This window comes from Parus major, chromosome 3, assembly GCF_001522545.3.
Source record: "Parus major isolate Abel chromosome 3, Parus_major1.1, whole genome shotgun sequence".
NCBI lineage: Eukaryota > Metazoa > Chordata > Aves > Passeriformes > Paridae > Parus > Parus major.
In genome coordinates, this window is record NC_031770.1 from 42380180 (window position 1) to 42502075 (window position 121896).

At 42.3% G+C, this 121896-nt stretch overlaps 4 protein-coding genes across 6 annotated transcripts; 2 read left to right on the top strand and 2 right to left on the bottom strand.

Annotated features, from left to right (window-relative positions):
- Positions 1-2052: 2052 nt before the first annotated feature.
- Positions 2053-9933, bottom strand: EXOC8 (exocyst complex component 8). Of its 2 annotated transcripts, XR_004496350.1 has the most exons (3): positions 8364-9933; positions 6113-7703; positions 2053-3473 (listed from the first exon to the last, which is right to left on the bottom strand). XR_004496350.1 is itself a non-coding variant. In XM_015622852.3 (2 exons), exons 1-2 carry the CDS (start codon positions 9885-9887, stop codon positions 7095-7097), a joined length of 2133 nt encoding a protein of 710 aa, XP_015478338.2. In that variant the 5' UTR covers positions 9888-9933; the 3' UTR covers positions 4095-7094. The 2 variants fall into 2 exon arrangements, 1 of the variants encoding a protein (XP_015478338.2); XM_015622852.3 differs by lacking the exon at positions 2053-3473 and having other exon boundaries at positions 4095-7703.
- Positions 9934-10138: 205 nt separating this feature from the next.
- On the top strand, positions 10139-15729 carry SPRTN (SprT-like N-terminal domain). The gene is made up of 5 exons (XM_033512661.1): positions 10139-10496; positions 11688-11787; positions 12580-12708; positions 13537-13804; positions 14100-15729. The coding sequence occupies exons 1-5, from the start codon at positions 10231-10233 to the stop codon at positions 14819-14821; spliced, it is 1485 nt and encodes a 494-aa protein (XP_033368552.1). The 5' UTR covers positions 10139-10230; the 3' UTR covers positions 14822-15729.
- Positions 15730-25934: 10205 nt separating this feature from the next.
- Positions 25935-60433, bottom strand: EGLN1 (egl-9 family hypoxia inducible factor 1). Its single transcript, XM_015622916.2, has 5 exons — positions 59070-60433; positions 34031-34150; positions 31864-32000; positions 30450-30517; positions 25935-28680 (listed from the first exon to the last, which is right to left on the bottom strand). The coding sequence occupies exons 1-5, from the start codon at positions 59979-59981 to the stop codon at positions 28616-28618; spliced, it is 1302 nt and encodes a 433-aa protein (XP_015478402.1). The 5' UTR covers positions 59982-60433; the 3' UTR covers positions 25935-28615.
- Positions 60434-60718: 285 nt separating this feature from the next.
- On the top strand, positions 60719-117590 carry TSNAX (translin associated factor X). Of its 2 annotated transcripts, none has more exons than XM_015622047.3 (6): positions 60719-61572; positions 93601-93708; positions 97916-98030; positions 99585-99715; positions 114072-114199; positions 115796-117590. In XM_015622047.3, exons 2-6 carry the CDS (start codon positions 93693-93695, stop codon positions 116168-116170), a joined length of 765 nt encoding a protein of 254 aa, XP_015477533.1. In that variant the 5' UTR covers positions 60719-61572; positions 93601-93692; the 3' UTR covers positions 116171-117590. The 2 variants fall into 2 exon arrangements, with proteins under 2 accessions (XP_015477533.1, XP_015477532.1); XM_015622046.2 differs by lacking the exon at positions 60719-61572 and adding an exon at positions 91615-91677.
- The last annotated feature ends 4306 nt before the right edge of the window (positions 117591-121896 follow it).

Sequence of the window (121896 nt, forward strand, 5' to 3'; positions counted from 1 at the left end):
GCCACTGCCTCACAGGGAGTATTACCTGGTTGAGTGCTACACTGGCTGCAAGGAGGAAATCTGTGCAATTAATTGCTTCCTGATTAAAGGCATTTGCAGTCTGGCCCTTAAATCTAAAAGGCCTAAAAACACATGCTGAGTTAAATATGGAATTTGCTCACAGTACTCAAAAACATTGCCCCAGACAGCAGGACTCAGTGCGGTAATTTTGGTTGGAAATAAACACTTTCCAGTCTAAGCATATTTTACCCCAAGCTGAGTACTTAGAAAGTGCCCCAGTCCAAACTGAAGGGCCACAGAAGGACTTGTGGGGATTTAAAACAGTTTCTAAACCAGCTTAGTTGAGCTCTTTCCATTTTCCTGGGAGGACATGCTCTTACAGGAATTAATTTTACAGGGCATGAGGCAGCAGAGGCAGAAACCCCACAGGACATCTGAGGCTGAAAGGCTATTTAAATGGTAATAAACTTCAGTAGATGACAAAAAATAGTGACTGATTAGAGGCACACCAGGAGAGGAGCTATCCGGTGTGAAGCTGCCGGGCAGCACCGGGGCCTTCTGTTCCCTGCACACATCTCTTGTCACCAAGCAAATGAGATAGGGTTAATCCTGCCAGCAGGGAGGAGACTTATTTCAGGCCAATGGACAGCAGGAGGAAAATGCTCACCACGGGAGGTTCTGGAGTTGGGCAAAATGAGGGAAGGTGGTGTGTGTCAGGACAATGCCAGCCAGCGCTGGTGTCAGGCTCAGGTGGAGGCACATCTCAGACCAGCGGGTGATCCAGCCTCGATGGGCACCCTTCCTTAAGTGTCGCTGTTTTCCCAAGGCATTTCCTCCACCCTAACGTGGTGTCACCTATTACAGCTGGTCAGATGAAGTGACTTTATTTTAGTGTGTCCCACACTGTTATTGCTGCCTCCTGGGAAGTTGCAGCACTGATGATTTATGGAGCCTACTGCTCCCACTGAGGAAGGGGCAGGTTTTGTTTGGGACCACCATTTGTCACACTACAGCTGAGATGTCCCAGAAACACACATTTTGTTTGCTCACGTGGTGCTGTTGCTCTGGTGCTACTCTCCCATCCCTTCTTTGTCAATTGTTTTTGAAAATTTCAAAAGTAATTTACTGATCCTCCACTCATGAAAAGCACTTTAGGATCTAATTGCCTCTGACTATAGGAGTGGGCTTCCCAAATTCAGGGGGGCATCTTCAGTGTGTGTTTAAGCACCTTGCTGGGTGGAAGTCAGAGGGACAAAGATTACAGATCTTTCTTTGCAAACCTCCTAGTCCCCCTCCTCCCCATCAACTTTGTCAATGGCAAGAGCAGGCAGGGAGTTATATAGCCTGAACTGTGCTAGGACAGATGTACAGACTGTAACTCAACCTTCAGTTTGACATCCTTCCTCCACAAAACGAGTCTGGCACCTCTGCTGGAGAGGTTACATTGTGGAGTGGGAAAACAAACCATCCTGCCAATTGTTAGTGAGGGGGAAATAGAGCAGAGCAGAAGCTGCTTATCAGAGATCAGCGTTTTGAGAGAGAAATTCACTCAGCCCTTAGGAAGGAAGGAAGGATTCTCTGCAGAGCTTCAAGCACTCTCCTGACAATCCCATCCTGCAGATACTGGGGCTAGGAGCTGGGCTCCTTCCTATTGTGAATACTGGGTTTGAAAAATTAACTTAACAGGAATCCCCAGACTGCAGCAGTGCTGCAAAGCTATAATTAAAACAAAACAAAACAAAGCAAAACACATTAGTCTGACTGGCACAGATTGTTGTCTGTGAATTGTGGTTTTTAGTAACAGTAGGAATGACTCAAAGCCCAGAGAACTCAAAGTCCAGAAATCTGGAAGAGTGAGGCAAAGTTTTGTCAGTTTGGAGAATGTCTGAAGTTCAGATCTTAATTTTGCCAAAATTTGCAGTGTTTAGAATCACATGCCTTGTATCACAGTGGATTTGGCTCACTCTCTCTTACCTTCATGAGACTTTTGATTTTTTTTGAGTCAGTTTCTGAAAGGACAGAGGAAGAACAATGCATCTTGGTGCAATTAGATAAAGAGCTGTATGCTTTTAATTTTATTTTTTTAAAATAACTTGAAAACATCATCAATCCAAGCATCTCCAAGGTTTTCCCAAGCAGCAGTGAAGTTAATGCTACCTGCTCTTTTTCCTGGTCCACCTTCCTAGTGCATTGCATTCACTAATCACATGCCAAGATATTATTAGCACATCTAAACCAGATTCCCAGCAGCTGGAGGGCCACATCATATTTTGGGCAATCTAAGACGATGCCTCAGGGTCCAGCTCCTGCCTTGACACCAAGAGACCAATCTCTCAGTTTTTGCACCAGCTTTGTGTGGCAGCGGATGGTGGGAGCAGATGGAATTAATCCCAGCGATAGTGCCCTCTTGCAGGGGGTGTCTGCGCTCCCCAATCCGCACAGCTCCCGCAGGACCCCCGCTCGTGGCCCTGTGACACCGCAGCTCGCTTCAAGGAATTTGGGGAGCTGCTCCTCTTCATCCTCCCACTTGGGTGGGATGTGGGATGCTCTGCCCATCGAAAGGAATGCGGCTACTGCATGGGGAGGGAGAGAGAATAAATACCACAGGGCCTCAGGCGGGTGATCTAAAATTGCCTTGAAACTGCCCTGATCAGCCACGTGAAGCCCCAGGGAGGGTACTACTGCTCAGTGGTCAGCACAGGTCCCTTGCCCGTACTTTGTCTCTGCTGTGTCAAACCGAGCACATCTGCAGCAGGTAATCTAACTCAGTGAGTAACCCTGAAATTGAGAATTTATTACAGGACATGTTGAGGCTGCTGAAGCCTTATAAGCAAAGTTTCATAAATACATGAGAAGTAACAACTCTGTGTCCAAGGTAGCTCAATCAAATTCTGGTCTATTACTCCAGCCAACATCCCTTGAAGTGGTAAATGACATAAATCTATTTTCCCTACAGTTTGAGGTGTTTCTTTCCACACTATCCCTCAGACTTTGTAGGGATTGAAGGCGTATCACAATTCCTGAACCTGTGAGGAAAAAGATGTCTGTGGTCACAGAGCTGCTTGACAGGTAAGCCCCATGCCAGATTTGATATTCATCAGAGAAAACAGACTAAGAGCCTGCAAAACTACTAATATTTTTAAGTAAAAGGTAACCCAGTTAAATTGAAACACTTGGGCAGCAAAAGGAATACCAAGACCGTGTAAGTTACAATAGGTGGTGGGGACCTTCTATGTCACCGTGCTGGAGTGCAAATCTGCGCTGTGAGCATGAAGTTACAAGGGAATTTCAGTCCAATACTGAAGTAAAGTGACCAGAGGTCACACAAACTTGACTTTGAGAAGTCACTAATCTGAACTTCTTACATGAGACATAAAACTGCAGCTGAGACAAGCAACTTTTCACATCTCTGCAGGAACTTGAGGTGTAGCAGTGTTTCCCAGGCAGAACACAAGTCACGCATTGGTACCTACCTGAAAGAAAAGCAGAAAGGTGAAATATTCTGAAGGATGCATGCCAACAGTACAGAAACACCTCAGGAAAACACGAAGAACTTAAAAACCAACAGTACAAGAATCAGAAAATGCAGAACCCAACCACTACCATGGAATAAAAACGACCTGAAGCTAACATCTGGATTATTCTCTGCAGCATGCTCTTCCCCCAGCATGCTACCCAAAACCTGCCAAGCCGCACTGCAGGGCAGCACAGCTCACAGCTCAGCCTGCTCACAGCCTGCTGAGGTTTCAGTGCACAAAGCTCCACCTAGTGAGGGCACAGGCTGTACTACACATTCAGCATCCAAGGTAAGAGTGGGTGGACTCCAGACACAAAAAAGTCCGGAAGACAACAAACCCTTTTAGCATTATGCTGCCTTGGTGTTGATAATCCATCACACACACACCCCAAAGTCCCATCAGACGAGAGTACAGCCTCTCCTCTGTGTTCAACATTTTCTTCCAGCATCATCTTGGACACAGGGTTGTGTTCACCTCTCCCTCACAAGGGACTGACCTGAAGCTGTCTGACTTCACTGGAAGTCCAACTTCAAACCAAAATCCTCTTTCTGATGATCAAAACAGATACACCGCTAGTGCTGTATGTCCAAAATTTTTAATGCATGGTCTTCACTGTTCAGAAAAGTTATTGCATTAAATTCTAATACATAAATTTATCCGAATTTTAAAGGAAAAATCATTGTACACAATTTTGTCACAGTAGCTAGAGGAAACCAGATTTTATATACAGTTGTCTCAAAAAAACCCAGTATTAGTTCTTTCTCAAATCAGCAGAACTATTATATTATTCAGTAGTTACTGCAAATCCCAACTTGAACAACACTTATTGCCACAAGTGTACAGCTCAGGAAAAGGAAAGTGCAATTCCAAAACTGAAATTTATTAAACTATGACTCAGCATACACTGATTTTTCTCTGTTAACTAAGTTAACATAAAAGTGTGTTCAGATTCATTCCACACCATTTTCTTTGTTACTGCTGTTCTTTTGTTTTGACTCTAATAGATTCACAAGTTACAAAGTATCAGTGCCACTTATAGCAGTTTATACAAATCCACACCTGTTTGAATTGTGACAGGTACAAGAACATGACTTTTGATGACCCAAATGAAAAGCCAGATTCCCTGATGCATTAAAACCGATATCAACATAAACCCACTGCTCCAGGGATGACAGCAGAGACAAAATCAGTAGGCTCAGTGCGCCATAAACAGATTGATGGAGGGCTCAGTGACAGAGGCATAACAGAGCATGTGGCAGAATTATACTCCAAATTTGATCCTCTGATGAGGGCAAGCTGTGCTACACCAGCTTACAACAGAAGCATGATCAGGGCTCTCCTCCTTTTCAGCCTGATGTTAATGCTTGGGAATTGGGAAACTACAATTCAGCTTCTTGCATAAAATCCCCAAGCATCACAATAATCAGTCTAGAGTTCCACATCTAATCCTTCTCTTGCAAACACACACACACATGAAGATAAGGCTCATCTGTATTTATTCTGCTTTCTTCTGATGTTAAAAAAAAAGATAAATATACCTGTGTTCACAGGAAAAAAAGCTCTCTCTTCCCCTCTTGTCCAAAATATCCATCACCATAGAGAACTCTCATTTCTAATTCACTTAAAAGTATTTTTCAGATTAGGCTGCCATCTCTCCCACTTTAAACAGATGACAGAGATTATATTACTTTGCTATACTTCACTAGGTTCTGATGTCAAAGAGTTCCCTACTGAAATAACACCAATAGGACTCTCTCTCCCCTTGACAGAACATGTTGCACAAGTTCTAACTTACTGTCCCTGTCCCTTAAAATAAAAGTAGAGCTGTTTCACTGGTTTTCAATCAATGTAAGTTGGGAGCAACAAGTTACCCTTTAAAAACATTTTGTAGGACTTTTTTTGTGAGTTGCTAGCAAAAGGTCCAAACACTGAAAAGCAAGTGAGCAGAGACAATAGGATGCTTTACAAAACCTGACAGTTCAAAAGGCATCCGAAGAGCAAGAGAACAAAACCCAGCCACTGAAGCGAAAACTGCATTGAACTGGCACTATGAAAAGAGGGAGAAATTAAGAAGCTTCAGTCTAACAGTTATGCAGAATGTTTTACCAGTGAAACTTTTTGTTTGTTCAGGCAGTCACAAGGCATTCATTACCATGATACAAACTGCAAAAGCTTTAATTTGAAAGCCTTACAGGAACAGGATATTTAGTTATTCCAGTTAAGGACACTTTTTCAGGGACTAATACAAGGTTCCTTAGCTGTAACATGATTTTCTCACAACTAAGAAAGTTTGCACAGAAGCAGAAGAAGTTTGCACAGCTTAGAAGTTGAAGCTGACAGCTTTCCAAAGCCAGCCTTGACACAAGACTTGGCTTATTTTATTTTCAGACGTTTACTGCATGAGACAGCCAACACCATTCAGTCCAAACATAAGAGGATTTGTATAAACTTTCCCCATCAACATTAAAATTGCCATCCAAATCCTTGTGTTTTCTGCAAAAAAAAGATAGTTGTTCTTGCTTATTGCTGTATTACAGGAAATGATGCTAGTCCTTGCAGGAGACAGTGTATATTTCAAAGTTCACATCTCTTACCAAAAGCCTCACAGTCTCTTCACCAGGTGCTGCTTCTGTACAGTGAAACTAGCATTCCATTTCTTCCAAATGAAACAGTCCCTTCAGTCCCTCTCCCTGCCCTGCATGTCTCAAGGGCATGTATGCCTCTTCACTATGGTTCCAGCCAGGAGACAACAGCCCACGATGCATTTGTGACAACATCTCAAGCAACAGTGCACACTTCACTCCATGGACATGACCCCAATTAGATCCAGGAGAAAATATGGAAGAGGAACATAAAGAGGAAGGGAACCAATTTATTCTCACTTCTCTTGAAGGGAACAAATGGTTCTGACAGCAGGTTTGTTTTCAGAGAGCTGTAATTTAGGCTGACAGGCCAGCTTATTAAACAGAAGCCCCTTCACCCCAACACCAAAAACTGTATAAATGTTTTTATTTCAATCTGCCTCTGAAATGAATGAAAATAACCTCAATGTTGAAGAAAAGTCTGCATTGCTACCACAAAAATCACACTGTGCAAATCCATGTCATTTAGCTGCAGTGCTGAGTCACGTCTGGTGGATGTGCCTTACTGAATACCACACCCTGGGAATGCTTCAGCACTTCCCCAGAACACTGCCTTAAAAATAAATTGCTACAGTGACATGATGAGAATTGATCTTTTCCTGCCATCTGCTGCAGATGTATGTAAGACTTTCACAAACAATTGGCCAAAATCTGTGTATTACAGTAATTCCCCAAGTCACAAATACTACACAAACCCTTCGTACAGGATACGCTGTCCAAGGACATGTGACCTCCACCTTATCACTTCCCTACACCCCATCCACCAAGTAAAGCATTGCATGCTTGCAGGCATTGATTCAAAGTCTTCAGCTTCTGGAATGCAGCAGAGTTCTGCATCTTTCAGGGACTCAAAAAAACCCCTGCTTAGTTCATCTGTTCAATGTACAACATCTTCAGTAAGTGCTGCCACCTTGTTCCCAGGAACAGGTTCACTTCACACCACAGAGGTGGTACTTTCTGGATTTACACGCATCAGTCTTGAGGCATTTCTCAGATCCTGTAGCTGCTTGGCTGGCTTTCCAACTCCTTCCTCAAACCTTTTTTCCACAACAGGAAGGACAGTTTCATACAGGAAAGAGGCATTCTGCCTAATGAATGCTTTTTTCTCAGGGTCCTGCTCACACCGTAAACTGTAATCGACATGCTGGACAGCCACCAGGATGATTTCCACAAGACTCTCCAGAAGAACCATATGCAGCTCTGGAAAGTAAAGCTTTAAGGCTTCCTCCAAGAAGGCCATAGTCTGCTTAGTGAAAGCTACTACAGTGTAACTGAGGTTGACCCAGCAGTCATCACCCGTGTATTGGTCAAAATTGCCCACCCCACAGCTCCTCATCTCCTCCCTGAGCTTCCCCAGCGCCTCTGGAGTCATCAGGTTCATCTTTCTCCACATCTCCTCAGAGTTTCGGTGCTTGGTGGCCTCGATGATGATATCCTTGTAGCTCTGTAAAGCACCCTTGATATCCTTTACCAGGAGGGCGTGAATGATGAAGGTGAGATCCAGTCCAATCTCACTCAGCTGCTTGCAGTGCTCTTTAGCTACCTGGGATAACAAAGAAAAGCAAAGGATGTTACTACTGTGCAGGCTCCCTTTACATTTTTTACCAAGTTTATCTCAGAAAGCTTAGAAGTGTTACTCAGACTTGTCTCTCATGCTTTTAAGAATCTCATTAATGAGAAATTAGTAACTGAAAGACACACCATGGCTGTCAAAAATCCTCTGGACAATTACACTATAACCCACTCAAACATAAGCTTTTTTTTTTCCCCCCCTTCCAATTTGCAGCTGAAAGAAAGCATAACCTGAGAAAATCAGTCTTGCAAAAAAGGTATGAAAATGTAGCTAAGGACAGCCTTGGAAAACAAAGAGAAAGTTCTGAAGTACTTACAATTCAGTTGTAGCTTATGTAAATTTTAGAACCTCCTATTAGTTAAAGGGAAACTAAGAATCAACACATTTTGCATTCCTGATAAAGGCAGCGTTTTTTTCTTGCCGTGTATTACAACCTTAAGGCTTTCCTCTGTCAAACTGAAAAAAGCCAAACAAACCTCGAATGAATATTAACCTTTCAAGGCAGGAAACCTCTCTGGAGACCCACACTAGAGTCAACAACTAAACCAGAGTTAGAAAAGATAATTTAAAGCTTTGAAGCCTTTGTTTGAGCTATTGTGCCCCACCACCCCACCCTTTGGACTCTCTTACCTTGACACACTCTGCCGCAGTTGACAAACTCTCTTTGCTATCGAACACTTGCTTACTAAAGGCATCCACAAACATCCTCATGGACGAGCGGGCCCAGACAACAAAGGCCGAGTAGCAGCCGTTGTTGCCAGCGAAGTCCGTCTCAAACTCCCTGGCCGTCTCCAGGAGGCTGGTGAAGAAGACATGGCAGAGCTTGTGGATGTAGAGCAGCGTGGCGCCCTCGATGCGCAGCTGCCGGATGGCCGTCTGCACGGCGGCCGCCCGGTTCTTCAGGAACAGCTCGCAGGCCTTGGTGGACTGGCCCAGGCGAATGAGCTGGGACACGGCCCGGCGGGTGGCCCGCGGGCCTCCCCGCAGCGAGCGGTCCGGGGACAGCTCGAACACCAGCACGTCCGTGAGCTGCCGGACGCGCTCGTCCACCTTGGCCCGCAGCTCCTTCACGGGCTGGCTCACGGGCTTGTCCGCCAGGTACTCGTTCAGTTTATCCAAGAGGTCCACCGCCCCCTCGAAGTCCCGCTGAGCAATGCAGACGTCCAGGTCCTCGGGCAGCTCCTGGATCCACTCAAGCGAGAGGTCAACAACCTCCTCCTCAGCGGAGGGCTCATCCTCCTCTTCCTCGTCCTCATCCTCGTCGAAGGGGTTGGTGGATTCGGGGGGCGCCGGGGCGGGCCGGGGCAGGGCCTCCTGCTCCAGGCGCCGCTTCTCGCTGAGGGCACGGCTGCGCTTGGTCTCCTCCAGCACCTCCAGCCACTCCTTCTTGATCTTGGCGTTCTCAGCCTGGAAGATGCGGCTCTCGGGGAACATGAGCAGCTTGAACATGTCCTTCATAGGCGGGTTGTCCTTGACGTTGACCACGGCCAGCCCGTCGAGGGGGTACAGGGCGTCGTAGCGGTAGGCACCGCGCCGGTTGGGCAGGGCGGTGGCCACCAGCAGGCAGTCGTTCATGAGGAAGGCGTGCACCCGCTGGATCTGCGCCATGTGATCCGCATCGTACTCCACCAGGTCGCCGTTGTACACCAGGTACTTGCCGGGGCTCTCGGGCAGGAGGTCGCGGCAGCCCTCCACCTTCTCCAGGAGGGTGGTGAGAGTGCGCTGCCGCCCCTCCTCGTTGGCCGCCGCATCCTTGGCCGACAGCGGCAGGAAGGGGTCGGCGGCGGCGGCGCGGCGGGCGCCCAGGGCGGGGTCGTCGCGGTCGGCCTGGAGGAGCAGGGCCTGGGTGACGGCCTCCATGATGCCCTTCTGCTCGGTGAGAATGTGGCTGAGCTGGTACATCTCGCTCTCCAGGTAGCTGATCTCCCGCGCCGTCTCGATGAACTGCCGGTAGTTTTGGTAGACGTTGCGCTTCAGGCTCTGCGCCGTCTCCTCGCTCAGCGCCTGGATGCGCTGCCGGTGCTCCTGCAGGTCCCGGTCCCCGTCCGACTGCTGCGACAGCTGCTTCACGTACTCGCCCGCCGCGAAGCCGCCCGACTCCAGCTGCCGCCGCAGCCGGCTCCCGCCGCCGCCCTCGCCCAGCGACAGCGCCATGTCCGCACCGGAGCCGGAGCCGCCGCCGCCCGGTACCCGCTCCGCCGCCGCCGCCGGGGACACCGCGCCTGCGCCCCGCGGCCCGGCAGTGACACGGTGGGACCGCGCCGGGCGGGGCGGGGGCGGAGGGAAGGGAAGGAAGAGGCGGAGGGAAGGGAAGGGAAGGGAAGGAAGGAAACAAGGGAAGGAAAGGAAAGGAAAGGGAAGAAAGGAAGGGGCGGAGGAGCCGCTGCCGGAAGGACGCGGCGGCTGCTGCGGGCCGTGGTCGGTGCTGCGCCTGCGCCGCGGTGGCTGATGGGGGTTCCGGCTGCGGCGGTGGCGGTCGGTGGGAGCTGCGCTCGGGATGGAGGACGAGGATTTCTTGTTGGCGCTCAGGCTCCAGAAGGAGTGGGAAGAGCAGGACGAGGCAGCGGCGGCAGCAGCCATAGCAAAGCGCCCTGATGTCTCTCCTTACCGCTCGTCCCTCCGCCCGCTGTCGGTGGTGGACGAGGCGTGGGAGCTGCTGGACCCCAGCCCCGACGTGCACGCCCTGTTCGTGCAGTTCAACCAGACGCTCTTCTGGGGCAAGCTGGAGGCTGTCACGGTGTCCTGGAGCCCCCGCATGACCAGGTGCGGCACCGGGGGCTGTGGGGCCGGGGCTGCCCTGTCCCGGGGGGTGTGTGGCGGTGGTCAGGGCCGGGAAGGCGGCAGGGAGGCCGATCCTTGTGTTTCGGGAGCTGCCCGCCGTGCCTCCGCCTGCCCACACCGGCGGCGTCCGCGGTGTCGGGGCGCTGGGATGGGCCGGCAGCCGTGGGGCCGCGGCGGCTGTCGGGGAGCAGCTTCGCTTGTCCCTCCGCCGCTCCTCGCTGTGCCCCGCCAGCGCCGTGCTGCTGCCACGGCTTCTCTTCCCGGGCACTCCGATGTCCCGCGTCGCTGGCAGAGCCCGTACGGCGCGACATGAGCTGGTCGCTGTCTTTGTGTCCCTTGCCTTGCATCTGTCGCCCCTGGCAGCCGTCAGTGGCTTTCCCCGGGGTGCAGGCGAGCCGGAGGGATGTTAAAACGCAAGGAATTACTTGGTCTGAGATGGTGTGTGTGGAAACCTCACGTACTCGTGTTGCTGCTCTGGTTGTCTTTGTGATAGTTTTAGTGCACGGCAGAAAGGCGAATAGGAACCAATAATAGTATATTGGTAAAATTTAGACTAGACTAGGAAGGGGAATATAGAAGAAGTTCGAGGTTAAACAAACCCAGGAATCTTTGAAGTGCAGTCTGCAGTTGTGCAGCAGATGCAGCTTCTGGCGGCTGGAGTCCTGCTGCCTCTTATCCTCTGCTGGTTGTAGTGTACTTTAGACATTTGGAAATAGCTGGATATTGCATCGATACAGGACTGACTCCGTAGGACTAACACGGACAAAAAAGGGGGGTGAGTGCACAGAAGTAAAGAGGTATGTAAGTTTGGTATGAGTCAAAAGTTGATGAAGGGTGGGGAGCAAAATTGAGACAACCAGCAATCAAGTCATTGTTTGTTGCCGTGAATCTCCAGCCTCCCTGTAGTGTATTTCAGTCCATCGCAAGTTCTAAAGGAAACATTCTTTTGCCTTCAAAGCAGGTTTTTCTACTCTAAGGAATTTGTGGATTTTTTTTTTCTTTGCTTAACCATGCTGAGTTTTTCAAGTAACTACTCAAAGCGATTTTATTCCATGTTCTAAGTGATGTTGCATGTTTTTACAAGGGATGGCATTTTAACTTAAATTCTCCCTTTCCTTCATGTGCTACAGAAGCAAATAGATTTTCATATTTTCTTTCTGCTTTTCCTTTCAGCTCTGCTGGTATCTGTTCATATCACAAAAGAAGTGGGTTGTGTTCCATTCGTCTCAGTGAGCCGCTTCTAAAGTTACGGCCAAGGAAAGATCTTGTGGAGGTATTTGAATGTGGCTTATGAATCTGCACATGAAGTGTATTGTGCCCACCCCCCTGCTTCATACAAACATTTGAGATTTCACAGTGGGATTCTTTTATGCAGTAACTTACAGCTCATAAAATAGTGATGGCTTTACTGTTAGGTTTGTGTGGCTTGTGTTGCAGTACCATGGTAATCTCTAGTTTTATTTTTCTAAGTGGGCAACTCCAGGTAGAAGTCTAAAGTCACTTGGTTATTTTATTGACTTTATGTAGAGAAAAAGACACCCTGAGTTTCTAACTCCTGAATTATCTTTTAATATTCAAACCAAACATGGACTGTAGTTTTGAAAAGACCAACAGCAGAAAATAAGGATATAGGATAGGACTTAACGTGACTTTCTGTTGCTTCTTGGGCCTCTGCCAGAGCTGCTGCTTTGAGCTGGCTGAACATTCAGATTTGCCTAAGAACAGACATGTAGAGTTTCAGCTTGCTCAAAAGTGTCTCTTTCTGGGGGTTGTGTAGGGCATGATGTCTTTAAAGATCTGGTTTAAGTTTGAGGATTATTTCTCCTTTTTGGAGTGCTGCTTATTTTAGTGATATTCTGCAGTATGTTTTAGTGATGTGGGAATAGGGGTAATTTGGTTTGATAGATCAAAGCATTATGTTTTTATTACCCACACTGAATACGTGACTATTCAGAGTTAAGGTCAGTACCACAATCAATGTAGAAGAGTAAAATACTTGCAGCTTAATAGTGAAACTGAAAATGCAGTGCTTTTCAGTGAATATCTAATGGTTGCATCATTTCAGACACTGTTGCATGAAATGATCCATGCCCTGCTCTTTGTTACTCATAATGACAAAGATCGTGAGTCCCATGGACCAGAGTTCTGCAAGCACATGCGTCGCATTAATCTCTTGACCGGAGCCAATGTCACAGTAAGAACAATCCTCTTCACCTGATTTAATCGAGCTTTCTTCCTGATTTGGTGTTTTAGTTGGCCAGTGTGGAATAAGGAATGTTCTTGTCAGATGCTCCACAGTTGGTACCAATACAAATTTGCATCCAAGGATGTGCCAGTTCCATTGTCATTTTATTGGGGATGGTGGTGGGAACAGGTTGAGGAAGATGTGGTGAGTTGTTTGTCATATAATTTTCATTGTTGATGTGTTCTCTGTAAGAATTATTCTTTAAGCTTTTGTGGTAAACTAGAAACAGCTTAATGGTAGCAGGGAGAGAAGTGATCCATGTGGAGAGCAGTCAAGGTTTATGTCAATAGAGGGTAATGATTTCATGTCAATATTTAAAAAAATGTGTCTAACAAGATCAGTTAAGGTAATAGCTGAAAGGAGAATACAATACTGGTGTTGTTTGCTATGAATTCTAAACATTTCGTCTTGGTGAAATTGTACATAGATTTCAAAAAATGTGGTTTCAAAGTGATTTCAAAATGATTTCAAATGTGATTTCAAAGTGATTTTACTGCAGTTCAAACAAAATAACCAGGCCGTATTCCTACACGTCCTATCTATGTTTTTTAAAGCTTTGTTTTCATGGTAGCTAAATGTTGATCAAATTTTACTCAGGTACAAATTTTACTCAGTTACTCTTCTAACTGCTGATATAGAAATCACAGCAGTAGTGGAAGGAATTTAATGGAAACAGGTTTTTAAAAAAATACTAAGAGCTAGTGGTATAAAGCTTGTATCTTCTTGAATGACTGGAATTTTTTTGGTTTTGTTTTTGTTTGTTTGTTTTTAATGTAGATCTATCACAATTTTTATGATGAGATTAATTTGTACCGCCAGCACTGGTGGCGATGCAACGGCCCCTGCCAAAACAGAGCGCCTTACTTTGGATATGTGAAGCGCTCAATGAACAGAGCACCCTCTGCACATGACTTCTGGTGGGATGAACATCAAAGGACGTGTGGGGGCACGTTCACAAAAGTGAAGGAGCCAGAGAAGTTCTCAGAGAAGTCCAAGCAGAAAACTCAGACAGAAAAACCTCCACATTTCAAGTCAACTAACAAAGGTATTTTATGATTTTTTTTTTTCTTTTCCATACTGATTTTTGTCCAGACGTTTTCTTGAATGAATATGGACTAAACATTACACAAGCTTGGTTTAGATGTTACTGTTACATAGCCAAAGAACAGGGCCTGTTTGTTTGTGCACTTCTAGGCTGCTCCTCAACTGAATTGCCTACAAAAAGCTTAGTTTGAGGCATTATTTTCAAGCAGCAGATTTATTTGTATGAAGCACCTCTAATACTCAGCCCATGATTTTTTTAATGAAAAAATTATTAACTTTTTAATCTGATTTTGCAGGCAAGACACAAATGCATGGCATGCAAAACCTGACTCCTTTTAGTGGAACGGGATATCGTCTCGGAGGAGGAGACAGTGTTCTTTCAGAGAAAAACACAAATGCCAGCAGCTCCACTGTAGACAGTGAAGCACATGGCTCACTGCATCATTCAGCAGTAAGGACAATACCAATCCCTAAAAATGAGAAAAAAATGGAAAAACGACCCCATAGTGGCATATTTCCACTTCTTACCAGTGGTGCCGGTGGGAAGAGCAACTTAGCTTTAAAGCGTGAGTTTCCAAAACCCTCTGCTGCTAGTACAGAAGATGATGAGAACGACTGGGGATTGCCTGCTAGGGTGGCTCGTGTTGCTGAAGAAACATCAAGCCAAGGCTCACCAGTGGGCAAGAGGGCTATGTCAGCTTCTAACTGGTCACCAAAGCAAATTTGTTTGGAGCAGACTGCAAGAGCTCAGGGTGCATCTGAGAAAAAAAGCTTAGAATGTGTTAATACACTACAGCAATGGCCAAAAAAGGAAGACAAAACTGCCTTTGAAAAGTATTTCATCAAAAAGGAGGGTACTGATGTCACTGCAACTCCAAAAACCAGAGCTGAGTTTACACAGTCCTCTGCAAGTCCTAGCAATCCTGTGAGGCAGGATAGAAGAGTCAGCTGTCCTGTCTGTGAGACTGACGTTTTGGAATCTAAAATTAATGAACACCTTGATTATTGTCTTGTGTAAAACAGCAGAAAGTTTCTTAAAAAGATAAACCAGGGCTGGAAACATTGTTTGAAAGGTAATTTGCTCAGGGTTTGTTCAGCTGTGGTTACACTACTGTGTGCCTGTTCTGAAATGGAATTTAAAATGTAACCAACCTCCATATCCTCATGCTCCTAAGTAAAAATTCTGTGGAATGCTGCTAGAAATACAGGTAAAGATTGTTCCAGCACATGTCATAACAGCTCTCATGATTTGCCAGTTGAACTTCCAGTGCTATACAGGACAAATTAGGATTAAAGTGACATTACCTGCCAGTCTTTATTTTGCTGCTTCTGGAAGCCAGCCAGGTTTGTGGTTAGCAGGCCAGTCAGTTGAGTACTAAAACCATTGTGCCACGAAGAGTTAGGAGTGCCAGGCACCTGTGTTTTATGTTGGCTTCCTGAAACCTTCTCTTGCTGCACTCAGGTTTCAATAATATTAAGGTTGCACTAATGTTAAACATAAAACAGTTTGATTCCTTACAATCAGTAAGTATGTTCGCTTAAACATAAAAATTGTTTAGTATAAATAGCTTTTAACCAGAATTGTTTTATACCTTGTTACTGTAATTTTAAATGGCTGTATCAGCCTGGTTTGTACATGTGTACAGTATTACTCCAGGTCTCTTAACTCATTTTAGATGCTTCATATTTTAAAAAATATTAACACTACAGAAGTTTAATGTAAATTACTTTGTTCTTGCAAACTTTGAATAAATTGTTACTGAAGTTTAAACTTCCACTAAGCCTGGCCATTTTGTGTCACTTTCCAGTGGGTTCACCTGTATATTTGACAACAGTCTGTTTATTAGAGCCTTTCTGTATGAACACTTTTCCTTCTTGAATTTCCCTGTAAAAACGGGTACTGGTGAATACAGATTGTATCAACTGCTGCTGTCTCCATCCTGTTTTTAAAAGTTTCACTATTGTTGCACTTCTGTAAAAATTTTACAAATACGGATAGTAGAACTTGCTTTGCCATGTCAATTTTCCATGCTTCATTCTTAAAGCTGCAGCATCTATCAGTGTTTCCAGTGATACTTGACATTTTCAAGGACAGGACTGCCCAGAAATATTTGTATTATCTTTTTAAGATGAGGATAAGGGTTGCACCACAAAGCATCTCTCACATCATGAAGCATTTTTGAGAGATATTTCCATTAAAATTTCTCCCTGTAGTTTCCTCATTTGCCTTTCCTACAGTGACAGATGGGAGTAAAGGAGAAGGATTGTGAGTATTGTTAAATGTGGGGATTTTTCCTGATGTCTTCTTTTACTTCTGAATTGTTCATTTGAATGACAATCAGAAAACAAATGAAGAATTTACTGAACAGTGTAGCCTGTTGAGGGAGGGGGGAAACATAAGCTGTAGGCAAGTCTGACCCTCATATACACATGTCCTAAAATAGATCATTGTCCAAACAATTGAGCAGCTCTGGATTAGCTATGGAAAAATAGCACCTCTGTCATATGTGTTTTTACAAGGATGTATTCTAATACCAGGATCTCTCCTGCCCAGAGAGGAAGGCTTTGCAGTTGCTGTTTATTGCAGGCTGTTATTAATGGGTCATGGGTATGTTTCATTCTTCATTTTGGGTATGTTTCTACAAATGCTGTTTCTATGAAATGTTGTGCTTGAATACAATGTCCTACCCACAAGGATAACAATGACTATGGGTACTATGTTTTTTTAAATATGCTGCTCAATTTGGGTCGAAGGTGAGAAATTTCATCTTCTCTGTTGGTTGTCTTTGTCCTTGAGTGAGTTTAGATACTGCCTGGAACAGCACAATCTGTCAGTGAGCCTTGAACAAACACGCTTCACTGAAGTGCAGCATAAGTTGCCTGAATGGAAATCAGAGAAACAAGTTAATAGACTCGATTTCCGAGGCAAACCAGCTGTGAAGGAGGGTCAAGCGTGTGTGTGCATTTTGTCAACAGAAGGTTCTGCAAACTAAAAAGCCGTCTCATTTTGTGGTGACTTACAAGAGTTGCTCCAGATAATTCAGAGAGGAGTTGCAGAGATTAAAACTACCTAAGTGGGGTTTACTTGGCCCTTTCCTTATTATCATAAGAGACTGCTCTTCAGATGCCTTGAAACTGGTTATCAGGCACGAAATCTTGAAGGTCAAATATTAGGAAGTATATTTTACTTTATGGAAATGTTATCTAGGAAGTTTTCATAATATTTGAGTTCTGATGAATCACTAGGAAGAACTCAGGGCTAGTAAAATGGATTAGTATCTTGCAAGAAGATAAAATAATCTATTTTAGAACATACTTTAAAAGCAGTGTGTGTTGCTCTCTGTTTTAACCCAACCTCTGTTTTCACCTGGCATATTCAGGTCACATGGGAGATGTGTATTTTCACAGCCAGTTCAACCCTAATGCCTGTGCCTAAGGTGGTGAGGAGGCTACTTACATCTAGGTGGAAGCAGGCCCTGCTGCTCAGAGTGTGGAATCAGAAACCTCTTACCTGAGCCCCCTTTCTAGGAACATTTTCCAAGAGAAGAACTTGAGATATATTGCTTATTTGGAACAGGCTGTGCTACCTGCCCCTGGGCCAGCGTAGTGAAGGTCACCAGGTAATAACCTAATACAAAATCAAAGGCTAGAGAGGGCTTAGTCATAACTGGATAAGAAACTAATCATAATCCCTGAGGTGCAAAGTAGCTACTCAAACTTCAAACTTCCCTCGGTGCAGCAGGAGGACGTGCAATAGATTAAGTGTCTTGTGAGGAATTCCTTCCTTGTGTGTTCTTCTGGAGCCCCTCCGTTCTCCTGCGTTTTCCATACACTCAGCATCTCTTCAAGTAAAGCAAGATAGTCCTGACTGAAGGGTAACAGCCAGAAGGAGTCAAAGCACGTTTCTGAGGAAAAGGCCAGATGGACATCTCTTCCAAGTAGTTGGAGCAACCCATGGTGATGGTGGGCTGATGCAGACTGCTCTGGCTGGAGAACATTAAGAAGCTGCCACCACGGCAGTTTTCTTCACCACTGCTGGGTCTGGTCATCCTAGAACACCGTGTCTGTGCCTGTTGAATCTTGTCACCCTAAATCAAAAGGCCACTAAAAGGTTGGACCTGGTGACCCCGTGAGGTTACACCTGGCCTACATCTCCCTGTGAGCATGGCAAAGGCAGCAGTGAAACCGCTGGTCTCCAGCAGCTGCTCCTTAACAGCCAACATTTGCCAGTTTTACACTCCAAACTGAAATAGCCACGCTCTTACTGGCATCTGGACTCCTACAGCTGTCTTGAAGTCCTGGGAGGGATTCAAGAAACTGTTTTTTGAAATATGAATGTAAAGACTCTGCATAAAAATTACCCTTGAAGTGTGGTTTGTGGGCAGACAGGCCACGAAAGAGACTTGCATTTCACTGTACATAAAAAAAAAAAGTGTGTGTGATTTCATAGACTCGTGTGTATGAGGAAAAGGAAGCCCAGAACCCAGGCTGTGCGGAGCCTTGGGATCCTTCTACATGCCGTTAGGTGGCACTCCTTGCACGTAAGGAATTCTTATTGCTTCCTCTCGAACCTGAGCGGGGAGACAACAGAGTGCAGGACTGCTGGCTCCTACTTCACCTAGACTGCACTCCAGGCTGAACAGCAGCAGCAGCAGCAGCAGCCGCCCTGGCTGGACCACAAACAAGTAAAAGAAGGAAGAATAGTGGTGATGGTGGTGGTGGTGGGGAAATATCCTAGCTGGGAAATGTAAACTAAATTTACAGCTAAGTAGATTCTGTGAGTGATTCTTTAACTTTGCTGCAAGAAGGACTGGGAAGATGAGAGAATAGCTCATTTTTCTAGTTGAGGACTCAGGAGTAACCCCAAAGGCATCCTGTTGTGGGTTACATGTATTGCTTGCATTCACTGCAGTGAGAAAGCTAATTTTCTGTCACCATTTGGCACCAACACAGTTCTGCAAGAGAAGCAGGACAGAGTTTTAGGAAGTCAGAGGGGTTTATAAAACACAAAACTCTTGTGCCTTGGCTGAGCCAGGGAGCCAGATGGGTGTAACAGGCCCAGGGAAGGGTAGTGTACTACAGGTGTGAGGCTTAAAATGGGATGTGGCCATGGCCTTAATTCCTCTGTTTCCTTTTAGCTTCTGCCAGGCCAGGCTGCTTTAAGACTAGATTAAATTTCTAAGCAGGTGCAGCAGCTTGGCCTCAATAGCTCACCCTGTCTCTCTTCCATCCATCATTTTTCATTCACATTATTTCACCTGCTTTTTTGCCTTAGTATGTCTTGGATGTGACATTTCCTAAACTGAGTAACAAAGAATTTTTGAAGAGGCAAAACGCAACAGGTCAAGTATTTGGCTTCACCACTGCTTAAATTAAAAGCAGTGATTACTTTATTTTTCTTTAACTGATGTCAATCTCTGGATCATAGTTTTTTGTGTTTACTGCAAGTACCTTCTCTTCAGAGAGCTGTCACTAGTGGCATAAAAAGTCTGGGGCAAGATGAGCCCAGTGAAGGCCTGGTACAGGATATGAGCTATAGAACATTGTTTCATTGGGTGTTTTAGTTCTTCTCGTGGTTTCAGTAAGCAATTTACAATGGCAGGAATGGCCATAGGGCCTCTCTGCTCTTACCCCACTTTCTCCTGCCCTGCCTCTGTCTTCCCACTGACACTGGTCTCTTCCCTGGAGCATCCCAGTAATGATCCACTTTCTTCTCCAAAGGATCCCCTGGCTGGATCTGCTGCCATTCCTCAAAGGATCTGCTGCCGCTGATCCACAAGCAGGTTTCGATTCTCTGGGAAGGTTGTGTTTGGAGGCAGGCACAAAGCTGAAGCGACTCACTTGGAAGGTGCCTGCCTGGGGATGCCAGTGCAGCCTCTGCAGCCGCTGCAGGGTGGGACAGGGCCTGGCTGCAACACCAACAGCAAGGAAAGCTCCCTGCTGTGTCACAGGACCTCGGGGGCTGCTCCGGGTACTGCGGCTCTGGAAGGACACGGCACACATCTGGGCAGTTCTGGCAGATAGCAAACAGAAACATCCGAAGGGAAGAGTCAATCTGAGGATAAACCAACACCTCAGAGAGGATGGCACCTGTACCAGGTGGAGTATGCAAGTAAGGGACTCCAGTCTTAAATCTGCTGTGTTCCCCAGGATATGCTGCTAAGAATCCTTTGGGTTGTTCCTTTGATTTATATTTAGCAGTACCTACATGGGAAATTTAATTTAAGGAAGAGAAAAAATTTTCTTTCAACAAGGGTGGCTGAACATGGGAACAGGTTTCCTGCAGAGGTTGTGGAGTGTCTATCCTTGAAGATACTCAAATCCCAATTGGACATGGTCTTGGGCATCCAGATCTGGGTGACCTTGTTTAAGGGCAGGAGAGCTGGACCAGACCACCTTCAGGAGCCCCTTCCAACCTACACAGCCCTGGGTTTCCACCTAACAACCCCAGGAGGACTTCAGGTCAAATTGAAATGACAGCAATGAAGGCAATTGAATTGAAGGCAATTAAGGTCCACCTGCTTGCCCTTGCCCTGGTACAGCCCTGAGGTGCTCACACCATCTCTGACCACCAGCTGGTTTCCAGCTGTGCATTTCTTCCTCTCCCTGCAAGGTTTGGCACAGACAGCTCTCACCACTGCCACCACGCAGACCACGGGGATGAGGGATAAGTCTCCTGTCACATGCATCAGACTGGGGGACTTCAGGCAGGAGCTGGGCAGGTGCTGTGACACAAGGACAGGTACAAGGAAGCTCTGCCCTGCCAAGCCTAATTGCTGAATCCTCTCCAAGTCACACTGTGGGGAGAAGGATTATCAGCCCTGAAGACAGCATGAGTTAAAACTCAGACTTAATTAACTTTGAATGTACCTAGAAGAGATTTAGAATGCCAGAGAAGCATCCCACGAGAGGAAATAGGAGACATTTCATGCACTGCAAAACCCTAAGTCTATCCAAGCTATCAGGCAGCATTTTCCAGGCAGTATCACAGAGTTAAGACAGTTCTGCCAAGAGGTCTCACTGCTGATATTTGGACTTAGGTTTGGGCCATGAAATGCAGTGTTGCTGAAGCAGACACACACCCCAAGTGATAAGCAAGGCCATGACTTTGGAGCTGTTTGCAAGATGTTACGGACACAAGCATTAGACACGAGCATTCCCTGAAGGAATGTGGAGCCCTCAGTTTGGAGGAAAACACTGAAAAGCTGTTGCCTTCATGCCACCTTCCTTTTAATCCCTGTACAGGTCCCAGAAATGTTGCCTTCTCCAAGACAATTCTGCAGCAGCACACCCCCACCCTAAGCCAATGCCTTGCATCCTCAGTTGTGCGGGCGCTGAACCACACAGAGGCTGCAGTCAGTCCATGCTCACCCTGCAGCAGACACAGAGGGAAACACTGCCTTAACTTCTTCGGGGAGAGGGATGGGAGGCTTCTGCTGTTGGGCAAACATCCTCACCCAGCTATGACTTGTTGCAGGAGGGGTTGATCCCAGCCCTCGGTGTGTTTTCACATGTGGATATGGGTTTGTGTTGAAGTGACACCATTTTTAGGAGACTGGCGAGTAGATGTTCTGTCCATGAAACCTGCAACAGTTTTCAGTCTCCTTCTCTCTACCTCTCTTCAGCAGAAAGACTGCCCAAGCCTGGTGTGAAGCTGCTGCTGGGTGGCTGTTGCATGGTTAAGGGACTCTAAATGCAGTGCCAGGTGAAGGGTGTGTCCCATGAACTGCCATGGCTCAGCTGTGTCACGGATAATCTCTGCAAAGGACAAGGAGCACCTTCAGCAGCTCAGGGTTAGTTGGCCTCCAGAGACAGTCAGCAGCTTGGCACACAGAGCACCAATTCTGGGCCAGCAGCAGCACCAGAACCCCACCCCAAATGCTTTTCTCAGCCAAATAAGTTATAATTTACTCCAACCCCCACTCAAGGGACACAGCAGGAGGGAAGGGCCTGCAGCTCAGGTGACAGCAGGCGGGACAATGCTCGGGGAGCCATGGAAGGATGCAAAAGCACAGGGCTAGCAAGGGGCTGGAGAGGCCCCCACATACATGTGGGAGCAGAAATGGCAAGGGCAGGCTGGAAGCAGAGCAGTTGCTCTCCAGGCACTCTCACATGAGGAAACAAGCAGATTTTCAAACCTACTGAAAGCACTGGAGATGTAATCACCCCCCTCACACTCTTCCCACTCCTCCCCAGTGGGTTTCTGTGTCACACAGCATCCTCCCCCTGTAAGAGAGCAGTGTGTCTCTGTCACCTCTGGGGCACAAAGTACATGTTTTTCTGCTTTGGGAGGAAGCCTTGTCCTGGCTATGACACAGCAGGACCCCACCTGCTCCCTCCAGTCCCACGAGCCAGAAGCATTTCTGCATCCCGCTCCTGGTGTCCCAGTGACAGCCTGGCCACAGCCACAGGTGGCCCCCTGCTCCCGCCTGCCCTCTTGGATTTGTATAAGCCTTGGGTTTATCGTGAAGTACGTGCCCTCCCTCCTCATCTCATTGCATAATGTTGCATGGTTGTGGAGTTACAGAAACTCTCAGCTAGACAAAGTCATTTCCTTATGAGCTATTTTAAATAAATGGTTAAAAAAAACCCAAAAACAAACAGCTATAATGTTCTTGTCGTGCAGGTGGGAAAAAATAAAAGCAGGCAAAGAAGTTTATAAATTGCTACCTACACGTCTTCAGGAGTCCTTTGAGATATAAGAAATATTTAGGGTTGAAGAGAGTTAACTTCATAGAGTTTCTATTTGTTCATTAAAATATGACTGTGCAGAACACGTGCCCAGCAGCACATTACTCACTGTTATGTTGTGGCTGGGGAAGGGGAAGCGAAGGGAAAATAAATATGCCTAATGTGACAGCTCAAACTTTGCTCTTTGCTATCGAGAACACCATCAACTGGACTCTAATCTCAGAAAACAGATTGCTATTACCCACGGCCCTTTGGCAAACATTAGTGGTGTCCACAATCATTTTCCCTGAGGAAATATTCTCCTTGACATCCAAAGATGTTCTCAAAGTTCTCCTATAAAAACAGTTTGAAGTATTTTTTGGCTCTGGTAACTCATGGTACAGCACCCACCAAAATGGTACTTTTCAGATCTAGGGATGGTGACATTTAGTTCATTTCTGTAGTGGTTGGTTGATTCACTCCCATCTTACTGCATGAAAAAAAATTCTCAGGATTCAAACAGCCATTAATCCAGCTCCAGAATTCTAGTTTCTTCTGTTCCTTAGAGCTGCCACCATGTCTTCTGCTAATTGCAATCTTTTTTAATAGGTTTATAAAGCTTGCTTATATGCAGTAACATAAGCAAGACACATTTACAACCAAAGTGACTTGCCTTCAGATAGTTTTGAGAGGTTTATTTTTCTTGGCTTTTTGGTTGACCCTTGCTTTCTTTAGGTAGCAAAATACCCAGTTAGGCAGCTCACAACCCAATATGATATTTAGGCACTAGGCTTTTCATTTGTGAGTAGGAGTCAAATCTCTACACTTTAGTTATGCTGGCTTCTTCTTTGCTTTTAAATAAAATAGAATAGAATCACATCAACTCTTGAAACAAACCCAGAAGAGGAACAGGTTCCACCCTGGCAAACCACACTGACACAGACAGACAAGCCCATAAGGAGCACTGGCTATTCAGAATATTCAGAGATGAAATTTTATTTCCTGTCTCCAACAGAATTTTAAAGAAATAATGGGTTTCAGTTCAGACACTGCCCTGAAGCGTGTGCCTTGTATCACAGCTTGCCTGCGTGTGATCCTGTAAATTGTAATTTGTTAAATTGTTAGCCCATCTCTGTGTTTTACATCCCTCCCACTCTGATGTGAGGCATGCCCTGCAAACTTTTAGCCATATGGAAAGGATGGTACTGGGCTTAGAGGCCAGTCACCTCTTCCAGCATTTATTTCCACGTTATATACAAAGGTAGTTACCATAAATTCTCCAGAAGACCCCATAAACTGTTACCATTAGAAGCTTAATCCCAAGATGCATATTTAATAAGGGGAAAGTCCAATGACTTACTTTTGGAATATAGACAAGGAAACTAACTCCTAGTTCCAGTAAAGTTATAAACATCTCATCTGCAGAGGTAAAAATATGCTTGTTTGCAACACACATCCATGAAAAAAAGGATGGATGAGATGCTTCAGCTGTCTTTTCTGAGACAAACACATTGTGCATTCTTTTGTCCACACACTTTATGTCCTCCCAGACACATATAGCATATTTTTAATTGGAATGTCCCATATTCCTCATACCCACCCAACATGCTTTATCTTGGGCTCATCTGCCAGACCCTTTACATCCTACTTTACCATTTCTATTCAACTCACACTTCCTCCCTCTCCTGCTAAAGACTTGAGCTTAACCCAAACAGGCTGGCAAGTCACATCTCATCTGTCCCTTCCTCTTTTAGAGCCAACCCATTTTGGAACTATGAGTTTGGGTTTTTTTTTCATATTTCAGGAAAGGGATAGATGTTCTGTATATTCACTCGACTTCAAAGCCATTGGGAAGAGCTTGATGACAGCCCGTAAGTGGTAGTAAAAGTCAACAGAGCAAAATCTCTGGAACTGGTTTTGTCTGGTAGGGGAGACACCTTGAAACCTGCTTCTGTCAGCTGCTATCCACCCCTAACAGAGAGTCAAGCAACTCTGATGCAGCAGATGTTCCAGAGTGAACACAGCTCCTGTAAAAACAGACTCCAGTACATGTGCAGTAGTTACATTCAAGCTTTGCATGTGAAAAAAGAAAAAATAAAGCTGACAATGGGAGACCCAGAGATCCATACTTCAACCCCCATCCCCTCCAAAAAGCAGGTGAGATGCAAATCCAGCTGGGACCCATGAATTTCTTCAAAGTCTTTGCTGCTCAGTACTCATAAATTCCTACCAAGTATTTACAAGAGCATGCAGCTATCTGCATGCCTGCAGGCAAGGTACAAATGCTAGACTCCTGGAGTTTAGTGACTCTGAGTTTGCTCTCGTCGCTTGGCACTCTCCCCTCCTCTTCAAAGCATTCAGCATGCACAGAAATGGCACTTTTCAGTCTGGTCATACTTACCAGTATGATGAAGATGTGATCTTTCCAATCCTGACCTTGAAGTGGTCAGCAAAGCCAGATGTTTTACATATGACACAGGCTGTCAGCTCTCAAATCTGCAATTGTCTTTTCTGAGAAACACCCAAGAGAAACACTTCATTCATCCTGGTGCAGTGTTTGACTTTACTATGCAAAACAATCTCCCTGCATATTGTGCTCAACAATGTGATAATTTAAAAAACAAAACCCAAACCAGGTCTACACAGGATGGCTGCAAGAAAGGCTTCTTCCTTGTTCAATGTAAAGCTAGGATGGGGAGGAGGTACTCTCAGGAGAACTTGTAAGAAGTTATACAGCCCTGAACATGGAAAAAGCTTCAAAGCACTTCAAAGAACCATCAGCTCAGGGTTGTTACACTTGTGTTTCAACCTAAAAAAAAAAAATGCCAAGAACCATCACCTTAGAGCAGAAATGAGTACAACCGGCACCCAAGTGCCATGAAAGGTCACTAACGCTGGAGACTCATTACAAATCTTGTCAAAAGTGGTGGAATATTCTGTGATATCTCTTACAGTTTTACACCTGCAGACTCTATTGTTCTTCTCTCAAGGGCCCATAATTCATTGGGAGCCATGAAAAACTGAGGAGATCCCATTAGACCTTACAAATCCCATTTGAATGTGACTCGTTCTGTACCTCACATACCTGTCAAAAGTGGTGAAAAAACTAGAGCTGACTCTATCATATAATCATTCTTCAGAAAGCCTAAAAAGGGCCCTGTTTTTGAAGGAGGAAATCATCAGGAAAATGGTGACCACACCCAGGTAACTGTAGGCAGTCCAAAGAAAAAAAGTCACAGATCCTTCTCCAGAGCAGAAATAGCTCTGATTGAAGAAAAAAATCCAAAACAACAAAAACCCACCAAAAATGCAACAACAAAAAAAAGCAAACAAAAATCCCAACCAAACACCCACAACAAAACAACCAAATATTCCACATACCCCCTTAATCAGGAGGCATTCATAAATTAGTTGGTACAGAGTAGTTTTAAAAGTTACAAAGATTACAAATAACCACACAGTTTTCAAGAACCTTTATACATCATCTTTTTTAATTAGATTAGCTTTACAAGCAACTTGAGAGCTCTTTCATAATGAACACTGCTTTTGAAATTACACAACTTTATAGGCAACCTGTAAATGAATCCTGAATTTCTTTGCCTGCTATAGATAAAGGTCTCATATTTCACAGCCAGCTAACATCATGAATAAAAATAGCATTATGAAGCTTTATTTTTAACCAGGACTAGACACATACAGATCATAAGACAGTTTAAAAAATAATTTTAAAACAAGGACCTGCTTGGTGATGCTCAAGACTGAATATTCAACCGACATGAAATGAACAGTTTCCAAAGGACATGGAAGAAATGGCTGACCTGATTTGTTGACCCTGTTGTAATGACTTACATGGAGTGAAAAATTAAGCACTTTTTAAACCTGTCTGGCAAGCACAAACCTACAGTGTGATTAGAATTTGATACGCTGTTTAACTGCAGCGGTTTGAATTACAGAGGGACTGAAATGAGTTTAAAGGCTTATGCTTACATTTCTAAAACAAAACCAAACTTCTGTTAAAGGAGTACTAATGAAGATGAAGTAGAAGAGGTGACTTTTTTGCTTGTTTCATTGGTAGCCTAAAAGCACTGCAGACCAGACAGTAATGAAGATTTGCACTCCTTGGCCAGGTTGGCAGAGGCACTTACAGTAAAGGTATCCTGTCTGTTTGGGAAGAAAAGAGGAAAGAGGAAGAGAACTGGACAGGGCAAAAACTTACTAAAAGAAGGAAAAGTGAAATCAAAACAAAACTGGGATTTCTGTTGGTTCTCCTAAATGATATACCAATACTGAATTTTTCCCCTTCTGTCAGTTTGTTACTAAACAATTAGCTTTTTCATGTTTTACATGAACAATAGTAATGTTTTTAATAAAAAATTACTGAGCTTTCCATAGAAAAGGTCTCTAATTGAATACAAACTATACAGATGCTAAAATTGTCACAAGTTGTAATATATACAGAAATATTTCTGTACACTCACATTGTTTTGGCTAAGCAAGGAAATAAGGGACAGATAGAAAACTGCAGTGGGTAAGGTGAACAACCCCCAAACTCCTGTAAATATGAATGCTGTCTTTGATAGGTTTGCTTTTGTTTTCTCAAGCTTTTAAAGCTCAGGAGAAAAAAAAAAAGGAAAGAAGAAGAAGAAGAAAAAGAAGAAAAAAGTCCGTGTCCAAAACATCCATTTCTTAAAAATAAGAATATCACAGTTTCTGCACATCTCACTTTTATTCTGTGATGTCCCATCTCCTGGATAAAATAATAACAATGTAAAAGAAAGCAAATGTTTTCTTACTAAGTATATACCTCAGTATTGATCAAAGGGCAGTGCCTTTTTGGGGAAATCCTTCAGCAACAGTGAAAATTTAATGATGTATTATTGCACAAGGAGCCTACAGAGTGATGCACTTCAGCTTCAGTGTGCTGTCCACCTCCTTGATACTATATAATAGATCAAGGTGTCAACTTACAGACTGCATGGGACACCAACATTTGCAAAGGAAATTTTAAAAAGTGAATTTTAGATATTCTATTAACTTATATACAAAGGAAAGGGGGGTGGCAAGTATTTTTTAGAAAAGGGAGAAAGTTCAAAAATCTCTGTCAAGTAAGTAAGGAGGTTCTGGGTACCTCTAATAGCCTAGGAAAGCCCTTGTATATTCTTGTAACTTCATGGTGTTTACCAGGTCCCCAAAGCCAATGACAGCAACCGATAGTGTCAAGTTCACTTAGTGCCAGTCACTTAAAAAATAAAAAAAAACCCCACACATCCCCCCTCCAAAATAAAAAAAAAAAAAAAAGAAACCAAAGAAAAAAGAAAAGAGACAGAAACTTCCCCTCTGTGGATTCAACATACAAAACCACAAACTGAATGTTACTAATAGCGAGATACTCATTTGCTTTTGTTAATAAGATTCAAGAGAACATAGTCAAAAAACAAAAACAAAACAAAAAAAAAAACCAATACAGCAGCAATCTTTAAGATTAGTGTGAGATATGATATAAAACAATCAGATTTTTAGCTGGTAATTAAAGTGCTCCTTTTCTGACTTAAGTTGTAAAAAAAATTAAAGTGATTATCAGTTACTGGCAACCCTTACATTAAATTAGGTCTTTCATGGCAGAGGAGAACAGTATGAACAGTTTTACAAAAATAGATCCATGTTATATCGGAGAATACTGTAATTTTTTTCCTTTTTTTCAGTTTTTCTTTTTTTTTTTTAAGACTCAATTTTGATAAACTGTACCTGGTCATACAAAAATTACCCAAAATTCAAACTTTTACCATATAAAAAAAGGGAGAGATGAAATGGATTCAGCTGGATGACAGGTCTGGCAAAATATAAGGATGGACAAATTCTATGTAGGGCACTTATTTATGTCCAGATGCATATGGTGTTTCTTACTGATTGCTTATCTTCTTCACATAAGCAGTCACAGGCCTGGAGTCACAATCACATAGTACAATGCTTCAGCAGTCAAAGAACCTTCTTTTTGATGCAATGTTGAAACACTGTTTGCTTCCATATTAAGATGTTGATGTGTTGTTGATTTTCCTTTATCTTGTTATTCACATTCAAAAGTTAATAGATAGCATCAAGATTTATCAGGGGTAATAGCAAGGGGAGTTGCTAAATCAAAGGCTTATAAAACGTCTTTCCCAACTGAGTCAGAAGGTTTATTAAGTTCAACCCTCACACCTTTTTCACCTGCAGAAATATGAAAAGGAAAATGGCATTTTTCAGCATTTATCAAAGCACAATCTAATAGTCCACATCACTTTACAGAATCAAGTTTTACTATCAAAACACAATATTCCATAAGCAAAGAAAAACTCACATATTCTGCATGGCTTTAGTTAAACTGACAACCAAAAAAATTAATAGTTTTCTACTTTATGACATTTTATTATATAATTTCATATATTATTGTCAGTAGAAAATAAATTGCTTCTTACACGAGTCTTGCTGCAGATACAGAGCAAAGAATGCAATTTTAATTGCAAATGAAAACTGAAACCACAACAATATGGTAATGTAAACCCATTACAGAGCAAACCGATACTGAAGGAGGAGGAATTTCTTCACAGAAAGGGTGATTAAACATTGAAATGAGCTGCACAGGGAGGCGGTGGAGTCACCACCTCTGGCAGCACCATCTCAGTGCCACTGTCTAGTTGATAGGGTGGTGTTTAGTCATAGGTTGGATTTGATGATCTCAGAGGTCCTTTCCAACCTAACTGGTTCTATGATTCTGTGAAACTTAAACAACCCAGCCTTTAGTGCCTGCAGTTTAGGAGTGCAGGCACTCCTAAAGGGAAAAGGGAAAGGGAGGTGGGCAGAGGGGAAAGCACCTTCCCTTCAGGCTTGAGCCTTCCCCAACCATTTCTCTGCACTCCCTTTGAAAGGGCAGCAGCCAGAGCTGTGCAGAGGCAATGAAACAGCTCTGATCCAGCAGGGCTGAGTCCAGGAGCTGCTGAGTTGTGCACTTGTGACATGAAGACCGGCTTGGAGACAGACAGGCCTCCTGTGGAGGCCAGACATGCTGACTGCCTGGGAAGTCAGCTGTGCCTTGCCAGGCATGTGTCACCAAGCAGAGGGACAAGCCTTCCCTGATGGAGCTGAGGGGATCCCTTGGAAAGCCAGGCAGCAAAGCTGCACTTCTCTTGCCACTCCCAAAATGCATGGTCACCAAGAGCACCAAAAGGGACTGGACTGAACTGCACACAGCTCTGGGCCTGCTTAGGAGCAGAATGGAAGTCTCAGCTGGAAATGACTGGCACATGACTTCAACATCATTGGCTTCAGAGCTCTTGACAAAGCTGTGTGCGTGTGCACTTGCAGTACACCTGATTTTGGTTTATTTTTAAACTACTGTAACAAACACAAAATTGTGATGGCAATTACAAGCACTACAGAAGACCTAGGCCATTTCTCCTTATAATGCTAATTTGAACAGGAAAATTAGATCAACTTCCTCTTGGGGGAGAAGCTAGAGAAGGAAAACAGATGCTAGATATGTGAAATTGGAAATGAAGGAAGTCCATTCTTTGATTACCAATTTTAATTTTAGGCTTTTGTTTTTCCAGTATAAAAATTCAATTTAAGTAAAGTTGTATTCACTTGTTGAATATTGGAGCAAAACAAGTTCCAGAGTTCTCAGTTCTGCAGCGCCTTAGTCTCTGGTGTATTTATCTTCCCCATATATTGGGGAGACAAGAGTAGAAAGAAACTGTATCCCTCATGTAAAAATATTGAGCAGCCTCAGGTCTCAGAGGAAGTGTAAGCAGGATAGGCATTGACCTAGATTTCACGAATCACTGCCCAGGAGGAGTTCAATCCCTGGGTCACCTTCCCTATAAAACCTAGCTCAAGTTCTGCCACTTTCTCTGTTTGTACAGAGGGTGGGCCAGGGAGATGAGGCTAGACTTAGTTTACTCTTCCACAAAAAAATAACAATGATATTAAGAGGAGCTTACCTGTTAGATATTTTACTTTAGCTCGTGCTCTTTCATCTGCATCAAAATACCACACTGTTATTGCGTACCTAAGGCAACAGAAGTAAAAAGAACTCCTGAACTGTGAAGCAAAGTACAAGTGAAGCACTTGACATGAAACACAACCTAAATTAGATGATACTTCTGCAGTCTGACAGAAGAAAGTTTTCATAAAGCAAGCACTGGGTTTGGGTTTTTTTTTCTACTAGTAGGTATTATCTGAAAAGTCACTGAAAGGGTGACACTGATGCTTTAAGTTTACATTCCTTTTTCCTAATGAGTGGCTATTATGGTTCTTGTCCAGAATAAAGTCTCTGCCCACATCACCTTGCCCTATGACGTGATCATTTTACTAGGTCAAGTTCATCACTGAGTCACACTGCAGGATCATCTATTTTTTTGGACATTTACCACGAGAGACAATTAACTACCCATTCTTACATGGCTCCTCTGGTTTTCTCCACTGCCCATAGAGGATTTAAATACAAAATGCCAGTTATTTAGAAAAGACTTTAAGGAGATTTAGTAAATGGCATTTCACCCTCTGACTCTTCCGGGAGTAGAAAGGGGGAGGGGAAAGCAGTACAGCTTCTGGAAAAGCTGTAAGAGGATGCACTGAAGGCTGTTTCAAGTTACTTCTTGCAAACTTAGCTGTGTTACCTCACAGCTCCAGTCAATGTTCAGTGCTCTGGCCATCCAAACATGTTAAAACATGGGCAACAGGAAGTCTGGATCAATGACTCAAATGATTTACCTATTACCACTATCTGGAAATGTCACTTATCATGTGGGGGCAGTGAATGTGGGTACCTTTAGCATCAACCACTGCCCTCCACTGACGGACAAAAGAGAAATCAAGTTCTCCTTGTGCTTCAGACTGGGAGCAGCTCCTATAATACTCCATAAAAATATTTGTGTATCAATGGCTTTTTCTGTTCCACAACCCTCACTTAATTCCCAAATTATAATGTGGTAGCTTAGTTTGAAAATTACTATTTTCTGTCAGCTCCATCCCAACAAGAGGGAACTGAAGTATCCAGTCAATCGTCCAGTAACACAGTAAGGTGCTAAGGACAAAGGAAAGGGAGAAGGGTGTGAAGTCACTACAGAGAAATAATGAAGATGGCACCTTTTGGCCAAGTTGGGGTCTGCTTATGGCTCTGTGTGCTCCCCCCCAGTTCTGCCGAGCACACACTCAGAGACTTCCCACCTACACACTTGGGAGGTTTTCTCCAAAGAGATCAGGCAACGCTACAAACTCAGCAACACGGTGGAAGCCTAATCATTCATTAGCAGAAACAACTTTCCTTTTTGTCATGTCATAATTTACAGTGTCACTGATTTCTCATTTCTTGCAAAGACAGACATCATGCAATAGAGAGTCCATCACTCCTACCTTGTAGCAAATGCTGGCTGTACTTCATGAGGGTTGCGGCGATCAGACCAGAAGAATAGCAGTCTATCAAATTTGGGTTCAATATCAGCAAATTGGGCTTTACCTTCCGGAAATATCCGAAGGATGCCTCCACTTACCTACAAATGAAATATTTTCAAACAATGCTTGAGAGCCATGTCTCATTGTATTTAAAAGTCATGAATATCACATCAGAAAATATTTCAGACACTTGGAACTGAAACAAAAACCTTTATCAGGTGCTATAGAAATTATGAATCTATGGCTTTTCTGTCAATACATTTCATTTAACAAAATGTTTAACGTATTTTTCACTGAGTGATTTCAGAATGCTAAGTGCATTCGTGTTTAAGTAAAAAAATGGACAAGCCTGACTGATATTACACAGGTGGCTATAAACACCCCAATATAGATGGGAGAAACATTGTATTTCACATGAGTTTCACCTTTCCCCATTAAAGAGATTATTTAATTTAACTGTGGCACAAGTTTATGTGTAATTAAAATAAGGAAAGACTAGGAAACTTCAAACTAAAGCTTGAATCTGTACTACTCATGGTCAATTTAGATCTCTTCCAGGTTTTGAAAACAGTTGAACCTAACTGTATGCCTGGAAATAAGCACAAGTAGGTGGGGTTAATTATATTTAAGTCACATTAACTTTTTCCTGCTGATGGTGTTGATGTTGTTAAATCTAACTATAGATAGCCACCATAGACCTTTCTTGTAGTAACAGACATAACAGTGCAAGTACTAAGGCAATTTGATATAAATAACAGGGGCATCTCTGATCTAAGTCAGCAAACAAGTGAAAACATAGATCCATTATCTTCTCCTAAAGAAAGTATGAGATTCTTTTTTTAATAAGCAATATACTTGGTAGTATATTAATTTGTAATTAAAAATAATTTTTGCAGGAAGGTAATGTCTTTGTTCATAAATTAAATATCCAGCTAGTAAATGTTTCACAATTACCGTGAAAAATGCAATTTGCTTGACTTCTACACTCTGTTATGTATTCTTTTTTTTTTTCCAAGAGAGAAACCATAAATCAGCTAAAAATGCCCCAAAGCTGCACTTAAAGATGTTTAGTGCAATCAGTACATTTATATACAGAGATGCTATCATGGCAAAAAAAATTATTTTCTAATTGTAGGATTCAATTTGACGTGTCAAAGAGCACATCAGAAACAGAAAGCTTGAAGTGCATCCATCTGACTCAGCTTTCTGATCTACCAGTTTTATGCATGTTATGAGGGAAAAAAAAGAAAAATAACATCTCTCATCTGCAATTTGTGTTATCTATATCTGGTGCATGCAATGCAGAATCTGACTGCTCCTAGGTACTCTTCCACATGCTACTCCCTTAGCATGATGAAGCTTCAGTAGCTTTATTTTTTTTTTCCCCCATACACTGTGAGAATAAACTTCTCCATCATTAATGGCAGAGAAATCAAAGAATTAGCAAAGCTGTCTTTGCACTATTCTTTCATGGTCTCAGAAGTGCCATTTAGCTATATCTGCTTTTTGAATCTACCTAGTCCCACTCAATCACTAGGAAAACCCTTATTAAAAATTCACTTTATCGTAGCCACTAGTAGTAAATTCTTAGACCAGTTGAACTGTAATATAAATCTGTTCTACACCCTGTATCTGCAGTGATACAAGACTTGTGCTACTTTGAACCGTACTGATGTGGCAATGACTGTAACACTTGCTTATTTGGAAATGCTTCCAAGCTACAGCATCTTTCTTTTTATAAGCATACTCAAATAAGCAATCTAGTTGCACAAAATAAACTCAAGATTCAACAGGAATATAAGGAAAAATTAAATTAAGAATATACAAAATTGTTTTTAATTTCTCTTTGTGTATAGGGAGGCATTTACCATTTTCCTTCAATCTTATTGTCAAGAAGGTCCTGCTGATGTAATTCAAAACATTGAAAACAAATGTTTCATCTCTATCTGGTCTCACTAACAACAGAATTAGGGAGGCAAAGCATAGCCACAGTTAACCTAATGTAAAAACACAACTAAGGCACAGAAATAAGGACATCAACAAAAACCTCAAGCCAAGGTGCAGTAACAAGTGTGTATATATATGAATGTATGTAAAAAAAACATTTTAGAAAGAAATCATTGCATACCTTGGCATCCCAGTCCTTATTAAGATAATATATACATGTAACACATCTTCCATCTCCATTTGGATTATCAACGTGGCGCACATATCCTGTTCCGTTGCCTGGATAACAAGCCACCATAGCCTGGAGTCAAAGAATCAAATACAAGAATTACTTTTATCTCTGTGTGTGGGAAAAGTCCACATTTTATCTATATTAATTCTTAAGTAATTAATACATGAGCAATAAAAAAACTGTATAAACCAGAAATAATGTGCAAAGTAATTTTCAACTGAGTTTTCTTTCTAGTTAAAAATTGGTTTAGAACACAAACAGATGTTGATAACAAAGGCATGAAAGACACTGAAAGGAACACTTAATTAAGGCATGGAAGGTGGGGCTACTCTCGTGTTGTGACTAATCATTCAGACTTCCCTCCCCTGAATGACATTGAAGAGAGGAAGAATGTCTTGTGTGCAATTTAATAGCTTCTCCTTGTGATAAGAAATCTTCCAAACTCAAGTTCAGACAGCTATCTTTTTTTTCCCCCGTGTTTACAATGCAAAGAATTCCTTCTCAAAAAATGCTGTCAATCTTTTATTTTTAGGAGACTTTTAGACAAAACCAGTAGCCCATGTCACTCGATCACTCCGAGAGCATTCTTGAGCTTCTGTTTTGTCCTGTACATAGGAGGTCTTTGAACCTTTGTTGAAACAAACCTACATGTACAACAAAAACATCCTTTCTAGTCGAGAAGTGAGAAATGGAAAACAGACACCGAGCAGTAATCTGCAATAACCTTCTGACATCAAACGACTCCCAATACAGCAGTGCATTAAACTTCCCATGCTGCACTTTGCTCAGCTGACTTGAAAGACCCCTGGAAGGCGATTTCTGAGTCTTCAGACATGCGGATATGCGTGTGAAACAAACTGGCCATTGCTCTCAGATGGCCTGATTAGCTTGATTAGCTATCAGAGCACATGGCTGGTTCATCGCACAGTGCATCCCTGTATCTTTATGCTTTTGCTAGAAATAACAATTATTCCAGTTTTTTAAAAGAGATCAGAAGGAAGTTTTCCAGGTCAAGTCACCCACTGCCACCCCAGTACCCAGATGTCTGAAGTGACAGTATCCTACCTGCAAGAAATCGCAGCACAAAATAAAAAAAAAAATACCAACCCAACCAAAAACCAAAACAAAAAGGTGAATTTCTACCAACAAAGCAACATACTGCTATTCTCAATGACTGCCTGCTATATGAAAAAAAAACCTAAAAACCTCTATCAATAAACATTCTTGTCTAGATTTAGCCTGGTTAAGTTAAGAGTTCTAAGTCAGACCTCTGCATTGCAAACTCTTTCACCTCTCATGTAATACATATAAAGTATTTTTCCAATAAAGTGATTTTTTTGCTTTACACTGGTAATTTTAATTTCCTCCCCCAACCTTTATATGCTATAAATAAAGCTTTCCAGAGTATGTATTACTTGCAAGCATTGAGGAATACATTCAGTGCAGGTAGCTGAACGTGCAGTGCAGGTTTGCTTTGTACAAACTGAGAAACAGTTTAAAGTACTTGCAGTTCAATTGATAAAATATTTGCATATCACACGTACGCAGAATGGATTTCACTGTAGCAGCAATCTTTTAAAAATCTTTATTTCCATATATACTCTACTAATGGAAACAGCAGTTTTTAGTAGCTATGTCTAGGCAGAAATCTAGAAGGCAGTATTTGCCAAGCTGTAAGCCCGTGACTTAAAAGAATCCTAAAAATAAAGCCAAACTTCAATCACATCCTTTGGAACTCACTACACTGCAGGAAAGGTACTCAAAAATACAAAATCCAAATATATACTTCTAATTTTGATTAGGCATTTCAGCTTTCAAACCTCTTTGCTGAAATCATAATGCCTCTATCATTACAGGCATCATGTTGTGAAAACCTTACACATATCAAGAACATGATCTAATATTTGGCAAAGTCGTGACTTATCAGTTTTGCTGCAGGAAGATAAACCCACAGAAATCAAAACACTGAGTTAAAGATATGAAATAATGTAATAGTAATTCTGTAATTTGCTTTCTTAGGGAGGAAAAAAAAGGAAGAAAACAAAAGCAAAGCTGGGCTGGAAGAGGAAGATATTTGGTTTCCACTGAAAGGCAACACTCTTCACAAAGAAGTCCCATGTACCACATAAATCGTACCAAGCTCTCATGGAGCATGACAACCAGTGCTGAAAGCAGATCCAGGTCCAATTCTGTAACAGTATTCCTAATAACAGGAAAGCCTTAATTTAAGGGGCTTTGCTGAGACATACCATGCAAATTAAACCATGACACTGTTATTCACTATCTGTATGAAAACAGCTACTAAAACTCTCTCAGAATGAGAACTTTGAGATCAAGCAGCTAGAGCAATGTCAATTCTCACTTTAATCATGAGGACTTAAGATTCCAAGGCAACAAAACAATATTTCACACCACACTGCTGAAGAAAAAGAGGACCAGCAACACTTTTTGGAATGCCTGGGGAAACACTGTTGACACCAACTTCATATGAAGAGCAGCCATAATTATTTCATATAATCATTTGAGTCTAAAATACTTTCAATGTTTAAAAAGACCTCTTGTTTTTGGATTTAGAGTCTGAAACTTCTCCTATCATCAACTCCAAGTGACAAGAAACAGTTTTGCTGCGATAACTTATCTAATACATATTTGTTATAACACTGAGAATGACTCAGCCCTTCGCAGCAAATTGGAAAGCAAACAAATTTGCAACTCAGCTGCTGTAGCATAGTATACATTGCTTTTACCATGTCCCCAGTTAACCTATGATAAGGAAAGGCACAAAATGTAACAATTTATCAGATATGGGAAATATACTGCTTTGTGCAACAGTATGAAGTGAGTTCAGGCCAAACTGTCATGTAGTGCAAGATCACCCACATTGAAAGGACAAAGAAGTGATCCACATAAATCACAAAGCCTTTGTTGTTAACATTTTACAGTATAAATAAGCAAGCAAATATGTATATCAAGTACATCATATATATCAAGAACTGAAAAAAATTTGTGTCTGTGGCTTTTTTTTTCCCCAAACACTGTTAGTGGCAGTCAGTATAGCCAGGCATTTGAGACCTGAAAGTCCAAGATTCTCTAACATTTTAGGTTATGAACAACAAAGCTGCCAACTTTCCAAAATGAAGAGCCACCCATCTCATCAGTTGTCCCATAAAAATAATCAGTTCAACTCAAGGTATTACTTTCATTTTCTTAACAGAAAAGGAGTTTCTGCCTTTGTCCTTCTTGGGCATTATAATTTTTAAGCATTCAGTAAATTTACTTTCTGCAAAAATGTGTTTAAGTCACACACTGGGGATTTTCTCACTCACAGGATTCCTTTGCCAACACTTTTAATATTAACCTTCTTTAACCCAAGAGCATTCTGTTTTAGGCTGAGCACTCGTGTCTAGCACATGAGCGCTGTCCTAAGATACCCCCTGGAACTCATGAGTAATCGAGAAAGCATGAAAGTGCTCTCCCCACACTGATGTCTGCCCAACTTGTGTCTATCAAATCTGAAGAACTAACACACTAAAGCTTCTGCTGATCACTCATTCACATACAGATGTTCTGTCTGCAAATGTTCTAAGTCTGGAAAATAACACCATCGGCTCAACTAAGCAATAGTAAGTTGGTAACAGAAGAACTAATTGAAACCACAGTTTTTTTTGCTAAGAATAGGCATGCCTAGTGTGTCAGGCATTACTCTAATTAACAATAAAATGCACAAAGGTAACATCAGAGGGAATAAACCATAGTCCATACAGTTTTTTTCTGTATGTGAAGACACATCAGCTAAAACTCAGCCCTGGGAGGCACAGCACAACAGTGCAGCTGAAAACATGATTTCACCTGGGACTAGTCTCAGCCTCCTTTCACACAGAAGTATGACAGCCTCTCCCATCTATAAAGAAGGAAAACTTGCAGGTAAACAAACTGAAGCTTTTTCTTCTATCCTCTCCATTCCTCTCACTGCTGGATGTCTGCAAGCTTTAGGTATTGTTCCTTAAAAATGGGACGCATTAAAGCAAACTCTTAGCAAAGAGAGGAGAAAACTAGTAACATGAGAACACAAAATTCCATAAGGGGGGAAAAACCCCAAACATATAATGGAGAGGATGTGTGTTCTATTAGTTTATTAAATAAATATATTAAATATATTAATATCTAAACTTTATTGTTAAGCTCAGATTGAAGCTGCATCAGTCAAGGAGATGTCACTTTTGCTGTTTGCTGAAGGAACTGCAAATCTCAGTGAGCAAAACAAGATGTCTAAATGTAAGACCAATGACTTCCTACCAAAATTTATCAGATGTGCTCACAAAGACTTCACTGGAAATCCTTGGCATTGGACATCTGACAGATTATTCAAAGAATGAAAAAAAACCTCACACACCACGGCAATGAAGAACCAAAGAAAAATAAAACTAAATCTAAAAATGACCCAGCCTTGTTTGGTCTGTGACGTATTTCTATTTCAAAAATTTATTCATCCCTGACAAACAAGAGTTCTGAGGAAATATACTTCACTTTAAGCACACATCAGGATATGATTTTTCACAAGTTGAACAAAGTAACAGTCAAATCAAAGGAACAAAAGACTGGTTTAGTATCACCTGTGAGCAGGATCAAGATTACTGACTTACACATGCTAGCACGGTACAACTTGGTTTGGATTCTTAAGTCTTCTGCAAATCCTTCACAAGCACAGACAAAAACTTGCAACAGAAAGAAAATGTCAACAGGGAGAAACTCCTGTCAGCCTTACCCAAAAAAGAGCAATCTAAGAAAGGGTAAAACAAAGCTGAGACACAGCTAGTCTAAGTATTTCTACACTAACTTCCATCTGAGTAAAATTTCCTGCTGTTATCCTCAGTGGTTTAGTAAGCAAGGCTAGAGAATCAAGTTTTCACACACATCAACACTGTGAAACTAGAAAAGCTGATGAGAAATACCAGGCCCTGCAAAGATTTCTTATTAAAAATTCATGCCTTGCAGTCATCGTCTTCTGGAGAACATGCAAGGGGAAAGTAAACTGCTACTTAGCAGCTTAAAAATTAATCAAGGCTTTACACATCCTCAAGAGAAGAGAAGAATCTCTAAGTTAGAAACTAAAATAAAAAAAAAAAAAAAACAACCAAAAAATCTGCCATGTTGCAGCAGCTTAGAATAACTGATCTTTAAGTTCTTTCTCCTACTATTAAATTCCCACTACAGCCATTCAATTTGTCCATCAGCAAAGGAGTTAGGAACCATTATTTTCTTTTGCAGAGTGAAGGAAAGAAAACCCCAAATACCAAAACAGAAACCAACAATTCCCTACCACCCAAATTAATAAACCCTGACTACACCATAACCCTGCTCTTTGTGCCATCTTCTTGCAAAAGCAGAGTAAGCTGCTCTTTCAGTTAAAGACCCAAGCAAGTGAAGGCAAGGATGACACAAATCACCCTCTCTTATATCTTGTGAAGTTTTAACAGAAAAGTTGGAAAGCTTGGCAAAGTGAAGGCAAACTGAACTAAGAACAGGGATGAAAAATGAACTTAGGAAGGGAGAGAGGAAAAACTGAGAGTTGACATAGCTGCTTACGCTATTAATAGAATCAGCACACAGCTATGTACATGGATTACATCTTCCATGACCTTTTAGGGAGTTCAGTAACCTGACCTACCTCCCTCCTTCCCAGGCTTTTCAATGCAATGGCCAATACAAGATTTCTACTTGTTTTGGATAGAACCACATTTCATAAGCATACAAAATCAAGCAACATAACACACCATACCATCAAAAGTTTGGCACAACTTACTCATACCTTCATACATTGCTTATTTCTAACTTGACAATCAGATGCTGATTTCTCAGACCAATTTTAAGAAAAAGCTTTGCCAACCCAGCAGTTAATTCCTCTTCAAGTCGTGACTTTATTCCTATCTTCATTTTTACGTGATATTTACCTGCTCACGACATTCACTTCAAACATCCTAATAAACTGACACAAGCCAGAAGGCAGCAATTTTCATGCTGGTTCAGTGGCCACATTCAGCTGAGCTCTCTAGAGCCAGAAGAGCCACATGAAGATTGGATCCAATCAGCTTGAATGAAACCATGGTGCCACTGAGCAAAAACCTGCTCAGGTATTTTTCACTCACCCTTTACCATTCAATTCTAATTGTGCTTAACAGCAGGACAACATAAAGTTCATTTTCAAGTATAATTCTTTTATTCCATGCATGCCCATAGACTCCAAGAAATGCTCTTCAGCTCTTGAATTGCTGAAGAAATGTGCATGAATCCAGATGATTCATCAGTTCTTACACATGGCACAGGAAAAAACACAGAACCGCAGTTGCTTAAGTCTAATATTCAGGAAATGACTGTGAACATGGGATGTGCTTACACTTTGATGAATACCTCTAACAAATAAAACATAAGATAGAGAAACTCTTATGAAACTATCAAGCAAGAGGCATCAACCGGGGGATTGATTCTCAACAGGGGGACAGCAGAAGGCATGTTCCTTGCATGGAGGCTTTGCCTGAGCCCCGAGGAGAGCAGGACAAAGTGGAGAAAGACATCCCCAAAGTGAACCCAGGAGCAACTGAAACCAGTGCTAAAGACAGACATAACAGGAAGATCTAAAACACACTTCCCAGCTGAAGTTCTGCAGCTCTCACCTCTACTAAACTGAGATAAAAGTGCTTAAACATTAATAAGCTTTTCCGCTCTCCCATACCTCAGCTCGTAAAGCTGCAAGTCTCAAATCTCCAAAGGCAAAGAGAGGGCTGAGTCAGCCTACAAACGGCAAGGAAAAAGAAAGATTGTATCTTCTGTAACACAACACAGGCTGCTACCCAGCTTAGGTGGGAGGTGTCTTATTCTCAAAATTGTGCCAGTTTAACCAAAAGGTGCTGTTTTAAAATTGAGTCAGGGAAGGCATTGCAAATACACCTGCAATCCTTAAATCTTACAAAGTTTCCATTAACTAAAAAAAAATAATAGAATAAAATGGAGTTCAAATCTAAAAATGTACACAGAGAGCTGTGCACTGGCTTAAACAGAGTAATAAAGAGTAATAAAAAAAGTGAAGTTTATCTAACATCTCTGAATACAGACAGTGTCCTTAAGCCTGAATTTCCAAAAAAAAAAAAAAAAAGGAAAAAAAGCATTTATATAAGCACATCCAAGATATGTCTGTGCTTCAAAGCAGTAATAGCTCCCTCCTCTAAGGTTTAACATAACATTTGTTGATAGATTTGATATCAAAGTCTATTGAAAACTTTAAAAAAAAGGTCAACAACACAGAACAGACAAACAAAAAAATCCCCCATATATACTTAATTGAGGCTTCCCAAAGAAAGTAGATGAAAAGCACTGTCACCAGAGACAGAAAGTTCTCTTAAAAGGCCAGGAATAAACACAATACTTGGCTTTGCAGCCAGGAACGGTCTAAAATATACTTTAATTTGTGTCAGTCTAAATCTGTCTACAGTAAGATTAATAAGTAAGTTGATCAATACATTTCAGATTCAAACAACTGTTGAATAATGTTAAATATGTTTGCAGAACTGGCAGGCCTCCATGGCTAACTCCTCGCTCCCTCCAAGAGAAGCAGACTCATGACTCACTGTTTTGGCGCTGTACAAAAATTTGACAGAGAAGTAAGTCAGTCAACACAAATTTTAAGAGTCTGTTTTTAATTTAACACTGTAATGGCTTTGAACTTCATAAAATCATTTAGAAAGTAAGTACTTTTTTCCCCAAGATGGGGCAGAGCTTTCTGCTCTTGCATAAGACTAATCAACTTCCTAGTTTCATCACTGCCCATTCAAAAAGGGCACAGAGCAGCAACATCTTTAAGAACTAAAAATAACATAACACTAAAGCAAATTACAACAGTGCACTAAAATAGTAGGAAGTTAAGTCTCATTCAGCTACATCACTTAAAATACATTCTGATAGCACTTTGTGCACACCAGATTTCCAGGGCCAGCCACACGACATCAGCAGGCACACTGATGCACAACACACAAAAAAACATGGTTACCTATGTTCAGATTGTTATCTATTATCAGCGAATTTGTTCACTTGTGTGAGATCTACTGGGTAAACTTTCAACAACAACTGGACTCAATGTTATGGGGTCTTTTTTAGCCTTAATGATGCTGTGACACACTACCTTAAAAATAAAGCATGCATATCACTCAAACATCAAGGCTGGGTACTTAGCACCAGCAGAGGCTGGGAAGGAAGAAACTCTAAGGATTAAGGGAGATCAAGAGGTGTTTGCTTTTTGTTTTTCTTTTTTAACCAAACCTTAGTGTATTATCTGAAAAAGTAAGTGGCTGAGAAATTTGCTATTTAAAGAATGTCACTCACCATCTCTGCCATTCTCTCCTCAAAACAATATATACTGAGTAGCCTAGAATTTCTTTCCTATAGAGGACAAACCATACACAATCATTTTGCTAACTACTAGGAGGGAGATTTGCGTTTTACTTAAAACTGCAATTTTGTTTCTGTTTTAGGGAACAAAATAGCCACATCACCGAAATTTAGCTTGTAGAAAAGGTATCTTTATATAAATTTGAACGTTGTGCAACTGCATGGGAACAGGATTGTGTGTTTAGTACTACAGTTAGCCAGATACTTGGAAACACTTGTGCACTGCAAGTTCCTTAAGTTTAGCAAATGTTCATGTAGATGCAGTAAAATGTCCAAATCTAGGTCTCAGGTATCACCTCAGAAGTATTTGCTGTTATAAACAGTATGTCGAGGAGAATGATTTTAAAACAGGTTTTAAGGCTATTTTCAAGGGCACATGTGTGATTCAGCATGCCCACAAAACTCCAAACTTCACATCAGATACTATAGCGTTCACTCCTACTATTAGAGTCCAGACTATTCTTTGAAATTATATATATATTAGAGAAAAAGAAGTAACTATGCACTGAAATCTCATAGACATTTATTTAGGGACAGATTTAATTTATATTAGCACTGCAGAGAAGTCTGACTAAGGTTTAAAGACAAACAGCAACGAGCAGCCTGTAATATACTTTCAAGCCACCTATAATTTAAATGCAAGAAATGCTGACTCTGCCCATACTACTTTCTATGAGCTTTCACACAAACTCTCTCCATCCAAGTTTTTCTTTACAATCCCACCACAGTCCTTTAAGAGGGACTCTTTCCCAGCTGGCATAAACAACACTTAAGGGTTTTGTTGTTTTAACCAGATCACCCAGAGTATGCATTTCAAATGCATGCAGGCATTAAAAAATTTACTGGTATTCTGTCTACCCCAGCTTCCACCAGTCCTTGGGCAAAGCCTTGAGGAACAGCTGAGGCCATGCAGCACTACAGGCTGATATAAACACCATTCCAGGAGCAGGACTGTTGGCGTGCCAAGTTGGAAAAGTGACTCCCAAACCCACCCCCCCCCACCCTCTGTATGTCCCAGAAGAGCCAGCCATGTCATTTCAGGTTAAGGAGGCATTCTGCTGCAATGGGGAGCCTGCACTGACTCAGTGGAACTCCTGGAGGAGAGTGATTCAGGAATGCAATGTATTTGCTCTAGGAGCATGTAGCCTTGGGAGCACGAGAAAGATCTGAACGTACCCAGCACTGACTCCAGGGAGGAAAAAACACCTGAGGAAACTGTTTGTGCCTGTCTGGCTGATACAAAAGCCCCCCTGTCTTCTGAAATGCCAATTCAGCTGACCATACAGTGAGTTTATGTTCACGGCAGGAACAAGATCATCTCTAGGTTAGGACCTCCTGCAGAGCTACTTGGTGCTGCTTCAACAGGCTTTTTCCCAGTCTCCTCATCAGTCACCACTGGCCCAGGAGACCACAGTGATGGAAAAACACATCACTGTCATGGCCTTGGAAAAAATAGAACATGCTGCCTTATCAGCTATAAATTGGTTAAAATTGACCCATTTGGTTTGTTCCAAGTCTGCTTATACTTGGCATTAGGAAGCTTCTATGAAAAAATCAATCCAATCAACAAAGGATTGATTTTTCATCTTTGCCACTATTTCAACAATGAAAATAGTACTTTATATATATAACAAATTATTCACCCCTCCTAAAAGGCAAGTAGGCTTCTCCATAGATTAGTCCTTTCCTGTGAACAGGAAAGTTAATGTTACGTGACAAGGCTCCTGTCAATCAAATTGGTTATGACTGTCTATAACTCAACAAGTATTGTGGTCAGAAGTCACAGGCTAACCTCTAACTCCAAATTTCCCACTCTAAAAATCAGGTGATGGAATCCAAACTCCACACAAAGTGGTGATATAAGCAAAAAAGACATGGTGTACAAAACCTGACAGGAACAAGAAAGCTTCTCTTTAACAACTTGTCACTGAGACTTTTCCCCCTCTCCTCCAAGGCATATAGAAGAGCACAGAACCAGGACCTTGCCTCTCAGATGTTCACACAGAAAGTCAAAAATTTCAACATCAGCTGTGTTAGCATGCAGCCAGCACTTATATACTCTTAAGCCTTCTTAAAAGCACTGTATGTAGTAAGAAAGAGAAGCACACTATTCCACACCCCATCTAGAAATAATAGATTTCAAGACAGGATACGCACATCTTCCTTTTTTGTGTTTCTTCATAAAGGTTTATCTGTATGTCCCTAAAAATCCAACCAGCAGAAACTTTCCTGGCAAACCAAAGGACAGCTAGGGCTTTGCAATCTACAGTACTCACTGGGGAGAGATTGCAAGGATTAGTAATAGTAGCCCAGATCAGAGGTGTCACGTCAGACCAAGATGACTGTTCCACAGCACATATTTATGCAACCTACATTCAAGATCTGTAGAGCTTAAGTAAAGCCTGTTCCCAGCTTAATACTGTGCCAACTAAAGAAAGAAAAAAAAGAGGCAAGAGCATAATTGATGACAGTGTTGGTTCAGTCCACAAATAACCCAAAACAACTTGTACCCAAGGTATGAACTCATCAACTCCAGCAATGACAGTGGAAATTACAGTGAATTACAGTGGAATGTACAGTGAAATGAAAGGAAGATGAAGAAAGCAGACACCAGAAGGAATGGCAACAATGACAAAAGTCTGCATTATTGAAAGAGGGAAAGTCATACCAAGTATCACAAGAGCTAATGAAGAAGCAGAACAGCAACAAATTCTAAAAATCTTAGATTCCAGATTTCTATACAGTCAACTTCCCCTTCAAGTCAGCAAGAAATCACTTCATATTTCAGGATTGGCAGAAATAGTCTTTCAGGCAGAGAGTGTATTTTTTAATAAAATTTCTACATGATTATTGAAAATAAACAACAGATCTCATAAAATACCTATCTAGTATTGCACACTAACACTGGATAGCAGTTTCTAAATAGGAGAATGCACTTCAAGAAATTATCTGGGGGCAGCCAATTGAGTTACTAATTTCTACTATGTGTAATAAATGGCCCCGTAGCTTTATATTAAAGACACTACAGATCCGGAAACTTTTTTTGTACCCTCTTGAAGTCACACCTGTTCAGAGAAGAGCAATCAAGAGGAAAGCTGATTTTCAAGCCAGGGAAAGGCTACAGGGAAGAACAGGGAGGAAGGGGAGGAATGGACAAGGACCTATGGACAGTGGATGTACTTGCCAACCCTGTGCTGCAGTAACAAAGGGAGCAAGTCCCACAGCAGGGGTTTTAATTGTGACTGCCCTGCTATTTAATAACCCCATGAAATTGAGCTGCAAGCACTAATGAGTAAGATACCTCATCAGGCCTCAATTGCAATTATTTTTGGGTGTCTTCTGGCCCCTTAATGAACCACACCAGAAAACATCTTGGACATCAAAGGTTACTCTCAGCACAGATTTGCAAGCAAAGATAAAAAAAAGCTGCTGTTCCACACACAGCACTGCGCTCATATCCACCCATTGTGTACAGAAGGCTGCTCACATCATCTCTGCTCCAGGTAAAATGTTCTCATGGAGTGGCCTTGCAAAAAGCTGCTTATTTCTTTGAATGCCAGCTCTGCCCTCAAGCCTATTGATCAATTTATCCTCCCGCTTTGTGCACATAGAAATCAGTAAAAAGACCAATATATTTTATTTCCAGAATCAATACAAGCAATGTGATACAGCTACCACAAAACCTGAGAGATACTCCAGAAAACAAGAATTTACTTCCTCTGTAAAGACAATCCTTAATTAAAGGTTCCCAAACCAAGATAACCATTCCTTAAAAATGAACGCTAGATGATAAAAAAAACTGTAACAGACTTTTCAAAGGAAAAAAAAATCTCAAGGGGACTCCATCTTCCCATTGCTGGCAAATTCTGTTCCCTACTGAGCCCCTGAAGAATTCCATCACTCCCTCCAGAAAGCTGTTCCCAAAGAGAAGGGGTGGGTGGGGGGGAGGAAGGCGGGGTGGAGGGGTGCATTGGAATTTTTGCTCTTCAAAGGAAAGTTTTCTCTGGGGTTTTAATATGGAGCTATTCTAAGTTGAATTGCAGAACTCTAAGTCTCAATGGTGAGGAAGCATCATTTATTACTAGCTTTGTCTTTCAGTGGGTGTGTTCCTTCAAACTAGCAGGATGTGAGTGTAGAAAAAGACACAGCAAAAACTGGAAATCTGCAAAATTCAAGTTGCTATATGAGACAACTAAACTGAAAATACAGCTAGTTGATAGTATCTTCATCTACATTTCACGTCCTGCAGTGGAATACAATTTTCTGTGTTTACAAGGTCCTTTATAAAGCTATAGGACTAAACAGGTAAAAATAATGTATGTTTATCTTATTACCTCTTACAATATAATTTTGGCATAGCCTTGGCTCATGAGTGAGACAACTCCCATTTTCTATTTTCACTAAGGAAAATGACAAAGTCAGGACTCCAGTATAGGAACTCCTGTGTTGTTCTTGAGTCTGTGCCAAGTGTTAAGAGGCCTTCAAGAGTCATTACATGTCATTTTATCCAAGCTATAGTGGAGAATTAATGCAAATTTACTCAACACATTAATTTTAATGCAAACATTAAACATTTTTGATATAAAGCACCTGAACCATGGGTCTTACTTACTTCCAAGGCATTTTGTAATAACGGAACAGGGAAAGGCAAGACCAACAAAATAGTAAATTCCAGTTGCAATTTCACTACAGCAAACTAACCTCCTTTTAGTGAAAAATGAGGTGCTACCAGCAGGATTCCCAGAGGACCTGTACTATTTCTGTATGACCTGGGAAAAGGGGTTGAAGGAGCAGAGTGATGGTGTTTACCTGCAATACCTAAATATGCTGCAGCCCCTCCCAGCCCTGGCTGAAGAAAGGCACACAGAGGGGTGTAAAACAATACCACAACCGCCTAAACAACAAAATGGGAGGTGAAATTCAGGAAAGAGTAAGTGCAAAGAAATACCCCTTGGGGGAAAAAAAAACCCGCTTTCTTATACAGTGTTGTCTTCTAAACTGGCTATTATCACTTCAGAAAAAATAAATAAATTAGTAAATACAGGCTGTTCTCCCAAGAACTTAATCTCAGCACAGCAGAGGAAGTAACTAAAGTGTCATAAATCACTAAACAAGGAAAGGCAACACAGAATACATCACCCTGCCAGCATACAAAATCAGGATACATTTGTACATTACAATACTGTGCTTCTGTTTGCCTTACCTTGATCAGCAGCAGAAAAGCTGCATAGAAGTGCAGTAGGAATAACTAAATCACAAAATAGTATCCGTTGGATAAACACTAAAAAGACTACAATTCTTCAATTTAGGAGGGAAAGCGTCAGCTGAAAAAAATGCATGCAAGCAAATGCCAGACATTTTTTAGAAATATGACAAGGAAAACTACTGGGAAGTGAGTTTTCACAATACAGTCTAGGAGACACTGAAATCACCATCAGAGAGTTTTAAACAAAAGGAAGTTCCTTTTCCATCTAATCAAACTGCAGGACTCTCTGTTACAGGATGTTGCAGAGGCCAAAAGTACAAATGGCTTTTAAAACAAGATTACATAAATTAATGGCAAATGTGTCCATCCATCCGCACGTATTACAGGCAGTGGTCTAGATACCACCTCTGTCCCAGAGCTCCTGGATTGCCAGAGGTAGATGGTATAGGAGAACATCATTTTATATACGCTTTGAAGCTTTATATACAGAATAATTATTGATTATTTACAACTACATAATAGTATCAACACAGATGACAAACACTTGTGTGAATCAGACATTTGATAAGGAAGAACTCCTACTGAGCAAACACAAGAAGGCAGTTGGCTAAGAACCTAAACCAAATTAGCCAGAGTGCAAAAAGTGTAAGCTTTGAGCAGAGTGGGTCTTCAGTATAAGAATAATATAACAATAAGAACAAATGGTTTCAAATTTTAGGGTTTTTTTAATACTAAGACCGGATACTCTTCAAAAACACTTGGCTTTAACCTACAATCCATGGCCTAGCATCTAGTTCATCCAGAAGGTCACTTCAGATGAACACAACTCCATCTGGCTTCAATTTACCACTAGATATATGGTAGGGATGGCCAAGCTGACATCTCCCGAGAGGCACATGGCTCTTATCTCTCTCACGCAGTCCTTACGGACAGGCCATTGACAGGGTGCCTGCAACTGCTGCACCTGGCAGAGAGCAGCAACTGAGGCAAGGCTCGTCCTCTGCTCCCCTGCTGGGGCAGCCAGCCTCTCTCAGCACCTGCTCCTTTCTCCCTTCCCTTCTGCAACAGGAAAGGAATAGACCACTGCAGAACAAGGTCCCCAGGGGAGCACAGGCAGGATGGAAGTGGGCAGGAGCAGCAAGCTCATGTGGAGAAGACAGGCGAAAGAAAATGACTAGAAGGTATATGGAAGAAATAAGGATTTTAAATTGAGAGCTGCAGGTTTTTGATTTATTCAACAGCCTGGTAAAATACATCAGCCTGACTCCTACCAGTTCAAATGTTCCCTCCCCATGCTTATCTTTTTTAATATGGAGCACGTAAAATTCTTCATAAGTAAAATAAAACTGAAATGTACAACAAATAATATTTGGCCAGACGTTTGTTACAAATTTACTACATAAATAAAGTAAAAATATGTGAAATATTAAAAGTAAAGCACTTTTTGGTAGTTTGTGACCTTGAAACAGCGTATTTCATTTTTCTCTCTGTCTTGCAAGTAAAGAATAACTATGCCTGCTGCACTATGCCCTTTCAGTTCAGAAGTGGACCCAATATCATAACAAAAATAGTTTTGGAGAAAAAGCATGAATCCCATACAGGTAACTGACTTTAATTTCTTAAACGTTTGCTTAAGTCAGTCTTGTGAAGTGTACACATGCTTTGTATCAGCAAGCTATGCGAGGAAAGGACTGTGCTATGAGCATATGCACACATGAATGGAAAAAACAGGCAACTTGGGTGAAAAGAGGAAAGAGGCAGCAGCACAGACTTAGTAAAAGTGACTACCTGGATGACCAAAGTTACCTAAGGCAGGAATATTTAAAACAGTTACATTACTGGCATATTTGACTGCAATGATCCTTTAGGGAGCAAATGACCACCAGCAGGAAGATAAGACTCCCAGTAACTTCATTCAGACATGCAATAAGGACTTATACTGACAGTGCCATTGCTGGAAATAATATTTTAACAGATTGCAAAATTTGGCTTGTTTCGTATCTTTTCTATTTCAAACTGCAGTATTTTTTTTTCCATGGGAGAGCTGAGGTTGGCAGGCACCCCTGGAGATCATGTGGTCCAGCCCACTGCTCAGAGGTGGGTCACCCAGAGGAGGCTGGGTGACCAGTGATCAGGTTTTGAGTATCTCCAAGGATGGAGACTCCACAACTTCTGTAGCAACCTGATTCTTGGGACATCACAATGGAAAAAGCATTTCTTACATTTCAGTGGAATTTCTTGCATCTCGGCGTACCCACTGCCCTGTCACTGAGCACTGCTGCTGAGAGTCTGGCTCCCTCTCCTTCACTCTTCCTGTTAAGCATCTGTACATGCTGGTACTGTCCCCTCACACCTTCTCCTTTGCCACAAAAACAGCCCCAGCTCCCTCAGCGTCTCCCTGTATGACCTGAAAGAGCAAATCCACCACTATGAACAGAGCCACTGCCTGGCTGATGTGCTGTCATAGAGGGGCTAAAGCACACACAAATGAGGTTAAACCAAACAGAGGTACGATTCAGCCAGCATCTATTTCACTGGGCATCATCCAGTGTGCCAGCTGAAAAGGAGTCAGTTTAAGATGCCCTTATCAACTGGCCACAGTTTCCTTTCTCACAGCAGTAAGGCTGCATGCCAGCTGCCTGAACAACAATGCAGCAACCACTGAAACTGGAAGGGCCCAGTGCCTTCAGCAGAGAACAGACCACACACTGTTCGAACACAGCAGAAGCTGTTGAGGGATCTTGGCACCCACGGCAAGGTTTAGCTGCTTGAACAGATGCTTGAACAGGACAGAGAGCAGTAGCAAGAAAGATACGTTATTAACCAATGATAAACTGCTTTGGAAACCTTACACATATTGCATCCCTGGACTTTTACACAGTACAGAGCACTTGAAGATATGAAGACTGCTGCCTCAAATCTGGGAGAAGTTTTTAATCTATAGCAATTTAAATTCCACATTATCACAACGGTCAGGCTAAAATATTATTGAAACTTTTTTTTTCATTTGACTAGTAACTTCAAGTCTCTTATAACTATCTAACTGCAGCCCTCTAACCTACTCAAGCAGGAAAGTAAAAGACCCTGGCATACCAGGAGGGCAGCAAACCACAACAAGACTATGGCCAGCAGAGAATCCTGCAGCTTCTGTCACCTCACCAAGAATACCAAGCTATCAATGGAACAAATCGAAGTACTGATACTACAAGCCCTTCCTGGAAACAGATTTAAAATATCTTCACATAAAAAGACAAATAAAAAAAAAAACAAAACCAGGAAAAATAAACCAATCAAATACATCTAAGGCCCTAAATCTTCAGCATTTAGTGTATTTTATAACTTTACAGTCAATGCAACAATTCCTCCACTCTGCTAGGACCAAAAGGAAAAACTCTCTCACTGAATTCACCTTTGTATCATTTTCAACATCATGTTTGTTTTTGCTGAAACAAAGCAAGGCAGTCCAGGCTCTGCTCTCACTGCAGCACACTGAAGTGACACAGCAGCATCTCCCTCAAAGCTGTACATAATTTCTACAATGCAGAATGCCTTCATGGTCAAACCATGTGCTCTAAGCTGGCCTGAGACTAAATTACTGTGTAAAATTAACCCTTAGGTATTAAATAACCTTTTTCTTTAGGCCCCATTAGTAACTACCTGTAGTTACCCTATAGGTATGGACTTCATCTCTTTGTCAGAGGACTAAGCATACAGTGTATCGATAACCACCCTACCTCCACACACAACCTCTGCACAGACGTGCAGGCATGCACATTTCTACATGATTCCTATTTATAACACCATATGCTAACAAAAATACTCTCAAGCAGTTTTAAGTTAAATACCAAAGAACAAGAAAGTCTTCAAGTGTAAGCAGCTGTTACGTGCATAAAAGCATTGCTCTATTTTTGACAGGCGCTGCCCTGGAACAAACAGCAGTGGATTTTGACCTGAGGCTTACGACTGCCACTTACCAGCTAATTCTGGCACCAGCCCGCACTGGAAATATGCCTGACCACCCATCATTAAGCCACAACCTTCAGAAACTCAAAGGCGTTTAAAAGAATTCCATCATCACCAAATGACTTTCCCAAAAGGCATCAAAGACTAGCATTAGTCCTCCTTCTGAAGGGTCTAAGTCACAAATGCAGAAGACAAAATGGGTGTCATAAATAATGATTATTTCGCTCAGTAGTAACTGCAAAGTCAAATAACTCTACTGTTCCATTCACTAAAAATACTGGTTTCAAAATAGTGTTTTCTTAGTGGAGTGTAAAAAACATGCCAATGGATAAAGAACTTGAACTGATATAATCTGAGTATGTTGATGTCTAAAAAAACACTTGTACAGTCCTTGCATTGTCTGCAGTCACTCCCCCATTGAAAAATAACAAAACACAGCAGCATGAGAGCCAGGGAGTCCCACGAGTGTCCTACTGAAGAATTCACTAACCAACCCACACGCAACAGTCCCAGAATTAATTTTTGAACTGAAAAAAAGTGCTGTCTTTGTACAAGAGCTCTCTAAGGAGCCTAAAGAGAAATGATTTCGTCTCCAGACAGGCAAGAAGAAATTTTTGCTTTATGTAGAGTATCCGTTTCCCTTTTATAACAAGTTTCCTTTCTGCTGCAGGAGAAAGCCTTCATATAAATTCCAAGTACGCTATGTACATACCTAGAGGTACAAACGTACACACTAGCACCCAGTACATAACAACACAGAAGCAACTAGAAAGACAGCATCTTGCAAAATTCCAATAGCAACCTAACCTGTTCAAGCCAAGAGCCATCAGATATTAACCAAGAACAGGCTAAATCAAACTGAATTACAAATCTAATGAACATGGTAAACACCACAGAAGAGTAATATGCTGCCAATTTATTTTTTCAGGAAACAGCTAGCAGCCTATTCAGAAACTAAGCACTATCTAGTAAAAAGGAAAACATCTCTCAACCAACCAGTCAAGGTTACTGATACAACTAACCCAGGGATCTGAGAACTGCTGTTCAGACAGTCCTGTGACTTGGCAGGACATCACTTACAAAGAATTTCAGTCCAAGAGGCCACAGGGAAGGGAAGACAGCTCTTCCTCTCGAGCTGCAGAGCTATGGCAAGAAGAATCCAGCTTGATTCTTAGGCAGTATTAAATGAGCCCATTCTGTGCAGAAGAGACAGCATAGAACATCAAAGTAGCAACATGGTCAAAAAACATTGATATCACTGACAGGAAGAAATTAATTATCCACAGTGTACTGAAATCACTGATGAGCAAAAACCACAATGTTACAGGTTCCTTATCTCCAGAACAGTAACAACTGAAAAACATGAACTCCTGTTACAGTCAAAAATGGCCTGGAAAAGCAAGCAACAAACCAACCCAGAATTTCATACAGCTATCCCAATGCACCAGGCAACAGAGAGGAAATGGGCAGGACATGAAATGTGAAATAGTACTGAAACTGCCCATATCAGACAGAGTCCCCGGAGAACAAGCACTGGAGCTGGCACAAGGGGATGGGGCTGAGCAGGGACCTTCCTTACCAATACCAAACAGTAGCAAGCTGCAGCACACTGTTCATGGCAGATAGATGACACCAATCCAGCTCTGTCTAGAAACCAAGAAGTCAAGAACATCTTTGATGCTAATAAAATTTTAGAATAAAGGATAGGAACAGCCAATAAGCTTAAGAGTAGTTTGGTTTTGAAGCTGGGAGTGTGGGGGAAATGAGTTTTCATTTGGAGAAAATACATGTTTCCATGGTACATGTTACATGGAATCACCTGGTAGGTAGGACAAGCAAATTTTCTGTAAAAAATTGTTGTAAGGAAGATTCTTGGAGGACAGAATAATGTGTTTCTGATAGCATGAACCAAGTCTCACACTGAACACAAAAGAGCAAACAAAGAAAAGCTAAGAATAAAAAAAATACGTACCTAGTGAAGATTTCTTACAATGTGTTTGAATTTTCAAGGGCAAATTTTGGGAGAATCAGATTCCAAGTGCTAAACTAAGGCTGTAGTTTGGCAAACACTTTAAACTGGCATAAATTTGCATTGCTGCTGAAAGAAAGTTTCACCATCTGCCAGTCCTCTGTGCCAGCACAAACATCCGAACACTGAACCAGGAGCATTTCTTTCGCCAGTTTATTTTTCAGATGGATCAGTTCCCCAAACCAGTTCACAGGATGGCCACGTAAATACTTGTGCTGGCAAAGAAGAGAGACTACTTCTCCAGCACTGCCAGCCCAAAATGTTCATTGAACTGCAGCCTAACACACAGGGGTGTGGAAAAGTTCTAGCAGTCACAGGTGGTGCTCCCCACCCTTGGACACACTATATTCATATCACACTTCAAAGGTGCAGTCACCACACAGCTGCCCCTCAGAAACCAGCATATCTCTGTAATTTTCTCTACCAGGAGAACCTGTCAGAATCTCAGCAATGTTAAAGTTGGCTGCAAACAAGAGTCTTTTCTGGATGCTGCTATGCTTCTCAATCAAAAGATCACTTGCAGGAGAAACCCCAGTCAGTCTTCTGATCATCTGCTTCAACTGGGACCCAAAAGGCTTGTACATGAGGAACAACAAATGAAAACTATAGTCATCACATGTCAGGGCTCTACTCCAACAGGGATTTAAGGAGTGTGTGTGGGCTGTTTTGTATCTCTGAATCACCACACAATCCTTCACTGACCAGCACACTCATCTACAAGAGAACAACATCACCAACAGAAACACTGCTGTCAGAGAAAGGACCAATACGTAAGGAAGAGCATTGGTCATATTCTGTGTCAAGGTCAGGCAACACAAGTGAGTACTGGGAGACTGAGAGAGACCTACCCACACCTTCCCACAACTCAGTGGCAAATTCAAACCCACACATGACGTCATTCACTAGGAACCAATTAGATCAGTAAGCTTTCTACCAAGAAGTAAATTCAAGGTGTGATAATGAAACAATCTCCAGAATGATACAGGAGGACCAATGTAACTGCACACGACACAAGCAAACTGAAGGGAAGCCCCCCACTTTACAGACATTCCTAAGCCCAGATCTCCAGTCACAGCTCTTGGGTCCTTCAATCAGAGCAGGACTTACCTGAGCTGCACACCTGCCCCTGTGCTCACTTTCCTTTCTTCTACCAGAGTTTTGCCATCATCATCACTTTCTAGTATCTGCTTGGTTGCCAAATTCTTATTCTCTACCTCTAACTTCTCCTTTGTCTTACTGCCACACATGCCTACAGTTATATTTTGTAGAATAAGATATAATGGAAAGAATACCCATAAATCTTGCTTTTCCTTGGTAACATTAATCCAACATGTTTGCAGAAAAGCTGCAACACAAATAAGTGGCAAGAGCAGAGAGCCTCTTCTGTCCAGTTTATACAAAAGCTAACAGCAGGGTACGAGAAATCCACCCACTCTTAGAGAATTATTTTCTAAAGAAGCATTACTAACTTTGAAAGAATCTAATTTAATAGGGCACAGTCAGACTAATCTGAATCCAGAGTCCTCTAGGTCTTCAGAAAACTCCAGGATCTCCAGAGTAAGAGATGAGCAACTGCCAGAAGAAGCAGAAAAGAAAGTTTGCATAACGTGTAACAAATCAAGCAATTTTTTAAGCTACAGGTGGTTGAGTGGGTGGGCCCAGTGGGTTCCACTGGCCTACTAGTAAAGAGAGGAGAGCACTAAAATGCGACAATTTGAACAGGACTGGTCTACTGACAGGTTTGTAGGAGCGAGAATGAAGGAAAAACTAAAGGGATGCAACAGAGCCTGTCAAACTGTCTATTTAATGTCCTTCCAACAAAAGGCAGGGAGTAGGGTTTATGAGAGGGTTGGTACTGGGTGTAAGGGTGAACAGAAAGAGGAATAGCTGATGGATCAGGTGTCTGGTTATATGGTGATTATTAGGAACCCAGTCCACAACTGGGAAGTCACAGCATTGCTCCAAGACTAGTAAAGGATGTAAGCTTCAGATCAGCAGAGTCCACAGTACGGGAAAGAGAAAGCTGGCAAAAAAAATCATAAACCTGCCCCGATCTTTAACCCCTTCTTCATGCTCCATATGGGGAAGGAGGAAAATCCTTCCCACCTGGGTAGGATTTCAGGACAATTTTGGTGAGTAGACTTTTACCTCCTCTAGCTATGTATGAACAGGACAGGCAGGAAACAGAAATACATGCATGTACAAATGTGGCAACTGATAAGGCAAAGGAAAAAAAAAACCAAAGAGGATTTATGAAAAGATGAAAGAAGAAAAAACTAGAAAGCAACAGGAAGTAGGAGAAAAAAACTAGAGCTCAAATATGCAACAATGTGCCACCATCTGCTAGCAAAAAGAAGGAAGCATAGTCTGGAAAGAAAGAGAACAAAAGCAAGGAATGCAGAAAGTCAGGACTTCCAAGATGAGTAAATAGTTAGCCATTCTCTTATACTTGCTGCTGTCTCCACACACCTCCAAGGTACTTGGCTATTTTATAACCACTGCTGTATAGATATATTTCAGGCTGGAGAGTAACTTGTTGACACTCAGGACTAGGTGGAACCACATCAGTTTAAGTTTATCAGTTCTAGGTGGCCCAGGAAGTCTACAGAAACACCTATCAGAGACTTTTAAAATATAAAATCTCAGGTCACAATTAACATTTTACCTTATTTCATGTTCTCTGCCTTAATGGACTGGCCCAGGTGATTGTAAATCAGTTTGAATTAGATCCTATTAAAACGAGATAGTTTTTTTCCTGACAAGCAGGTTTACAAGCCAAGAGATTCAGGGTATATATACTTCAGACCCATTTCTTCTTGCTTTTTCATACACTGCTTCCAGACAGTTTATAGAAGTGATGGCAAGTTCAATGCCAATACCACCAATGGGTTACAAGTCATATGGTTACAATACAAGTCACTTCAAGTGATCCTCTACGTATCATCTGCTTCTGTTGGTTCAGTTCTGAGGTCAATCTCTGAGAGTGAATGACAATTTTCATTCTGCTTTTGCTGGAATTTTAGAGAACTGAGCTTTTCTGCACACTAAAAGCACTGACTTTTGTGGGGAAATAAGCAAGGGAAAGTGAGAAAACAAAGTAATGCATTTCTGTGCCACCAAGGAGTAAAGTATTGTGCTTTTACTGATCTGATCTCTGCACCTGTTCTGATCTCCTAAAAAGAGGGATTTCAGCAGTGACTGAAAACCAAGTGGGAACATAAAATGTCCAGGAATTACAGGAGTGATTCAAGATTACAACTCCAAAAGCCCTGGCACCTATTCTTTAGAGAAGCATACCACTACACATAAAAATAGAAGCAGTATTCCTTTTTGCTGCATAAAATTGAAATAAAGCAAAGACACTGATATTTTTAGAGTGCAAGTTTGAAGCCTTGAAGAGATTTAAGATTGCCTGAAAGATAAATTGGCTTAGAAAAGTCCTGCAGGGATCTGTGAGGACTGTACACCATATTCCCATTGAAAAGTTGTAGCACAGTACTGGTTCAACTGAAGAAATGCAAAGACAGCATTGCAAAAAAAAAATAAAATAAAATCATCCCACTCTCTTTTCTTTATCATGGGAGTTTCCCGTGCCCTCAAACAAATCCAGGGCTGTTTTTTGCCATCCAGTTTCTCCCTTCCTCCCTTCCTGCAGCTTCCTACCAGCTGAGATTCTGCAGCTGCAGCAACAACAGTCCATCTGTGACAGTGCAACCACCTCAGCAGGATGACTCTTACCATTTCACTGGCTTCCTTATGCTTTAACAGAGGTAGCAAAGTCTGAAGGGGCTTCACCCTTCTTTTTTTTTTTTTTTAACTGAAAAGATACCGATGAATATTCATTACTAGTTCTCTACCAAGGGCATGAATTTTATTTAAAGGGCTGGAAATGAATCGCTAATTAAGCTAATACAATGGGATATTTCGACTCAGTTTTCTGGTCTCAAAATAGACCTAAGGAGTAAGATTTTTGCGGAAAAGTGACTTCATGAGAGTAAAATAAAAACTCTGCCCAAAGCTGCCCTGCTCCGTGGCTGTGACTCCACTGCCTGCCACAACAGCATTTGCCAGGGTGCCACACTAACTCACGGATTTATTGTGCCAGCGGGGCACTTGCTCACTGATGTGGGTCTCCTGACCATATTTTTAAGTCCTGCACCTGGCAGGCCACACCTGAGCCAAGGCTTACCAAAACGTGGCCCATTCATGAGAGCCTACAAACGCTATGCACAAGTGGTTCTACGCTCTCCAGCCAGTGTCGCTGCCGGGACACTTCGCAGCCAGCCCCTTGTTTCCCGAAGCCCGTCAGAGCTCTGTTACCCGGGCTTTTTTCGGCAGACCACGAAAGAACTCGCATTTCAATACTCATCACCTAGAGGATAAGCTTCCAGATCAAGGTCTTTTTAACAAAACGCAGGGATATAAACAAGATCACCCTTTTTTTTCCCTGCAAACAAACCATTTCGCACCTTCTCGGTGCAGAGCAATCCCCAAGCTGCCCACGGGACAGCAAACCCGCCCGTCCAGGCTGCGGCCCATGCTCGCTGGGGCTGGGGGTTCCGCAGCAGCCGGGTGTGAGTCTCAGAATTGTTAGGGCTGGGAAGGACCTCTGGAGATCATCCTGTCCAACCCTCCTGCCCAGCCAGGATCACCTCAAGCAGGTTACACAGGAAGGAGTCCAGGTGGGTTTTGAACGTTTCCAGATCGAGACTGCACGACTTCCCTGGGCAGCCTGTTCTAGTGCTCTGCCAACCCTCATCGTGCACCTTGTTGAGGTGGAACTTCTTGTGTTTTAGTTTATGGCCACTGCTACTTGTCCAGTCACTGGACAACACTGAAGAGTCTGGCACCGTCTTTTTAACTTTAACCTTTGAGATATTTACATACATTAACGATATCCCTTCTATCCTCTTTTCACTTGCCTAAAAGGGCTCAGCTCCCGCAGGCTCTATTCATGACAGAGATGCTCCAAACCCCTAATCATCTTTGGGACCCTCTAGAGAAACACAGGAGATTCTTTCTCGTTCTGAGGAGCCCAGAACTGCACGCGTCTCGCAAGTACGAGTCGGATCCGGGGAGCAGAGCGGGAGCACCCTCACAGCACAGCCCCGCACAGGCACCCGTACGGACGGACGGACGGACAGCCAGCCAGCCGGACGGACGTGCGCACACGCACGCAGCCCCGCAGACAGCCGCACACGTGCGCGCACACACGCCCGCACCCGGGGAAGCGCCGGCTCCGCCGCCCCGCTCCGGCCCCCCCGCCGCAACCCCCTCCGGCTGCGGGAGCAGGGGGAGGGCGGGCACCGGGGGTCCCAGCTCCCTCACTCACTCCCTCCCAGCTCACTCACTTTCGTCCTGCCGTTGATTTTGTAGTTGCCCAGCTTTCCGTTGCAGTGCCGGATGAGATCGTCCATGCTGTTCATGAGGAGCCGGATGGTCTGGCAGCCCGGCTCCTTGCCCTCCACCCAGGTGATCTTGTCGCCGCGGATGTCCTTGGAGGAGTCGCTCTTCTGGCTGACGAGCTGCCCGTCGGTGAAGCGGCCGGTGTGGTGGAGGGCCCGCACCTCCTCGGCCACCAGCCCGCCCAGCTCCTTGCCGAGAAAGTCGTCCACCACGCAGATGCCGTGCTTGTTCATGCAGGGCACGATGTACTCCAGCGCCAGCCGCTGCGGCACCAGCGACTTGGTCTGCCCGTTGGGGCGCAGCGCGGCCCCGCCGGGCCCCGCCTGCACGCCGCCGGGGTACAGGTTCGACTTGTCCCGGTACAGCAGCACTGCCTCCCCGGAGGGGGACGGGGACTGGGCCGCAGCCGGGGCCTCCGCCTCACCACCGGCAGCTGCTGCGGCGGCGGCGACGTGATTGTTGGTCAGCGGGGCGGCCTCGGAGGGGGCCTCCGGGGACGGCGGCGCTGCGCCCTTCCCGACCCCCGCCCGGCTGCCGCCGCCCGCCGCGGCCCCGCCGTGGGCGCGGGGCAGCGGGGGGTGCCCGCCGCGGGGCTCGGTAGCGCCCCCTGCTGCGCCAGCCGCCGCAGCGCCTCCGCCGCGGCAGATGAGCTTGTGCTTCTTCCAGTCCTGGCGCTGGTGCTCCTTGCTGCAGTAGAAGGAGCTGCGGCAGCGCCCGCACCGCAGCAGGTTCTCCATCTTCCCGCACAGCTCGCAGTACTGCCGGTCCCGCTCGCTGCTGCTACTGCTGCCGCTGGTGCCGCCGCTGCTCTCGCCCTGGCCGCCCTGACCGGCGCCTCCGCCGCTGTCATTCGCCATGGCGCTGGTGGTGCCGCCGCAGCCCCGCTCCGCCGGCTTGTGTTATGTAAGGAGACGGGCGGGAGCGGCGCTAACGCGGGCCCCCGCCCGGCCGCGCGGGGAGGGAGCGCTCACTGCATCATGGCCGCCCGGCTCCGGCTCCGCCGCGGCCCCCGCCGCCCGCCGCCTCCGCCGGCCCGCGGCCTCCTCCGGCGCGGCCGGGGCGCGGGGGCCCGCGCAGCCCTCCCTGCGCCGCTAACGCTGCTTTAGCGCCGCCTCATCGCCGCCCCGCCGGTGGCGGAACGGCCGAGGGGGAGCGGGGTGGCGCGGTACGGGGCTGCCTTCCGCTCCCCGCCGGCCTCTCTGCCCAGTGCAGCACGGGCCGGCGCGGCCGCCGCCTCTGCCCACCGCGCCTCCGCCGCTGTGCCGGGGCGAGGAGGAGGAGGCGCCACTCCAGCGGCCCGCTGTGCACGTACGCCACTTCCAGCCCGCCAGCGCCGCCGGCGCGTCAGGCGGGCGTGGCCAGGCGGGCGGGGTCGGGCCGGGGCCGGCCGCGTCCTCCACGCCGCAGCGTGAGGGGCTGAGAGGCGCCGCCGCGGCCGCGGGGCCCGGCCCTGAGCGCACGGACAGGCTTCAAGCCGGGCCGGGGCGGCCGCGCTGCTCTCGTGGGAATGGCGCCTTTCACCCCTAGGAGGAGCGCGGCCTTCCCTGCAGGGAAAGTGGGGAAATTGCTGGGGGTTGTCACCGGTCTGGGCTGCCGGGGCCAGCCCGTCGTTGCTGGTCAGGTTGTTAATCTGAGGCTGCCCGTGACCCCAGTAGCGAGCTGCCCCGCCGGGGTGTGGGCCTGCCGCGGCTGAGGCCGGGGTACCGAGGAGCGGCGGGTGACGTGGAAGCTGGGCTTGAATGTGAATGAACTGTGGCTTGAATGACAGACAGGGCGGCGACGGCGGCACCCGGCTACAGTGGAGGGCCAGGTTCTGTCACTCCCGTAGGCCCCAGAATGCTCCCGCCGGATGGCTGGTAGGGCAAGACAGACATGTGCTGTCCCCTTCATAAATAGCACGTGGCTTGTGTCCCGCCTAACGGGGTGGCAATGAAGGCCGGAGCTAGGCTGATTAAGAAAAGAAAAAGCAAAAAGCAAGAAGAAAGAGCCAGTTGATGTAGCTACTAAAACAATGCGAGGCTAGGAGTTGTAGCCTGTGCTGTGATGAACATGGCAAAGTCCCTGACAGGAAAAAGGAAGCTTGTTTGGCGGAGTGGTGCTGGTGGAGGGACAAAGGTCTCAGCTCAGTCACGTCGGTTGTCAGAAGCCACATGGAGATCTGGACTCTTCTGGGATGATGTTTAAGCTTCCACTGATCCGATTAACTGTGGCTTTGCTTGCTTGTGGTATAGTTTAGGAAAGCGGAGTGTATTCTGCAGCTTCCTGCAGTACATCCCAACACGGTGGTCAGTGCTTCAGAGCCATGTGGTGAGGCAAGTCGATGATTCCTCCTGGGCTGGGAGTGCTCCCACTGATCTACCCGGAGAACCGTTTGGTGAACAGACAGCAAGTATCCGCTCCGTGGGCTGGGCTGTGTGACACGATGCATACCGTTGCTCTGCACTGCCTGTAAGTTACACAAATCCATTCTAAAGCCCAAGAGGTGTAAAATGCATAAGACAATGTGCAGGTTTTGATTCATTTGAAATGAATCCTCTTGTTGATAAGCCAGAGGCTGCCACAGGACTTCAGGTGACTTTGGATAAGTGGTTAGTTCTCTGCCACTGCAGAAGAGGAATACTAATGCTTTTGCTTCTCCCGGGCTTTTGTGAGGTTTAACACTGTAATATACTTGTATTATGGTGAGATGACTTTATGTATGCAATTAAAATGGTTTAGTTCTCATCTCTCCTTTAGAACTGGATTTAAGATTGATTGGCACAGTAATAGGACTTGGAGGAATGTTAAGCACTGAGTGTACTATATGAAGGATGAAGAAGAAACAAAGTGTACCAAGGCTACAAGTGCCTTGTGGTACATACATGAAAAATGAGAAGGAAAACTAGGGTGAATTATTAGAAAGGTAAAAGGAGTACTGAGGGTACAAGGTCATGAAAGTCCAGTGGATAAAATTTCAAGGTGAGTATGACTAGTGAGTTCCAAGGGTGAATTAACAGCAACCACTAAAGGAAAAAAAAGGTGGCAAATTAAGTGGAAAAGATGTAAACTAAAAACAAAATTAGAGATTACTGGTAAGGGCAGAAGGAACTGGATTAAAACAAAGTTTTAAATCCAGAGCATGAAGTGGACAGGTTTTTAATGTAGGTTTAATGAGAGTTTTTCCTTCAACTGTAGGTATATAAGGTGTATCAAAAATACTAGGCTTAGGCATTCCTCTAGCGTACTTTAAGATGAGATTAATTCAGCTGATTTCCTTGGACTTGCAACATTGTTAAACTGGGCTAAATGAGAAGAGAGTCAAGGCTGTTATTTTCAAAAACGTGAGAAATGCAAACAATGGTATTCTGCCAGATAGAAACTGAAGAGTTAAAAATCTTTGCATTTGTTGTGTACTCATTCAGCAAACACAATGGAGATGAAAGTCACAGACTTGAAACTCAATCATCCAACCATGAAACAACTAAGAAAAAGACCAAGGCACAAATATGGTGCCTGGTTAAAATCTAATGATAGTTATTAATTTACAGGCTAATTTGGCTTCAAAAGTCTTTTGTTCTTTCCCTCTCTTTTCCACATGTCTTTTGGGATGCAATTAAAGGTCTTAGTTTTCACATTTGCTAATGTGCCAAGCGACTTCAGGTTGTCTTGACATCACACTGTTTCACAGCCTGGTCAACAGAAATACCAAGTTCAACAAAACCCATCTTTGGGTGTATGAAGCATTGGCCTTATTATTGCAGCACTATGCCAGTGACACAAAACTTAATGAAGGTTGTTTTACAGTGACAAAGCTGTGTTGAGGAGCAGTGGTGGTAAGGGAACTCGGGAAGACAATGAGTATTTGTATTACAATAGTGTCTGCAACATGCTAGAAATGTTTTCCAAGCATATTAGACTCTATTCATTGCCAAAGAGCTTATTCCTTAAAACAAGCTTGTTCCTTAAAAGACCAAAGCACAACAAAAAGCAACAAAGGTACACAAAAAAGGTATACAAAGTAAAACGATAAATATGATGGCTGCCAGAACAGAGGAGGAAGGGACTTCCTTCTTTTTTCTTTTCAGCTGGTTACTCTGCACTTGGTCCCTAAAGTGGCCTTTCTAAGACAGCTAATTTCTTGTCTGTGTCAGTGAATGTTGGAAAAGAGCTTTTACAGGTGAATAGGTAATGCTTTGCAGAGAATGCAGTGAAAAGTCTTTAAAATGAAATTGCAGCCATGATGAGGATGTTGTGGGATAAACGTAGTGCAAGGTCATAGTTTTTATCACCACTTAGATATGGATCTGTATGTTTATTAGAAAGGAGAAAAAAAAAAAAAAGGTTGGTCAATGAATAACTTTTCTGGTTTTATTAAGTAGTAATGATAGCTGCATTTATACCATGCTTTAGATAGCTTGCGTACTGCAGCACTGAGATTATATAAGCAACCAAAACAGAATCTTTGAATCCTGGGGAGAAGGGGAATGCAGAGTAACAAGATTATACAAGGTTACAAAGTCAGTTTAGAAATAAAGTTTAAATGAAAAGTAATCTTATGTTGAAATAGTTTTGCTGTGAATGGGAAAAAAGTGCTTGGACTCCAGGCTAAGTTTTTCATTGCTGCCAGAAAGCTTCATGTGCTCCTCAGGTAGGTGGTAGTGTCAGGCATCAGCGAGACAAGTGCATGTCCACAACAGCATCATAATTAAAAGTCAGAACCTGTGGGCTTATAGCATTTGCTGTCTTCCACCCAGACCATGCCACCATGTTCTTCAGCCTGACTGCTGCTATTCCACTTTGACCATTATTCACTGGTCTCAACAGTGACAATTTTCAAGCTTGCTTTTCATACTAGCAAGTGAACTGTAACAGGTTTGCAGATTTTCCAAAGTAAAGGAGAGAACTGTTTGTCTGAGTTGGATTCTCTGTTAAACTCACTTCCTTTCTAATCAGGACAAAGTGTACAGAGTACATCCAGAAGGCTATGCAAATGGTCTTTTGTTAAATGCACACGCTTTTCCTGAGGTACTCAAAGGGTTAGCACGGTTTATTCATCTCTCAGATACCTCCCCCAACCCCTGTTTCTGTAAAGCAGGGAAAGGGTCACCCAGTAGAGGTGATCTGGAAGGTGTGGGGTTATTGCCTGGTGGGACTAGTGCCGGACATTACAGAGGAGCACATGACCAAACACAGGGTCCCCTCAAATCACTTGGGCAGCATAACTGAAGGGGTCTCCAAACTTTCCAAGATCCAGATTTTGATATGCCAAGAACTTGGTGTTTTCCATAGTATGAAGTGGGACAACAGAGAATTTGGCTCAGAGCCCTGTAAATAATCTGTAGTACCCTCTACCATCTCCCATTCTCCTTTGTGCTTGTTGATGCCATTGTAGAGATTCCCTAAAAGCTTTTGCTGAAATTAAAGTAATAGAATAAGTTGGTTGTTTATCACAGAATATCATAATGATCTAATGTTTAAAAGAAAAAACTTTTCATTATAATCTGACTTTATAAGTGTTGGACTAAACTATAATGAGTATTCTCAATTACTCTGTGTAAACTTGTGTTTTATACTGTCTTTAATACTATGAAATTCCTCCAGGCTGTTTAACTAAAATTGGTTTTGCTGTCCCATAATCCGTCTGAAATTATATGTATTATCATATCTGGGAATATAGCCTATTTTTCTACACCAAAAATATGGTTAGGGTTGATCCAGAGAGATTTATACATCATAACATTTTTGTCTACTGTAATAATTTTATTCATGTTTCAGGCAAATTAATTATGCTTAATTAATGGCAATGGGTTTTTTCCCCTTTTAGCTGAAAATTCTGCTTCCAGATGTCTGTATCTGTTAAGATGTGGAAACAGAGCATAGCTTAGAAAATGCTCAAGACCAACTCATTCCAGTTTTGTCCTCATTTTAAACTTTGTACCATGGAAAGTTCAAAAGCTTTTTTTCACATTGTTTGTGAGATTTCTCCAGAGGGAGTATTTCTGGCTCTGGTTAGAAAAGAACTCCCTGTCTTGCTAAAGATTGACAATTATGTACATTTTTGGCCTCTAACTTCAGCAAGCCAGCAGGCCCTCAGGGTGCTTAATGTCCAGTTATGAACGGAAAATTACTTTTAAAAAACACTTTGTAAACCCATTTGAAATTCATGCACTGATACAGCAATAAGCAGTTTTGGGGGGAAAAAAAGAGTAAGATTCCTGTTTTGTCTGTATGTAGGTCAAATTTATCTGAAATGCTCCAGAAACATTTCTTGATTTTGGTGCAGACAAGTCTTCCAGAGTGAGAACAGAGGACTCCAACATAAGGAAAGCCCAGCACTTCATAGCCCCACAATCACAAAAAGACCTGTTCATTCTGCATCTGATATGTGCTTCCTGCCCCTCTGTCATCATGATTCAGCATGGTGACATGCTGAAAGATCATTAAGGTGGAAACAATGCTGAGCAGTGTTAGGATGATGTGACCTGCCCCGATTACTTTTGTGTGTACCTGATTTATTGCACATAATATTTTCTCTTTCCTCGTCTTTCGGCTGCCAGGCACGTAGTTCTTACTTCTGCCAGTGCCTGGTCTTGTACTTGGAAAAGGGAACAGGGATGCCCTGGGGTGTAGGTAAGGACAGTTTGCCCTCTGCCCCTTGGTTTGGAAAGCTTGAGAATATCTCAGCTCATGCCCTGCAATTTATTGTGCTATTTAATGAGTTACAAAGTCTCCACTTTTTTTTTTTTTTTTTTTTTTTTTTTCCCTCTTCTTTTCTGATTACCTAGGAACAGTTACCCAGAGCTCAATAGAGGAACTCAAGAAGTGTTCCTTGAAACTATGGAGACAAATTTGTTATAAACTTGGACATTTTATCTTTGGGAAGATGCAGTTTCTTTTCCCTTTCTCCAGATGACTAGCACCATTTTTGATACCCCTAAACTTTTTTTTCTTATGGAAGCAGTTGTGCAGGTAGGGGAGATTCCAAGAAAACAGTGAGCTTAAAACATTTGCTGCTATGAAAGGAGAGACCTGTCTCAGTAATTTAAGAGAGGAAGGAAAAGATAATAGCGAGTGAGGTTTTGAGCTGGTAAGACTGACTAGGTGGCATTCCTCAATAACACTCAGATTTATATATTAATATATTAATATATATTAATATATATTTTTTATATGATTTATGCATTCCTCAATAACACTTTGATTTTTGTTCTTTTGGTTTTTGATGAGGCAATTTCTTGAAGATAATGGGGACAGGCTTCATTTTTGTTTGTTTTTTGAGTGAACAATGGTGTCCTCCCTCTTTTCTTGAACAATGGGGATACAATATTATAGCTCATGTTTTGTGAAAACTATCAAAGTAGCACATCTATCCCAAAGAGCTGACCTTTGCCAGGGCTGGCTACAGACACAAGCACTGTGAGCCTGAGCCCCAAAGAGCCACCACAATCCAGATGGATTCAGTATCGTGTTTTATGTCACTACCCATTCTTCCTTCTGCCAGGACAGTGCCTATGTTCCTATGCCTCTCTCTGATGCATAACATGATCCGATGTCCTGTTGCTCTCTTGCCATTGCACCCTTCAGTGTCTACCCCATCCCAAGGGCTTTGTGATATTCTTGCATTTCCATTCTTCCCAAAGACACAGGATTTTACTCCTTGCCCTTCTGTTTGTTTTCAGTGCTCCTTGCGTGCTCTTCAACGCTTTCTTCAGCTGTGGTTCATTTAAGACATGGTGTTGAGTTACTGCCACTAGAAGGGGTAGTTCTGCTCCCTCCAGAGCCATTCTCCTTGGCATCACCCTTGTCAAGCCCTTTGGTGAGTCAGTTGGAGAGAGTATTTTTCTGTTGGATTAACAAGTTGGATCAGCTCACCAAGTGGTTTGATGTGGTGTAAGAGAGGGTGTGGACCAGGAGGGCCAGGAGTCGGAGAGGGAAAAGCAGGACCACCCAAGTCAGAATAGTAAGCTGATTCAGTCATGGCATATAATTTCACTCTCATTTTCTTATTATGTAGCTCAACCCATTTCCACTTTCTCTCTTCCCTGACTAAAGAGAATCTTTTTGTTTTGAAATTGTATTGAGGGAATCAGCAGATCCAAGCTGGAGGGTGTTCTGTACCAAGACAGGATAATGGCTAGCATCACCTGATACTGCTATCTAAGGATGCAAGGAGAGGTGTTTCAGGCTATTGATGGTGCAAACAGAAAGCCAGGGACTCAGATTTTATGGTTTTGTTTGTTTCTTTGTTTTTCTTTTCAAGTTTTAGTGGTTGAAAGGTTCTATCTGTTGATGATAATAGTTATTGATATTTTAGAAGTGAACAAATATTGTATTAAAACTTGTGATATTGATGTATATTCATTATGATAGTGTTCTCTGTCTTCTTATTCTTTTGTGCTAACAAGCCCAACCCTCTGTGAAGATACTCTTTGACTTATGCCAGGGTAAGATATTTCATCATGTTTTAAAGCACATCCCAAGCAACTTATACCAAGAACAGATATTTACTAAACCAGGAATGCTAATAGTGGAAATACAATAATTTAAATTCCCATATTACAAAAATTGTTGTCTCCTCCCTGCGTGATCTAAACTGACACTATTCATGTTATCTCTTTCAATGGGCATTCGGGTGGCACAATGCTGTTCATGAATCCACTGAAACCCATTGGAATTGTACACTGGAAAGCTTTTACAAAGCAGCACTGAAATATTAAGTCCTGGACAATTAAGCTTACACGTATTTCACGCAAGCACACAGCTGATTTTGTGTTATCAACATCCTTGTTTTGTGTTCAGAATATATATATATATTTATTTATATATATATATATTAATTTGTATATTATTATATAGATAGTATGTGCTACAGAGCTGTAATTAGTGCTGGGTTGTGATTGAGTCTTGCTATCATTCTGCATCAGTTTGTCACTGTTAGTCACCTTGCTCATCCAGTCAGCTAATTAGTGTCTTAGAGAAAAGGTGGCATTTATTGGTGCTAGAAAAAATGGCCTTTCATTTTTATGCAGAAGCAAAAAGCAGGTCAAGAAGCAACTTGCTCCTTCTTCATCCACTTACAGTGCAAGGGAAGATGATAATGCTTATCTTGTCAGAAGGTGGATTTCACTTTTTTCCTTCCTTTCCTGTTGCATTAGGCTTATATTTTCTCCCTGGAATTATTCTCTCTTTTTTGTTGTTGTTTCAGGTGTGTTTTGTTGTTTGTTCATTTGTTTGTATCAGGGTATATATGTGTATCCTTAGATTGTTAGTAATGCTGGGACCATGTTCAGGAGTTTTTATTAAAAAGCAGATTCCTAAAAAGGATTTCTCCTTTAGATTAGAGCTTCCTCACTGTGTGATTGACTTCTGACTGGAGGGGATAGGCAGACAATAGAGGAAGACTGTCCTCACCTATTTACCAAATTGTTGAAATGATTGTTGAAATTTGTTTGGGAGTCAACACTCCTCCCTTTGTGCAAACACATCCTCCAATAAAGGCCATGTGCTGTGGGCAAAAGTAGTCAAGGGCTTGCTGTCTTTTTAATTTTTTTAAAATTTTTTTTAATAAACAGAGACTTACTAGTTTGTGAGGCTGAACATAGCTAGCTGATATATGCACACAGACTGTTTTTGTGGATATGCCCATCCTGTGTACCCAGCCTGACTCCTGCCTTATTTTAGCTACAGCTACAGCCATTTATACACTATTTTAAAGCATATTCTGTATTTAACTTGTGACATGAATAAAAGAAATCCTGAATATCTTTGCAACATGCAGCAGTGCATTTGTTAATGGAACCTTTTTTTTTGATTTAAGAATATCAGCCTCAGTCTTTTAAGGAAAAACCACAGCACAAAGCTAAAAACAGTTTTTCCTCTCTGTTATCTTAAGGTAGCATTGAATCACTAGGACAAAAATCAATTGAGAATATGGGTTCATGGTAGAGAATCTGCACCAAGCATGACAGGAAGAAAAGTTTTCAGATGTTCATAAATACCAATGCATAACATCAAACACATGCCTGGTGCACTACATACTGTACTGCAAAGCTTTTGTGATTGTTAGATGCCGGGCAAAGCTCTAAAGCAGGGTGCGAGCTTGTTTCCCTTTGTAAACCTTCAGAACAGCTAGATGTGAGCTCTTCCAGAAAACTCTCTGGAAACTTTCATCTAGCCTCAGTGCTCTATAAATAGAGGAGGTCTTCATCCCTGAGGAGGTTTTGCAATGTGGTTGTGTAGGGGAGTGCTGAGCTCCAATGGAAGCAGAGAAAGCAGAGTTATGGAACAGTGTGGTGGGACCAGGAAAGGGGAACGGGATCTCCTCCATTGTGAGATGAATATTGTGAGGACAGGTTGAGAGGAGAATAATTAAGATGTTAGGCTCTTCCCAAAAGTGCGTGTGGAGGGAGAAATTCCTTTAGATGCTATTCAGAAACTACTGCCAGCAGTGTGGAAAATGCAGCCACGGTGACCGTCAGCTGCAAATGACAAAAAAAGATACCTGCCTCAATCAGTCAAGAAACACTCCTGAAGAGGGGATCCCCACCACAAATGGAGAAATGGTTTCACTGGGACCAGTGAATACAGCAATGCATGCTGTAAGAAATGCTGTAGTTTACCACAAAGAAATTACTCAATTTTTCTGATGGGCTGTAATGAGTGTGATAATATGTGACAGAGTTATCACAAACATAACTCTGGACTAAATCCCAAGAGCAAAACACTTGGACTTTTGTTTCTAAAAAATATGTGAATATAGAAGTGTAACAGGTGACTAACTGTTAAAGAAGCTAGAAGATTCTGACATAATACTCTCCCTTTTCATTTATGTATGTCCCTTGATTGTGATGGAAAATTAAAAAGCACTCTCTTCCAAAATATAGCTACAGTGTATTTTCCAAGATTTAGCTACAGTCCAAATATGGGGGGGGAATTGTCTTTGAGTAAACTTTCCTGTACTATTTTCAAAAGGAATAACTTTTAAAAATGAAATTGAGAAATGAAAAATTTGCTCTGACTTTGATAGCTCAGCCTCATGGGAATATCGAAGTATTGTGTATACTATACATTTGAAAGAGGCATATTCCATTACTTGTTTGGTTACTTCTGGGGGAGAAAAATGAAAATATAAAAATAAGGCTTAATTTTGGCTAAGCTCAGTAATTTGGAATGAACAAGGCTAATTTGGAGACAATATTCTGTCTACAGAAGAATGGAAAAATGAAAGCAAACTATTTTCCTGCTTACAGACTGTATATTGAACACTGGTCTATAGATAAGTTATTGCTTGATCTCAAAGAGCTTTGATAGGCAATCTTTAAATGTTTTTCTTCCTGTCAGCAGAGTCTCAGGGTTAAGAGAAATCTTTATTTTCTTGATGCAAAAACAATATGGATATAGTAATAATATAGGAAAACTGAGCAATTACCCTATCATTCCTCTGCCTTCCTGAAAGGAGGCTACAATTCTACAAAAAAACTACAATTTCTTTAAAAAAGTTTACAGTGTCTTCATCTTGTTAAAGGTAAGGGAGATGTGTTTTCTGTACCATAACAGTGCTTACTTGTTTCAGTGTGCTGAGGTTTTATGGTAGAATTTTAAGACCAGACCTGAAATGGTCTAGAATACATGATACAAAGTGCTAATTGTAAGGTAAATTACAAAGAGAAAAACCTCACAAAACCAAAACTGATGACAAATCACTTGGTCATGCTTGGCTTCTAAGTAATTGGGACAAAATGTACAAATGGGAGGAGATTTCTAATAGTGTCATGCATTAGCTCCCAAAAACTTCCCTTTGCTTTTTTATTCCAGTGAGCAAAGTCATCCTCTCATATCCTAGCCTTCTGCAACTGAATCGTCTTCTGCAGTCTCAAAGGCCACAATGGAAAGAGTTTCTTCATGTAAACAAGCTTGTTCACACACACAAGAGAGAAGTAGTCAGTCTAATGTTGGTATAATCTCTCTGAGCAGCTTCTCAGACACTCTAAAGCTGTACTCTTGAAGTTGTGCACTCATAGCTGAGATGTGTACAGTGATTTTAAGAGTATTTTGTTAACATTTTACGAAGTACTGAAATACTGAAATTGTTCATAAATTGGTCTGGCTGCATGCTGTGTTGCTTTTAGCGTGTCTGAGAAAGAAGGGAGAGGCTTGTTTTCAGGTGGTTTATTGACTATTAAACTCATAGCTAGAATAAAAGCAGCAGTAAATAACCTGATCTTTGTGTTACAACAGTGCACAGTCTCACCTTCTCCCTTCTTGCATCGTATTTCCTATCTAGGTCACTGTGCAGTGCAAGGCTGTTGATTTACCAGATAATGTTTCCACACATAGCCCCAGACATGGTGATGACAGACAGGTTTTCAGACTGTTTATGCAAATCTCTAGTGTCTTTAGCCTAGTCCTGGCACAAGTTTTGTCTTCCTCCTTGCTGGTTTGGTGCCTGGTATGGCTTGCCCAGCCTTATGGATGGTGCTGGCTATACTGACATCTAAACAGCTTTGTAGATAAAGCCATCTTGCTGTCAGCCTGTTAAACACAGATTCCGTCATTACCCTGCAACTGCTGTGTAATTAAATGTTCTGCTAGGCATACTTTGGCTTAATGAGTTTTATGAGTCATGGTGGCAAAGAGAAAAGAGAGTCCCCAAAAACAAGAATGGGCACAAACACCCTTCTGATAATTATCTTATTTAGAGAGTAAGGTCCTTGCTTGTACAGAGAATTCAACACCAGGTGTCCTTTGATTTCTTGTCAGAGAATCTCACACTGATGCTTGCTAAGGGTCCCAGAGAAAGTGATTTTTCAGTTCTGAATTACATAAAGCAGTAGTACTGGTACTTGCAAGAAAGTGGTTTGTTTGTGGCATCTTGATTTGAGAGTGCTTGAGAAGGAAGGAAGAGGTGAGAACTTGCAAATTCTGTGCTCTCATAAGCTCAACCCCAAACCCATCTACACCACAGGACATGTATTACACGTAGGAGGAGAGCGTTCCTGGGCCCCAGTAGTCAAGATCTGAGCATTTAAAGCATCACTAAAACCATTTCTCACTAGCTGCAAGCAACTAGGGGCATAAAAACTGCTGTCGGGAGAAGGCAATTCAGCAGCATCACACTCTTGTGTGCTGAGGTAGAGGGAATGCACCATGCACCCTGCATGGCCAGGACCATCCACAGTCCCTGCTTTCACACCCTATTGTTCCAGAGGGAGGGACTGTGCCCCTGGCAGTGTGTGCAGGGTGGTGTGGCCCTGCTTGACCTCAGCTGGACCTCAATGGAACCTTCACCTTGACTGCCAGCTGGGGGGAGAGACAGTCAATGAGCATGTAGGGACGAAAAAGTGTTGGGCACATCTGGAATTCCTTTGACCAGACTCACCCTCTTGGTGTAGCTTGCACTGTGAACACAAGCTGAAGTCAGCTCCTGGGTGCATGGGGCACATCAGCACAGAGGTGCCTAAGTCAGTCTGTAAACTCCAGGTCTGTCAGCTGAGAAGATTACCATTCACCCAGCAGTCAGGCACACACACACACCCCTACAGCTTTCCTTGACCTATTTACTAGCATTGAACTAGATACCAGCAGACCTTGTGTTTCAGCTGCCTGAGCTAGCCTGGCTCACTTGGATTCCAGAAGACCAGGGGAACATGTACAAACAGTTTTGCTAAAAAACCTGGGAGGGTCATGGTGGTTCAGAGGAGAATGGTAACAGCCAGGGTGGGATTGGACTGGGCTACTGGTACTTCAACAGTGGCTGTGAGAAGACTTGAGTCTCCAGCCTGGTTGGGTCCATGTGGCTGCTTGCAGGCTGTGGTTGCAGACAGGCTATGACTGCACAAGCAGGGCTTTGAGAAGAGCCATTCCCTCCCTTCCTTTCCCCATGCTGCCCCAGGGGGTGCTGCAGCTGCCCCAGCAGCCTGCCTGCCCCTCCCGTGGCTGCTCTTTTCTCTCTTGGGACTGAGCCTGGTGGGCTCACACAGGGGCTGCTCACGCTGAGCCGGCTTGTGTCCAGTACTTGCAGCAGCACACAGCACAAATGACAGGGCTCTGTGCTGTTCCCCAGATGGGACAAGGATCAGCCTCTGCTGCACCCCCTCTGCTTAGCTTGTCCTTTCACCTTAAGCTCTTCATCTATCTGGGTCCTGTTGCAAATGCTGAACATTAAACCCTTAATACCCCTGAGCAGAGATGGAGGGTTAAATAAGATGAAAGATTAGAGTATCTTAGCAGGATGTATGCTTAACTAAGGGTCCTGGGTCTGTAACTAAAGTCTAAAATGCCCCCAGGCAGCTGGCTACACCCTGGATGGTACCAAGCCTTGCTAAGCAGCTGCCTGTATGAGCTGCTGGTGCCTGTTCATAGTCAGATCTGCTGCTGTCTGTTCAAGACCAGGACACTAACTATGTTTGGTGCACATCCTAACCCAGGGCAAGAGAGAATGACACATGAAATACATCTCAAAACCCTGCAAACCTGAGACAGATGTCTGACCTGCAGAGTGGGATTCACACAGCCTGTTCCTCCAGACACAGAGTTCCTTGCTTCTCACTTTTTCAGTCCTGCAGGCACTTTGAGGTAGCGACCAAAGCACACGCTTGAGGTGCTGGCAGAAGAGAGAGGCCTGTGCAAGCAGGAAACATGGTCTGTATATGAGAAGCATGGGAGGTCTGGCATAGAGCACCTTCAGTTTGTACATCCCAGAAAAAATGAAAAAAACAGTAAATGAAGCTGTCTGCTTGTTTTGGCTCTGGGGATTGGAGGTTGAAACTAAGTAGTGTGAATTAGTATAATTTAATTTTCATTACTGTCTTTTATAAGCTCTAAAGTTCTGCACCTCATCTGACTTACAATCTTTATGGGCTTCATTTTTGATCTCTTTTTGGATGTTGATATATCCATGCTATTTTTAGTCTTGCAGACTATTTTTGGGTAATATCTACAAGATACAGACTTTTTTTAAGCCAGCCTGGTAGCCCAAATTGTGCCAGACTCTCCTCTTATACCTTGATTGCTGCAACATCCTTTCTCTGGTTGTGAGACACACACTCATTGACCCTGCAGCTGCATACACATTCACAGGGCTGCAACAAAAGTTGTTTTCCTTGCTTGCTCTTTTGTCACCCCTTTCCACTGACCTTCTTACCTCAGTAAGAGAAGAATTTAACACAACTTATACAAGTCCATTTATATTGTGGCTGATGGTATTTCTTGGTACGTGCAGATGGGCTTCTTTGCACTCTTTGCACGTGCACAATGGGTGGAGTGACTTTGCTGTGCCCCAGGTTGCCGCAGGAAGGAGCACACCCCTTGGGCCTCTCTGCAAATGAGCTGCAGACCATTGAATCACTGGCAATGTTTGTTTCCAGCACCACCTTTCCTGGTGTCCCAAGGCCCCATTGCTGTCGCATCAAGGATATGCATTATTACTCCTGTCATGGGCAGGAGAGTGAGGAGCCCTGGGGAAAGCCAGCTATAAGGTGCCAGAATAGCCCTGACAGCCCCAGAGCAAATTCCTCCCACCCACAGCCTAATTGCTGTGAGCTCCAAGTTGCCTCGAGAAACAGGTTGTCAGGGGGAGGCTTTAGGAGAAAGGGCTTGCTTTTCATTATTCTAATCCATAATGGGCCACTTGGAAGCAATCTGAAAATTCAGGTACCCCAAAACTCCTTCTTCCCTTTTAGATCCTACATAGACTCTTTGTCCTTCATCAGCTCTCCCATCTCTGCTGGGATGTGTGAATTATCTCTGAGCCTTATTTTAAGGAACACTACTGTACTTATCTGGAGTTTTCCTAAGGTGTGTGCCATACATGGGGAAAAAATTGTAAAGCTGCTCTCTACAAGCACAGATTGAATTTTACTGATTTTAAACCATCAAACACACTGGCTTATCTTTCCTTAAACCATCTGCAGTCAAACTGGCAATGGCAAATCTGTGGGTGTCCCACTGCCACCTGGGCTGGCATCGATACTGCAGGGCTACTGTGCTCCTAAGTGAGGATGACATAAAGTGGTATCACATCCTGCTTGAGTTCTTTGCATGCTGCAAACAAGATTAACTTGTATCTTAGAAATGAAAATAGACATATACAGGCTATAAGTTCATGCAGACCTTTATACAGATTGCTTAGGAAATAAAGATCCCAACCTTGATAAAAATAATGAAAAAAGATATTTTAGATTATTTTGGTGAGTTCTGTTCTCTTACTGTCACACAGAATTTACCTTGTGGGCTATTGTAGGGCATCAATCTATTTTGTTTTAAGATAGTAGTTTTTTTGCTTCTCTAACCAAATCCTAATATTTGCATTATACAAAATGTCTAAAATGGTTTAGACATTTTAGCTTGTCTGTGCTAGAAAAAGATACTGTTACAACAATACAGAAGTAATTATTCTCACCTATTATGCAGACAGTGTAAAGACATTTCATAATGGAACAGCAACTCCCAAGTAAAAACTGGAAGAAATTAAGTGGTATAAGTCACCTCTCTATCGTCCAGAGAAGGGGTTTTGCCAGCATAAATGAGTTTGTTTACAAAAACTCACACTTCTTACTGCAATTATTATACTAGAAAAGTTGTAGATCCAGACTGCCTTCAAAAATATGACTGCAGCAGCCACCAATATCCTGAGGACTTGTTGCACTGAAGTTATGTTATAACTCTTGATTTCATTGAAGGTTATTCCAAAAATGGGTTCGTCTCTCTGGAATGGATTCCCTTTCATAACAGGAACATAAAATGCTCTTCTAGTACAATCACATATTCCACAAAATATATAAAAAGGAATTTTTTTTTTTTTTTTATGGTGGGGGAAGAGACTGTGCAGTAAAAATGAATCATTTCTATATTGGAATTCTTCCTCTCCAGTAAATATCCAAGCTCCCATCAGCATGCTGCCCTCCTTAATTTGCAGGCTTGTGAGATTTTTACAGCTCCAGGTGACCTCTTTTTCCCCTCCTAGATAGTGCAGCTTAGCCTCACAGCCAACATAACAGCTAACCAGTACTTTTTTTAGCTTGATAAATATATCTGTGTGAAGGCATTGTGTGGCGTGTGTGAATCCAAGTGGGGCCAAGGTGCGAGCTGGGCAGCACGCAGCCTAGGGCTGAGGCAGCTCTGTGCCAGGCAGCAGGAACTCTGTCCCTCCTGGCACGTAAGCAGGGGGAGCTTGCAGCACATAGGGTACAGCCATGTAAATCCCTCTCAGCTACATGATTTCCCAGCCCCACATTTTAGTTTCCACCCAGTTCAGGTGTCTCATGCTGGGCGTGCCAGGTTACCTGCAGATGGGTGGCTTGGGCATCTGGCCCCATACTCAACCTGTGCTCCTCTTTATCTGGTTTCTCCTATCTGCTCTGCTATATTATGGCTTTTCTAAGCCTGACAGAGAAGCAAAAGCACCATCTTCCCCCCACCAGGAGAAATGAAGCTGTTTCTGGCAGCAAGACATGGGGAATGCTCACTTAAGTTGGCTGTCACTGGTGGCAAAGTAAGCAGCTGGAATGGTGGTGGCTTTCCTAGCTATTTTAGATAGAGTAGAGCTTGGGAAGCTGGAATGGGAGGATACAAAGTACTGCCCTGCTCCCACCTCTGCTATTTTCACCTCCTGCGATGGTTATGACACCATACCCAAATCATCAAGATCTTCTGTCAGCTCCCTGTAACAGTTTGACCATCTCTATGTTCTCTTGAGTTGCAAGAGCCAGTCCCAGTCCTGGCCTTTTATCCTTGGAGTACCAAAAGTCAACTTTTGCCAGTTCAGCTGGGGAGCCAAGAGAAATGGCTTTGGCCAGTCAGACCCAACCAGGTGCCCTGAAGTGCAACATTCCCTCGGTCTGCTCTACCAAGCACTACGCAAGGGGTTGACATGTTTTGGCACCATCACTTATGATCAACACAGATCTATTTCATTTTATATTGTAGCAGCCTAGGAAAGTGCAGATAGTCAGTGGCTGGACCTCATCTTAAACTAATTTAATTCAGGCCTTTGCACTTGTCAGTAAACAGTTTTGCATGCAGCCAAGTAATGCCCAGCCACCATAGGTGACATGGCATCTATATGCAGTTTCATGTGGTTCTAGCTTTGACTGTCATTGCTGTTTCCTCTTGTGTTTGGAATGCTTTTTAGAGATGGTGCTTCCTTGCCAGGGTGTGTGTAGCTTCATCAGTGGTGAGGAAAGCCTGTTTCACAGGCTGGCTTCTGGCAAGTGTTCACATGTGGTCGGCTCAGACCTGACTTTGCACTGAATGTGACTCAGAGCGTGTCCCTCACTGCACTGGGCAGGGTGTAGGCATGTGCATCTGGGCAAAGCACGTGCAAACCTCTGTGTCCTGGGATGTCCTGGCCATTCATATGTGCAAATGGCCCTCCTCAGGGACCAGGGGATGTGTCCCTTGGAGTGCTTTACCTTCCTGAAAAATGCCTTGGACTTCCTTTCACTCCACTGCTTGGGTAAGGGGAGTATGCTTTAACATGCCAGGTAGAAAACTTCAAGTGGTTTAGGAGTTGCTTCACATGCAGCTCAGCTGTCACAGCTCAGCAGTAGCTGCCTTGAGGGGAAGGGGAGAGTGGGAACTGAAGCGCAGACACCCTACAGCTGTAGGACTCCACCTGTGCGGCCCTGCCTTTGGCTGTTTTTGTAAAACAGTGCAAAGTTTATGCATTTCAGTATCTGCCCTGTGCACGTATTCCTGCTTTGTTAAAAACCTGCTGGTTATTCCCCTTCGTCTGTTGCACAAAAGTACAGTTTATCCTAATTTGGTGTTTGGAAAAATCTTGTTACTCAAATTACATTAGCAGAAGGCGAAAGTAAGAGAGGAGGAAACAAGGACAAATGCATATATTCCATTCAGGTAGATAACTTGTTCTTTTCCTATGGAACAACTGTGGATGTTTTTCTTACTTACTTAAAAAAAAAAAAAAAAAAAAAAAAAAAAAAAAAAAAAAAAAAAAAAAAAAAAAAAAAAAAAAGGCAAAAAACACAACCACCAGCCATGCCCTGATCTCTGGCTGGCTACCAGCTTCAGCTATACCAGACATACCCATCTGTATGCATGTAGCTGAGTGATGCCCTCCCAGAGCAGGGCACATTCCAGGGACTCGGGCTCTTTGGGATTAACTGTCTCTTTCATCAGCTTGGCTTGGACTACTGTTGCTGTTGATCATGCAATGTAAATCTTTCTGAGAAAGACTGTCGGGCTATTGATTACAAAACACAGCCATTTTGACAATCACTACACTGATTCAACCCTGTGGTGGTGTTGTGGGCTGTTATTACCAGAGATAGCAACTGTGTTATTGATCACAGCCAAATATGAAAATACGCATCCTTTGCTCTGCACAGTGTTGAATATCTTGTGAAGCAAGATGAAAATTATCATTTATGTCATTTGGGGAAAAGAGCTCTGCAAGAATGTGGGTGGATGTACTTTATCTAACATCCTATCTAACATTAGCAGCTGAGAGCAGCAAGCAGGAGAATTACAACACTTCTGCTTGTGAAACATCATGCGAGAAGCAGAAGGGTGTGGATTTGTCCACACCTCATTTTAGGTGTCTAAATGAAGCACCAATGTCAGGAGCAAAGTTGTCCTGGGCACTTCCTCAGAGAGAGACGTGGTTAAGATTTTAGGAGGGATAAATTGCTTTCTGCAGACACCTCCCTCTCTCTTGGCCACAGAAGACCACAGAGAACTGCACTGCTCACCTCCTCACTGGCTGCAGTGAGGAAGCAGGGTGGCAGAAACACTGCCTGAAGGGAAGATACTGGTATTTGTTTGGGGCCTCTCCTAAGGAAGGGAAAAGGGACATTCTAAATGATTGGCTCAGGATTCCTCTGACAGGGGGAACAGCCAGCAGTAGTCAGCATGTACAGAAGATCCTGTTATCTCCTGCCCTGAGGTGTGCTCCAGAGGAAGGTTGTGCTGGGACAGTCCCTATGAAGCAAGAACCTACTGTGATGCCAACCCGAAGCTCTGCTGATTTGCACTAGGATGAAAATAGCCCTCAAAGGTTTCACACTAGTGAAAGGTCAGTCAGACTGGGACATCAGGGCCAACATTTAAAGGAGTGGGTGAAATAGCTGTTTTTCTGTCAGTGTGCTGGAGCTCACCTCTAAAGATAGACTACTGAACTATTTATTGTGAAATTTGTCTGTCCCGTCTGCCTAGGAACAGATTTACCTCTGAATGCTATCACCATTAGAGTAGATACTGGGCAGTTTTGAGAAGCCTTGGGCCCAGGCCAGGATTGTACTGTGGTAACAGGAACTTAAAACAGCCCTGTCCCATATTTCCTGCCTTCCACAAGCTTGCTCACAGTGTTCTCTGTTAATGCCTTCTGTGAAAACTGGCAAGATCCCCTTCTAAAAACCCAGGGGACTCCTGGGTTCCACTAGAGCTGACATTCACATGAGCTGCAACTATGGGCAAGTTCTGTGCAACTTCTTGATGCCAAAAAGGGACGCAAAGGGAAAGTCAGTGTTAACCTTTCCAGCAGACCCTGCTTTCCTGGGGTGCACTCCTTCATCTAGTTGCAGAAAGCCTCTGCCAGCAAGGAGGGAGAGCAGAGGCAGGGTGGCTTCAAGCAGTATTTGGAAAAGTTCCAGTTCTTGCAAGGCCAGTACAATGCTGAATAAAAAAGGTGTGTGGTTTAGTAAACCTGGCATTGCCAGCAATGACAAAGTGACAAAGGGCATTTTCCTCATGGTCAGACTCAAGGTTGGGAAGGAGGGGCAGGTGCAGCTGCATGTCAGAGCAGTGGTGGTCAAAGTGTGCATCACTGTGATCACATATAAAGCAAGTCCCCAAGAGATGATCAATGGTTTTGGGGTATCTAAGGTGCTCCAGATGAATTCGTACAATTGACAGAGCTTACAGTCCTATTGCCTGACCCTCACTCTCCTCTGCCCTTTCTTCCAAGGAAGTTTTGTAGTCCAAAAATATGCAAGAGCATTCTGTGTTGTTCTTTAGCACTCGACTGTCTGCTGTAGTCAACATGCTGTTTTTAAAGTAGTTGGGTCCAGAAAATATTACATTAAACTTTTCAAAATCCACATTTCTTTCCCTGATGGGGAAAGGCCCTATGGATGTTTATCCATAACATGAATAATCAACAGTAACTGTGTGCCTCCCCTTCCTTCTCCTCTCCCCAGGAGCCTGTGTGCCCCTCTCTTTTGACTGCAGTAGTGTGTGTGTTTTGGACAGAGAAGGTGCTGGCTCAGGCAGGTCCCCACAGACACTTGTGCTGCCACAGCCAACAACAGGGCATGCTGCAGTGCTGGGGCAGAGAGCAGTGCAGTGGCAGGGGCAGAAACTGCCTGCCCCAGAGCCTGCTTGTTTCCTGTTGCTGTGCTGGAGGAAGCACCTGGACTGGAGAAATGAGCTGTGTAACTGCTGCCTAAGATCAAAATGAAGAACATCTCTGGAAAACTGGCAGCTGGAGAAATAGAAGAGGATTTTGTATTTTTACACCACTGTGAGAAAAGGGAGTGACCTTCCCTGAGGGCTGGGAGACAGAGGCTCATAGATTTGCCTCTCAAGTCTGTGCAACCAGTGAGACGCCTGCTTGTGTAAGACCAGAGTTGAGGAACACCTTCCTGGGACACCACCAGCAACTGCTGTGAGGACAGGAGCAGGAACAAGGATGGGAATTAATTTCTTGGAGCACTGGCCTGGGTCGCTGCAGGCAGCCATGTGGCAGAGGTTCTTTGGAAACTAAAGACACCTCATACTGAAAACAAGCAACATTTGCTGCTCTGTTCTTCTGTGGGTAGCCTTTTTGGTCATGCCTCTGGTAACTAGGAACTGTTCTCTAATTTCAAGACTTAGTCTGTTGATGACAAGCTTGCAGTCAAATATTTTTGAGTCAGATTGTCCTTCAAGTTGGACAGTTTGACTTTTTCCCTTCTCTCCCTCCACAGTGTTTATGGTGAGAAATCAAAAGCTCTCTCATCTTTTGCTTTGCTGAAGTTCTTCCAATATCCTATAGAATAGGCTGTCTATTCCCTGTAATGTTCCTGGATATGTCTTCACAGCACTTGTTCCACTTTGAGTGCTTTCTGAAAATAGATCTAACTGGAATGGTATACAATATTCCAGATGAAGTTTCTCTAGTGTTATAATTTCTACTGCTTTTCTGTCTGATTTTTACTACACCATTTGATTCTACTTTTATAATTTCATCTTGGAGAGATTTCTGCCTATGATATCCATAACTTTTTGCATACCAGTAACACCCTCCAGCTGCCTACTGTTGACAGATTTCATCACATATCAGTCATGTTTCACAACACGCCTGTTTCTTTTTTTTTAATATCTAAACTGTCAGTAAAAATATTGAAAGTCCTTAGACTGGTACTTGTGGAACTCCCTCATCCCAGCACAGCACCTTTCCAACGCAACTTGTCTTCTTCCTTTAAGGCAGTTCCTCACTGCTTTACAGTTTGCTGACTAATCTCCATCTTCTCCAGTTTGCCTTTTAATCATCAAAGTTGTGGCACTGAATCAAATGCTTTGCTGAAGTCCAATAGTTGAGACAGACCATGTTACCTCTGCCTAAAGAGGGATTGAGTTAATCACATCTAAGAAAGGTAATTGCTTCATTTGGCATGATGTAGTTTTAAAAGACCCATCTTGCATCTTATCCTGTTTCATTACAGACAATTTGTAGTTATTCATTCTCTAAATTTGTTCTAAAGCTCTTGATATGCAGCTAGTGGATAATTGGGTGAGGACATGCTCCGTACACTTTCTTGTGAATCAGATGCAGGATTTTTGTGCGGCAGATCTAAATGTGCTATACCTACTTGTGCTTTCATCAGCTTTTAACATGGTCTGGTTTTAACTCTTATTAGTCAGGTGAGTTCTTGCTCATGAAGGTGTGGACAGATTCACTGACCCTATTCAGGACTGTCCATACAGGCTTTATGTGTTTTCATGCATTTTATGCTTTAGTTCTCAGGTTGTGCACTGTGTGAATGCTTTGTGCCTTCAGGCTTTTGGGAGAATGGGTTGTAAAATTTGTAAAGAGTTGCTTAGCTGAATGTTGAATATAAAAGTAGTGTTTGAAAAGGCAGAGCAAAACAGCCAGGGTAAATACAATTTCTCCTTGGAGTCACTCAAGTTTTTTGACAGCTGCAGTGCTGCAGGAGCAACTCAATGTCATGGGAACAAGGGAATTTGTTTTCATCAGAGTTGCTTTCCCTGCCAAGCTGGCAGCAGCTATGGATGAAACCTTAACAGGGAAACACTTTCATACTGTGCTCTCCACGAATGACTAAGTGACAGAATAGTGAGTGACCTTCACCTTCTGATCTTCTTCCATCATCTCACTGCCCTTGTTGTGTTTTGAGATTATTTTTTTTTAATTTTCTGCTTACTAAGATGCTGGATGGCAGTGAACACAGGGATGCCTAAGGATTTGTACATTGCAAGGGCAGAAAAGATGAGAAAAACAAGTATTGTGTAATGCTCAGTTTTCCAGCTCAACAAAGCTGAGGTTTCCTTCAAACCTCAAGATGTTTCCTAGAACCATTTTGAGGGTCATCCCCACAGCCTGCTCTGAGGTGTGGGATATGCTGGAAGAAGTTAGTTTTTAACTTTGATCCTGAATCAAGCCTCTGTCATTTATGGGCCAAACTTCTCTATGAGTTAGGTGATCCACTGTGTTTTGTCCACCCCAGGGAGGGGAGAGAGATTCCTTGAGGTTAAGCGTGTAACTTAACAACCCTAGAGGGACACAGCCCAAGATAAGAGTTAGAGGGGATGCTGATGGCCAGCCCAGTGATAGTGTTTGTTTTTGCAAGTGTTGGAGGGTGTGTTCCCCAGACATGTGAAGAAACAGCAAAGAAAATACCTGTTTGCAAGGGTGAAAGGGAGGTCAGTGAGATGAGCATTACAATTATTTGCTAATATGGGCCCCCTCAATGTTCTCTATATACAGTAGGATATAAGTACTAATAAGCTGGAAAGAGATAGCCATGACCCTGTGGATTTAGAAATACACTGAAACACTCTCTGCTTTTTAAATCCATTTCGAAATTCTTACAAACAGACTAAAATTTCCCTGCCACAGATATTTTCTGGGATGGTCAAAGCACAGTAATTCATGTTTTGAAGTCTGCTGTGTATTTGTATTTGAGATATTGCTGTCATATATCTGGTTTAATCTACTTCTCATGCTGCCACATACATAAGGCAGATGTCTATCATCACTGACCAGTTTTGTCCCAGACCAGTCCCCTGAAGATGTTCAAGCTGCTGACTTGCAATATTGCTGCTTTAGTCATTATTGGGTTTCCTCCTGTTCCTCAGGGTCACCGTCTCTTCTTTCCTCTTCATGTTGAAACAGGGCTTGTTGAAGGACCTGGTTATCAGGCACTCTCAAAACATGGCCAAGGTCAGTCTGTTTTCTCCACTGTACTGTTTGTACAGCTGTGGGTAATCACGCAGGCCCTGAAATCTCAGCATTCCTTTGGCTCTCTGGCTGCTTTATGATCACTGTCCCCCCGCAGGCATCCACATTGAAAGCACTTTGATTTCTGGGGAATAGACGTGTTCTTCCAAGTCTTCAACTTGTACAGGTGTATGTGTAATGTATATTTAATAAGAGTGGCTCAAAACGGCTTACAGGGAAGCTTAGCATTGTTACTGATGACTTCCACATGGGATGTATTCTTGTCATGGGAACAAAGGAAATATTTCACCCATTTTTTATCACGTTCTTGGACCAGTGAGTAGAGATACACATGTCATGTGTAGGTATACTCAAAAGACCTGTGCTCCAAGCCTACCCTGTTTTGTTCATTACCCTTACATAGCCTGTGATAAACTTAAAAACAACTAATAGAGGCATTTAAAAGTCATTAGGATTAATATTTCAGTTATTACAGTTTTCTCAACAAGTATTGATTCTCTGAGGTTTGTTAGAATAGTTGGATTTTCCTGGAGGACAAAAAATAAAGATGTCATGTTGACTTTTTAAAGGTGATTTTTTAATATAAATGCATATAAAACCATTATTAATTTGCACTCTGTGGCCTTCATACTGTGACAAAACTATAGAACTTTCAGTCTGTAATGAGTACAGTTTTAATATGATTTCAGTTTTCCAGGTCAGAGCTGATCATACAGCACAGCACTTAGCAAGAGCAGGGCCTGAATTTTGGAGACACCTGTTGAAGTGACAACCTGTGGCCAAGTCACAGCTTTGGCATATGTATGAAAGTTTCCATGAAGAGGTTTTCAGTCCTCAGTGTCTTCAAGGTCATCACCCATGATACAAAATTATATTGTTAGACTACTACCTTTTCTCCAGCTCGTTTTGAATGAGGTCTGTAACTCAAAGGTCTGTAACACAAGTGTACTTCCTCTACTCATCTTTCATTTTTTGTTTTGATGCCTCTGTGTCAAAACCCTTGCCTGAGACCAAGCACAAAAATTCTGTTTTCTGTGCCTGGACCAACACAGATTTACCTTTCTGCAGAGTATGAGAAGACTTACAAGCCCCCTGTGGCACAGGGGCAGCAGACAAAGCCTATTAGTGTGATGCCAAAACATTGTTCCAGAGCACCTGGGTATAAAAAGGCAGAATTAACTCTGTGTTAGCATTTAAACAGACGGGTGAAACCTGCCAGTACTGGTCACTTGACCCACTTAGCAGAAGAAACTTGGATGAAAGTAGCCACTAGGTGTGGGAAGGTAAAAAGCTATGTAGGAAAGTAGATAGAAGACCACCAACACACTCTGAAGCAAAGGCTTCTTCCATACAAGTCTGTTACTGGCACTCCCTCTTCTTGACCCCTCATATTATGGCCAGCTTAACTAATCCCGGTTCAAAAGGCAAATGGCCATTCTCTGTGATCAAACTGGTAGTGTATCAGTCTCCTTTCCCTTCCTCATCAGGTCTGGAAGGTCCCATGCATCAGACAGTATTCTTCTTCCCCTTCCCTATCAGCATCAAAGTTTCTGGGCACTGGGCTCACTTCTCCCTTCCTTACCAGCCTTGAAGGTCTCAGGCACACAGGTTGTGATGACACCATCACAAAACAGTGAGGTGTGGCAGAACACGGAGCACTGTCTATAAAATCAAGAACTTATGAGACCAAAGTGGGATTTAGACCAGAGTTGCCACTGGATTGCAAACCCCATGATCTCCCAGTGGTCAGGGATACTTCCACATCATCTGCTTCCCCCAAGTTCTGAGTGATTCATATTTTTCCACAAGTTTTTATTCTATATTATGATTATTATATTGATACTGCAAGCCAAGTATTAAGAGCATGCTGCAGAGCATCCAGGTAATTAGGAACTGTAAGCCAACCTGTGATACAAATTTTGTGCTAAGTTATCTAGAAAATTGTGATATACTGATTCTAATTATAAAAATCCTATTCCATTCTGGTCACAGAATTTTATGCTATGCCAATCATAAAATTCTGTTTTAAAAAAAGAAAGCTTTAATTATAATTACAACTTTGTGTCATCATCCTTCTACCCTACAGTGCTGAGTGACAAAACAGCTTTCAGGTTAAAACCTTTTATGGCCCATCTGGGATTAAATCACTTAGAAGAAGCTGCATAAAAATACCTGGTGCAGAGGTAGCTATTTTTTCAGCAAGGGGAAAGATTTATTCTGGTGTAAGTACATCAAATAGCTCATTCTCCAGTCTAATAAAAAGCAACAGATGGCTCCTCAGCTCTGCATTGTGGAAAAGATCTACTAAGTGGAGAGGCCAACCACAGAAAAAACGGAGTCTGTTGAAGTTACAGAAGGTCCCTGAGACCAGCAGTACCAACAGAGCCTATGCTCAGGGGGCACTTAATCTCCATTTCCCCCTATAATCACCATAGACTCTCCACATGCACCAGCTGCTAATGTTAGTGTTACAAAAGCCAGAGGGTTTTTCACTGAAGCATGTAGGAGGTGTTTAGTTTGTTTCTTTATCCTGCAGAACAAGGGGAGCTTCTTGTTGGGGTTTGGAGTCTGTCACTGGGAGTGGTTAATGTGAGGTGTGCAGGATAGCTTATGCAGGGAAGGTTCCCCTAACCTGTCATTTCTTGTGTGGGTGTGTTTTGCCCTGGAGCAACCTTAACTGCTTTTTTAACAGAACTTTTTGGTGGGAATTGTTAGGAAAGCATTTCTCTAACTAGCTAAGCCTTGCTGTGTTATTTTGGCCCTACCTATACCACAGCATAAAATATTCTGTACATTGGGAATTCTCAAGACTTGATACTCATCTGAATGGCACCCAATTTAAAGATAATTATTCCTGATTTACATAGGCATGAATAAGGGCTTTCCATATATAATATAATATATTGCCTTGCCTTTCTCAGATGTAGACACAAAGGCCGTTCTCAGATTGCTTCTCATAGAGAATTAAGTGCAGATGAATCAGATTAATTCCTTTGCCCTTTACTTGCAAACTGCAGCATTGGACAGGACCAAGAGGGTGAAGGAGAATATGTATTTGGCACTGCAGTGCAGGGGCACAGGGGGTCCTGAGGGCTGTAGGAACTGAAAAGCATCTGAGATTTTTTAAGGTTCATATAGTTCAGATGAGAGACCTAGGCATGCATACCAAAAACAAACAACCAAACAACAACAGCAAAAAAACAAACCCAAGCAAATTCTGCTGTTATGTAATTGGATTTGCCTTTTCTGATGAAAGCCACACCCTTGGGTTCACTCATTTTTCTGACTCCCAAAGCTGAAGGAAACATTTTAGGTTTTCTTTGCTTGCAGCTCTTACTCCACCAGCATCTTTTCCAAAATGACAACACATTATAACTTTAGCTCTTACATTTTCTCTGTCCTGCCTCCATGCTGTTGCAGAAAAGCCCAGCATTTAATTGAGCAAGCCAATTTAGAGCAGCTAGGAATACAAATTTCAGTTAGACTTTGCAAGGGGCTCAGACACAGATCAGGGCATGGGAGAGATGAAGGAGAAAGGTTAATTTCTGCATTTCACTTCTACTGCATTAAGGGTGTTGGTGTTGATGCAAAATAAAGATATTCTCACCTTGAATTCCTCCAAAGCAATTCTTTTATGTGGTTGCCTCAGTAGAATGAAATCTTTATGAAATAGCCAGCACACCCACCCAGACATAAGCCAGGCACTAACTGTTCATGTTTAGAAACAAACTTTCCCCATGGGTACATTATTCACAGCCGGTCACTTGCCAGTTTTCCTTCGGAAGATATAAACTAAACATTAGGAATAAAGGCAATGCATAGTCCGGTCTCTCTATTTTTTTTTTTTTCCAGATGGATGTTGCAGCAAATCTGTGGGTTCTCTCTGTACTTTTTTCCACTCACTCATTTACAAGTCTACTAAATAGATGCTGCATTCCTTAAGTCTTCCTGCTGATCCACTCAAAGGCTGCACCATGGTGTATTAGCACTAGGTTCCTGAAATCTCAAATTCTACCAGCAGAAAAAATATTCACAGCTTTCAAACCTTATTCCAGGAAATGAGGATATCATCCTCCTGATCCATCCTGCCACTGCTGTGGGCATCTCTGTTGCCTGAGAAACATAACAGGTTGTTGTTATAACAACTAGAGACCAGCTGACCTCCTGCTTCCTTTCGTCAACCAGCTGCGAAACTCCTCGGTCATGGAACAGTCTCAAATTGAACATCTGACCCTAGTTTATGCAATTCCCCTGTGACTGTTTCATAAGCTTTTTGTCACTTCACTTCACTCAATTGTTTGTGGAAAGCATTCACAGTTACCCTGGCTAATGGGAACGTTTTGGTGTGACAGCTTGCCCTGTGGCTAAGCCCTCCATCTCCAAGGCAACCTCACAATCTTGCTCTAAGAATACCATGTCATGAGATAAAATGAAACCCAAAAGGATATGCCAGGATAATTCCGGATCTAACTATCCATAGTGCTATTCTACTTTAGCAGAAACCTTAGGAGACATTCCCAGGCTGGTTATTTAAACATGGGAGGGTACCAAAGATAGCATTTGTCTCTAAAGCTGTATAAGCCACACAGCGGCATGAAGAGCTACACCATGAGCTCTGCCTGGGATCCCAGGGATCTTAAACAGTTTCAACAGAGCTACATTGTAATGATTGAGGGCGGTAAGAAATGGTAATTTCATGTGTCTGACAAATCACCTGGGTCCTGCCTCTGTGCAGATCCTCTACGTGAAGCTAGAGGTGTTGAAGCAGTCTCACTAGTGTGGTTCTTGAGTTGGACCCACCACACTCCTCTGTCTGCCCTTCACAGAGTTCAGCTGAGTGTTAAACTCGGGCTTTTATAGTAAAGGAAGAATTCTTTTCCTGCTCCCTTGTGTCCCATTTCAAGGTGGTCTCTGCTGATACTACTGCAGAGGACAGGAATCCTCACTAACAGACATTGTGTAGGAGCATAACTGAAGCAGGTCATTGCTCATAGCAGCAGACTTCAGGGATAAAATGAATGGAGAAGTTCCAGCCCCCTACAGTGGTTGTTTTCAGTTGGCTTCCCTACTCAGAAAGGCTCAGATCCTGTCTGGTCTATACACTCATGCACTGTCCTCACAACCCTGAGTTTTGGAAAACAATTCTTTTCCATGTGAAAGCTCTGTCTTAGGATTTGGAGCACAGTTGTGTGCAACCCATACACAAAATCTTAATGTGACCTTAAGTCTCTGAGAAAACCCTGTTGGTGTGTTGTTAGCTTGTTTGGGGGTTTTGCCCTACCCTAAATCCTCACAACTCCTTTCTCCTACCAATTCCTCCTTCAAAATGTTGCTATTCCACCTTCACACTTGTGGAGGTGCAGGTGCCATTCTCTTTAGGCATAAAGAAGACAAAACTGTAAGAAGAAGGGAAAAGGTTTAAATATCAGCTAGAAAAACCAAAAAGTATTGCAACTAACCTGTTATCAAAGTGGTTTAACACTGCCACATTTAAGTGTATTGTTTCAGAAGAAAAACCCCGACCAATACTTTTTCACAGCAACATCCCACTGATGTCAAACAAGTTGAATATCTCGGTGCACGTGCAAAGTGCCACTAAATACAACAGAAATTAGCTGAAGACCTGACCTTCACTCCTTACAATTGGCTGAAAATTCTCCACTGCTGGGAAGCATTCAAAAGCAAGCACTCTTTCCACTCTCCTGCGACATCAATATAACCAAAACAACTCTGCTTTTTGTCCAAAGAGCTGCCAAGAACAGGGAAATAGCAGAGTTTAAAAAAAAAAAAAAAAAAAAAAAAAAAGGTACGTGTTCCAATAACAGTTTTGCACATCTTCTAAAACAAAAGGCTGTGCCTGAATGTGTGCAGCGATAACACCGACACAAATCATTTCATGTCCTGATTTTGCCCCATAGAAAGCAGAAATCTCCTGTGCAGCTGCTAGGGCAGCAGTCAAGCTATTGCACAACTCAATATGCAGATCAGGCCTGGGGAAGTTCTGCCGGGATCCTCTTTGTCCTCTGTTTTTCAAGTGTGATTGAAATATGTTTTCTCAGATTAGGAAATTGGAGAGAGGTTTTGTGTTACACTTCTGAATAATTTCGAACACTGCATGACAGTCATGTGTTCTCAATAGTTGAAAACACCAGGTTTGAGCAACTCCTGCTTGGCTGCCTGGAGACTTTAAAGCTCACTGTCAAAGTTTTGCTCCTCTGCTGAGTTAGGTGATTTACTGTCCTCCTGAATCTGTTGACAGATGTACCTGATATTCAAGTTTGTCAAAAGCTGTCTCTGTTTATTTGTTAAATGCAAAAGACCTGATACTGGGCTAATGTCCCTGCTCTTCCAGAGCTCCCAAAGGCTGGGCTCTGCTAACTTTGGACTCTGAAGCATTTGCATTTCACAGCTGGGCTTATCTGGTTTCTAGTAAGGTGCAAGTTCCACCCAAAAATTTTTTCTTACTCAGGATGTTTATAATCACTCCTGGAGGCTCTTTCCCTCTGTCAAATCAGATCGACCAGTTGACCAACAGATTAAAAAATTATTAAGGGTGGGGAGGAAGGACAGGCACACACGCACACCCACACACAAAGGCTGCAAGCACTCCGCCTTTGTGCTCATATGAGCTTTGTTTCCTTGGGAATCCAGCTACTAAAACAGGCAACAGCTGTGACAAGAAATGAGATCTAGCAGCAGAGCAGCAAGACTGATGATTTGCAAACCTTTTGGGTTGGGGATTTACAAGACACATCCCTATTTTAAACACGTTGGAGGAATGCATCGGATCCATGTGTAAGGAAGTATGAATCTAGAGGGCAAGCAGACTTATTGTACCTCATCATCATAAGTGAAGCATCATCAAGGGCCCTCTGTACTGGGAAATATTTACAGTGTGCAGTCCTGCAGTGTCTTCTGAAAACACTCACACTACATCTCCAGTAGACAAAACATAATTTTTACCAGGCCTGACTAAACATAGGATGCAAAAAAACTGGGTTTGGGAATTTGCCTCCTCTGTACCAGCAGCTACATCTGCTGCCTCTCAGATTTCTTTTGCTGGTGTCAGGTGGCTTCATTATCAGATCTTCTTTGGTGTACAGTTAGTGTCTCCAGTTTCCAGACTCTGTCTCGGTGTAAGTTTGCCATCCTCCCTGGCCTCTTTCTCCTGGCACAGCCGGTGGACCGGCACTAAGAGGGAGTAACGCGGCACCTGGTGCTGCGCTGGGAGTCTGCTCCCATTCACCTTGCCTGGAAGGAAAGCGCCTGGATCCTGACATGCCAGGGAGGAAAGGGGCACTCAGGAGACAGGACTGGACAGGCAGTAAGCAGAGGACACAGTCTCAAGCTGTGCCAGGGGAGGTTTAGGTTGGATTGGAGGAGGAATTTATTCACAGAAAGAACGTCACGATTGGACATTGGGATGGGCTCCCCGGGAAGGTCCTGGAGTCTCCATCCCTGGGAGTGTTTAAGACTGGACGTGGCACTCAGTGCCATGGTCTGGTTGACGTTCAGCCATAGGTTGGACTCGATGATCTCAGAAGTCTTTTTTAACCCAACTGATTCTGTGGAAGCACCGTAGACCTGATATGTCAGGGAAGAAAGAGGCAGTAAGGAGACGGTCGGGGGTGAGGGGAAGGCGACATGACAATCGCTTTGTGCGGGTCCGGGCTGAGGAGTGTCGGTGGATTTCAGCGGGTCCAAGCCGAGAACCACCGTTGCCCCGGTGGCGGGACATGGCAGGCAGGCAACCCCAGAGCTCCCCCGGCCCCAGTCCGACCGCGCCGCCGCCGCACCCGGCACTACATGTCCCGTCGTGCCGCGGGCGCCGAGGCCCTACGACGGGGTCGCACACTAGCTGCCCACGGAGCCGCCTTCTCGGAGGCACGGCCCGGCCTCCGCGCTGCCCCGATATCACGGCAGCAACGTCCGATTCCCGTTCCGCTCCTCCACTGCTCCGCACCGCGCCTCCCGAGCCGCGGGCGGCGCGCCGGGCTCCGTCTGCCTGTGTGGCGTTTCGCCGTCAGGCACCCGCGGGGCGCCCCGCCATGGCGCCGGTAGGGCGGGGGCGGCGGGGCCCTGGCGGCGCGCGGGGCGGCTGCGGGTTGCCGCGGGGACGCTGCGCGGCGGCGGCAGCGGGATGAGCGGCAAGGAAGGTGATGTCTCCTTCCCTCCCCTCCCCTCTCTTTCCCTCCTTTTCCCTTCCTTTCCCACCCTCAGGAAATCGAGGCGTGAGAAGCTGGAGCCGGCGGAAGTGGGGGAAGGCCCTGCGGCTCGGAGGGGACCGGGGTGCGGAGCCTCTGCCGTGCCGAGCGGTGCCCTTCGGCTGTGTCGTAAAACTCGCACGGAGAGAGGCAGGCCGCTCCTTCACGGGTGTCCCTGACCTTCCCTTCGTGGGTGCCCTGCCTTCCCCTTGCGGCTGTACGGGTGCGCCAGGGAACGTAGCTATAGGGATCTGCATCCCTGGGGATGGAAAAGCAGATGCCACAGAGGGAAGCTGAGTGTGTGAGGCCTGTAAAGCGCTTGTGCTAAGTATTCAGTATAGTGTGTGTGTATATATGTGTGTGTATAAAATCTTACATATATAACATAATATTTATGTGAAATGCATATTTTTCACAGCTTGTTCTACCGCCTGTGTGTTGGTTTAGCCCTGGCAATCACAGAATGAGAGTCACAGAACGAGTCAGGCTGGAAGGGACCACAGGGGGTCATCTGTTCCAAGCTCCCTGCTCAGGCAGGGTCATCCTGGCACAGGATTGTGTCCAGGTGGTTCTTAAACATCTCCACTGAGGGAGACTCCATAACCTCTCAGGACAGCCTGTTCCAGTGCTCAGTCACCTGCACAGTAATTTTCTCCCTCGTATTCAGGAAGAATGGAACTTCCTGAGCATCGGTCTCTGCCTGTTTCCTTTTGTCCTATTGCATTGCACCACTGAGAATCACACAGACCCCCCCTCAGCACTCTTCCAGGAGATGCATTTAATGTTTTAAACTGCTATAGGATAAACAAAACCCTGAATTCATGTCCAACAGAAAAGAAGGAAAAAAATATTTTCAGTTTCCTCTTTAAGAAAGTAGCTACACCCACTTATAGTTTTGGTTTGGAATAATAAACAATTAAGCGGAAACATTTTAAAATCCAGTGTTCCCTTGGTTCTTCTTTTAAGGAAGTTGAGAGAACTCCATGTATTCAAAAGGTATGCCTGTATTCAAGTTTGCCAAATTTTGGGCTCCATTAGGGACAGTGTCCAGCTGTCACCAAAAGGAGGGATAGAGAGGGAGGAATGGTTGACACATGGGTTACACAATGATTTAGTACAAGGTGAAGGAAGGATAAAAGGAAGAAACAATGCAAGGTAAAAATTGGGAGTAAAACATAGTCCAAAAGAGATGAGTTCTGGTTGTGGGTGTGAAAAGGAGGATTAAGGAAGAGGCATACAAAGCAGTTGAAGTGAGCACCTATATTCAGAGAAGAAACTGGTTTATGGGCAGAGTGTAAGGGCCTAAGAAGCTACCCTGCAGGAGCTAAACCTGTGTACCTGAATAGGGGTAGTCTCCTTAAATTGTGCCTTACTTCTTTTTCTGGTTACTGAAGACCCGTGACATAAATCACAGTAGCAAAAACTTGCAGGCTCATTGACTAATTTCAAGCTGAATATTTAAAATAGTTAGGGAAAAAAAAAAAAAAGAAAGAAAAAGAAAGGTCTAATCGTGTAGGTCCTTGGTCATACAAGGATTTCCATGCAACCATTTTCTTACAGCAAGAAAACATAAAAGGGTGTGAAGACCCAAAGACTTTAAAAAAAAAGGCTTAGGTTCCTGCCACACTCATCCATTGAAGTGTATTTTTTTTTCCCTAATTTTCACTAGCAATGTAGTAGAAAAAGTAATGTGATAATGTGAAGCTGGCATCAGTTGATAATAAGGTTCATCCATTTACCTTATTCTGTCCTGTAGAATATGACTGCTGTCAGGAATGCTCTGAAGACAGCATTCTGGTGCTCCTTATGCTCTGGAAAAACTATATTTGTAAATACTTTTTTTTTTTTTTTTTGTGTCTATCTTCTATTTAATAGGATCAGGTGGGTTCAGAAAACGAAAGCATGACAATTTTCCACATGGTCAAAGAAGAGAAGAGAAAGAGAATGTTAACCCACCTTCAGCTTTGATGGCATCTTTTAAATGTAAGTAAGCATTTGAAAGCCAGATTTTAAAAATGTGGTGTAGAAATTGTGAGGAATTATTAGTGGAATAAACTAGCTCTCTCCAAGGGAGAAACTTGAAACTGGTTAGACTCATACTCCATAGCTTTAGAGCTTAGTGTTCTGCATTTTGTGCAGTAAAGTCCTGGGAGTGGGATTTTGCATAGCTCTGCCTGGTTCATGACTTGCTCCCATTTCCATCCCACCTGCTGTTCCCCCTGCCCTCCTCCCTTGTGCTGAACCTGATGCTGAGCAAACTGCACAAGTGTTCAGCCAGGTAAAAAGTGACCGGGCCCTTTGGTGGCAGAAAACCGTAGGATCTGCAGAGCTGTAATACAAAATCTGAGCCACAGGGGCAACAGGAGATGGTGACCTTTGGGAAACTGAGGAGGCTCTGACCATGGCTGTGGTGCACAGATGACTAAGCTACTTAAATGGAAATCTGGATGCATTGTTTTAAGAGTTGGTAGTTGTTTATACCTGCACTTTAAAAAAACCCAAAAACTTCAACTAACTAATATAGACCTTTATGTAGTCACTTTATTCACTTTGAATGCCTTTTAAATATTAACATATATTTGAAATTCTTTAAATAGGCAGGTGTAAACTTCCCTTCAGCCAAGTTGTTTTTATAGGATTTTTCACCAAACCAGATTTAAAGTCCAGTAAATTTAAATTTCTCATTAGGCAATCCCTACCAAGCCAAAGTTGACCTTCAGAAATGAGAATGAATGAATGACTAAAGAAGGAAGGAGATTTTAAATGTTGAACAGATTAATTGTTGTTGTAAAATTTTCCCCTTGCCAGATATTTTTTACGAAGCTAAGAAGGGTGAAATATAAGCTGGCTGGCTGCTTTAGATGGTTAATGTGTACTTCAATGTCATATTACTTCCTGGCTTTTTAAAAAATGGATGTTTATATTTTTTCTGTGTAAATCAGCTTGGCAGATGATTAACCATGACCCCTGAACTTTGCCTAGAGAAGCTGTAGCTGCCCCATCTCTGGAAGTGTTCAAGGCCGGGTTGGAGTGGGCTTTGAGCAGCCTGATCTAGTGTAATGTGTCCTTGCCTGTGGGAGGAGAGGTTGGAACTAGGTGACCTTTAAGGCTTCTTTCAGTCAAACCACTCTATCATTTATATTGAGTATTGTAGATACCCTTGCTCTTGAATTGAGTAGAGCAACTGTACTTTCAACTTCAATTTTTCACTGTCATGAATAGCAGTTTGTCATAAAGTTGCCATTATTTCCACTTCAAAACTGCTTGTTTCCATCCCTTCTCATGAGATCCAGGCATCCGTGTTTGATTAATTTCAGAGTTTAAGGGACATGGTTTTTTCAAAGTTTTTCAAAGATCCGCTCTTTGTACTTACTGCAAAAGTGTTTAGTGCAATATAAAGTGCACCATGTGTACTGCCCCAGATAAAGATGATGATGGTCTTTGTCTCCATGTCAGGCAGAAGTATGAGGATAAGGTGTGCTCCAGATGGTTTATAGTTGAGCAAGTTGTATAAGGTGAACCAGTTGTGCACTATTTCTGTGTATGTTTTCTGAATCTAAACAACTTAATCATATAATCATGGGCTATGCTAAGTTGGAACTGATACACCAGCGTGATTGAGTCCAACTCCTGGCCCTGTGCAGGACATCCCAAGAATCACACCATGTGCCTAAGAATATTGTCCAGTTGTTTCTTGTACTCAGACAGGATTGTTGCTGTGAACACTTCTCTCAGAAGCCTGTTCCAGTGCCCAGCCACCCCCTGAGTGAAGAATCTTTCCTGATACTTAACTTAAACCTCCCCTGGCACAATTTCAGGCTGCTCCCTTGGGTCCTGTCACTGGTCGCCAGAGTGAAGAGATCGGTACCTGCCCTTCTGCTTTCTTTCCTTCATGAGAATGTTGAAAGTCTGCCCTCCATCTCCTTCTCTCCAGGCTGAACAGACAGAGTGACCTCAACTGCTGCTCATACAGCTTCCCCTCCAGACCCTTCACCATCTTCATTGCCTTCCTTTAGATGCTCTCTAAGATCTTAAGATCTTTCTTATATTGTTTTGCCAAAAAAACCACACACAGTATTTGAGGTGAGGCCTCCCTAGTGCAGAGCAGAGCGGGACAATCCCCCCCCTTGCCTGGCTGGCCACGCTGTGCCTGATGCCCCCCAGTGCCTGGCTGCCAGGGCACTGCTGACTCATGTTCAGCTTGCCATCGACCAGGACCCCCAGGCCCATTTCTGCAGCAGGGCTCTTCAGCCCCTCATTCCCTGGTCTATACACACAACCGGGTTTGACTCGTTAATGTGTGGCCTTAAATGGGTGTACACATTTTGCTCTTTTTGATCTTTGAAAGGATGTGCTTGAATTGATCTATTTGCATCAATGTTTTCCAAAAAGTAATGAGAAATTGTCTTCTAGAATAATCATAAGAATCAAGGAATGGTCTAATTAGTCAAAATCCAAGGAGTTACATGTTTTGATTTTTTTTAAAATACACTTTAAATATGACAGGTCAGTGATAAAGAGAGTGGATGCTACCTTGATTTGTAAGGTTAAGGTTTGGGAATTGTCATATTTAATGGTCTGATTTAACACCATCAAGATTATGAATAGAGTCTGAGTCTTTACTTTCAGTGTGAAATTAGACATTACAGTGGAATGTGTGTAGGAAGTGACTGTATAGTTTTGATGTGTTAGCTTGGAAAACTCCCAAGTTCTAATCCTTTGCAATTTTAGGCAATAGCACAATACAGTAGGGTTTTTTGCATCTTGTTAGGCTAAACATTATTGTATTTGTCTGGTTTACTTTAGAATATAAAGCACTTCACTAACAGGTTTGTAGTCCCTAACAGGTTTGAAACCTAACAGAGAAAAGTCTAAAAGCCACAAGTATCCAGAAAAGATAGTGGTGTTGCTAATATTGCAGATGTTGAGAATAGTAAATTTCCCAGCAGATGACATTTTTAAATGGTCCTTGGAAATGTCATCTGTGTCATCCTATGAAGGGAAGTCACCCTTCCTCAAGCTCCTGTCACTATGATATGAGGAAATTTCTTGATGATAATTCAGGGGTGGAATTGACTCTCAGAATTTGCAAGAGACACACCAGACATATATAAGAACTAAAAAATCAGTAGGAGCATTTGTGAGTTATCTTAGAGTTTCAGAGTAAGATTAGGAAGAGTAGAACAAAATGAGAAGAACCAAGTTTTTACTGGTTGATGAGATGAGATGATGAGGTGATGAGAAATACAGAACTATTTTTCTAGTGTTATCTGAACCTTGCTTGCCAGTGAACTGCTATGCTTTTTTGAAGTTACTCACTAGTGAGACCCTTTAAAAATGTAACCTCTTGGTTTATTTACTGCATCTTCTTGCACAGAGACTTTGACACCTCAGATATTTATATAGGAAATTTGTTAGATAGGTTGTAAGCACCTATTAGTGATTTATTTACTAGAATAATGGTATATAAAATGTTAATGGTATTTGTGAAACATTCATAATGTTTGACTGTCAAAACCAGATACACTTCCTCTCTTCTCTGTATTTGTGGTGGTTAGAGAGAACTAACATCAGCAAGTCAGAAATCTTACTTTAAATAATTGATCTCACTTTATTTTAGTACTTCTGCTCCTTAGGGATATTAAAATACTCAACTTTTGGCCGAGTCTAGCTGGGATGTGAAATGCAACCTTTCTTATAACTAAATGGTGCATTTTGAACAGTATATGTGCCTTAGCCAGATGCTTTTTATTTGATTGGCTTAGGCACTGATGAATCTTACTAAAAAATGATTGTAGGGTTTTATTTTTTTGATTAGTCTTGCTGAGTTGGGGTAAAATTTTCAGTGTATTTCCAGAACAGCAGTGTCGTGGAATAGATTTTATTAGCAAAACTAGATATTTTACCTTAAAAATTGTTTAGGCTGCTTTTAGGCATCATCAGAATTGATACCTACTTAAACCTGTCTTATTAAACACAGGTAGTATTAATGGTGAATTTTGCAGCTCTGGCAGGTGACAGGCAGTGATGGTGTGTGCAGCTATGGCCCATGCAGGGACAGCCCACCTTGGGGAAGGGTGCCCAGGGACAAGGCTGGTGTAAGGAGTTAGTGCAGCACAGGTGCTCTTCTCTTCCCCTGCGCTGTGTTGATGTGATAATTGAGCTTTTGCTGTAACAATTGACTCCACAGCATTCCAGCTGGAGCTTGACAGCAGGCACGATAAATACGAACGGCTTGTGAAGCTCAGTCGGGACATAACGATCGAAAGCAAAAGAACGATATTTCTGCTCCACAGGTTCACCAGGTGAGTCACTTTGAGCGTGAAAATGTTTGTAGAAATCTACAATCTGCCTTGCAGTGTTGTCTGTGAGTAACAGCTGCAATGTTCTGTTGAGAGGAATTTAATTAACTTCCCATAAACGTCCTTTAGGGTGGATGCGAGCTAATGAATGCGCATTCCAGTTAAAGAATTAAAAGATGCTGGTTCAGGTTTCTGGGTTGGTTTTATTGGTTTATTAAACCAGTGTAAAGCAGTAGAGTGAGCAGCAGATGAGAGCCTTCCAGCTTTCAGCAAGCTGTGAGAGAGGAGTATGCACCCTTCCTTCAGGTTACTTGCTCGGGCAGTTCTGTCACCGTTTTGGTTGCTGCACCCAAATAGGAGGTGACCTGGGGTCTGTTTATGTAAATACTACAGCTGGATAGGCTTCTGTGTGAAGTTTTGAGCTTTTATAGGTTTTGTGCTCTTGAGCCTTCAAGCAATCTTTGGAAGCCAGAGACAAACTAGAAGAGCAACAGGAAAATTTGAAGCTTTGCATAACCTTCTTTGTAAAGTGTTTGCTGTAGGTGACAAACACTGGTCTTGCATGTTATAACAGCTCTCCCTGTTTCTTTTCTTCATAATTTCATTTATCTTGATTTTCATTTTGTTACCTATCAATATATTTATGTTGATGTAGTAACTATTTATAGTTACACTTATAAATGGAGATTATGAAGTTGCCTGCTCTTTAACTTGGTTTTCTTCTGCAAGAAGAGGTACTGTGATGATTCCAGTACCTTCTGCAGCCTTGACTGTAAATAACTACTCCCACTGCATGGGCTAGGTCGTTGGGAACTTGTGTAGGAAAGAACAACAACAAAGGACTCCTCACTGTTTGCTTCTAAATGTTTTAACTGTTTTTAAATGTTTTAAATGTTTTTAAATGTTTTAACTGTTTGCTTTTAAATGTTTTCTTGAGACCAATTAAACAGTTCCTTAAAGAGACTGTAAACTAATATACCATGTGGATTATTTGGGCTCAAGGGAAGAGAAAGATTAAAGGAAATTAGATAAACTAAACTTTAAATGCCAAGTATATGTTGTGGTTGTGAATCAGATATTTCAGCTGTTCCTGAACAATATAGTCTATAACTACTCCCTAAAAAAAAAAAAAAAAATCATGTAGAAGTACATAATGTATTGTATTTTGCAATACTGTCAAGTATTGCAAAACATTTTTTTTTTAAGAGATTGAAGGACTTCTGTAAATACTGCTAGTTTTGTGGAATATTTTTTGAAGCCTTTGTATGTGTTTCTCCTTTTTCTCACTTAAACAATAATCATGACTGTAGTCTGGAATAAACATCATGCTACCAGAACTCTGGCTGGTTGGTTACTTTCTTGGAAAGAATCTACAGAGTTCTGGAATCTGCAATAGGTATCTGTGAAAGTTAAACTGTTTCTCATTCTAGTATTAGTTTTACTTTTTCTTGAAGCCAGTAAAAATGTGTTTATTTGTAAAAGAAAAAGTGTAATGTTTTTTAACAGTTTGTTCATGTTCTGGAAACTGCTCTTTCAGCTTCTGTTTTATGATTGCAGCGCTCCCAATGGGGAAGAAATACTAAGTGAGTCTGAAGTCAAGCTAGATGCTGTCCGACGGAAAATCAAGCAGGTTGCACAGGAACTGATTGGAGAAGACATGTATCAGTTCCACAGAGCTATATCTCCAGGTACATAATTTAAAAAGAGTAAAAGTGTGCAGTTTTGAGCTAAGCTTAATTTCTCTTTATGTAGCAGTCCTTCCTCGTCATGCTGCAGGTCTGAATTCGTTACATTTCTGTGGTTATAAATCAGGACTCAGGTTAATCTTTGTTTCTAGAAAAATTAGCTCTGGTATTAGAGAAGCTATTATCCTACAGTTTCATTGCAGTTTAAAGGAAGATGTAAATGGGAGTCTCTACTGGAAGAATTTGGACCTTGCCGTAAAGTGCAGTTGGGAGTATTTCTAACAAATGTACTGGCTGGTCGTCTCTGACTGAGAGGAATACATGTAGCACACTCATTTTCCCCTCCTGAAGGGTTACAATTTCTAAGAGGAGAGTGGGAGCAACTGCCATGTGGAATTATCCATTTTGAGTGATAAAGTCATTTTGAGTTGATAAAGTTAATGAATTTGAATATTTAGATTTACATTTTCTTTCTTCTAGGCTCAAAGTATGCTTCTGCCTGTGTTAGAAGCGTTAAACCAGTTTGTGTGTTTCAGTTGCATCTTTTTCTGTTCCTCACTGAAAACTGCAGTCTTTTCTAACATCCTTGAGATATCAAATCCCAGTTTGTTCATAACTCTTGCTGTCAAACCATATTTGTTTGCTGACAATCTGAATATTACCTAAAATTGGTGTGCCTTGGTTGTGGCAACACATGAGTAAAATATGTAACTGCTTCTTTGACATCTTAGTATAAAATGGTATGAAAGTGTCTTGTGTTTATCAATCTCATTTTAAACAATTCAGAATTGTGTATATCTTTCCTTGCTTAGGCATAACTTCTTCAGTTGATGAGAGCTGAAGATTTGCCCTGAATTATTTAATTGTTTAAAAATGTCCATAAGATTGATTTGATAAACCAGCAGCAAATACATGTATGTAGTTTACAAGACAAACAATGCTCAAGTTAACTTGTACTCACAAGTACAAGTTAACTTGTACACACAAACTTTAGTTTAAGAGTGAGACAGGTCTTGAGTCTCAGTTTAGCAATTTGGAAACAGAAGGAACATGCTCTGATAGCCTTTAATGGTTCTAATTCCACACTCCTCTTACCTGTGATGCATTGGGTTGTTCAAATTAGATATTAGTAGTTTTTCTTAGAGCTACTTAATCTGTGTCTTGCTGCTATTTATAGCCAAGTAGTGTAGTGACACAATGAAAAGAGATAATTTAAAATGCTGACGCTACAGATGATCTCAAACTGTGAACAGTTCTATTCCAAGTGTATTATGAGTATCTTGAGACACTGAAAAAGTATTTTGATTTTTGTTTTAAGTACTGCTTATAAAAGCTGAGAATCCTTGCATTCAGTTTTGTGAACAAAAGTTTTTGGAAGCTTCATTGTGACCTGTAAAGTTTGTTTGAATAGCCCCTGAAGTCTGTAGTCCCGTGTGAGTCATATAGTGCTGTGTATAGAGCAGCAGTGTTTGAGGTCTGCTGCCTCATGGGTCTTTTGACACTGTGTGATGCAAGCCATCAGCCATGCCATGTGAGCAAGATTCTCACCAGGTAACCACTTACTCTGCATCAGCTGCCTCACCTGAAATGTCTCTGTTTTGTTTGATACATGTCTTTGTGGCAGTAAATTCAAAGAGGCTTACCTTGCCTCTAGTTCTGCTGAGGAGCAGTTGGCCTGGAATTAGATTGATCATTTGAATCACCTGGAATTGGAATCATCTCACACATAAGAGAGTATACCTACATAACAGATATATGGATAGTAACTGCACAATAACTTCTGTGTGTATCCAGGTTCTTAAAAAACAAGTAAACAAACCTGATGCTAGTTTTCTATGTCCAGATTCTCTCCTCTTAGTAAAAAAAAATTAACGGTTTTGGTTCCTGAAAAAAAAAAAAATTTCAAAAAACAAAAAGTAAAATTCCTTTTTAAAAGAAAAAAAACCAAAACTTGGCCAACCAAAACAAACCGAAAAAAAAAGAAATTAATAAAAAAAACCCTGTTGTTCAGCTTTGCTTTGTGTATTTGGTAAACGCACACCATCAGCTATACTGATTTTCCTGCATAATTTGTTTTTTACTTGCATAAAGGTACTCATTAATACCAGAATATACCTGAATAAACTGTTTAGAAAACAACTGCAGGTATTCTGTCAGAAACAATTCAGAATTTTTTAATAGATTTTTCCAGTGTTGTAAATCTCAGCCTCTTAAAATGACTGAGATGTATTTGTCCATTTTAGAGCAGGATGAGTTACTCTAGGAGAGGTTAGTAGTAGAAGTAGTGATCAAAGGAAATTACAGACCTGCTGCATATGTATGCTGACACAGTTTCCTCCAGAGCTGAAAAACTTTTTGAACAGAATAGGCAAATTCAGATGGAAAGAACCTACAGTGATCATCCAGTGTCACTGCCTGACCACTTCAGGGCTGACCAAAATTCAAAACAAGTTGTTAAGAGCATTGTCCAAATGCCTCTTCTCAGCACTGACAGGCCTGGGGCATAAACCACCTCTCTAGGAAGCCTGTTCCTGTGTTTGACCACCTTTTCAAAAGAAATACCCCTGCCTGGTGCAACTTAGAGCCATTCCCACACATCCTGTCACTGGATGGGACAGGAGATCAGCACCACCTTCTCCACTTCCCCTCCTCAGGAACCTGTAGGGAGCAATGAGGCTGCCTCTCAGCCTTGTCCTCTCCAAGCTACACAAGCCTGAAGTCCTTGACTGCTCCTTATGGGACATTCCTTCCAACCATTTCACCAGCTTTGTTGCTCTCCTCTGGATGCCTTCAGGGACCTTCACATCCTTTTTAAATTGTGACATCCAGAACTGCACAGAGTTGCACGTATGGTAGCACATCCTTAATGCTTACATGGGACTTGGGTTGAGATTGTCATAGAATTAAAGAATTTTCTTACTACAGTCTAAAGAAAACTTAAGTGAATGAATCTTTCTGACCTCTTGAGGTAAAAAAAAAGGAAGGCAAGAAGGTATTAGTGTGCTAAATAAGGGGGAGAAGAAGTAGAATCTGCTGTTCATCTTTCCATCAGTCAGGGGTGCAATCTCTCAAATACCTGAACTTTGCTGTTTTTTTGGATAGAACTGTAGGGTAGAAATACACCTCGATGCATTTCTGAAGTTAGAACTGGAAATGGCTGTATTTTTACTTTTCCCCTCTCTTCAGTTGAGGTAAATGGCAAGGCTGTGTACTCCCATTAGTTGTATCATACTGCTTGGCCCTAAGATCTCCCATGTCTATTGTTTCTGCAATTAGGTATTTGTACCTCGTTAAGAAGACTGCTTATAAAATCCAACTGAAATAAGTTGCCTTCATTCTATTTCCATACATCAACCACAGCATCTACTGATGTTGTAGCTCCTCTACATGTGCTCCTCTGCAAGGAAAGCTTGTGTCAGCTGTTGCCCATAGTGCATGTTCCATAAGGGAGTGTTAGAATATACCTGTGTGTCATTGGGAAGACAGGGAATGCTTTGAGGCATTGTGTAAATGAGTTTGTGTGCATAACAAGTATAAAATGCTAACTTTCAGCCAGGCCTTTACTCTTACCTTCGTTAAATCCTCTGCACTCCAGTTAGTCGTCAGGATGGCAAAAAAGGGAATATGCAGGCTTCAAGACATGTAGATCTTGATTGTGCTTAAGCTGGGATCAAGGAGGTGTCAGAGATGTGAAGATGCTTGATGTCAGGATTATGAAGCTGAGATAGAAAACCTAGAAACAGGAAGAATGAAGGAACAGTTAGATGAAGAGCAGCTGGGAGAGGGAATGCTTTATTCCACCTCCCTGCCACTGTTTATGAAGAACTGTAACTGGGAGGTGAGCAGTGATAAGAATTAAGAATGTTGCTTTTAGTTTTGGTTTTAAGTCTAATGTTCTTTTATTGTTGATTTGTTTTTTTTCCAGTGGAAAAAGCTTGCATGTGTTTTTGAAAATAAATGTAGCTAAGAAAAGTACTAGATTCTTTGTCTTCATATATTTCCTAGGGCTGTAAGTCTTGACCTTCCTTTATCCTAGTTTTCAACTGTGATTTTGTATTTTAAAGAAATTCTGGAGAACTAGTTAAAAAGATTTTTATGAACAAAAACATTGTCATTAAACTGCTTTTTTCTTCCAAAAAGAATAAAAAACCACTTATGTCCCATGTCTCAAAAGCAGCATGTCTAATTAACCTCAAACTTCCTAAAAATATTCTCCTTTGTCTTGAAACCAAACATGAAACATCCTCCTGTTCCCCACCCTACCTCTCAGAAGGAGTAAAAGGGTTCAAAATGGGGCTTATAGAGGAAGCCACTGTAGCAGCCTTAACTGGGGAATCATGATTGTCTGCATAATAAAGCTGCCTAATACATATTTTATTCAGTATAATAACTGTTAGCCTATAAATAGAAGAATGCTATGAGTATTATGCTTGGGAATATTGTTTGCCACTTGCAATTGTTAAATGCTTTTTTTGGGGTTACTCCAAGCAGTTGTTCTTTTGACTTGAAGATAAAACAATTCTGGCAGAGCACTAAAGGAGTTTCATGCTTTCCCTCATTAAGAATAGTGCTAATGGCACGCAGGACGTTTCCCCAAAGGACACTTGCATGAGCTCAAACACTGAGTATAGCACTAATTGAACAACAACAAAAACTGATGACTGTTTTCTACACGTTTCTTAACAGTACAGATTGTCCCAGGGGATGATTAAACAAGCAAACAAAGAGATACTGAAATAATGAAGTCTTTTTTTAATGCAGAGCTCTTCATTTGTTATGTTAGAGTGTTCTGCTTTGTTGATATTTTTAAAGCTTTACTATTTGTAATATAGAATTCCTGCTCCTTTTGCCTGCTTTGCAGTGTATACCTTATATATCCTGTGAGGAAATATGTACTCTTTCTTTAAAATTGTTGAGAGGCACTATGCAAGAAAAGGACTGAAAAAGATTGTATGAATTTATGAAAGAAAGGAAGAATTTTTTCAGGATTTTTAAAATGTCTATATATGTATATACAAATATATATATATATATACATATATAAAAATATATATGTATATATATTTTTAAAATTTGTATATATGTGTTTGAGTATTTATATATATATATTTAACTCTCAACTACTGAGGGAAATATCAACAGTATACAGAAAATATTTGGACAGAACTTGAAGACAAGAAAAAAGTGCTCTGCAACATGTGTATAGTCCTACACTTTGGCTACAGTGACCCCATGCAGTGCTGCAAGTTGGAGGAAGAGTAACTGGAGAACTGCCCACTGGAAAAGGACCTGGGGTTTCTGGTTGACAGCAGCTGAGCATGATCCTCCTGTACCTGCCCAGATGACCAAGAAAGCCAGTGGCATCCTGGGGTCTGTCACCAACAGTGTGGCCAGTGGGACCAGGGCAGTGATTGTCCCCCTATATTCAGCACTGGCTGCACCTCAGGTTCTGTGTCCAGGTTTGAGCCCATCACTACAAGAAAGACATTGAGGTGCTGGAACATGTCCAGAGAATGGCAATGGAACAAGGGAAGGGATTGGAGCCCAAGTCTGCTGAGGACGGAATAGAGGAGCTGGAGGTCTAGCCTGGAGAAGAGGAGGCTCAGGAGGGACCTCATTGCTCTTTACACCTACCTGAAAGGAGAGTGTAACCAGGTAGAGAGTGGTCTTGGTCTCTTCTCCAAAGTAACAAGAAATGGGACATGAGGAAATGGCCTTAAGTCACTCTAGGGGAGGTTTATGTAGCATATTAAGAAAAATTTAATCATGGGAAAGGTTGTCAAGCATTGGAACAGGCTACCCAGGAAGGTGATGGAATCACCATCCCTGGAGGTATTTCAAAGACATGTAGATGTTGCCCTTAGAGACATGGTTTAGTGGTGGGCTTGGCAGTGTTGGGTTAATGGTTGGACTCAGTTGATCCTAAACGTCTTTTCCAACCTGAAAAATTCCATGTTTCTATGTTAGGATGTATGCAGTTATTCAAAACATGTTCTAAATCTACTCTGCATAAATGCAAAACTTGTGTGCTGCAGAGGGAAAACTAAGGACTGTTCAATAAATTCGCACTGTGTGGGATTGAATGGAGTACCTTTTTAACATGACTTTGTTAAATGAAATCTCTAGCTATTTGAGGGCTTTACTGAGTTTTTTCCCCTTAAGACAAAATATTGAATGGGGAGCCCATCATTCTTTTGGAGCTTCTTAAATGGAGTGGTGTGGGGTGATGATGATAGATGCAAGGGGGGCACTGTTGGCTGACCTTTTCTGTGTGCCTCTGCTTGCAGCACTGGCAAGTGGAGTGGTGTGCACAGGGAAGCTCATTAGCTGTTTATCATGTCTGCACTTACTCTCAATAGGATTAGATGATGAGGCTGTAAAATGTCAGCACCTTGTCAAAAATACTGCTCTGTGACTGCTTCTGCTGCTGATGATGTAGGAAATTCTGTGTAAAAGTTCAGCACTGACGCAGTCTAACACATCATTTATCTTGTGCAGGCACTATTTGTGTTCTGAGAGATTGGTGTAACGGAGCTTATTTCTGTCTCCTGCCTTATGCCATTTAGAGTCACTTTAGGTGTGTTACATATAGCAACAAACTGCATTGCTCGCTTGGACCAGGCCAGTTAAGTCTCAGTGGATAAAAAGGAAATACTTTGGTTTCACTAGAATGCCACTTTTTAACTTCAGTAATGGGACCACCAGGCTGTAAGAAATGCTATGGAGATCAGTGGGGTCTGTCCAAGCAGGCCAGCTTCAGATTACTGATGATTTAAGTAACAACATTTTTGGGTATTGTATGAAGAATTTTAATTAGAATGCAAACTAAAGGAGCTATCCGCATAATGAATTCTGTGTTTACCTGGTTTGTTTTGGGTTTTTTTTTTGTATTTGTTTTTTCTTTTCTTTTGGTTGGTTGATTTTTTTTTCTTAGCTTTTTAACTCAAAATATGGAAATAACATAGGTTGTTCTACCTTTGTAAACACACATATATTTCTGAAATAATATCAAGGTACATAATATCAAGGATATAACATCAATATACTGTTCTGCACATCAGGAACAGTATAAGTAGGACACCTGTTTTTGTTTTTTTTTTTTTTCTTGAGAAAGCTTAAAAACTGTAATTAAAACAGATGACATATTTAATTTTAGGTTAGTAACAGAAAGGAAAAGCTTTGTACTGCAGGAGGAAGGTATCATGAATTGTAAATGTCTCACCCAGGATAAGACCTAAATACACCTAAAACTTGAAAGGAAAGCTGACCGTGAAGGAAGCAATCAGGTTTATGCAAGATGGTGGGAAAACACAGTAACACAGGAACAGGATGTAACTGAAGAATTAATCTCTTGCTGTTGTAGGTGAGGGGTAAAATGCCAGAAATGGAAACAAAGTTTCCTGATTATACTGGAAAATTAACAGAATTTGCAGTGAATAAGCTTATAGTTATCAGATACAGTTTTGCTAATTTCTTTCTTTCTGTTTAGTTTCTTTCTGTGTTTCTCTGAACTCATGTCCTCTCTTGGTTAAACTGGTTTATTTTTTTTTCATTCTGCAAATTGCCTGTTTGAAATTTGATACCTTCCGTTTGTTGCATTTTACTACCCTTTTATTATTTTTGGTTCATGCCTTTTTCCTAGGCTCTTCTAAGGAAAGGGAATAAGCAGTAACTGGAAAACCTCTCACTTTGTATTTTCTGCTGTAGGTTTTGCATGTCCATACACAAATTAAAACAAACCTGCAAATATAAATGCAAATTCTGACATGAACAAACTAGGTATGCACTATGTGAGAATTATTATCAGCTCATCCCTGAATGAGATGTAAATTCAGAAGGACCTCTTCAGAGCAGCAAGAGTCCTTAAGAGAAGCTATGTAGAGTCTTTTAAAGATGCATGCTGTGGGTCAGCATGATCACAAATACTGTCCTTTCCTGCTTCTAACTTAAGACCTATCTGTCCTAAAGTCCTGCTGTATTATTATGACAAATACTGCCATTACATGACAACCTGAAACTAGTGACATTGTTCATCTTTTAATTCAGTTTCATAGCTGGCAAATGGAGGAGACCTTGTGCTCTGGCTCAGGAATTTTTTCAACCCTGCAGCTATTGGCATTAGTCATCACAGACCAGATCTCTGCAGCCATTGCAGGAACCAAGTGCAGCTGGAACATAAGAGAAGTTAAAAAAAACAAACCTATGAAGCTGTTTTGTTTGTTTATTTAAAATCACACAGGAGAATGTGTCATAGAGGAACTCCATTGCAAGAAGCAACCGGGATAGCGCATGGTGGTTCGGTTTTTGTTTTGCAGTCACATGGTGAGAAGTAGAGGTTGGCAAGTGAAGTACCTTTGTGCCATCTCACAGATCTGTGTTTATGAGGATAAATGGCCACTATTGGTTCTTCTGACATGTTTGTGCATTGGGTCTGTTGCATGGAAACATCACCTTAAGAAGAACTTTCACTGTGTTTTGAACTGCAGAAGCTGTGTTGTGTTAGGTGCTCTTTTTTCTTTGATCATTGAACATCCTGGCTGAGTCAGAGCTTCCTTTCTTTGGTATCTTGAATACATGCCCTCAAGGCTGTCAGTAGTGTAAAATTTGCCATCTGACTGAATGACTTTTAAAACTCTTTATTAATTATGAAGGCAATTGGGGGTAGTCAAAGAGGTCAGGAAGATTACTTGTCACAGGAATAGTTTTTTTTGTTAAGAACTCATGTAAAACATTGGGTGCTCTTCAGAATTACTACATTTGGGGCTGGTGAGGTGGAATAAAACCCCAAACTTCAGAACAAAAACCTTGATTACAAAAGTGACCATGGTATATCCCTCAGGTCCCCAAGTAGAAGCAAAATAGATGTTTGTGAATTTCTCACCCACAATTATTCATCTGCAAAAAGGCCTGTCATTTGTCACATGTCTGTGTATTTTTAATAACAATATAAAAAAGGCTTGATTACCTGTTCTCTGCAATGAGAGATTAAAATATTGTTTGCAATTCTTTGAAGGGCCTTTTGTTCCTGTTTGGGGAAATAATTTAACTCTCATAGGCACCTGCTGATAGGGATTCTTTATTTGTTTCTGGGGTTTTTGGGAAAACAGACTAATCTTGGTATTACCTTTTTCCCTGAATTTGGTGTGTATTCAACTTTAAACAAAGTGCAAACAATACTAACACTTCAGTATCTGAAATACATCACTTCAACACATGCAGCTAGAAGAGAACAGGATTTTTTGGTGGTCATGGATGTGTCAGGTAGCAATTAGCTAATGAACGAAGCATTTAGGGCTTTATAGAAGAAATTTACATTAATTCAATTATTATATAACAGTAAATGTACTCAGCTTTTGAACTATTACTCAGTGAATAGAAACAGATAGTTTTTCCAAATTTATAAGCTCATATAGACTTTTGTTCTAGTATTTTTATTTGTATTTGCTAGTTAGTACTGTTTTATAAAATAAATCCCTGACTGGAATTACTCTTTTAAGCCATTTTCACAACAGGATATCCAGAGCATTCCTGTCTGTGAGGGGAGCTGGCTTTATCCTCTTTCAGTGCAAGTTATAAAATTAATCTTTGACTTCGTGCTCACAATCAACAAGATGGTTTGATTGTTTAATAACCCCAGTTTAAGTTTAATTACTCAAGTTTTTACCCCTTCTGCTCAGAAAAAGACCTCTGAATCTTAGGGATCATTATCAAGTATGCAGAGAACTTGAAAGGAAAAGATTAAGGTGTGAATTACCAGTTTTGTCTTAACAGGACATTGGATTTAGTTTTTGTATTAATACTTCTAAACTTACTGTGTGTACTTCTTTCAATTGATGTTGTATCTGGTTAATGGTTTGCTTATTTCACTCGTTCTCCCCTTCATTCATCCATATGCTTCCAGAAACAAGTTCTTTAAGTTCACCATGCTCCCCATATTCTGTAGAGTTATTTCTGTGTTTGGGATTTTCACAAGAATATGATTTTTTTTTTCTAGATTATGGTGAGGATTTCTAGGTTTTGGTGGTGGGTTTCGCTTTGTTGTTGCTTTCTTTGGTTTTTTGGGGAGAGGAGAAAGGAGGGATTTTTTTTCCTGTGTTTGTTTGGGTTTTTTTAATGACAGTGTAACTTGCCAGCCCAAACATGAGGATAAGATCGAGCCTTGTCGGTGCTGTTTTGGTTTTGTAATGAATCAGCAAGTGGGCAGTTTCACATGACTCGCCCTGTAAATAATGTGCCCCACCCTTCATACAGGGATCCTGGAAGAAACTTGCTGGCTGTATCTTCCTACCATCTTTCTAGTGGCTGCTCTTGGCCTGTGATTCCTGCTGCAAGGCTTGGGGGAGGAGCTTGGTGAGAGAGCACAGACTTGTGTCTATCTGCTCCTGTCCTCACCATCAGCACAGGCTCCTCCCTAAGCAAAACCACAGAGAGAAACAGGACAAAGGATGAGAAAGAAAATGAGTTTGAGAAGAAGCAGCTTATTTGGGAAGATGGCAGGTGGCACTGGTACTGCTAACCTTAACAGCCAAGAAACATGAAATCCTTTTGAACATGTTTTGTAACTGTTGAACCGAGATTTAAAGGAGGAAATGAAGTAAACAAAATTTTAGGAGGAAACTTTCACCTTTTATTTGATCCATCATTCTGGGTTGTACCTTCTATGCATGCATGGAAACATGCACATCTCAGGTGGAATTAGATTCTGTTTCCCCTAATATGACTCCTGCAATTAAGTAATTTCTATTATTTACTCATTCTTTAAATAAAACTACGTTTTCCTCTGTCTTGCACATTCATTTGACTCTTGGATTGAGTGCTCCACTGACTTTTAAAAATTATTTTTCATTTAAGAAACCGAATTTCTTGCTAAGTTTCTTAGGGAAACTGCTTTTTTTTCTTAGAGTTGCTTAGGTAGGTAAGGAAAAATGTCTTGAATATCAGCTGGCAAAAAAGTGCTCAAGCTTTTAGGCAGAAAAATCTCCTTATTTATAGATACATATTCAGAAGATATCTCAGTGTAACTCTCTAGTTCTTATGTAGAAAATAAATTTTTAAAACATAGAAGGGAGCTGCTATACTGGGTCCCTGTCACTTGTCTAGTACAAGCTATTTATGTAGAATAAATTTAATAAAATATCAAAATACTTAAGCAATTACTTTTTTACCTTACATCTGTAATTTTAAGAGATGCTGGTAAAAATAATAGTGTTTTTAATTTGTATTTTTGTCCATGTACTACAAAAAAATCCAAACCTATAAAAGTCAGTCTTAAAAACTATTCCATTACTGGCAGCTCAATTCATAAATAAGCCAATTTTGGAATAAATCCAAAACAAGAACATCAGAGGAAAGGTATTGTTGGATGGTGTAGTGAAATGGGATGGGGTTTTTCACTTTGGGAATTATTTGCTGAAAATAGCGGATGTCCTAGCATTAAGCTAAAACATCACGTGTTTAAACATCCTTCTACCTGTACATGGAAATACCTTGTTTCAAGGTCTTGGGTCATTGAAATGTCATATTGTAGCTACTTCTGGAAGAGGGAATTACTAAAAAAGGAAAAAGTAAAATATTAATGTTTTTTGCAAAGCAGTTGTGAACAGGATTTGTTACCAGTCTATTTGTGATGGTAACTTTAATGGAGTTTTTTAAGGCTTATTAAATAGTGGGAGATAAGATTCCCTAATTGTGAGAAGGTGACAGTAAATGGCAGACAGACTGTGGGTAACATTCACATGGTGGTGTTAAACAAAAGGAAGGAGCATGAAGCAGGAACATGTCAGCTAGGGTAGGATGGCAGGAGGAAGCAAGGATCTATGTGTGTACATACATATAAATGTGCCCATATAAAAAAATACAGAAATATAAAAGAACAGAGGAGCCAAACACTTAAAATGGAAAAGGACATTACTTTTACTGTGTAAAGCAGTGAAGTGGGGTGAGTTGAAACTGGAAGATCTGACTGATCAAGAAAACTGTTTACCAAAAAGTTTGAGGGCAGATTTGATCTCTCTGAGAGCTGTGGAAAATGCCAGGTTGGTTCTTCATATGTGATAGTCTTCTCCACAGATAGCAGAGGGAGATTCTCACAGATGTTGTCATGTTGAGTGCTGCTGTATCTGGTAGTTTACAGCTTATCCACAGAAAAAGCCAAAATTTCGTAATAGATTACTGCTCCTGTTACATCAGAAGGTAAGTCAGGGAAAGAGTGAGTGATGAAATCTACCTCTCTGCAGCCTCTGAAGTTATTTATCTTAAAAGATCCTGAGTATCTTTTATCTAGTGTTTTTCTATTGCTTGTGCCCATAATGCTTTACCTGAATTTTGTTGATTAAATTATGGTGTTTAATTGGCCTTGCCAGCTCCCTGTTTGTGTTCTGGTTTGTGAACAGCAGTGTTGAGTGTGAGTTTGGTTGCTGCCTATTTATTTTGCTTTCCCCACTGCTGCTGTAGAGTACTATAAAGTAATTGCCATTCTGAGTTGCTTCTGCTCAAATATATATTTAAAAGGAAAAAAAATTTGCAGTTCACTTGTTGTGCTTTTGTGATTATACAATGGAAAGTCTCCTACCCCCTTGAGGTTATGTCTAGTTTTTTTGGGTATTTCCACACTCACCTGTTATTCAAATCTGTATGCTCTTATTTTTAGTTTAGACTATTTCCCTGATCCAGGTTAAGTCTAAATTTGCTTCTTCCTGCATATTTCTATAAGCTGAGGTCCTGGCACTGTACAGGTCAGTTGAGGGTATTAAGATTATTCTAATAGAAACAGGATTCTACTTCTGGTACTCTTGGTTACAGCCTCATTTTCTCACTGACAAAACTATTGTCTAATCCTACCCTCTTGCAGCATGATACCTGTTTGCTTCTCTTGAAGTGAAGTCATCTCCTTAAAATGGCTCAGAATAGCTCTGCTAGAACCACCTCTGTCATGTGTCTGTTCCTTTAATGTCCTCTTTGGCATTTCTCTGTTCATGGGTCAGATATACACAGGCATTGACTTTGTCTCTACAGCATTTTTTAGCCTAGTACTGCCATGGCTGTTTGTTCCCGCTTTGTTTCTGCCTTTTTTTCCACCAACAGTGCCAGCTTCAGCTTTCTGCTTATGAACATTTCTCACATGCTTCCCCCAAATCTGCTCTCTGCGCATAAGGATAGACTGACAACCTGTGAAATCTCAGTCTGAACATTCAAACTCTTTTTTTTTTTTTTTAGATCTCACCTTTGCTGTAATGCATAATAAAAGCACCATTTGCTAAGTAGGTAGTGAGAGATAATTGTGGCAGGTAGCTGTAGATGGCATACAAATCTGGTTCAAGCTACATTTGTTAACTTATCTTTCATTCCCTTTCCAACATACCAACTCCAATTTTGCCCCCTGCAGGCCTTAATTTTAGAGTGTAAATTCTTTTGGACAGAGCAGTTACTCATATATTCATAGAATCACAGAACAGTTAGGGTTGGAAGGGACCTCTAGAGATGACCTAGTCCAACCCTTCTGCCAAAGCAGGATCACCTGTTGATCTTCTTAGTGACATCACAGTCCTGTCTGGTTTGTTTCTTTGCTTATTTATTTATTTGATCTGGAGTGATTTGTAACAACAGTTGCTTTGTCTTGAACATTAATTTCACCAAACCTGAATATTTTAAGGAGCCTGATTCTCACAAAATGGAGAAGTGGGAAGTTCAGTTTTAAACAAGTATCTACTACAAGTCCTCCTGGGCAGGGCTGCTCTCCATCTGTTCATCCCCCAGCCTGTGCTGATACTGGGAATCCGCTGACCCAGGGTTCCCCTGACCAAGATGCAGCACCTTGCACTTGGTCACGTTAAACTGCATGGGATTCCCATAGGCCCAACTTCTCAAGCATGTCCTAATCCCTCTGGATGGCATCCCACCCTTCAGGTGTGTCAACTGCAGCACTCATCTTGGTGTCATCCTGCAAATCTGCTGAGGGTGGTACATTTGATCCCACTCTCTATGACATTGATGCAGATATTAAACAGTACAGGCCCAAGTGTGAGCCCGTGGGAACATTGTGGGGATCTGATCTGATCAGTATGTTTCTGAGAATGCCATGATGCTTTATATTAAAATAACAGAAGGTTCTGCATGAAAAATGCAGATGGAGTAAGAACTTGAACATGTTTGTCTGTGTGTTTGGTCTGACTTTCATACTTCAGAAACGTGCTGTGTTAGATTATGTTTCAGTGTTATTTCTAGATTATGTTAGTTTTTACTTTTTGCTGGTAAGCTTCAAATAGTCTCACCTAAAAGATTTTTTAAAAAATAAATAATTGTGAGCATGGATCATTGCTGGAAAGTTTGAAGCATGAGCTTATTTCTGCTGTTTTTGCAGGACTTCAAGAATATGTTGAAGCTGTTTCGTTTCAGTATTTTATCAAAACACGATCTTTGATCAGTGTTGAAGAAATCAACAAACAACTAATATTTACAGCAGAAGACAGAGAAGAAACAACAAACATGGTAAAAGTCTTTCTTTTCTCAGTTGACAAACATCTTTCTGGGATGGAAATGCAGCAAGAAGGCTTAGTCACATTTTTGGCATCTGATTAAATAAGGCCAGTTAGTGGAATGGGTTTAGATATACATGTGGGCTTTGACTCACTTGTTCAAAACATGCCTTTTATTCTGATAAGTAGTAAACTAAATCCATGGGATACAAGTTTATAAATGTCACATCCTTTTTATTCAGAGCAAACTGAACTCTTTCTGATATGGCGAAAGATCCAGGACAGTGAAATACTAGGTAACAGGTGTAGCGGAGGGGTTTATAGTGCCTGGGACTGTCTGTAATGCCTTCTGGTGTATAGTGATGTTGCAGAAGTTGGGGGAGATAAACAAATCCAAGGCAGGATGAACACCATGACTGAAATCTTACTGCTGGTATTAAACTAGTGACTGGAGGCAATATGTTTGCCTTGTGCATTTGTCTCAGCTGCATCATTTTTAACTCTCCTGGAGCTGATTCCTTTCTGAGGACAAGCTGGTGTCCCACCACACCTTAGCCCTAATACCATATCTGCTGTTTATTGACTGGCCTGTACTCCTACCCTGCCCTAAATGGCTCATAGGGACAAACTGCTGTCACCAGACATGGTAAACTGGCTGCAGTTTGATTGTTGGCAGGGAACAACAGTGATGTGGCAGCAATCTGTAGAAGTGCACAAGCAGTTGAGATGCAGTGTACACTAATGCTGCTTTACATGAATTTCTGAGTCTGCTTCTGCTGAAGAGATTCTGCTGTAAAGCTCTTCTCATTCTTTCTTTATTCTCTTGGTAAGATATTTGCAGAGAAGCCTGATTTTTAGCTTAAATTTGTTTTTTCCAGAGGTAACAACTATGAAGTTGTTAACTCCAGCGTGCACACCTCTGACCTGATCTGTCAGTTTGGGTAGACAGCATATTGTGGGAACAAGTGAACAGAAAGAAGCCTGCATTGTCTCTCACGTTACCAATATTATGGCAATAAAAAGTACTGGAAACTTGGATATAGGAGCAAACTTGTAACTTTGTAATGGTTTGCTTCATGAAGATTTTTGTTTGCTAATTTAATGAGCTCAGTTGATATAAAACTGATCTGAGAATACTATAACTACTTGTAGGGGATATATTTTGAAATTCAGGATACTATTATGAAATTATATTATTTGTTTTCATAATGCAGACTATTTTTGTTTGATTTGCTCACTTTGAACTGACTGTTTAGGAAGAAAATCTGTCAGGCAGAGATCTATCAGATGAAAGAAAACCCCTAACAACTGCAAGTAAATGTTGCTACAAAGATGTGATAATTCTGTTTGCAAATAAAGATGGTAGAGATAGGGTATGTTGATCATACTTGGTAGAATGAAAATGACATCTCAAGTAGAAATTACTTTCTTATATGCTGGAAGGAGATTAGTACTTCTGAAATCAGACCATGTGGAGGTGCCATGCAATTTAATTTTCCAGAATGTTTTGAATTTCCAGTTATGTTAGAAGAGTTAGGGTGTAGTTGAACCATTACACATGGCTTTCTCACAGTTTCCTGTACTGGACTTTCTTCTGTTCTGTCCCCAGACCTCCAATTCCCATGATAAACAACCCCATACGTGGAGCCTGAAGGTAACACCTGTGGATTACCTGCTGGGAGTGGCTGATCTGACAGGAGAGCTGATGCGGCTGTGCATCAGCAGCGTTGGGAACGGGGACATAGACACTCCCTTCGAACTGAGCCAGTTCTTGCGACAGATTTACGATGGGTTTACTTTCATTGGCAACACCGGACCTTACGAAGTCTCTAAGAAGCTCTACACCTTGAAACAGAGTCTGGCAAAAGTAGAGAATGCCTGCTACACATTGAAAGTACGGGGATCCGAAATCCCTAAGCACATGTTGGCTGATGTGTTCTCCACAAAAACGGAATTGATTGACCAAGAGGAGGGACTTCCTTAAAATCAGGAGGCTCTTGCTACTCAGAAGGGAAGAGGACATAGAGAAAGCTCTTCAGTTATGGTTTGTGGGGTTTTGACCCTTCTCAAAGCTTTTTAGGTAGAGACATTTTTAGTTTTATCTATGAGGAGGCTGTTTGCAGTGGTAATTTGTAACCAAAAATACTTTTTATGATGTTCAAGAGAAAAAATGTTTGACTTTGGCCTCTTGGTATGGAATTCCTGAGTTGCTCCATTGTGTCTTCTTTCAGAATCACCAAAATTTCCACTGCACTCTACTCCAGTGGCTGTCATTTGTGTGACTCACCTCAAACTGTCGTTGGTACAAGTTTTCATCAAGCACAGCAGTGGAAAGAAAATGGTTAGGTGCTCTTATTTAGCATTATCCATAGGTTTCTGCTCACCCATTTTCTGAGTATTTGGGTTTTGTACTCATGTCATACCTACAACAATGCACCTGTGCATAAGTGCATTGATTTGAAACTGGGGTGGTCTCAACAGTGCCATGTAATTTAAGTTTTCTCTAATTAGTGCTTTAAAGTACGAAACTAAGTCAGTTTTTTGCCAATTTGATAATGAAGCTAATTGCACCAGGTAAATACTACTGTCACGCATTATTTTGGGTCTGTGTTAAAGCTGAGCTCTGTTTGAGCTAACACTGGTACTTCACAGTTTTGAGATGAGCTAGGAAATCCACAGAAAATAATTGTGGAAAGTATTGTTTCACATTTTTTGTAATACAGTTTAATGCAGAATCTGAATATTGCTGTTTGTAGGCAGAAGTTATCATACAAAGTATGTAATTTGGTGTTAGGACAAGCAGGTTTTGGCCAGAACAAATGCACTGCAGTGCTGGAAGTCTGTCCTCCATTGTTTGTGCTGCCCTGAGGACCTCCAGTGGGATTGAACTGGTATAAGTGAAAAAGGGCTAGCCAAGCTTTAAATATATGTTAGCAGGAGCTATATCATGTGCGTGTTCCTGTGGAAAGGAAATTGCAAACAGAAGTAAGGCAGGCATTCTGGTTTCCACATTTATCTTTGAGGAGGGTATGTCACTGTTGGCAAAAAATCAGGGCTTTTTGCTGGTGTCTGAAGTTATGAAAGTCTGATAATGTGCATAATGCTAAAGGAAAACAGATAAAACAACATGATCTCTAGACTCCAGGAAATAGGCCTCCCAACTGCAATTGAAAATACTGCATGTTTTTTATTTCCACTTCCATATGCTGTGATACTGCCAATATTTTTCCCAAGAGCATGTCCTGAGGAGCTGGAATCGTCTGATATATGGATAGAAATGGGTAAATACATTTCTGTCAAATTTTTCCATTGTTTCCACATAAAGTAGTATGGGGTGGATTGAATAAGGAGTGGCATTTTTCCTATCGTTTAATACTGTTTTTTACAATAAATTCTGAAAAGTAGTCACTGTCTCTATTTGGTCCTTTTGCCTGTCAGTCCAAGTGGTAAATTATGGTGTGAGTTGCCCATTGTGAAGGGCTTCGCTTGGAAGTTTTGCTCCATTCCTATATTCATACCTCCATGGACACTTTCTGGTGCTGAAATTTTTTTCTCCCTTAACTTTATTCTGTGGTGTCTAAAAGCTAATTAGGATAGAAATTTAATGTGAATCTCTTGAATAAAAAAAAATGCGAAGGATTCGGATGAAAAGCAAAGCAAGTATATCCCTGGAACAAATCTGCAACAGTACCCATGTTTCTACATCTCACCTTTTTTTTTCTGCTCTCCTGATGAGAGAAGGGGAAAGAAAGGAGGCTAGTCACTAAAAAGAAATAGTTTTGGGGTGTCACTCCAACATCAACCCTGAGATGTATACATCTAGCATTTCACTTGATGCAGCTACAGTGCAGTTGTGTCTCTTCTGGCACACTAAATTTACTGCAAGTCATTGTTTAGTGTAAGTGTGTGAAACAAAAGCAGATGCTGTTAGTGTGTGATATTAAACAGAGGTCTGTCTCTTGTCTGTCCTAGCAGCTATCAGGGGGGATTAAAAAATGTTCATGGCACAGTTTGAAAAGGGATGAGATGAATTCCAACACATTGCACTGCTTGGCTCAGTGACATTCTGCCTCTAGCCATGGACTGAGCACACAGTGGCCCCCACTTTAGTCAGCTCCTGCTTTTGTACAGTCATTCATTATTTTAAAACTACAGATGTCTAAAAAGAGTACTTTTTTACCCCCAGCAGTCTTTAGAAGTAGATGCTCTTTCAACAAGTACATACTGGTTCTAATGATTTTGAGATTTATGTTTTCGGTAAGGCAAGAGAATTTTTTTTTAATGGCAGCCACAATTTCTGAAGTCCAGGCTGCCTGCCCATAATCAGAAGCTGTCAATAATTTTTGATAAGGAGCAAAGTGTATGTGCAGTGTATTAAAACGCCAGCATGGATGGGAAGTAGCTAACGGCCTGCAAACCTCCTGCTCAAGGAAATATTTTCCCCAAAAAACAATTGCACTGTAGCTATTTGAAAAGTGACAGACATTTATCAGCAAAACAAGCTGCTAAACAAGCAATGGCAATTTTCCCATTTCTTATCCCATTACTCTGTGGAGCTATTGATACGCTTGGTCTGCAGCCAGAACAGGACTACGTCATAGCAGATGTTTCACAAGGGCAGCTCTGCGTGCTAAAAATCATCTGCCTTTCTGGAATCTCCTTTCTCAGAAATTATTTTTCTTCATGGGTTCATTATTTTTTTTTTTTTTTTCCTGACTGTTAATTTTCAGTGAGGAAAAATGCACCCGCATTTAGCTTTCCAGAGAAAACTGCCAGAGAAGTTATGCAAGAGAAACTTCCTGTTGACAAGAGACATATGTCTGTCCACTTAAACTCCTGCTTACTTGGATGTTCAGTGGGTTTATTGAAAATCAAAATAAAATAAACCGGACCTTTTATAATATTTAGCATGTTAGGTGCTTTATAGAATCCAGACCAGATTCTGGCACTGTCCTCAAAGAGTTTGCAGTTTAAGAGCAGGCAAAAGGTCAGCCAAGACAAACAAAAGGAAGATGGTAGAAAGGGGAGGGGATAAAGTGACAGGATTTTTACCAGATGACAGTGTATAGTAGTAGGTTGGTTTACCACTTCCCATTTTGGAAAAGAAACTTGTCAAAACTTATGGAAGTCTGCAGTGAGACCGTAAAGGGTTAGTGGGGAAGGGTGAAGGCAGTGGAGACACAAAATGGAAGGAAGTGAGGTAGAGACAAAGGGGGGAAGAGTGGCGAGGAGTGGGACAGCATGGAGGAAGAGCAGGCTGAGCCACGGGACAGCGGGTGCACATGCAAGGAGGGTGGGACTGGGGAGGACGTGGGACAGGAAGACAGCCCTGCAAGAAGTTGGAAACAACACTTTGAAACCAAGTGACTCAGCTATAAGAGAGACCTGGAGTTGACCAAAGGAACTGAATTTAAAATTACCGCAAGGTCCCCAATGCATTGATCTAGCCTTGAGCCATAAATAATGGGAACTTGATTTCCTGAGCAGCTGAGAACCTGCAGGTCCTGGACTAAGCAGGGTTTGCAGGCTTCCAGTCATGCTGTCACTAATCAACAAGCTTCAGTTCCCAGATGACCCAACTTCTCATTCACATTCCCTTCACTCCCACACTGGTAGACACAAACCTTGATGTTTGGATTACCATCATCTTCAGCTGCTAGAGACATGGTTAGATACAGTTTTTAACATAAAGGAATGCTTACGGTGACCACAGTTTCCCCTTGTGTGCTGTTTACGTGTCCATTTCGCTGGCATTGGTGCTTCAAACCCCTCTGTGCTTCTTCCCTTTCTTTACTTATCCTTTCTCAGGCTGTTCTTTTGAGCCATTGCCCATGTCCTTCCCATGGTTCAGTCCTTTCCGTGTTTAGCTGTAATCCTGGGGTGAAATGTGTTCATGCAGGAGGAGGAATCAATCACTTTCTTAGGTAAGGTTGTCTGCTTGCACCTCCAGATTTGGGAATAGTGCTCTGACTCTGAGGGGAGAGGTCTGGTGTTCCTGCATTCGGATAAGGCCTGGTGCGCATGTCCTGCGGCAGCCATGGTGCCACGTGTCAGGATGGGTGGGTGGGCGGGCAGATTTCATGTTGCTTTTGCAGGTGAGCAAACCTTGGTTGTTCTGAGGTTTGCAATCATCAAGAGCCAAGGAAAATTGCCTACAAACATGAAAGAAGTTTCTTCTCCAGTTCTGAGGAAGGTTGTCTTAAAGAGGAGCATGTTTTCCCACAAATTCTACCTCTTTTTACCTCACCCATCATTCCTTTGAAAGGCCTATTTGCCGAATGTAGCAGAAGAGACTTGCTGATGACTTCTTCTGGAGCCAGCCGGTGCCTCCCTGAATGCTGGCCAAAAGTGATGTGATGGTTCCTTTCTCAGCTCCTCCCACAGGCCAGGCAGGCTGGCTCTGGTGTCCCTTCAGCCACCCGGGGGGGCTGAACTCCGAGCCTCAGCTATTGGATTTTGCAAACCAGTGACATGTGGGTTCATCCTCTTTTTTCTTCCCCACTAGTGTTGTTGTTTTCATGTAATGCAGATGTTCATTCCTCCTAAAGAAAGACTCTGTTGTGTGTGCTCTACTCCTCCACTGCCACAATAGGTCAGATGACTTGTTGAGCCCATCATAAACTGTTTCTTGGGTACAGATGCAGTGCAGGTTTTGGGGTACATCTAGCTTTGGGCACTTCTCCCATAGCCCTGAGCTGTCCTGCAGGCTTGCAAGTCCCTTTTAATCCAGAAGGGTCCTAATAGTTCCATTAAATTCTTCCTTAATGTCCTCTCCTCAGATGACCCCCAACAAGAGAAGCTGAAAATACTGTTTTGTAAATTGCCCAGGTTTTTGTTAAAACGAGCCTTTTCATGCTCAGGGACAGGCCCAGGGTGGCAAAGGATGTGCTTGAATAGTCAGTTCTGGGAGTTTGGATGTCATGGGAACATTAAGTCCCAGGAGTCTCCTTTTAGGAGGGAGCTGTTTCTCTCCTTGCAGCAAGGGCAGTTGGTAGGTGGGTTTTGTTGCACTGTATTAGGAACAGCCAAGTGATGACACAGACTTTCTAGCTTGGTTGCAAAAGAGAGTAAGTTTTATTCTTCTAGATCTTCTTTTACAGACAGTTCTGAGCAGGTCCAAAAAGGTAAAGCTTTCACTGGTCATCTAACCAGCACATCACCATCACTGGACAATTAGGAACACCCCCCGACCATTTCTTACAAGTAAACAACAAGGTGACAAACATCACCTGCAAAGGTTGTTTTCCTTCTTTAAGTACTGTTTGGATTCCTCCTTATGATTTCTCAGGCCAGAGTGAGAAAGTTGTGTGACTTGGTTTCCCACAGACTCAAGCTAGTGCCTGAAGCCTAAAAATCTCTTATTTGACCACTGTCAGTCCCCACATGCTTCACTTTGCCCCTCATACCTGGAAGTAAAGGTGACAGGCAGCAGATGCCAGGGCTGCATGAGAAGGTGAGTGAGATGGAGCCTACAGTAAATCAGCCAGGAGCCTGCAATTTAACCTCCAGCCCTGATCCCACCAATGCAAGCCTGAGCTCTTTCTGCTCCCAGGAGCCAGCCAAGGCCAGAAGCTGCACCACCAAAATGCCACGGTCACTCGCATGTGCATTGTCTGTAAATGCCACAGGCCTGCATTTACATGTGCCCAGTGAGCAGGGGATGAGCAGCAGGATGAGCAGCAAACACTGATACAGAACCTCCCTCTCACC

What these genes read in the sequence shown, in the direction of transcription:
- EXOC8 (XM_015622852.3), bottom strand. Translation starts at nt 9,887, where the DNA reads ATGGCGCTGTCGCTGGGCGAGGGCGGCGGCGGGAGCCGGCTGCGGCGG. An exon ending in CTGCGGCAGAGTGTGTCAAG is followed by an intron (nt 7,704 to 8,363) that starts GTAAGAGAGTCC and finishes TTGTTATCCCAG; the next exon opens with GTAGCTAAAGAGCACTGCAA.
- SPRTN (XM_033512661.1), top strand. Translation starts at nt 10,231, where the DNA reads ATGGAGGACGAGGATTTCTTGTTGGCGCTCAGGCTCCAGAAGGAGTGG. An exon ending in CAAGGAAAGATCTTGTGGAG is followed by an intron (nt 11,788 to 12,579) that starts GTATTTGAATGT and finishes GCATCATTTCAG; the next exon opens with ACACTGTTGCATGAAATGAT. An exon ending in TTTCAAGTCAACTAACAAAG is followed by an intron (nt 13,805 to 14,099) that starts GTATTTTATGAT and finishes CTGATTTTGCAG; the next exon opens with GCAAGACACAAATGCATGGC.
- EGLN1 (XM_015622916.2), bottom strand. Translation starts at nt 59,981, where the DNA reads ATGGCGAATGACAGCGGCGGAGGCGCCGGTCAGGGCGGCCAGGGCGAG. An exon ending in ATAAGGACTGGGATGCCAAG is followed by an intron (nt 32,001 to 34,030) that starts GTATGCAATGAT and finishes TTTCATTTGTAG; the next exon opens with GTAAGTGGAGGCATCCTTCG. An exon ending in CAGCCAGCATTTGCTACAAG is followed by an intron (nt 30,518 to 31,863) that starts GTAGGAGTGATG and finishes CTGTTGCCTTAG; the next exon opens with GTACGCAATAACAGTGTGGT.
- TSNAX (XM_015622046.2), top strand. An exon ending in TTTGATGGCATCTTTTAAAT is followed by an intron (nt 93,709 to 97,915) that starts GTAAGTAAGCAT and finishes TTGACTCCACAG; the next exon opens with CATTCCAGCTGGAGCTTGAC. An exon ending in CTGCTCCACAGGTTCACCAG is followed by an intron (nt 98,031 to 99,584) that starts GTGAGTCACTTT and finishes TTATGATTGCAG; the next exon opens with CGCTCCCAATGGGGAAGAAA.